Below are 143,120 nucleotides of genomic sequence, written 5' to 3' on the forward strand. Positions count from 1 at the left end.
TTTCTACAAATGAACATTTGGATAATATTTTGTTAATATATTACCCCAAAATGTAACCTGTATGGTAAAACATTCCATAAGATCCCTATAATTCCATCCACATCAATGTACTTAGGAATTATATAGGATCTTTCTAATTCTTTTTGGCTAAAATCTGTGAAAGCTGCATTCTGGAGAGTTTTAATGACCACACAAGTAAGCCACCAGTTATAAGCTTCATCAAGGCATTCATATTCCTCTTTATTTTCTCCAACTGTTTTATGAAAAATAGACAAATGGAAGCTTAGAAATAACGTCACACTTGAAAGAGCACGGGTGTGTTTGGTAGATGTTGCCTACAACAGTCTTTATTGCTTATTATTTTCACTCAGTTTTTTCAACAATCTCATATCAGTCTGCTGTCTTTTGGGTGGAGAGGGTTTATGAAAAGTGGTATGTCTTCCTGATTTCTGAAAGAGCTGATCTTCTGGTGAAGTCTGTGGCCTGCAAGGAATTTCCAAGGAACCCATGGTATTAAAAGGCCCCGGCACGGGGGTTTGTGGACTCCAGTTATAAGGGGCAATTTCTCTTGGAGATTTGAACATGTTCTCTGGGCTGCTGAAAGCTGTGTTTTTCCCAGAAGCATCTTTCTCTTTCTTTGACACGGTATTGTCCTCTCGACAGCTCCATATTTCCACATTGTTTTGGACCTGCTGCTTAATGATCTCCTTTGTCGGGCTGCAGGTGATGAATCTTGTGCTCTTCTGCCCTTTCCCTAAAAGGCTTTTCGAGCTACTGTCCTCTGAGACTTTGTAGGAGTCCAGGCTCATGGCCCTCTGCAGCTTAGCTGCGCTGCTGCTGAGTGGAGATTTCAGGGTGCTCAAGTTTTGAGGCCGGTGGTATTCCAGCCTTCTCTTTGAGATTTTCTCCTGCACCAAGATCCCCTTGAAACTCTCGTGGCTCGAGCTTCGGCCTTGAAGACTCCCTTGGTTTTGGCCTTTTCTCTCAAGCTCCCTCAGGAGGCTACAGAAAGCAAAAGGGACCAGGTAGTCTTGAGGTGGCATGAATTCCAGGAAATACCTGTCTTAAAGACAGAACAGAGACTTACCGGAGGAGCTCACAGGTGGAGGAATGAGAAGGGCCCAGGTAAGTAACTCTTAAATCAAGTGCCCTGTGCAAAAATCCAGTTGCCTCTTGTTCCGACTGACTGGAAGAATCAATTTTAATCAACTGACCAACTAGGTAGAAAGAAAAGAAACATATCTTAATCCCCATACATTTCAATGTGTACCTTTAGAAACTGACAATTAAAATGGATAAAATGAAGTAAGTGCATTTGTAAAGGAACTATTGAGTGATTTAAATGTAATGAAGGTGAGCTCACACCCAGGGGTGTTCTGTTGGTGTCTAGTGTATTTTACAGTCTGTATACTTCTATGTGTCAGGATCTTGTGGGTGTGAACACACCTTCCATTGGTGTAGATCATAGCCTCTCCACACCTTCCATAGTCCCTTTGTTGATTATCTCCAATTTATCTTGTCTATCTCTTGTCTGTACATGGTCATGTTCATGTCATTTTCCCCATTAGATTGGGAGCATCTTGAGGACAGGCACTTTCTTGTGCCTTTCTTTGTATTCCTGGCGCTTAGCATGGAGCCTGGCACACAGTAGGCAAATAAGTGCCTATTGGCTGGACTTGCTATTACAAAAGGGCTGAATTTATAGCTTCATTCATAAACTTGAAATTCAAGTTGCAATACATGAATCTTCTTGGCATTAGTCTATGACAAAGGGACTCTGTGACCCATCCTAGTATTTCATAGTGGAGAAAAAGACTGACACATGACCTTAAGGCCTTTCCATGTCCTCATTTGTCTCCTCTCTAGCTAACAGGTGCTAATCAGACTTAGTTCTACCCAACTGTGACTTCTGCCTGCCTATCACAACTACTACTTCATTGTTTTATGCTTCATGGGATGTTTTGAGTCATATTACTCTATGCAATAATCTCCCATGGCTCCCAATTCCCTCCAGGATCAAATACAAAATCAAAGCCCTTTATCACCTGGCTCCCTCCAACCAAATCAGTCTTCTTACATTTCACTCCCTGACACATACTCTTTGATACAATGACCAGACACTCCATTTCTCAACTCCCATCATTTTCACTGGTTGTTCCCCATGCCTGGAGTGCTCTCCCTCTGATCTTTGCCTCCTGGCCCCGCTGGCTTCCTTCAGGTTCCAAGTAAAATCTCATCTTCTATGAGAAGCCTTCCTCAACCCCTCCTGATTTCAGTGCCTTCCCTCTCTTAACTATCCCCTAACTTATCCTGTGGGTAGCCTGTTTGTACATTTCTGTCTGCTTGTTGTCACCCCTATTAGTTTGTGAACTCCTTGAGAAGGGACTGTTTTTGCCTCTTTTTGAATCCCTGGCGCTTAGCACAGTCCCTGGCACAAAGTAAATACTTAATAAATGCTTATTGACTGACCAACTCATGGTCTGCATCTTGAAATCTCAGGATGGTCTTCCTGAGGCTAGTTCTTCTTAGCAACCCATTTGTCTCCCTTTTAAGTTAATTTAGTGAATTTAGGTGGCAGCTGGGGTGTAAGTGTCAAGGATACAGGATGTGAGACCTGGTTTTCAATCCCAGCTCTGCTTCTTATGACCCATGTGGTATTGGGAAGTGTCTCCCCATATGACAAGACTGAGTGTTCATTAAACTCAAAAACACTCTGAAGTTGAACAAAACTACTGAAAGTTTGATAAAAACTGCTGGGAAAACTGGAAAGTTGTTTGGCAAAAATCTGTTTTGGAACAGTCATCTACATCATATAGCATAAATCTATGCATTGGGAAATGAGTATGATATCAGAAACATAAGTAATAAATAAGTATAATAAACAAACAAACATAAATGAAAGACATAAATAAAATGAGGGGATTGGCCTGGGTTCTTTCCCACTCGAAATCCTGTGATCTGATGAATTACTGAATTATGCCCCCAGCAGGCTAAGCAGATGTCTTTTGTGTCTCATCCCACCTAACCTGGAAGCCCAGGAGAGCTGAGCTCCACCAATATTGGTTGGGTCTTAGAATTGTTGGAAAGCTTAGCATTCAAACCCTGAACTTTGAAGACAGCTCCAAACCCAGGCTCTAATCTTGGAATTCCTCAGGATGACAATTCATTTAAGGCCACACTGAATCCTGATTCATCAACTTACCAATAGGAAGCAGACACTGGACCTACCCCTTAATGCAGACCTACTTCCCAGAGCAACTGGGGAGACAAAGGGTCCTCCAAGAGTGGGGAGAGTCAGAGCATCATTTCCCCCCTCGAAGCTATTGGTTCTATGAGAGACTACCATCAAAGTTCTAGGGATGAGTATGATGGAAGTGGCTGCCGACACTTGCCTTCATGTTCCTCAAATTCTGCCTGGTATAATGAGCACATGTCCTGACCATGTTGTTCAGTAATTTTCCAGTCATATCTGATTCTCTGTGACCCCATTTGAGGTTTTCTTGGCAAAGATACTGGGGCAGTTTGCCATTTCTTTCTCCAGCTCATTTTACAGATAGGAAAACTGAGGCAAACAGGGTGAAGTGACTTGCCCAGGGCCACATCGCTAGGAAGTGTCTAAAGCCAGATTTGAACTCAAGAAGATGAGTCTTCCTGACTCCAGGTCTGGCACTTTATCCACTATGGCGCCACATAAGCTGCCTTCAGGAGCTGATTTAGGGGAGTCCAGTACTGCCTGGTTCCCATGTAGTCCCTACCTATCCATCTGCCACTCATCTCCAAAAGCCATACTCCCCTTGTTCCAGCACAGCCAGTTTCTGACTTAAAGTTCCCTCCTACCCTGTAACTTACAAAATCTGCATCAATGTTCCTATCAGTTAACAGAATATATTGCGTACTCTTTATGGATCTGGGCTCAGTGATAACAAGTATGACTATGTTTTTGGTTCAAGGGCTGGCCTAGTCAGGGTCAGAGAGGCTCATCACCAGTTGGATCAGAAGTTTTCAGGCATAGCCACTCATGAAGAGCATTGACTATGGTGCAGAGAGCCAATCAGAGGCAGGGACTTGAAACCACAGACTTTCTAAGGATTTACAGAACAATTTAAAGGGTATTAGAAAGACTCAAGAAGTGGAAGGCATAGCCCTGGCATTCCAATTACAAGTCAGGCTGGGGCTGTATCCTAAAGGAGGCCAAGAGCTGGGGCTTCAATTGATGGGCACAGTTGCCATTCTCCTGGGGCCCTCTTGGTCCATGGCTCAGAAAATATTAAACCTACTCCTGAAAAATTAAAATAAATCCCATGTAACTGAGATATTTTCATATATATAAAATATGTGCTTGTTGTCTCTCCCATTATATTGTAAACTCTTGTCAAGTAAGGATTGTTTCATTCTTTGGAGTATATCCCCAGTACCTAGTACAGTGCCCAGCACATAGTAGGTGCATAAGAAATGTATGTTGATTGATTTAGTTTAAAATAAAGGTTGAGAGGTTTGGGTTGAGCAGAGTAACAATTATGGCCCTTTAAAGAGTGAGGGTCTGATGGACCCATATCTCCTTTGTTCTGCAAAATAACCTGGCAAGAATAACACAGAGGCTCAGTGCTCACCTATGATCTCATGGCCCCTGTCAGGAGCAGGACTTGAACCCAAAGCACTGTGCTACCTCCCAAAGGCCACCAACTAACAATAACGTAAGCTAATTACCTAATTTACACATGACATTGCTGAGGCTGATATTCAGCTGCTTTTTCACTTGGAAGGAATTAGTCAAGAGTTCCATGTTTTCTTTTATGTTTATCACTCCTCTGTAATAGTCAACTGCATTTTTCCTTTGATATCTGAAAGAAAGAGAAAGTGGGGAGAGAGAAAAGGAGGAGGGAGGGAGGGAGGAAGAAAGAGAGAGAGAGAGAGAAAGAGGAGAGGGAGGAAGGAAGGAAGGAAGGGAAGAAGGGAGGGAGGGAGGGAAAGAGAGGGAGAGAGAGAGAGAAAGGAAGGAAGGAAGGAAGGAAGGAAGGAAGGAAGGAAGGAAGGAAGGAAGGAAGGAAGGAAGGAAGGAAAGAAGGAAGGAAGGAAGGGAAAGAAAGAATGAATCAAAGAAAGGGAAAGAAAGACAGGAAAGGGAAAGAAAGGGAAAGAAAGAAAAAAATTAAGAGAAAAAGGAAGGATGAGGAAGGGAGGAAGAAAGAGAGAGAAAGAAAAAGAAAATTTGATTTAAGTTACAGAATACTGATATTTACTGTGTCATGCCCTCCATCCATCCCTTTGGGGCCATCTTGGGAATCCTTCTCTGTGCCCATCTCCTTCATTACCCATTATGCAGCCCCACTCACCCAGCCTCACCCCTCACCCCATACTCCCTGTACCCCTAGTTTCTCACCTGGCCAATCCCTTCATCTGGGCAGAGGTTTGATGTGCCAGTGACTTTGAGCTACTTGCCTCCTGAAAGGCAGCAGTTCTTGGGATTTGGCAATGGAGGCAGGGGAGAAGGAAAAACACTGAAGATCCTGAGCATGGCTGCAGGCCTCCCCTAGTTAAGTTCAACTAGCCTTGCCATTAGCTTCCTGGCTACTCTATCTTGCTCTCATGTTGCTGTGACCTAACTGCTGTTCTCAACTCTTGTTCACTGGATTGGAAATAAGGACATTTTGGTCGGTGTGTTTGCAAGCAGAGAGGAATCAGGAGCAAAATTATCCCCCTTGGTAGGAATCTCAACCCTTCTAGCTACTGGTATCTTGGAGAAAAAGGTCACAGAACACAAACTCCATTACTTGGAACTCTTTATTCAGCCTTACTTTTCAGTCTTTTTATGGCCACTTATTAAATCTGCCAAATATTCTTTAATTTCTCCAACTAAGAAATGATTCTCTCCAAATAAACTTTTTCGGATACTTAAACATTCTTGAAATTTCAATTTTGCAATAGAAAAGTTCCCACCAAGAGATCTGAAAGTAAAATATATCATGTGTTATTTACTAGGCATAATGACTGGGTGACATCTTGTGAGTTACTAGAAGTTATCCTTCCATTAATCTTTTATTTCATATAAAATTCTATCTGGAGAAACAAATTCAGGGGTCTACATGTAGTGCTCATGGCCCCTCAAAGGCTACCCTAGGTTCAAGCTACTTCGTGAGGATGGCTCAACAGTCACTCAAAGCCAGAGAAAGCCCTCACATGTATTTTAGCAGCCAGCCAAAGGAGGCACCATTTGAAAGCAAAAGACATTTAGTTAAATTAATCAAATGTTAGCAGGGTGACAAAAAAGTGTTTGGAGGTAATATGGCCAAATTACTTGTATTTAGTAATTTTTTAATTTATTTTAAACTTAAATACAAAATGAGTAAAGAAAAAACACTGCCATGTACATAGCAGACTAAAAGAGAGAATTCAATATAAAACAATAAATTTCCACACATAAACATCCATAAACATACACTCATACACATATATGTAAGACCAAACTATGCTTATTTCCATTTGTCATCTGTTTCTCTGAAGGTTGAAAGTATCTTCCTTCCTAAGTCTTTCCATTATTTCCTACACCACAACAATATTCCAATCCAGTCAGATTCTATCTGAGAGATTGTCTCTGAAAGTTTTTGCCTCAATTTTCTGCATTCCTTCTATTCTTGGCTATATACGATTTATTTATACAAGAGATTTTTATTTTAAAATCACTGAAATTATCCATTTTAGACTTCAACAATGCTCTTACCTTATAATATAATTTAAGGTCTGATACTACTAAATCTTCTTTCTTTACATCTTTTTTCTCTGGTTTCTTTGAAGTTCCTGACCTTTTGTTCTTCCAAATGAATATTGTTATTATTTTTTCTAATTTGGTAAGGCTTTTATTTTTAGTAATTTAATCAGGATGACATTGAATAAATAAATTAGTTAGGTAAAATTGTCATTTTAATAATTATATTGGCTTTATCTACCTATGAACAATAAATATTACTTCAATTATTTAAACCTCACTTTATTTGTATAAAAATTGTTTTATGTTTCTGTCCATATAGTTCCTGTGTCTGTTTTGGCAGGTATATGTTCAGATATTTTATATTATCTAGTTATTTTCAGTGGTCTAAAACAATACTGAATAATACTGCTGAGACATAGTATAGTTTCTCTATTTTTCTCTTTTGATTAAATCTATTTTAACTTTGCCTGAGATCATGATTACTATCCCTGCTTTTTTTAATGTAATAAATTCTATACCTGCCCTTTATTTTATCTTTGTGTGTATCTTTCATCTTTATAATGTTTCCTAAAAAGCAACATATTGTTGAATTCAGATTTTTAATCTGCCATCAGTTTCCATTTTATGGGTAAATTCATCCCATTGACATTCTAAGTTACAATTACTTGTTGTGTATTTTCTTCCTTCCCATTTTTCCTCACTATCCTTCCCACTCTATTTACCCTACCCATCCTCATTATTCTACTTTACTTCTACCTGCTACTTTACCCTCCTATTCCTTAACCTACCCATTCTTCTAAGAATCTCTCATCATTCCCAATTAATAAACGGTCAAAGAATATGAACAGGCAGTTTTCAGAGGAAGAAATTAAAGTGATCTACAGTCATATGAAAAAATTTTCTAAATCACTATTGATTAGAGAGATGCAAATCAAAACAACTCTGAGGTACCACATTATACCTATCAGATTGGCTAACATGACAAAACAGGAAGATAATAAATGTTGGAGATGTGAGAGAGTTAGAACACTCATTCATTGACGGTGGAGTTGCGAGCTGATCCAACCATTCTGGAGAGCAATTTGGAACTATGCCCAAAGGGCTACAAAAATGTACATACCCTTTGACCCAGCAATATCACTTCTAGGACTGTGCCCCAAAGAGATATAAAAATGGGAAAAGCTCCCACACGTACAAAAATATATAAGCAGCTCTCTTTGTCAACTGGGGAATGGCTGAACAAGTTGTGGTATGTAAATGAAATCTCTCTCCAATTTACCCCATATATACCTGAATTGTACATTTTGGTAGGTTTGTCTCTCCATTTAGATGATAAGTTCCATGAGTGCAGGGACTGGTTTTGCTGTTTTGCTTTTCTTTGTATCCTAAGCACTTAACACAATGCCTATAACACAGAAGGTGCTTAATAAAGGCTTATCAAGATGGAATACTAATGTGCTATAAGAAATGATGAACAGGAGGACTTCAGAGAGGCCTAGAAGGACTTATATGAACTGATGCTGAGTAAAATGAGCAGTAAAATGAGGAGAACATTGTACACCACAGCCACAGTGTGTGAGGACTGTTTCTGATAGACTTAGCCCTTCACAGCAATATAAGGACCTAAAACATTCCCAAAGGACTTTTGAAGCAAAATGCCATCCAAATCCAGAGAAAGAACTATGGAAGCAGAATGCAGAATGAAGTAGTCTATTTTCTCTTGTGTTATGTTTTGTTTGGTTTTGGTTTTTCTCACGGTTTCTCCCACTAATTTTAACTCTTCTATGCAACATGACTAATGTGCAAATGTGGTTGTTAATAATATGTCTGTAATAATGTATGTGTCAAACCCAAATAAGATTGCATGCCATCTAGTGGAGGGAGGGGAGAGCGAGGGGGAGAAAATTTAAGACATATGGAAGTGATTGTAGAAAACAGAAAATAAATAAATTAATTTAAAAAAAAGAATCTCTCCCTTATCCTCCCCCTGTTCTCTATCCCCTTGACCTCTTATTTCTTTTAAATTTAGAAGATTCTTATACCCTTCTAGATATATATGTTGTTTCCTCTTTAATCCATTCCTGATGAAAGTAAGGTTCTGACACTACCTGTCCTCCACCCCTACTAGCTTCTTCTATCTCAATTTTTCCTTTTATGACTCATTTGTATGAGATAATTATTCCTTTTTATCTTTCCCTACAGTTTTGTTTTTTAGAATCACCCCATCATACCTAGCTCAGCCCAGGTCTTTCCTTCAAACTACCCAAATAATGATGACAATCATAAGATTACTGCTAATATATTTAAATACACAAAGTAAACAATTTGACCTTGAGTCCCTTATAATTGGTTTTTAATGTTTACCTTATATTTCTCCTGGACATTATATGTTGAATTTTCTTTTAAGTTCTGAGATTCTTGTCACAAAAGCCTGAAAGTCTTTCAATTTGTTAAATGTCCATTTCTTTTTTTCATTCAGGATTATATTTTACTTTGCTGGGTAAGTTACCCATGGTTGAAATCCCAGTTCTTTTGCTCTATAGAATATAGTATTCCAAGACCTACAGTCCTTCAACATCGTAGCTGCTGGATCATAGGTAATCCTTATTGTAGCTCCATGACATTTAAATTGTTTTTTTCTTTTTGCTTCCAATATTTTCCCCTTGATCTGAGAGCTTTGAAACTTGGCTATGATATTCCTATAAGTTTTCCTCTTGGAATCTTTTTCAGGTAGTGATCAGTAGATTTTTCTATTTCTGCTTTGCCTTTTTGGTCTAGAACTTCAGAGCAATTTTCCTTGATAATTTCTTATCATATCAAGTTTCTTTTTTATCACAATTTTCAGGTAGTTAAATTATTCTTATATAATTTCTTCTCAATCTGTTCTCCAAATCAGCTGGGTTTTTTTTATGAGATATTTTACTTTCTCTTCTATGTTTTCATTCTTTTGATTTTTTTAAATTATTTCTTGGTGTCTTAGAATGTCATTAACTTCCCCTTGCCCAGTTCTAGTTTTCAAGGAATTATTGTTTCTCTTAAGTTTTTGATTCTCTGTTTCTAGTTGGTTGACTCTTTTCATAATTTTCTCGATTTTCTTGGACTGCTTTGATTTTTTTTCTATTTTTCCTTCATCTCTCTTATTTGATTTTTAAAGTCCTTTTTAAGTTCTTCCAAGAACTCTTTTTGTGCTTGGAACCATTTGACATTTCTCATGGAAAGAGGAGTGACTTTTTAAGCTCCATTATCTTCCTCAGAATATGAATCCAGATCTTCTCTATCCCCATAGTAGCTGTCTATGGTTGGGTTCTTTCTCCTTTGCTTACTCATTTTTATTTATTCATTTTTGTTTTATTTTGGTTTTAACAGCTATTAGTGTAATCAAGTTTTAATCCCAAGGTATGGAGAATGATGCTCCAAGACTCAGGTCCTAATAACTTGTTATTTTCTGAGGTCTGTCCTGAGACCCTACCTTGGGCTCTCCATTCCTACGGTACAGCTAGAGCCCCCAGCCATACTATCCCCCAAAAGATCTCGCTCCATATGGTTCACCTCGTAGCTGCAAACTACAGCTGTCCTCCCTTCCCTGGAATTGAAACCAGGGACTCTTCTCTCCTGCAAGAGCCCATAGTCAGCAGAGTCCTCACCCTTCTGCTACTGCCCTCAGCAGATGTGTGCTAGCTCCTTCTGCCTGACAGCAGCAGCCCAGCCTAGGAGACATCTGGTTAATATAGTTGTGTTTGGCATTGCTCAACAGTGGAAGGTTCTTCAGTCTTCTCCTTAGCCAGCAGACTCCCACACTGTCTGTGAAATGGAAGTTTCTAAGGTTGAGGCTGCCTCTCAACCCAACTGCCCTCCAGGACATACCGTTTATCAGTTCTGCAGAGATAGCCTAGGGGTGTTTGCATTTCACTTCAGGCCAGGTCTTTTCTGCGGTCTTCTTAGGTTGTCTTAGAGCAACTGCTTTACCTTGACTTTTGTTTATTTCTGCTGATCTACATTCACTCTGAGGCCATGTTCCATCTTTTTTTTTTGGAGAGGAAATTTGGAAAGCTGAAAGTTTTCTGACCTATTCCTCCATCTTCCTAGAATTCTCCCCACAAATGACTTTTAAAATTAAATGCTTCAGATCTATACTCTCTCCCTCCCAAAACTCCTTCCCTCTAGCCATCAATAAAGCAAGAAAAATAAAACCCCTGCTACAAACATGTAGTCATGCAAAATTACATCCCGCATTTAGCCAAATTACTTTTGAAGGTCAGGACTTCTGTTTCTTAGTTAAATGGCAGGTGGGAATTTCATTTGCATGAAATACAGTCATCACTAAAGACTCTGCATAAAAGCAAAAATATGTTAAATGATGGACATACTTACTTCAGAATACCTTCTGTGCATTTTAGCATAGCAAAATCATATGGGCTACAAGTGAGTTGTTTCGAGAGGTCAACAGTATTCTCCAGCAAGTGATTTTCCTTTACAGATCCTTGGCTCATAGTCTTTGCCAGGTTATGTAACACCCTGCCTGCAGGGAAAAGGTATCAAAAAAGGAACATGATGCTTGAAATGCATCTGACAATGGATTAATTACAAAAGATGTCGAGATACAAAGGATTTCTGACAATCCCTGCTTTATCTTCTATTGCCAAGATACTTAATGGGAATGTGATTTGTGGCAAGAACACTGGATATACAGACAGAGGTCCTGGGTTCAAATTACTACCTATGTGACTTTGGACCAGCCACATCCCCACTGTGGACTTCGGGTTCCCCATCTATAAAATTAGGCAATTGACGTAAATGGTTTCTATGTAGTCTGCCGGCTGGTCTTATCAATCCTACCCATACAATGTCTTTCATATTCACCCTCTTCTCTCCACTCATACTGCCTATATCATAGTTTATACCCTTGTCACTTATTGCTTGGACCATAGCAGACGATAGCCTCCCAATTTGTCTTTCTGTCCATGGTATTCTCCACACAGCTCCAGAATTGATATTTCTAAAATACTGATCTGACCATGTCCCATCCTTACTCACAAATATTCACTGACTCCCTATTATCACCAGGATAAAATGCAAGGTCCTCCACCTAGCATGTAAAGCCCTATCCAAGCTGATCCCACCTCCCTTTGAGGTCTTATTTCCTATTTCTCTCCTACCCTCGCTCTCTGTTCCAGTCACACTAGCCTCCTAGCTACTCTCCATGCATGATATTCTATCTCCCACCTCCACACTTTTGCACAAGCACACACCACATCCAGAAGGTGTTCCTCATCCACTTTAAAGAAATCCCCAACATCCTTCAAAGCACAGCTTAGTTTTCTCCTCCAACACAAGGTCTTTCTTCATCACCAGACTCAGTAGCACTTTCTGTCTTCGTCTCTCTCTCTCATTTTCTTTTACTTTGGAGGCATGAATTTACTGTGGCTGTTTTTTAATATTTTTGATAACTATTCCAATATAACTGGCTCCTTTTGTAATCCAACGTATCTTCCTCATGCATTTAAAAACAATCTGAGAAGGGGGTGCATGTCTTAACTAGACTGACTAAGACTAAGAATGCCCCCCCACAATACGTCACACTGACTATATATACACACATATATATACATATACACACACACACACACACACACACAATATCCATATAAGTGATTAGATGGCACATGAGAAAAATACTTAGGAGCATCTGTTGAAACAATCCCAGTGTCTTTTCCACATTAGTCATTCAGATTCACATCTCTGTGGCACCACTATGCTTAATTCACATATGAACCCCTGCAAATGGCAGAACCTTTAGCAACTAAAATTACACACAACAGTCAGCATTGTTTCCTGTGTGTTTGAAAGCCACAGATGCTGGAGATTGCTATGACTTAAGTCAATGCCCTCACAAATGCAGCTTCTTGAACAGAAATGAGGAGACTGTTTGGAAGATGTGTCCTTCAGACATTGCTTGTCATTTTTACTCAGTTTATTCCTGGTTATTTACATGCAGAATTCTTCAATTCCAATTTCTAAAGAGTCAGGATGTTATTGGCATCATAGAAAAATGCACAGAGATCACTGATTTCATCTAACCTGTCAAAAACAGACCAGGTGGCACCTTGGATAGAAGCGCTGACCCTAGAGTCAGGAGTTCAAATGCAGCCTTAGACACTGTTTGACTTTGGGCAACCCACTTAACCCCTGTCTGTCTCAGTTTCTTCAACTGTAAAATGAGATCATATAATCACTCCTCAGCTTTTACAGAGGTAACATTATAGAAAATGGTGCAAAATTAAAAAAAAACAAAAACAAAAAGAAAGCCACTAATGTTGATACACTGGACCTATAGGAAATAGGAGGTTAGGTTCCCACAGCTACCAAAAGCTATAATCTTTCACTAGAGATTGCTGAAAATACACTTTTTGGTGTACAATTCTTTATAAGAAAACATTAATTCTGATAATATGTACTTTTCCTAACACAGCAACCATGAAATAACCTATAAAATGCAAATAAAATCGGTAATATGCAAAACATTTTTTCTCACTAGCAATTATCTAGAATTCTGTGATCTTCTGTACTAATATCTCAAAAAAAAAAATTTTTTAAACAACACTGATTTCAGACAATGCTCTACCGCCATGAACCTCTCTACTTTGGCCACCTCTGAGACTTGGCAAGATCTGAACATTACACCTGATACTCCGAATGCACAAGGAACTCTTTACAACAGTAGGGTAAACAAGACCAGTGGAGCAACTAGTAGGATACCAGCCGCTCCACAAACCTGCATCCATGATGTCCTTCATTTTTTTCTCTATTGCACACAGCCATACACTTTGCCAATATAAAAGTGAAAGTGAGATTACTAATAAAATCACAGAAATAATTCAAGTCCCAAAAGTTTGTTAATCTGCAAATATCAAGGATTGAGTATATCATTCGTCTCCCAGGGTGGTTGTTAGGATCAAATGAGATAATATTAGTAAAAGGCCTTAGTACAGTGCCTGGCACGTAGTAGGAGCTTAATAAATGTTTCCTCTCATTCCATTCCAAACCCTTTATTTAACAAATAGGGAGACTGAGAAGCAGAAAGGTGATCTGCCCACGCTCACACAGCCAGTTCATTCATGGACAAAGGGACCTTAGATACTATGTATTCCAACCTCTTCACTGAACACATCAGAAAATAGGATCAGAGAGGGAAAGAGACTTGGGCAGGGTCACTACATAAAGTAATCTCCTCTCCTTGATCCCTACTATCAAACTCAGATTTCTATAGCACTTTTGAGGTTTGCAAAGTTGCTTTCCTTACTACAACCTTATGAGGAAGGTAGTATAACTATTGCCCTCACTTTCTGGATTAGGAGACTGAAGGTCGACATATGGATGAAATCACTGCTCAAAAGACAGAGCATGCCTGCTTTCAAATTTTTATGAAATCATTACACCAATATTCTATATGGGTATCAAGGACATCCCTGATGAAAAAATAGGAAGAGGTCAGATAGGCAAACAACACACTCCAGCTGCCTATGAACTGACCATCAGACAGGGAAAGAAAAGGGCAGAAAATATAAGATACCACCATGTTTACTGTTTGTTGATTATCACCACTACTGCCACAAAAAAAAATCACTCCTTCTCTAGCTCTCAGCTTCCTTTCCGTAAAATAAGGGGCCTGAACAAGATGACACTTGAACAGATGCACCTGGGCGAGGAAACTGAGGGTCAGAGAGGTCAAGTCACATCAGGGTCTTTTTTTCTCCCATTCCTAAACAGAATATGGAAAGGCAAGGGGAGAGTAATGTGAAAAAGGCAGGTAAGAAGAGAGGAGGTCATCAAGGATGGGTGAGGAAAAGGCTGCCTGGGATGAGTCATCATTCTCACACTTGTTCTTTCTTGAGACAAGTGAAACCAGTCCTCCATGCTGACCACCCGATGGCACCATCAGCTCGAGACACCTTGCTCAGCCACTGCAGTCAGGTATAGCTGGTTGGGTAGATAGGAGGGAGGAGGTTGGGCAGGAGCATCTGAAGAAGAAGGCTCTATCAGGAAGGCTCTTGACAAAGCACAGATTACTTACAAATCCACAAGGGTGAGAAACACAACAGAGATTGGGGAAGAAGGGAGAAACAGCTTCATTGGAAGGAGTAATACTATAGCACATTTCAGTTTTTCAAAGCAAAACATTTGGTAACAGTGGAAAACACCATCCTGGCAAGGAAGAATCATGGAACTTGGCATTTCGAGAGCCAAAAAGGAACTTATTAAAAACTGTTTCTTCCAATGAGTGAAGTCCTTGTAGATTTGTTTGGTGGAATGATACAGGAGCTGAACAATGATGATGTTTTACAGAAATAAATGAAAGGTAAGCATTTTTTAAATCAATCAGTAAACAGTTACCATGCACCTATGTGCCAGGCACCGTGCTAGGCCTGGGGATACAAAGAGGCAAAAGATAGCACTGCCTCCAAGGAGCTCACAGCCTAATAGTAGAGACAACATGTACACAAACAAAAGTATACAAACATGCTACATACAAGATAAATAGGAAACATAGTTTAGGAAGCTGGCTCCCAAACAGCCCTGAATGGAACCTTTGTTCCCAGCATACCAGGAGGCCTCTAGGAAAGCAGCTTCCCTTTTCTCACAAATCTGTTCAGCTTCCAGTGTTGATTTGGCTCAGGGGTACATGGAAAGACCCTATGGAATTCCTTGTAAACTTCCCCCTATCTACCTTTCTGCTTCAGTCTTTCCAGATTGTGTAAGCCACTTGGTGTCAACTGTCTCCATGTGACCCATGCTCTTTGGAAAAAATAAAAGGCCTTCTGTAAGGATCCTATTTCTAAATAGAGCTCTCCCAAGCTGAGTTGTACTTTGAAGAGTATTTCAGATTCCAAGTCATGCTGCAAAAAGAACCAAAAAGAACAGAGCCAGTAAATGTCCAAATTAAATGTACATTTCCTCCGAGATATCATAGCTGGGACCTTGAAGTGGCAGTAGTGTCCAGAAGGCCTGATCTGGAAGGAAGTCCACCTGTCTTGGGCACACTCACTAGCTGGGGAGCACCAAGATCATCCCAACCTCCCTCAGGCAACATGCTAAGACCATAGGTTAGAGGCTGGCTGTGACCTGCTCAGGGAAAGCAGACTCTCTCTCTCTCTCTCCCTCTCTCTGTTTCTCTTTCTGTTTCTCTCTGTCTCTCTGTGTGTCTCTTTGTCTCTCTGTCTTTGTCTCTCTCTCTCTGGCTGTCTATCTCTCTGTCTCTGTCCCTCCACCATTATATTTCTCATTTAGCTTCCACACATTTTTTTAAACCAGAGGGACGTCTGCTGGCTTTTACCTTCTCCCTGCTATTTACAGCCAATTGCACGGTATTTCTCAGTTACACGGTTGAGGGAATGGGCACAATCTTCAGTTTTGTCTCAAACAATTGATTTCTTCATGTATTTGTAGAACCAAAGAATAATAATGAAAACATGGTTGAAAGTTTTCTAAATAACAGGATAATTTTTTTTTATTTTGAATCATTTTTAAACTTACCTTTATCATTAAGTCCTCAGCTGTAATAAGCAGTTCTTCAGCATCATTGGTCCTGCCTAAATAATTCAAAAATCTTGCAACAAAGCAGATTAGCTGGCATTTCTCATTGGTTGCGAAGTCAGAAATTTTGCAATTCAATTCTAAAATATCAGGAAAGACAAATAATCTATCAGTGCATTTGAAAACCAAGAGAACCTACAGGTAGCATGGTATTGCACAGAAAGAACTGAATGGGTGTTTAAATGCCAGCTCTCCTGCTTACTACCCCTATGACCTTATACTTGTCCTTGCCCTTCTCTGCAACTCAGTTTCCTCATCCGTAAAATGAAAGGCTTGGACTCAACTCCTTTCTATCTCCAAAGGCTATGACACTATACTTAATTATTTCTAAATAATATATTTAAAGTGATTAGCATTCTCCTCCACTAAAATCCCATGCCCCAAACATTTCATAGCAGGGGGGTGATTCCAGGTTCTCAAAGACCAAACCAGCAGAGCCCCGGGCCCAGCGGGTCCTACTTAGTTTGAAAGATTCCAAATATGGACATAATGACATATTATATATCTGTCAACTACCTGGTTAAGTTCAGAAAGGTTCATAGGCAAAGGATCACAGGCCTAGAGCTGGGAGGGACCCAGTCCACTCATTTTACAGATGAGGAAGCAACTCCAGGAAGGTTAAAGTGATTTACCCAGAGTCACACAGCATCATCATCAAAAAAAAATGACCACTGCACAAAGATTTAAAAAAAAATTTTGGCCAAAGTCAATCATGAAAATAGTCTACTAAGACAGAGAGAGACTATAAAGGGGGCACCCTCATCAATGGAAATCCCAGCTCTTTAGGAACACCGAAATACGGACTAGGAGCACCTAAGCTAAGTTAACGTTGATGAGCAAGGAGAAGGAAGCAGGGCAGGCTTCTTAAGTGATGAAGATGTGGCATTTGACATTAAGGTATTTTGGGGATGGGGGGAGAGAAGATAATCGCATCACCAATATACATAATAGCCTCTGAGTATGTACAAATTAGCAGAGAAGCAGACCCAGGGAAGCAGGGTGTCTGTCCCATAACCATATTACACATACACACACACACACACACACACGTCTCCTAGGTCCAAATTGCTCAAAGGGTGGGCCTATGATAACATTATGTTAACACTGTAAGTCAGATTCAACCATAGCTACCTGTCTGAAAATACACACTGACCCTCCTCCCCTCCATAGGGACATTTTTCTTTAGAAAGTCTCAGCCATGACATCACAGCCACTGCTTCTTAAAGATGATGGGTGGGTTGTGTGGAGAACTGGGACAGATCCCCAATGTTCTACTGGCTGTTGTTGGCCCTTTGTTCCCAGAGAGGACCAGTGGTGTCAGGAGGTGATGTCTTGACTTGCAAGTGAATCTGGACTTTAGTGAAGTGGGGCTGTGCAAAGTTGTCAGTCTCCCTTTCAGTGGCAAGACATGGGCAAGACAACTGAAGATGGCCCCAACTCCACTGGTAACATGATGCTGGGAAGAAGTGAGAAAAGCCCCGCCTCCCCGACCTGCTGTGGTGAACTAACGGTGGGGGATATGAACAAGTCCCCCGGGACAAGCAAGCAGAGATCTAACAAGATTGTGGATCCATTCAAACGTTTAAGTATCTACGTCTAGCCGTATGATTACAGAGCACTTTCCATGATTGGACAGATATTTGTATCTTGTCCATAATCTGAAATCTCCCCAACTCTCCCCAACCCATCTTCCAGCAAAAAAAAAAAAAAAAATGCTTTCAATTTTCCTTCATCTGAAAGACGGGGGGTGGGGGGGTGGGGGGGGGAGGAAGAGAGAAGGGAGGGAGGAAGGAGGGAAGAAAGGAGGGAAGAAAGGAGGGAAGGAAGAAAGGAAGGAAGGAAGGAAGGAAGGAAGGAAGGAAGCAAGGAAGGAAGCAAGGAAGGAAGCAAGGAAGGAAGCAAGGAAGCAAGCAAGGAAGGAAACCTCCCCTTCCCTTTTCTGTCTTCTCTGGCTAAGTCCCATTTCTCTCCTCCCTTTTGTTAACAAAGGTCGTAACACACTTTCCTAGACTAGAGGTTCCCAGAGGCCCCAGCACTCTACAGTTCTGACACCATTCCTCCATGCCCTGTTGTCCAGGGGTTGGCACTCCAGGCTCTCATCTCATCCCATGCCAGTGCCTCAGTCTGAGCCCACCAGGATTCCCGCATCTACCTTTAAAGGTAGGTAGAAACAAAGAAGGCCTTGCTGGCTACTGTGAGCTAATATTTAAACAGTCTTGTGCATAAGATAAGATACAGGGTCCTCTGATTATAGGAAAACTGGGAGGAGAATACCTACAATTTCAGGCAAATTCTTAATCATATTTGAATCTCTGTCTCAGAAATAAGATGAAGCTATCTCTATATTTGAAATGAGACAAATAGGATGGTCAGTAACAGCTTCTATCAGTGAATTTGGACTGCTCTCAGCTTTGGAAGTTGGGAGTAGGTAGCATTAATAATTTAGGGATGGAGTTTGAGGAATAAAAGGATCTATTAATAGGACTCTGGCCCTTGCAAATCTGTGAATTAATAGAGCTAACATTCAGACTCAGTGATCATGTGGATTAAAGAAAGAAGGGGTAAGCTAAGGCAGATAGGTGGCTCAGTGGATAAAGCACTGGGCTTGGAGTCAGGAAGACCTGACTTCAAATCTGGCCTCAGACACTCACTAGCTTTAATGACCTTGGACAAGTCACTTAACGTCTGTTGGCCTTAATCCACTGGAGAAGAAAATGGCAAACCATTCCAGGATCTTTCCCAAGAAAACCCCATATGGGGTCACAGAGTCAGACATGGCTTAACAACAACAAAATCGTCACTAAACATAGACTGGAGGATAAGAAAGTTTCTTCACAACTGGGGGCTAGTCTCCCCCGCTTCACCCCTAGTCATTCATTGTAGCCTCCATTCCTGTTGTAGTGGCCACACCATCGCCATTGACCTCAAGGGTATAGACAAGAACCCCCTAATCAGAGGGTTCATCACAAAGGTCTCAGAAAACAAAGCTAGCCCATTTCTAAATGCCTGGCTTCCCCCATTCTCTCACACCACTACTCGTCTCTAGGGGACCACTAGACTCACTCCTAATAAACTTTTCAGTCCTCCCAAAATAAAGTCACTCACAACAGATGCTAGGAAACCTTGCTGTAGGCTTAGAGGAGCCCTGTAGAGTCCTGTGCATGGCTCCTTACACCAGGTTTCCTGTGGTAACTCCCCACAAAGTTATTGCTTAGCATCTGGACCATGGATTATATAGGCTAGAACCCCTTGCTTGATCAATGCAGAACCTTTGTCAAGTAAGGATTCAAACAGGCCTCTGAGGATGACAGATCATTGCTGCAACTGCCAAAGTCCATCTGCCACTAAAAAAAAGGAAGACAAATAGCTCTGAGGTGGAACAGGGCTCCAGCAGCATTTGTCAGAGTAAGGTGAAGATGCAGATACCAAGGCCCTGGACCTCCCAGCTGCTTTTGCAGTAAACACATCTCATCTCCCCAACTAGCCTGTATGCTCTGAGTAAGGAGACATGATCTCTGTCATCTATGCCAACCTCCAGCAGGTAAAGACTGGTGGACTGCTCTGAGCTCTCGTAGGTTCATGGAATTCTCATTAAGGTGCACTTTGGAAGTACTATATTTCTGCGAAAGAAATGAGGGGTGATTTTTTTTTTCTTTCTAGGAATTAAACTTGAAATATGCTGGTCATTTTCAAATTTGTAGATAGTCTTTCCTTGATCAGTGGCTGAGGAGATGGTATTCTTTAGAGACACAGGTCTGCCATCTCATGGTAAAATTAGGTAACTGCTGAATGGCTCTCGGGGGTTAGTAAAACCATGGAATCTAAAGGTGCAATGTTTTGCCACTGGATTAAGCCAACGTAAAATTAGGTTGTAGTTCAAAGCTTTAAGACATGGATTTCATTTGGATTTCAGGTTCAGTGGATGCTAATGAAGATGATCTGCTTGAGTTCAAAATTGAGAACACTGTTTAACACTAAAGACCAAGTTTTAGAGGAAGATTAGGATGCCAAGGCTTGTATCTATGCCCCTCTCTCCACTCTCACTGACATCCCCCTAGTCCAGGCTCAAGATGCCTTTTGCCTTGACTATTACAAAGATTTCATAAGTCTCCCTGCCTCCACAGCTACCAACCCCATACTCATAATCTGCTCCCTCTCCTTCTACCCCTGGTGGTAGTTCATCAGCACCTCTGCAGCTACCACACCCTCGGCACAGCAGCCTGGATGCAGGAGTTCTACACGTTTGATCCCTACACCAAGATGAAGAACGTGCCAGGCACTGCAGAGCTTCTGAAGTATTCCATAGGTCTAACTGACAGATGTTGCCTTCTGCTGGCTCCATCTGAGCCCAGGACCCTGAACTCTTGTGTATCCCAACCATGTTCACCAGCCTCCCTAGAGGATGATCAGTCTGTGTCCCTTCATGCCTCAACCACAGTCCCATAACCCTGTGTCCCTTCTCTCCTTAGACACTTAATCTTCAAGGATAGATGTGACACAGGGTGAAAGTGGCCTATGGGTGGGGTGGGGTATGAAGGCGCACAGGCTGGTCATCCTCCAGGGAGGCAGGTGAACATGGCTGGGATGCACAGGAGTTCAGGGTCCTGGGTTCAGGTGGAGCCAGCAGAGGGCAACATCTTACAAAGCAACCAAGTTACACAGCAAGGGATAACAGACTGCCTGAAGACTATTCCATGAAAGACCTAAAGAAAGATCTCTGGGTAGATTCTCCATGGGAGGACATGGATGAGAATCACAAAGGATGAAAAGACAAGGGTGTACTCTGAGAAAGCCCCACTCTCCATGAGCTCCTGGCTCCATCAAAGTATCCAGGTGTTGTTGAGTGGGGTAGTTCAGAGATTTTGGCAAATGTGCTGAATGGCTGGGGTGAGTGAGTAAATAGAAGAAATTCAAGGCAATAGAATAAATGCTACTAAACAACAACAACAAACAGTCAATGCCTGGTTAGTCATGCCTGGTCTTCCTCTTCCTACCCACAAGAATGTAAAGATACTTATAGACTAGAGAGAGGCATTTGTCCTACGGATTTCAGGTAGAGCAGCAGAGTTGAAGTCAGGGAAGATTTGCTTTCCAACCATGCCCCAGACACTGGGTGGCATTTAGTCAACATGCATCCAGGCAAAAAAGAAAGAAAGGCTATTGACTGTTAACATTTTCTTATTTGTAAATTTCTAAACCGCAAGTCATGTGATACCTGTCCATGTATGCCTTTCTTTTATTTTATAGATCTTGTAAGTTATCATCTTTTTCACCATACTTAGGTAGGCCCCTGTTGTATCGCAGCCAGCTTCTGCTAACACATTCCAGTAATGGATAAGATGGAGCTTTATCCAGAAGGTTGGCCTTGTGGTTTGGGATATTATGGCCAGAGTTCTGTTAAAACAACATATTAAGAAAATAACACATAATCTAGTACTTGAAAGAAGTTATTCTTAAGGAACTTATGAACTAAATCATTACTCAACTTATATTTTTCTCAATCAACATGATTTAGATCAACAAATTGGACATGGTACCCAACCCAGCCTTTATGTAATGGTTTCTATCTAGCCAGGTCTAAATGTGAATTGGCCTCTGAAGAATGGATAGGGAGGAAAAACAGAAATGGATTCAGATCTTCTTAAGATGGAAAATACAACCATAGTTACGGATCTAAACACAGAATACCGTCCATGGACAAAAGGTGTAAATCCAATGTGTTTTTAAAATGTCCCAGCTATAGCCTGAAGAGCAGACTTCTTTGCATGCTGTAGCCTCCTTAGGCCAGGAGCTCCTTGAGGAAATGGACTGTTTTTGCCTTTCTTTGCATCCCCAGCATTAGCGCAGTGAGCGTCACATAGTAGGTGCTTAATAAATGCTTGTTGTCGGCTTGTCTAAGATCGACAGTGGGAAGTAAACTTTACCAATTCATTAGTTTATGTTTCAATTTACATCTTCCCTTCTCCAAAGATGATAATTCACTTAAATAAAAATATCTCCTTTGATTACAGCCTATAGTGATTATTAACAAAAAAGGATTCATGATCTCTAAGTAGCTCTCTAAGCTTTGGAGAAGGTGGTGACGTGCTTTGGTAGAAGGACTTTCCTCACTTGGGAGTTCTCTATACCAAAAAATCAGAGGGTTAATCTTATCCCTATTCTTTAATTTCAAATTTTGCCTTTTATCAAAGCTCAAGCTTTTTTATGTTAGCCTCGCTAAAATAATAACAAACCTTAAATAGGATTGTAAGCAGAAGTAATGAATCTAGGTACTAAAATATTGGACAGGAGCAGTAGCTAGCCCTCAGTCCAAAGGGGTGAACATAGACCCTCCTCCCACCCTTTTTAAAGGGGCACTCTTTTAAATGGGCCATGATTTATTTTTAAAAACTTTGCAAAAAATGAGTTAGTTCCCACCCCTTTCTCTGAGCCCTACCCATGACTGTCTTAGAGCACTCAGACCTCCTCTTCTGAGACTTTTATCTCTTTAACCTGAGTTGATCTTTTAGGTTGTTTGGTCAATTAGTCATGTCCAACTCTTTGGCATTAACAGATGTGTATATGGTCCTGTCAAGTACAATTTCATGTCAGCCTTGGGCAATTCTGAGGGAAATGTTTGGAAATGTCCACTTCACAAAGTCCCTGTTAATGGACTACTGGTTGGGTTCCCTTGTCCCAGCCCCGATCCCCCCAACATTCCAATCAAATAGGAAGTGTTCTGACTTCATAACCGTATCCTGGTGGCCCAATACTCAGAGACTGAAGTTAAAACTTTGAATGAACTGAGAAGATGGGAGAAGGCAAAAGGAACACTAACTTTTTAACATGGCTTTCAAGGGGAAAAGCCCCATCAACCACCACCATGCATTAAACCCTGACTATAACAGAGCTATAAAATGAAAGGAATAATATTTTGAAGAGCCTTGCTGACTATAGGGACAATTGTAAAGAAAAGAAGACACCTTGGATCCAAATTTTCTTGTATGCCTTTTTTAAGAGAGTTTTGTGCCAACTAAATTAGCCCCCAAAATCCCTTTTAAATTCAAGAAGGCAAGCAAAATTATTTCTAATATACTACTTAATGCTTATTAGAGCTACCATATTGATTTTGGGCCAGGTTTCTAATATTTTGTTGTTGTACTTTTGTTATATTGTTAGATTAGTCATAAAGATAGAGACTGAACCTATGATTTCAGTTTCAGTGGGCACAAGGAACTCTGTCTACCAATGCAGTTCCAAATCTTCTCTTAGAGAATTGCCCATAGCTCTGAAAAGACAAGTGACTTGCCCAGGGTCACCCAGCAAGTATGTGTCAAAGGCAGTACTTGAACTTAGGTCTCTTTGCCTGAAGGCTGGCCCCTAGGTAGTAGAATAGAGAAGTACAGTAGACTTGCAATTAGGAAAGACTCAATTCAAATCCAGCCTCAGATACTTAGTAGCTGTGTGAACCTGGGCAAGCCCTTTACCTGCCTTCAATCTCAGTTTTCTTATCTATAAAATGGGAATAACACTTCCTAGGGTATTGTGAAGATAAAATGAGGTAATATTTATAAAGTGCTTTTCAAACCATAAAGTGCTATAATAAATGTCAATATTATAGTTAAAGAAGTTTGTAATTATTCAGTCTTTGCTTTTATGACATATTATGGGTCAAAGGTATGATTCATCATTGATGCTAAGTCCTCTCCAATTTTATTATTTTTTCTATGGGAAAATGTCCTTTATAGAAATCTGCACTAGAAGATGGTGCTGCATTGAAAGTCCTTTATAAAAAGCAAGTAAGGTTTTTCTTTGCTGATGCAGCTAATAGTTTTCTAAAAATTGGATGGGTACTCCTTATACCCTAAACAAACATCAATTTCTCTTTTTAAGACACTTAACAGATAAGTTCAAAAGAAATAGAAAAGAAAACCAAAAAAATAATAGATTGAACTCTTACTAAAATTGGGCAAAATTTCAAGAATCAGAGTATATTGGAAGGAAAAAAATTCCTAGATCAATTCCTAGAAAATCATTAAAATATAAGATTCCTGATTTATATAATTCCCTCAAAGTACGTACTGAATTGGCCCCACTTGACAAACTGAAACGTTGGCAAAAGGAACCCCACCTTCCTTCTCCAAGCATAGACTATGGCTCTGTTCCCTTTCCTTCTGGTCTTTCCACCTAGTTTCCAACTGTCCTAGGCAGAGAAGGGAGTGTATGAAAAGCAGTGGTATCTTGCTCTTGTACATGGCAGGGAAAGCGATGAGATGTTGTGCCACACAATACAAATCAATGAAAAGAATTCCCTTCCTGCCTTCATAGCATCTCGATACACACCCCAACCCTAGTACAAAACAAACCCTTTCGAGTCCTTTCACACAACACGATCATATGAAAATAGTGAAGCTTACTTGGGATTTGTGATAAAATTGCATAGTTCCTCCCAGTTGCCACTCATTTTCAGATGCCAAGGCAATTCTGCATACGCTCTCCAAAATCTGGTTTGTCTCTGGAAGAACTGAGTCAGGATCCGATGTAAATTGGTTTTCTTGCAATTCATGGGGTTCTGAAAGGAATATGGACTGCTTTCTCTGACAGGCGTGATTACACCTAGTTCAAAACCAGTCACAAGTTAACCACCTTCTCATTCTTCTTGATTACATCCAACCTACCTAAAGCCTGCCATATGAAATATGGGATATGCAAATTTATTTTATGACCAGGGAGGTTGGGAAAGCCAAGGGAGACAGGAACCAGACTGAAAAGTCCATGAAAGTCAGTCTGGATAGGGGAAGAAGGACCTCCATTAATTATCCCTGGGACTATCACCTGGGTAGAATATAAACACTCTCCAACTACAACTATTTTTCATCTTTGTCAAGAGTTCATAAACTGGTTTCCACAGACATTTTTAAAAATATTTTGATCAATGTTCTCGAATATAATTTGTTTTCCTTTTTATTCCTGATGTATTTTATTGGATATATTTAAAAACATGATTCTGAAAAGGGCTCTATAGAATTCACCAGACGGAGAGCCAGAGGTGTCCAGGACAACAAACAAAGGTGAGAAGTCCCTGATCAATGAACCTATCTGAGCATCTAGCAATCTCACACATAAAATAAAGTCTCTAGTAGAGTACATGGCCTCTGGTTGCCTTTAAAATATTCCACTTCAGAAGTAACAATCTTCTGCTCTCCAAGCTTCACAAAGGCCAAGTTACCATCGTGTGGCAGCTTCAAAGTTAAGAGAAAGGCTAAATAAAGGCAAAATTACAGTATTCGTATGTAGCATTCCCTAGAAAAGGCACTGATGGATAATAATGACCAGAAATGGTCACATAAAAAACAATGGAGGGCTTTCATAGGTTTTACAGAAATCTAAAATATGAATGCTTCCATTTGAGGGCTGGAAAAGCAATCACTTATGGAATCACAAGCCTAGGGGAACCTGTTCCAGTAATTCAGATGTATCATTAAAATATTATCCAGAGCTCATACCCATTTGAGGGAAATATGGTCCCTAGCAGCAAGTGGGCTTTAATCAGGACCCCCTCTGCCCCAGTTCCTCACTCGCCATTTGCACAACAAATGTTATTTCTGAGGATAATAGACTTGGATAGGATATAGAAGACTGAAAATTTGGATTTGGCTCCCAGGCTGTAAACTTAAGCCACAACCTATTAGGTATAAGGAATGACATGAAGGGTACGAGTAGGTTTATATTTGCCAACAATGTAAGGGACAGGAATGAATCATGACTACATTCTGTTTACATTCTTGGTCTAACAGCCAGGCTTAAAGGCAAATAAGGAGAGGGAAGAAAATAAGGTCTCAATTTTCTAGTTCCTTCTTTTCCATGATGCAGTCAGCTCCCCAGTTCCTATTCCTGCAGCTTCTGGGTCCATCCAGTCAAGGTTGAGGATCACCTCTAGCTCTCAAGATGATAGTGATTAGGGGTGGGAAAAAGGTAGTTCCAACCATGCCTAGAAAAGGCAGACCTGACTAGAATCTCAACAGCCAGGCAGAGAGGTTAGCACAAGTGCTCACTGCCCAGTGTTTCTGTGAGACAACTGACATCATGGAAAGAGCCCTGGTATGGGTCCTTGTCCTCACTCTGTCACTAGCTAGCTAGGTGACCTTGGACAAGCCATGTCCTTCTCTAGGCCTTATTTTCTTCCTTCATAAAATGAGACTGAACTAGACAACCTCCGAGTTTTCTTCAGGCTCTCTAAGATTTAAGGGCTCTAAAATTTTGATTTGATCTGTGATTAATCTTTGGCTGAATCTTGGTTGATTTAATCTTGGTTGGTACCAAGCAGATAGAAATCTTTCTAGTGAGTCCAAGAGCCCTAAGATGCTATCCTCCCTGTTTTCCTCACTTCTTTATTTTTACCATAGAGCATAACTGGAAGGTTCCAAACTTTCTAGAGCATTTCAGGGTCCTTGTTTTTAATCACCCCGTTCCCTACCCTACCACTTTTTTTTGACAGAACCAGATATGGGTTCTTTGAACAGTAACCATAATGAAACACATGACTTCCCTCTATAGGAGGAGAATTCAAGTTCCTTTCTTATGACATGTCTTCAATATCTGTACCCTCATACACTGCACCACCACCATCAATCACCACCATCACATACACACACACACTAGGCAGGAACCATCAAAGGGGGTGATTTTCAGTTTCACCCCCAGGAATAGAGGGGAAAGGAAGGAGTGGGCATTCCTGGGCTCAACCTATAATGCAGAGGCAGGAAGATCACTGCAGATAGCAGAGCCTCGGTTCTGTACCTTAGATTAGAAATTGAGGGTGTCAAATAAAAGAATCATCCATTTCAAAGGAGAGGGGAAGAAAACAAAGCCTGATTTCATCAAAAATTATAGATATGTCCTCCTGCCAAAACGTACTCCCTAAGATCCTTTTTTTTTTTTTTTGCAAAAAAGAACATAATCTATTTCATATTAAAAGTATGTGGAACATAAAGACAGCCATTTTATTATTGCCATATTTAATTTAATATTCAATTTTTAGAAACAAGTAATAGAAGTCCATGATGTTACATACCATTCTTTTTTGTCTTTCACATTCCAAAGTCATGATATTTGTTATAAAAATAAAATTTAAAGCTTGTTTTTTTAACATCAGAGAAAGAACCTACAGAATGGCTATGACTTGGAAGCCCTTTACGTCCTTGGGCCAGAGGGAGCCTTTATAACCATCAAGTTGGTCAGTGTTTTTCCCCTTCTCATAGTTGCATTATTTTTTTATTTCAACCAAACTCAACCAAACTATCCTGATCAAGATTGCATCATAAAAACAATGGCACTGAAACCTTGCTGTAGAGAGAGCTGACCCCCAACCTAGGGTAAATCTCTATCACTTTCTGATTTGTGGGGAATAAAGAGGTGCTGAGTTGAATTGGAGATGAGCATGGGCTAGCACGGGTGGGGAATCTTCGACCTCAAGGCCACATGTGGCCCTCTAGGTCCCCAAGTGAGGAACTTTGACTGAATCCAAACTTTATAGAACAAATGGCCTCAAGGCCGCAAGTACCCTACCTCTGGGCTAGAGGGTACCCAGTGGCACCTCATCTCATGCCTGGGCCATGCCTGCCATCACACTCAGAGAGCATTTATTTCCTTCTCTCTGTCCCATCATTAAGGTAAGAAATGCTGATTATCTAGGGTGGGAAAAAGGGAAACTAGCAAAGACAAAGAAATCGCCACTATCATCCTAAGCATGATATAGTCTCAGGTCTTGGGAAAGATCTCATTTAAATTTTTAGAGTCTGAATTGGCCACCCCAGAAAGATAAAGTTATTAAGTGGTTGCTGGGAAACTAAGTGTCCCCTGAGTGGTTGTTTCTATTTACACTGTATTTTCCTAAACATAATTAATGACCTCAGTAAAACCCTATACTGTCCACTGAGCTACCACTGATACCAGCGATGGAAGAACATTTAAATTTATCATCATCATTAGAATGTTTGCTTATGCTAGACAAACTACAGCTAAAAGCTTTTTCCTTCTCCAGTCTCTTGCCCTCCCTCGACCCACAAACCTTTTCCCTAAATGAATGCCTTACCAAGCAGCTTGTGCTCCACTGCTTGCCTCAGAGACTGATGACAGAAGTGCAATCGGCCATTCGGCTTCTCTTGGATCCACTGCTTTGTGGCTAAGCGAAAAGCTGCCCAATGGGAAGTGGTGACTTTGTAATGATTCTTATAGCCCAATATGTCCAAAAGCTGGAGAAGCTCAAGATCAGTCAATCCACAATGAGAGACACTTAATAGACACAGAGTGTCCACCACCCAGCCACTCAGTCCTATAAGGATACCAAGATTTTCAGAAATGTATTGCTGCCATTTTTAAAAGAAATACATCCAGAATATGATTAGAAATTAGTGGCACTTGCCAATAAGGATGCTGGTGCATGCTTTTTTTTCTTTTAACAAACGGTGAACATCTGTATAAAGTTTCCCAACCTAACCTCATATTTACATGAATGAATAATCTGGAGGGTAGAAGCAGGAATTGTATTCTATTAAACTAGATCTTATTTCCCTCTTCACCCATATGTTCTCCAACCCTTTGTCCTGCATCTATCATGTTTGCACAAAGTTGTTCTCAACTTTTCCTCTCTGTTAGACTACATGCTCCCTGAGATGAAGAACCATCTTCTGACTCCCAGAGGTCTGCACAAATGGGAAGGCACATATTGACTGACTGACCCCACCTGGAATTCTCATTGGTTTTATGATCAATCAAGCCTAAGTTTACTAAGGCCATGGAAAGAAATAAGGACATGAACAATCATGTCCAGAGAGCTCCCTGGCTGCTCTGGCTCACAAGTGAAATAATTAGAAATATTAGAAATCTGCCCTACACCCCGCAAGCAGGGATTGTTTCATTCATTGTACTAGTAACCCTAGCATGGTGAGGGCACATGGAAGGTCCTCAATCAATACTTGAGACTTGAGCAATAGGAGGAAGGAAGTCCTCTGTCAACACCAACCCCATAAAGTCTTCTGGTTGTTTCACCTTTTGAGCCCACTAGGGGGTGCTCAGTTACACAAATTGTTTGTCAACGTGCCCATGTGAATGGCTGGTTCACCCGTGCCCCATACACCAAAGGGCTCTAAATGTGTGAGCGCTCAAGAATTGGAATGGAAATAAAAATGCTTTGCTCTGGATGTCCAGTCAGTATTCCTTTGAATCAACGGTCAGTGCCAATGTCTTCGCGCTCAGCTCCCCATCATCTTCACAACAGTATGACTCCCATACCACCTCCCTCCTTCTGACCCAGCAATGGCTTTCAAAACTGTCCCTGATGCACCTCCTCCCCACCTCCCTATGTGGCTGCTCCCCAAAGTTCAGGCCTGGGTTCTCTCTCTAGATACTCCAATTCACTCCCGTAATCCCACTTTATTATCACTTCTACACAGATGGCTCCCCCAAAGCTCAGTCTCAATCCCTGGCCTCTCTCCCAACCTCCACACCTGTGACAAGGGAAGAATGGAGTTCGAATCTTGCCTCAGACATTTACTTGCTGTGAGACCCTGGGCAAATCACTTAGCCTCAGTTTCCTCACCTATACAATGTGTGTGTGGGGGGGGGGGGGTTGGTTTAATTGACTTCTAAGGTCCATCTCAGCTCAAACATAAGTCATCCTACAACCTCCAGCTGCTGACAGACAACACCTCCACATCCCCTGCACCTCAAGTCTGAGTTATTAAAAACTAAGCTTATCCTTCTGACCAAACTAAAGCACTTACTTTCAACTTCATCATCTCCTGGTGCCTCAGGTTTGAAATCCTGGCCTTATCTTGGACACCTGTTTCATCTAAACTGATTTAACCTCCACAACAGCCTCCACCAAGTCTCCTCAGCTACCAGAAAAGGAAGAAGGCCCAATCCCCACCCAGTCCAGCCTCCCATTCCTGTTCCACTCTATCCCTCAAACACTTCCTGATGAACTGTACTGATCTAGTCACAGGACCTCCCTCCTCAGGATCCTCCTGAGGTTCCTCATTTACTAAAAAGTCCAAGCTCCTCCGACCGGCATTGAGGGTCCTCTTGGCCTGGCATCAGCCTGGCCTTGAGATCTTATTTTCGGCTACTTTTCGTTTCAGTCAGCCTGGCTTACTTATCCCCTAAATATTTCCTCTGCCTTCCCAGGTCACTCAATATTGTCCACACTGTTGCCTGGGACTGAAATACTTTCCCAATCTTTCTTCTTCCTGCCTTCTTCTCCTCCCCCATTCACATAGAAAATCCTACACTTCTTTAAAACCCAACTCAAATAACATCTCATCCAGAAAGTTCTCCCTGACTAGGGCACAGCAGAAAGAGCTTCAGTTCTGGAAGCAGAGGGCTTGGGTTCAAATCCCACTTTTGATGACTACTGTGTGAGTTGCCTTGGACAAGTCACTTCACTTTCCTATGCCTCGATTTCCTTATTTGTAAAATAAGAGGGTCGGACTAGATGACCCTTGAGCTCTCTCCCTGCCCCCCATTCCTATTACCTCTAGAAACAGTCATCCTCTTCTTGGTCCTTCCGTAACACTCATAACTTTTTCTTCCATCTGTTTTGAGTGCTTATCAGGTGTCATTTTACACACCAGGCTTGCCTTGGTTTTTGCAGGACATGTTTCCCTGACCCAATGACCTCCATGAGTGTAGGGATTATAGTTCCTGTCTAAACTTTGTATGGCGAACCTCCAACCACAGAACTCTGTACACAGCAAGCATTTAATAAATAGGTCTGCCAAACTGAACTGCTCTATTTCACTCTGTGGCTACTGCAGGTCTGAGACTCTGGAGTGTCTCCACTCCATCTGTGTCTACACCACTGCTTTGGGACACTAAAGAAACAAACTCTCCTTAGAAAATGTACTTACGGCTTTTAGTATCCGGTACAGCTGATACTACTTTTTTGGGTTTAATAATCCAACTGTAGTCCTCAACCCATCGCTTGAGAATCAATTCCCACAGCTCCTGAATGGAAAGCACTTCCAGGTACTCCTGAATACATTCTGACTCATTTCGGTAGAGTCGACATTCTTGAAACTCATTGGCCAAGACTGCAACTTTCAAAGGACTTAGGCATGGTTTTTTTCTCGAATTGTGTTTCTCTCGATAGGAAAAAATGTTTTTGTGAGGTACTGTGAGATACTGTTCAAAAATTTTGATAACTGTGTTTTCATCAGAGGCAACGGTGAGCTCCACTGTTTTTACATCTGATCGGGCACAAAGTGATTTGTAAGAGAGACTGGAGGATACTGTACTCATGATGAACTTACAATTAGTGGAAATGGTGGGGGGAAGCCAGGAAAAGTCTTTTGCCTAACAAAGAAAGTCAAAGAAATGTTTACATTTAAAATATTTTCAAAACAATCCTGCCAATAGTTTCCAAAGTAAAGAATAACTTGATATAGTCTCATAGCAAGCAAAGATGGCAAGAACAATGATTCAACTGCAGTATTACACTATCTGACTTTACACACTGTTCTAGCATCTTAGTTAAGAATTTAGGAGAATCATGGATACAGCAATCACAATAAGGAAAAGGAGAACAATAAAGAAGGAAAGCTGTGCTAGAATTGACTGCAATCACCCAACCTGCCTGCAGAGGACAATACATGCCCATTCTCAGCAGAGAAAAGGATGGTTGTGGGTATGGAATAGGGCATAGCCATCAGACATGGGAGGAACGTTTGGAGATTTTGCTTAGATATCATTCTTTGTTCTAAGGGAAGGTTCTAGTGGAGAAAGGACAAAGAACTTTTGGAAATGAATGTGGTATAAAAAGCTAAAGGTATCAAATAAGTTTTTTTTCCTTAAAAAATTTTTCTGGCAAAATACAGATACTGAAAAGTGCTTTTTAAAGGACAATGAGCATCCACTTAGAAATGCCTAAACAAAGTGTGATACGTGAACATGATGGAATATTACTGTTGTCTAAGGAACAATGGATGTGAAGGATAAAGAGATGTAGAGGAAGATTTTACATGAACTAATGCACAATGAAGTGAGAAGAGCTGGGGAAAGCAACAGACACCATAACTACAGTGGAGATGGGAGGAACCACAAGCAAACAAACAAAAAGCCCTGAATTTCTTTCATTATGCTGACCAATTTCCAACCAATTAAAAAAAATGAGAAGTTGCACCTCCCTCCCTTCTCTGCAAAGGGAAGGGACAGCAGCTGTAAAAGGTGGGATGTAATTGTCAGACTCGGTGGGCAGACGGCTTAGTTTTGTTGAGCTCTGGCTTGTTTTCCTCTGCATCTTCGTTACAATTGCTATCTCCAGGGTGGGAGAAGGGAGAGATGCATTTGGAACAGAAGGGGGATGCAAAAATGAAAAACATCAATCAAAATCTTAAAAGAATAATTAGCATTAACTGGGGAATGGATAAATGAACTGGTGCATTAAGGTAATTGAATATTATTGTACCAAAGAAATCATAAATGTGATAAGGTGGCACAGTTGAGAAATCACTGGACTTGGAATTACAAGACCTGAGCTCTAATCTTTCCTAATTGTATGATCCTGGGTAAGTCAACTCACCTGGCCCTGCCTCAGTTTCTTCATGTGTAAAAGGATGATAATAGCACCTACCTCCTAGAGTCACTGTGAGAAAACACATCTTTTACACCAAGTGCTTTTTACAAACCTTAAAACACTATATAATTGCTACTTGTTGCTGTTTTATTATTATTATTATTATTATTATAATTATTATATGAATCAGTGTAAAGGGAAGTAAACAGAACAAGGAAATCAATGTAAATAGAAAGTGCAGCAGCAAAAGAAAAAAAAGATTGAATTTTATTAAATTATAATAATCAAGCTTGGCCTGAAAAAGAGATTAAAAAAAAACCCACTTCCTTCCCTTCTTTATAGAGGTGGAGGGAGGAGAGGAGATAGGCAGGCTTTGGGAAACAGATAACAAGGTAGCCTTAGCTAGAACAGTGGTTACTTTTGCTCAATAAAATGCCTTTCTCTCTCTTTTTAAAATTATTAATCATAAAGAAAGGCTCTCTGAGTAAAGGAGGAATCTATCTGGAAATTAAGGTAATAAAAAACAAGAGATATTCACAAAATAATTTTGAAAAGAACAATTAGCTTAATAAAAGTATCCTTTTGGAGGATGTCCTTGTGATCCTTAGCTGGCTTAATTTAGCAAATATGTATGCACCAGGTATCAGAGGCTTTCTCAAGCTACAAATTATTCAGTGTTGTCATTCTAAATCACAGGAAGAAAAAATGTATATGATCAAATGACACAATTTACCTAAAGTACTTTGCAAAACTTAAACCGTTATAGAAATGTTAGCTATCACTATTACTATTATGTTAAAGAGTTATGTTTTCTGATCGGCATGGAGAATAATTAAACTTGTTTCAAAAAGAATGCTATGGAGCATTTAAATACTTCATGGGAAAAATTTATTTATTCTCCTGCTTAAAATTCTTTCTAATATAAGGATAAGGAATAAAGGTAGGTGGATAAATAGATAGATGGATGGATAGATGGATAGATAGATAGATAGATAGATAGATAGATAGATAGATAGATAGATAGATAGATAGATAGATAGATAGATGATAGATAGGTTAAATAGGTAGTTATAGATATAATTAGGTAGATAGATAGATAGATAAGATAGATAGTGTGGAATAGAAAAATCCAAATCCTAGAACTTTTTTTACTCATATTACACCATGCAATGTCAACAGTATTACATTGAGCATGAAGAATGAAATCTGAAATATAGAGTAGAAAGGTGACGTGTAATACTATTTTTTAACTCATTAATTATCAAGTAATAAATTATTGACAAATGTAATTTTTAAAAAATTGTACCTTCTGTCCTGAAATTCCATAAACACCAATCAATTCTTCAATTCCATCTAGTACTAATATACATGGTTTTAAGCTGATGGAGGCTAAGAATATTTCTACAAGAAGTGAAAAAACCCATACTTTGGAGTCTTCATTAATGAGATCAGTTTCAATCTGAGTACCTAGGGGCACAGAAATTAGGTTAAAAATATGTTTCTTTCCACAGGAATATTTCAAAAGAATGTCAAAACATACATACATACCATATATGCAGCTAAAATATGTCAGGAGGTATAATGACTTGTGACCAAGAATGATCTCTCTTTCCAGCCATAGTGCTGAAAATGAGCCATTTCCAATCTCAAAAGTCTCCATCTCTACAAATGGAGATTCACTACCAGATGTCTGTAAGGCAGGCTTAGATAAAAGAGGCTACCAAATACAAAGATCTACTTCTCTTTTATTCATAATAACTCACATTTACATGGCCCTTAACGTTTTTAAAACAAGTTCCTCACAACAGTCCTTTGAGCTCAATAGGTTCCAAATTAAAAAAAATTTCTTGATCCCTAGAGCAAGAGTGTGTAAAAGAAACTAGTAGTAGTGAAAGTATTATTCTCACTTTAAAAGTGGGAAGAGTGAGTCTTTGATAAGCTAAGTGACTGGCTCATGCAGTGACTAAGATGGTCTTAAATTAATTTAAGAAAAAGCTAAACTAAAAGAGTGACAAGTCATACCACATGATTTCTAAAACCCCTTAGCTCAGAAACGGAATGTCCTGCCCCAAGAGGTAGTGAGTTGGCCCTCATCAGTCTTTGAACAGAGGCTGGATGTGATTTCCAATAAAGTCCAATAAAAAAGGAGATTCCTCCTTGCATATTAATTGGACTAGATGAATAGAGAGGTCCTTTCTTGGACATTCTATAATGGTATAATGGCACGTACCTGCCTAGGTTTCAAGGCTAGTTTTGAGCACATCTGCCAAACAATATCTCTTCAACCACTCTCTGAGGTTCTCCTACTTAACTCTAGATTAGAAAGATCTCACTGGTTATAACATCATTTTATTGAGCCCTCCTGTCAAATTCTAGGTTCCCACACCCACACTGGGTACTAGGAAGAGCCAGGGAAAGCAGGATCATGGGGGAATCCAAAGCACATAATGTAGGTAACAAAACAACCAACCTCAATGGGATGATCACATGACAAAATCATCACAAATTCTAGTGCTATTCATTCTTTATGCAGATTTCAGATTGTTTCTCGTCCCACAAAAGCAAATCTATCCAATAGCAGCTGAGAGAGACTGAAGTCTAAGCAAATATAGTGACCAACAGGAAGCTTGGGAATCACAGTGTTTAGGTACCTTTCATACACTGAGTCATTAAAAGTTAGGCATACATAAAGACGTGTCTTTCAAGAGTAGAGTGCAAAGAAGGAAAAGAGTCAGAATAAATACTGCTCTAAACTTCTGGAAACCTTAAATATGATGGTATGTTCCAGGAGGCATAAAAAATGACATCATCAAACTGCTTTGATCATTTTAAAAATAATGATATTCAGCTGTCCAGAAGAACAACAAAGTATTTAAAGAGGGAGAATAAGAAAGATTATGTGGCAACAAGATGAAGTTTGACCTGTAGTGGATCTTCTATAGGAAAGAAAGATATAACAGCAGTTTTTAAATGAATGATTATTGCTTCACCTCTTAGGAGACAGAATTTTAGAGTGAGGAGCATCTTCCATTGATACTTCCACAGATCCAATTACAATCTGATCAATGTAGGTGCTCTTTCTGGTGGCGTTAGCCATAACTGATATCCACCTCATCCTGTGAGGTTCTTGTCTTCTACAGGTGATTGGCCCACCATGATGGGGGCCTTCTACTAAATCTTTTGAAATGGTGTGTTCCTCAAAGACACACCAAGGATGGCCCTCAATTCCACCTTCTTTTCCTATCACACATTTCTCTGATTGGAGTCTGCACTGTTCATCCTGTACAATTCTGTACTGGTGATATGTGGTAGCCTTTTCATGAAGCAACCGGCCTCCACTGGAATTCTTCCAAGACTGCAATATTTTACAACTTGAAGACAATACAGCATTACCCAAAGATTATTAATGTTAAAAAGATGGATCTTTGTACTAAGAGAAGCCTAGGGTCATTAAAAGCACTGTGAAATTTCCCAAAGACAATCCATCTCTGGTTCTTTTTATCCACTCTAGGTCCAACTGATTGTCCATTCACAAGATCTGTCAAAAATATATGTATTTAGGCACTGGTTCTATGGGCTATCCAACTTATTGCATAGGATAGACTCATCAACGGGTATTTTTCATCCATTTAGTTGATAGTAGATAGTGGATACTTGGGCAAAACTCTTAAGTGATCATGGATCTCCTGGAGGATATTTGCAATGTTTGAGTGCAAAGGTTCTGAACCACTTTTGTGTCTTGCTTTCCTCTTTGGCAATCTGATGGAGTCTATGGACCCTTCTCAGAATCTCAAAATAAACCCTACTCCATTTGAGTTATTTAGCAATATGTTGGCCACACTGAAGCCAAAGATGAATTTCTAAGAGCTTTTCAATGCATAAAAAAAAAAAAATACAGGGGATTGCAAAGGAAACCTGCTATACTGGAACACAGTTATCAAAATTGTTTTTAAAACTGGTTCATGGACCCTAAGGTAAGAATCCTTATTTTAAGGCCTGATGCAATCAGCACAATGTTAATAACAAACAGAAAAAAAAATTAAGAGACCCTCATTAACTACAGGGAATCCTTCCATTTGAATTCTTCAGTGTTCTAAAAGAGAATAATTTTTTTTAAAGCAAAAATCCCTGTTTTATAGTTCACTTGATACTAATATAAATGGATCAAATAAAATTATACCTGTTTTATATATTTCAAGGAATTCTGTATTATTGTAACATATGTATGGGAGATGTCTTCTTGGACAATAGTCCTTAAGGCAGCCTTTTGCACTACCAAATTCCATACTTTTATATAGTCAAACATATAAACATATAAATGGGGGAAATCTTATAGTCTCTTCCCCTTTTAGTCAATTATGTGCCTAGAAAAATATGTGACCTGCTGTAGAAAACTGCTTACAAAAGCCAAGTTAAATGTGTGGCTACAACATTCTCATAAAAATTTGATAAAGATGAGGATGTACGTATATAGATCAGTAGTTACTGGTGTCTTCTCTACCTTTGGGAGGCAGAGGAGCTTCTGCTATTTTTTCCTTTCTTTTGATAGCTTCCCTTCAAGAACGTATTTTACAAAATGGCCCCATGGTGCTTTCCAGCTTTGTCACCCCTTTGACACACCTTCTGTGTGTCCTTGGTCTGGTTTAAATCCTCTGCCTGACTAATCTTCTTAAGTGTCATTCCTGCTTGCTCAGATGGTACATCAGGGACTGAAGTGTTGAGTTCAAATGTGGCATTTCTGTTGCCACTGGTGATGAAAAGGGATTACCATAAAGAAACACCGACAAATCTGCACCATTTTCTATTTGTTCCTTTGAGTTCATGATGAAACTGTCTTCCAACTCTCTTATTTATCTCCTTAAGGAGTACAATCCTTCAAGGATTCTGCAACTGTCTACATGTTGTAAACTACTCTGCTGTGAGGATATCAATTTGGATATGACTCACGTCATCTTCCTGGAATCATATGACAACTCATTCATTACTGGGCAAAGATGTCAATCAATAATCATTTATTAAATGCCTACCATGTGCTGTGCCAAGTGATGGGGATATAAAAAAAAGCAAAAGACAGTCCCTGCCCTCAAGGAGCTCATAATGTAACGGGGGAGAAAACAAGCAGACAAATACACAGAGACAAATATATAGTCAAATATATCCAACAGAAAAAATAATTAAGAGAGAGAAGGCACTGGAATTAAGAGGGGTTATTAAAGGCTTCATGTAGAAGATGGGATTCTAGTTGAAATTTGAAGAAGTCAGGGAAGCCAGGAAATGGTGATGAGGAGGGAGATAATTCAAGGCATAGGGAACAGCCAGACCAAAATGTCCATTGCCAAGAGGGAAGTGTCTTGTTTTTGGAACAACAAGGAGGTCAGTGTCACTAGATGGAGAGTATGCTGCGGGGAGCAAGGTGTAAGAAGACTAGAAGGGTGATGGGAGAGGAGACTGGAGGGTCAGTTAAGAAGTTAAATGACAAATAAAAGACTTTTTATTTGATCGTGGAGCCAATAGGGAGCCATTTGGAGTTCATCGAGTAGGGCAATGACATGATCAGACCTGCACTTTAGAAAAATTACTTAAGTGACTGAATGCAAAGGAGATTGCAATGTGGAGAGCCTTGAAGCAGGCAGACCCGCCAGCAGCTACTGGAGGAGTACAGGCACGAGGTGGCAAGGGTCTAGATTAGGGTGGAGGTAGTGTCAGAGGAGAGAAGGGGAAATATTGAGAGATACTGACAGGATGAAATCACTGGCTTTGGCAAGGGTTTGGGTGCAGGGAGGATGGCGTCCTCTACAGTAACAGGGAAGACAGGAGGGAGGAGGGTTAGATGGGAAGATAGTGACTTCTGTTTTAGACAAGTTAAGTTTACAGATGCCCAGTTCAAGACAAGTGAAAGGCATCTGGAGATCAGCACAGAGGTAAGTTTGAGAATCATCAGTATAGGATTGGTAATTGAATTCATGGGAGTTGAGGAGAGTACCCAGTGAAGGAGCGTAGAATGAGAAGAAAAGACGGTCCAGAGGGTGTGATCTGAAGGAGGATCCATCAAAGGAGACAAAGGAGTCATTAGATAGACAGGAGGGAGAACTAGGAAAGAGAACCTAAAGAGAAGAGAGTACCAAGAGGAGAGAGGGATCAACAGTGTCAAAGGTCTGGGAGAATAAGGATTGAGAAAACACTGCTGGATTTAGCAAGAGATCATTAATCATTCTGGAGAGAGCAGTTTTGGTGGAGTGATAAAGTCAGAAGCCAGATTGCAAGGGGATGAGAAAAGAAAGATAGGAGACAAGGTCAGCCTTTTCGAAGAGTTTAGCTACAAAAGGCATAATAGATAAAAGACTATAGTTAGCTCAGATGGGAAGATCAAGGGAGGGCTTTTTTCATCAGGCAGAAGGGAAATGAGCCAGTAGACAGGGAAAGATGTTCCACTTTAAAATATTGCCACTTAAGTTCTTATTTATGGAGAACCTAAAAACTGATGGTTCCTATCACTCTCTGGTTCCATTTCCATCACTCCACCACCATCCCTGAAGAAATGCAAAGGATTGGATATTCAGAACAACCAGGCTACTCTGTATGTTTCTGTTTTAAAAATCAGCATGGCCAAATAATTTATCACCTAATGGTGATGAGCCTCTGTCCTTGAAAGGTTGGTCCTCAGACAACAGGCTAGATTTGAAGTCTTTCTAAACATGGAAGAATGTGTCAGAACTTGGTAGACCTTAGGCACAGCTTTTAAAACTTAGGGAAACCTCCCTGTCATGCTAAGACATCAGACTAGGACTTTATGAAGGCTTTTGTTTTTGAGTCTTTTTCAAAATACTAAAGGCTTTGAAGAGGCCCCTCAACAACTCTCTGGACAAGGTCTGATGGAGGCAACTAAAACCATAGCGTCCCAACAGAGATCATCGCTTCAAGATGCCAAAGCATACAGTCATTCCGGGAAAAATCAGTCAAACCAGTTCCATGGCATTAAATGCCTTGCTAGATGAAACGGTTCACCTTTTAATTGTCTGTTCTGGCCTCATATCAGACACAATCGGTAGAAGAAAGAGAACTGAGCTTAGACTCAGGAGCTCTGGGTTTAAGTCCTATCTCTGATACCTGGTACCTGTATGACTCCAGACCCAGCACCACTCTGTGCCTTGGTTTCCTCATCTGTAAAATGGGAATAAAAGTAAAACCTATCCTACTCTTGGAAAGAAAAGGCTTTGTAAACTAAGTATAAATTATTACTACTAATGTCTTAAAAGCTAAGAGGGAAGAAATGCAGTCCTCCCTGATGATGCTTTCATAAAGTACAGAGCACCCATACTGTTTCTTTTGTTAACTCTATACTGTGTTAATTGCCAGACTACTTCCTCTCAGGTGAATAATGCACTAAAGTTGGTTCAGGAAAGTAGACTCCATCCCATGGCAAAGAAATCTGCCAAGAAGAGGTAAAACTGCTCTTGGTTTTGCTTATCTGGTAAAAGGGTGGGCTCCATAAAGGGAGAGGGTGAAAGAGGCCAGCCACCAAAAGCTGATCAGTTCTTACTAAGAAACTAGGGTTGGGAAGGAGGTCCATGGGCAGAGGGGGAGAAAATGGCAACTGGAGAGGCAGCCCCACGTCCATGTCCCAGCTCTGGACCTTTGTCACCCTTGCCTAGGCAGGTCATCCCATGTCCCCAGATCTCAGCAGTGTCCTTTCTAAGGTAAGGGGAGGCCCGGGGGTTAGTGGAAAGGAAGGGGTTTGGACTAGATAAGCTCTCATGTCTCACCTGATCCCATGAAGGAAGGAGATTCTTAACTTTCCTGGCTGAGAGATACTCAGAGCCAGATGCTGCTCAGGCTGACCCAGAAAGGAGTATGGAACTCAAATATTCTCTGCATCCAAGATATCCTTTCTCTGAGCATATGAACTTGCACTGGAAGGCCTTCTGGGCAACAGGCCCTATCTTTCCAATAAGGGCCATTCCCCAGGACTGGCTGGTTCTGTGGTTCATATTTTGTCCCTGTGACCATATGGTGCTTACTCAGCCAAACCCAACTCACCTCCTTCCCTTTGACTTTCTCTTCCTGGTTGGGTTGCAAACTTTGCCCCACTGGAGGGCCTATACCTTGCAATGTCGGAAAATGGACAAGAGGATTCTGTTCCCTCCCACCCCCTCTTCCCCTCACCCCCATCAGGGGGCACACTTCCTTCTCTGACCCCTATAGACCCCACCTCTAGATTTCATTGATGGCAGAGGGATGGCTCCTGGTGGCCAAAGGAAATCTTTTGACTTAAAAGATAAAGCTACTTAACTGGTTAAGGTCTAGAACAGTATTTGGCATCATAGCAGGAACTTAATAAAGGGTTCCTATTTGGGAATTTGTTTTGCATATTTGTTAGGTTTCTTTTTTTTCAATTAGAGGAAGTAGGAAGGAGAAAAAATGGATTTTTGTTACATTTTTAGAATTAAAGTAATTTTAAAAAATAAATAGTAGCTGAACAAGTGACCAAAAATATTAGCCTACTCGCCTCTGTTTCACTCCTGTATTCAGCCCAAAGATTTGTGTAATTAATCACCTGCTTTTCTTATGAGGGCACATGAAAGGGTGCTTTTGAAAAAGTGACAACCTTTGGAACAACCAAGTAAATATATTACAATTCATCACTTTTCCAGGCTCAACCAATCCTGTTTTGGCTTGTTTGGGAAAGAAAGATCACTTTTGTAAATAATTAATCCCATCTAAGGCAGCCTGGTGGCTTAATAGATAAAACTCTGGAATTGGAGTAAGAAACGACGGAGTGTAAATTCTACCTCCAATGCTTCCTAGCTATATGGTGCTGGGCAAGTCACTTAACCTCTCCGTGCCTCAGTTTCCTCATCTGTAAATCAGGACAGAAAAAGCACCTAGCTCATGGGGCTGTTGTTAGGATCAAAGGAGGTAATATTTAGAAAAAGCACTTTGCAAAACTTCAAGCACGGTGTAAATATCAGCTATTTTATTATGATTATTGTTATCTGACACAATCGATCCTTTTCCACATGCCCTAGGGACAAATCATTGATATAAAATTCACATGTATAGACTCACCCAAACTCACCCCCTACTTAGTCAAAAACATCCAATACCATCTTACCTCATCCCCATTTAACAGAGATACATCAACCATGTAAAATGGCACACATCCATCACTAGATATAGAGTATGACTATTGTAAACTCTTTAAGAGCAAAGACTATTCACTCCTGGGTCCTCCACAGGATTTACCACAGTGCCAAGCGCACACACGCGCAGGCATACACACACGCACACACACACATGCACACACCATCAAGCTTTGCTGAAGTTAAGTAAGTAGGAAAATATATAGATTAGGAGAGGATTAGTTTGGGGAGTGAAGAAGTAAATGTGGTATAGCTGGGATTAGAAGGGAGCTGGATGGGAAAAGGAGACACAGGGAGAAGAGACACCGGAATACCACCCAATATGCTTTTATGAAGCAATTTCCAAAATCTATAATTACCAAATTGCTGGTACTGTAATTCAGTGATGAAGTAATGCATCACAGACATGATGTCGCTGTGGTCACAGCTGCTTCCTACGTAATAAGGGATTACTAAGGTGTCGGGATTTCTCTCTCTGTAAGAATTTACCCAGCTTGCGATCAGCGTTGACTTCCCACAGCCACGTTCTCCAGACAGAAGCAAAATTGACTTGGTTGGTACAATAGACCTGATTCTGGGGGGGGAAACCCACAAGTAAATTATGAACGCATCTGTTTGAAAAGATGTCCCCCTAAAAACATGTGTGTGTTTGTATAGATGTGTATATATGTATGTGTGTGTCTGCATCCACATACACACATATATGTTCATATTCACACACATTTTTCTGTACATTTTAACTTGCCCTTGAAAAGGACTTCAAAAAACTAACCAACTCAAAAGACATTTTCATTAAGCCCACTCATACCGCAGCCAAATTAGTATAATTTATTCTGTACCATCCCAACCCCACCCCAATTCCTTACGGGGTAAAAATAAGTGCAAAATGGTTTCTGCAAAGACCCCTGGACTCACATCAGGAGACCAGTCCTGCTTCTGCCACTAACTAATATGATCCCAAGCAAGTCACACTCTCTATCTGAACTAAAGCGTCCACATCTCCTGGCAGGGAGGTGACAGACTCAAAATACAAAATGAGGCAGATTTTTTTGGACATGTCCAAATGTGGAAATTTGTTTTACTTGATTATGCTTATTCATTATGACTAGTTCCTTTTTTCTCATTAAATTGAAGGGAGAGAAAATAAATGCTTGTTAATTTTAAAAATAAGATAAAATTTTAAAAATATAAATGAGGTTTAGAAAAAAACAAAATAAAATGAAGGCTCAAATGATATAACATATAAAATACTCTGCAAACCTTAAGTTCTGTGTTGTTCTATGTTATTATTATGTGTTGAAACCTTTGCTTCAGCAAGTTTCTCTGATAAAGATCTGATCTCTAAGATATATAAGGAACTGATTCAGATATATAAAAACAAAATCCATTCCCCATTAAATAAACAATCAAAAGGCATGCAAGAAGTTCTCAAAGAAAGAAATGCAAGCTATCGATGGCCATGTGAAAAAAAAATGCTTCAAACCACTAATAACTAAGGAGAAAGGAACTGAAACCACTCTGAGGTTCCACCATATACCGATAAATTGACAAAGACGAACAACAACAAAAAAAGAAAGTGGCGATTGTTGGAAGAAATATGAAAAAACAGACACACTGATACATTGTTGGTAGGCCTGTGAATTGATTCATCCTTTCTGGAAACTGATTTGGAACTCTGCCCCAAAGGTCACTAAACTATGCATATGCTTTGACCCAGACATATCACTTGTAGGCCTACAGAGGTCAAATTCAGAAGAACTCATACATACAAAGAATTTTAAAGCAATCCCTCTACCTGACAGACACCCTTCAATTGATCTTACCTAAATAAGGCTGCGTTCCTCTTCATATCCACATACTCACTCCAAGGGACCAAAGAAATTTAAATTCTTCTCAGTGGCTAAACTGTGCCCAGGGCAACCAAGTGACTTGATGGAAAGAGTGTAGGACTTGAGAGTCAAGAAGACCTCAGTTCAAATCCAACTTCAGATACCTCCCTCTCATCCACTGGAAAAAGGGGATAATAGTAACAGCAGCCACCTCACAGGATGGTTGCGAGGATTAAATGAGATAATACATGTAAAGCGCGATACGAATGCTTCATCCATTTATATACCACAGTTCCTGGTTTCCTCCACTAAAGTCCAGTGCTGATGCCCCATGGTAGCACAGCAATGACTCTTGCATTCCCAAAGGTCACATGCCCTAGCTGTCTCTACTAAATCTCGAATGGTTTTAAGCATAAGGTTATTGACAGATCTTCGGTGCTCTGTATACCAGCCTGGCTAAGCCCAGAAAGACTTATTTCTAGAAGGCTGGCTTCTGGGGTGGGGCGGGTAGGCAGTCAGGATTAGGTGACTTGCTCAGGGTCACACAGCTAATAAATATCTGAAGCTGGACTTGAACTTAGGTCCTCCTGACTGCAGGAGTCACTGGGCCATCTAGTTGCCCCTGAACAAAGCTCTTCAAAAAGAGCAGTAGTAGTCAAACATCTCATTGAGAACAGACTGTGCCAGTACTAAACTGTCCTCATAGGTACTATGTGCCCATGTACCAAGGGTCTAAAATAGGAGCAAGTGAGTAAAAATCCTGTAGTGGGCATCTATCCAATGAAGGCACTGGCCTGGAGGGCCTTTGAGGCCCCTTCCGGCCCTACATCTGCAATTCCATCATCCCAATTCACTTCCCAGCCTCAGTTTCTTCATCTGTAAAATGAGAGGGGTGGGCTAGATTCCAGGGTCCCTTCTGCTTCCAAATCTAATGCCTTGTCATCTCAAACTGTACTGACTTTAATTTGGCTCCAAATTATACAGAGCACAGGCCTCCAGCAAATGCTTGGTAGGCATATGAGATCTTTCAGTGCCTTCTCTCCTCCCTTTACCTCTAATCCTATATGCTGCCCTACAACCTAACTTGGAAACAGCAGCCAAAAGAGGTGGTCCCTGGGTGATGTAGTTATACAGAAGAGTGAGTGTGGAGAGGGGCTGACAGCAGGGACAGCCTCATGGGATTCCTTCCTTCTCTTAGGGGGTTCTTATAGTCACCTCCTGGACCAGCTAGCCAGCTCACTATGCTAAGGAGGTTGGTACCACAGAATCAAGGTTCGGCAGGGAAAGGCTGAACACAGGGAGCCACATAACCAGTTGTCAGGATGCTCAAGGAAGGATTCAATTAGAAGACTCTGTGGAGGTTATTAGGTATACAATCCCATCATCAGCAAGGAGGGACAATTTGGTCTCTGGTGATATTTATACCTTTAATTTTCAGTCTTTTTTCAATATCCATTGGTTAAAAGACAACCATGTACAAACACAAATCATCAAGTAGTTCCTGCCCTCAAGGAGGTTATGTTCTGTTAAGATTCTCCCCATTCAGATAAGGGGATAAACAGGGTGGGGGGGACGATGGAAGGGAGGGCATGGGGAGGAGGGTGCAATTTGAGGTCGACACTCACGGGGAGGGACAGGATCAAAAGAGAGAATAGAAGTAATTGGGGACAGGATAGGATGGAGGGAAATATAGTTAGTCTTATACAACACGACTATTATGGAAGTCATTTGCAAAACTATACAGATGTGGCCTATATTGAATTGCTTGCCTTCCAAAGGGAGGGGCTGGGGAGGGAGGGAGGAAAAGAAGTTGGAACTCAAAGTTTTAGGAACAACTGTCGAGTACTGTTCTTGCCGCTAGGAAATAAGAAATACAGGTAAAGGGGTATAGAAAGTTATTTGACCCAACAGGACAGAGGAGAGGATGGAGACAAGGGCAGAGAGGAATGATGGAGGAGAGAGCAGATTGGTGATGGGGGCAATTGGAATGCTCAGTGTTTTGGGGTGGGGGGAGGGGACAAGGGGGGAGAAAATTTGGAGCCCAAAATTCTGTGAAAATGAATGTTAAAAGTTAAATAAAAAATAAAAAAAAAAAGATTCTCCCAATTCAGAAGCCAGTTACCTTACTTTCTGTAATAAGCTGAAACCTGAAGAGGCACAATCAGCAGACACGCACACAAGACAGCCCTGTGCTTTACACACTTCTATTTTATTTGCTTCGCACCCAACCAGTGAGAACTGACATAGAGAATAATGCCAAGAGAGGAAACTCTCTCTATCAACATGGAGGAACATCTGCTTTATCATTTATAGTCTGCAAAAAAAAATACCTGGGACATTGGAAGGTTAAGTGTCTTGTGTATAGGGATCATAATAATGCCGATTTTCCAGAGTTGTGAGGATAAAATGAGATACCTTCTATAAAGCACTTGGCACAGTACCAGCACATAGTAAGTACTTAAGAAATGCTTGTTCCCTCTCCTTCCCTCACCTCCCAACCTCAGTATGTGTTAAAGGAAGAATTTGGAGGAGGACTGCCTCTAAAACTTCCCAAATAGCCAGTGTTCCCTAAATAGAATTCCAAAAGTTTTATTAAGGCTTAAGACTGCACTAAGATTTTGGGATACCCTGTATCTGCTAATTCACTTCTGACTTCTAAGAATCTAGAAACCAGATACATCTGGGTATTCCTCTAGAGCCATCAGAGTTAGCTTGCAGTTATATCACATTCATGGAGACTCTTCATAAATATGAATCTGGAACTACAATTTTCACCACCTTAAATGGAGATTATAGGATCTGATTTTACATTACACTCAGGACAAAAACTAATACAGATGTAAAAGTAGAGTAAAGATGCAGAGTTTTCATCATCTCCTCCCCAAAATAACTTAGAATATCAATAGGAAAATTATCAAGATATCTGGGGTCCCTTCCTTCAAGCTTACAAATGAATTACGCTGCTTTAGAAAAGTGGGGATTAAGCCAAAGCGTTGAAGGCTCCAGAAGAACACTCCTTTCCTCCTGACTGACACAATCAACATTTCACAGGGCCAGGTATTGTTTCAAAATGACAAAGCAAACAATTAAGCCGTGGACATTTAGATTAAAAGCATTTTAGGAAAAATGTGTCATGGCCAGTCCTGTTTGATTTGTCCACTTCAGATAATGGCATTGGGTGCACAGTAGAAATTCAGTGAGTGGTTATTGATTGAGTAAAAGAAAATATATAAACTTCTCAACACCATTATTACCGGCCTTTAAAACAAATCTAGATTTTCAAACACATGCATTAAGATATTCAAGAAAAGATTATTCTGAACATGTGTTACGCTGTTATGCCATGCTCATGGAAAGAATAGCAGCTCGTCCCAATTAGAGCTATTATGAAAGCCCAGCAAATAATCACATTATTCAAATTTGAACTGGGTATTTCCAATGGGCTAGAATCAGTTACCATATTTTACAAACTTGCAATTTCGAATAGTTCTAATTCCAATATATGTGACCAATTCATTGGGTTCCTTAGTCACACTAATCAGTGGACTCTCTCTTGAGGTGGGTCTCATAATCCACAAAGGTACTTAAAACAAGGAAGTGACTACTTAGGAATGTTCCAAGATGGAGACAAGAGATGAGATATGGGACAGGACCATCCCCACCAAAGAAGGGTCTATTTGAAATGAAAGTAGGTGGCATAGAATAATTAAGGGTCAAAACAGTACCAGGTTACTTCTCCACCTATGGAAGCGATGCTTTTATGAAAAGTTCCCATTATACAGGTCTCAGTTTCCTCACCTACAAAATGAGAAAATTAGTGTAGATGACCCCCAAGGGCCTTTTCAGCTCTAAGTCTATGATCCTACGGTATCTGTGCTAGTGAGAATGATTAAAGAACTCCTGTTCTGGAACCAAAGACCAATAGGCCTCTATGTGAGGAGGATGGAGAGCAGGTATGTCAGAGACAGGAGAAGTTGAGTAGAGTGTAGTGGTTAGAAAATTGGATAGCTGTGTTAAATAAGAAATAAATAACAAACTGAAAGCAGAGAGGGAGATTTTCAAGGTCTCTGTGCCAAGGCCATGGTGATTATGCAACATCATTATGATAAAAGCACAGACCTGGAGCTAGAAAGGACCCCAGAAATGATCTGATGGTGCAGCTGCTGCATTTTACACACAGTATGTTTTATATAATGCATCAGTTCCCAAACAAAGGAACTGGGACCCCAAGAAGAGAAGGACTTAACCTAGACTAGTACACATGAAATTGACATTCAGGACAAAACAGCAAGAATTAGACCCCCAGAATCATTCTTTCTCTGAAAGAATATATAACAGCAGTAAACTTTCACGCCCACAAGAGTTGCAAGCCTCCAAGGCACCTCAAATGGAGCACAGGCTACATGCCAGGTCCCTGCCCGTGGCAAAGGGACATCACAGAATTCTCCTCTGGCCCTCCAGGGACAGTGCCTCTCTCTCTTTTCCCCAAGCCTTCATTACCTAACAAAAGGATGAAACATCCCATAGATCCTGGCCTGCAAAGACAAGCAGACTGTCAAAACCCTTGAACCATTCCTGGTGTGTCCAGAACAGCCAAGAGTACTAATGTTTGACAGGCACAATGGGCAGAGCTTCTCTCTCTGGGGGCTCTTCAACAGGACTCAGAACCACAGACCTGGAGAATTTAAATGACTCATACAGGATCACACAGCTAGGAATCCCTCAAGTTGAGACTGGAACCTGGGTCCACTGACTGAGTCTAGCACAAAGCAAAGTAAGCCCCTTCACTTTCAATATGAAACTAATTTAAGTCAACCTGATTTTACTTAAACTAGGATACAGATTATATCAAAGTTAACTACAACACACCCTGCTTATCAGCAAATAAAAATTAGCATTTTGCCAAAACTCAACTGATGTCTGGCCTTTCTTTTACAACGTTGTTATCCAATAGCTTCTGTCAAATTTATGACAAACCATAGAACTTGGGCCATTCCTTAAATCCTAGAATGTTTCTTGCAAATGTTTATTTTCATTTAAGGAACTAAATGTAGACTGACAGGCTAAAGAGTGTTGTTCGAGGGTTTCTTAGGGAGAAAGGGAGAGAGAGAAAGGAGAGGATGGCGGCTTTTTTGTTTAACATATGATTTATTGAAACATTCGTTCTTTATCAGTTATTTGTCGTTTATTCAGTATTTGGGTTAGTGTGACACTCGAGGACCTTTTCATATAATATAATAATATCTATATAATATGTAAATTTACAACTATTTATATATGTATGTGTAAATATATGTTGTGTGCATGTATATATGTGTGTGTGTGTCTGTGTGTACACACACACACAGATACACAAAATCAGGTCCTCTGGAAAGGTGATACATGGAGTGAGACACAAAGGTAATCAATGCACCAACAAAATATTACCATGGGGTGTCTGGTGTCCAGGAATCCAAGGTTGTCTTCTGAACCTACAGGAACCTGTTGCACTTAGGGCAGGTAGTTATATGTGAGACACTGGCTCTGTTTTATAGCAACTATTTCAGGACTGTACAAGCCACACCCAGCGTCGCTCTGCAAATGACAAGGTTTAAGGAATGGTAGTCCCACTGTACCATTCCCCATTTCTAACTCTACGAAGAGAAGAGAGTGTGTTCGTAGGTTTTACATTTCTGGGGCTGAATAACTAATCAGAGGAAGGATCTGACCTACTTGAAAAGCACATCATACATAACCATGTTCTCTAGACAGTAAAGTGGCAGCACATTCAAAGACTTTAAAATTGTAGCTCCTTCTGGATTCTCCAGAGTATCTTTACTCTTCTCTAAACAGGCCATCTCCTCCAGATTCAGGTTACCTTCACCACATCTGAAATGCCATTCTGCCTCAAGACACATGGGACACTGAGGAAGACAGAATCTTTTACACACACATACACAATTTCCCCCCAATTACATGTTAAAACAATTTTTTAACATCTGGTATTTTTGAAGTTTTGAGTTTCAAATTCTATCCTTCCCTCTCTCCCTCCCTTTCCCCCTCCTCAAGATGATAAGAAATCAGATATAGGTTAAACATGTGCAATCACATAAAACATTTCCATATTGGTCATTTTGTACAAGACTCAAATAAAAGAAAAAGAAGAAAAGTAAAAAATCACATGCTTTCATCTGTGTTCATACAATATCTATTCTTTCTCTGGAAGTGGATAGTATGCTTCCTCATTAGTCCTTTGGGATTGTCTTGGATCACTGTGACTTAACTCTGTTTGCCTTAGTTTTCTCATCTATAAAATGAGCTGGAGATGGAAATGGTACTGGATACTCCAGTATCTTTGCCAAGAAAACCCCAAATGAAGTCATGGAGAATCAGACATGACTGGACAACAAAATTATTTATGACATTGATTTATGGGTACTACCTCTAAAAGTATAGATTGGAATCCATCTATCCATTCTCAACTTTTCTGTGCAATTCTCCATAGAATACCTACTTAATTCCTTAGAGGTCTTCCTTGAATATTCCACAGTGTTGGAGGCTGGCCCTGACTCAGACTCGTTCCTCTAGTAGTTCAGATCTGATCTTGGAATGAAATGAGACACTTGCAGGTCATTCAGCAGAGAACCAAGGAGTCTTACTTGGTCATGGCCTATGAAGGACGTTCCACAAGGACAAGGCACTTAGCTCAGGTAGAACAGAACACACCCCTCCCCAATCTCCTTTAAGAAACTCATCTGGTCACCAGGGAAGGATGTGGTGACTTCTCTGACGTTGGACATCTATCAAGTCTAAAGGGCCCTGACCCTTTCTGTGACCAAGAAGCCATGTGTATATGGCTTGAGAGACAAAGGGGGCATGTATGAGGGAAAAATGGAAAAAGACATACAATATTTTAATTAGAAGGAACCTCCGAGAGTGTGTGGCCCAGCCTCTTGCCTAATACATAGTCATTGTTTGGGGATTGGAAAGTTAGTACCTCATGAAGCCTTTGCCTAAAAGGCCAAGGTCTCCCATTGCATCCTGGGCCATCTCCAGTCTTCCTGATGGCTCAGGAGGAGAAGTGAGGCTGGTAACTTTGCACAGCCCTCCCTCACGCAAACCCAAGTCAAGTGCAAGTCATGTCATCACTTCTCTGATGTCATGGTCCTCTTTGAAAACGAAGGATGAACACAACCACAACCTGGATCACTGTGTTGCTGAGAAGAGCTAAGTCGCTCACAGTTCTTCATCGAACCATACTGCTGTTACTATGTACAATGTTCTCCTGGTTCTGTTCACTTAACTTTGCATCAGTTCATGGAAGTCTTTCCAAGTTTTTCTGAAATCACCCTGCTTGTCATTTCTTACAGCACAATAATATTTCATTACAATCACACACCACAGCTTGCTTAGTCATCCCCATCCAATGGGCATCCCTTTGATTTCCAATTCCTAGTCACCACTAAAAGAGCTGTTTGGAAGACATCATCAATTAATGCCACACAGACTGTTAATCAGGACAGAAACTGAATGTGCGCTCCTAAGATTCTTCATCATGTTCTCTGCCAGACTGGCCCATCTGGCCCAGGAAGTACAGACCCTTAGCTTGATCACCTCTTTAGCACTTTCAACCACCTGTTTATGAACATCTTTCTAATGCTCTGAATCAGCATCAATTCCTAAAGCAGTTGCAATATGGCCAACATTCACTCCACTCCACACAGGAACACTGGAGTCTCCCCCAAGAACTCATCCATGACAACTTGAAGAATGGACACCGAGTCTCTCTCCCATTAAGTCAAAGAAACGTGCAGAGTCCAGATTGCAACCACTTCCCATGACATGGTTTTAAGTGAAGTCATTTAGCTTCCAGGCCACAGATGTCAAAATATCCACTGGACTGAACACAATAAGCAGCTTGATATTGGGAATGATGAACATTACATTACATTGGGTCCAATTAAGACAACTTTCTCCCTTCTGTTAACGTTCCCCAGACGTAACAACAACCAACTTTGATTCTGCAGTCACACTGTAGTCTTTGACAGAGACCATCTTTGGTGAGCTGAGGAAAAGGCCACTATGTTGGAGATCTATCATCTCTTCCTTCAGTTTGTTTTCTAGTACATCACTTAAGGCAAGTTCATCAGCCAAATCCTTCATTAAGATACTTATGCCACAAGTCATGCCAACTCCACTAACCCCAACAACAGTGATTTTTTTTGTTTGTTTTGTTTTTTTTTAATTAAATTTATTTATTTAACTTTTAACATTCATTTTCACAAAATTTTGGGTTACAAATTTTCTCCCCTTTTCTCCCCTCCCCCCCCAAACACCAAGCATTCTAATTGTCCCTATGACCAATCTGCTCTTTCTTCTATCATCCCTCTCTGCCCTTGTCTCCATCTTCTCTTTTGTCCTGTAGGGCCAGATAGCTTTCTATACCCCTTTACCTGTATTTCTTATTTCCTAGTGGCAAGAACATTACTCGACAGTTGATCCTAACACTTTGAGTTCCAACTTCTTTACCTCCCTCCCTCTCCACCCCTTCCCTCTGGAAGGCAAGCAATTCAGTATAGGCCAAACCTGTGTAGTTTTGCAAATGACTTCCATAATAGTTGTGTTGTATAAGACTAACTATATTTCCCTCCATCCTATCCTGTCCCCCATTACTTCTATTCTCTTTTGATCCTATCCCTCCCCATGAGTGTCGACCTCAAATTGCACCCTCCTCCCCATGCCCTCCCTTCTATCATGCCCCCCACCCTGCTTATCCCCTTATCCCCCACTTTCCTGTATTGTAAGATAGGTTTTCATACCAAAATGAGTGTGCATTTTATTCTTTCCTTTAATGGAATGTGATGAGAGTAGACTTCATGTTTTTCTCTCACTTCCCCTCTTTATCCCTCCACTAATGAGTCTTTTGCTTGCCTCTTTTATGAGAGATAATTTGCCCCATTCAATTTCTCCCTTTCTCCTCCCAATATAATTCTCTCTCACTGCTTGATTTCATTTTTGTTTTAAGATATGATCCCATCCTCTTCAATTCAACAGTGATCTTGTTACAGGAAACTTGGTCTTCTTTTAGGACATTCACAATCAGCTAACCCTTGACAGCAGTTCCCACGTTGGGGAAAATTCGAGCTCAAATGCTGTTGATCAGGCTTTGAGGACTTCTGAGTTATGTGTGAGACTGATACTCTTGGACTTGTGCCTAAAAATCTTTTTTAAAAAAAATTCTTAGCTCTGAGTTTTCTCTCTCCCTCTCATTCCTCCCCCATCCATTGTGAAGGCAAGAAATGTGACACAATTATACATATGAAATCATGAAAAACAGATTTCCATATCAGTCATGTTGCAAAAAAGCAAGAAAATTAAAGAAAGTAAAAATAGATGCTTCAATCTGCACTCAGAGCTCATCAGCTCTGTTTGGAGGTGGACGACATTTTTCACCATGCATCCTTCGCAATGGTCTTTGATGGCTGTCTTGATCAGTCACTAAGTCTTTCATAGTTGATCATCCTTACAACACTGCTATTACTGTGCACAATGTTCTCCTGATTCTGCTCCCTTCACTCTGCATCAGTTCATATAAGGTTTCCCAGGTTTTTCTGCGACCATCCCTTCATCATATCTTTTGGCACAACAGCATTCAATCATAATCATAGACCACAACTTGTTTAGCCATTTCCCAACTGATGGGCACCCTCTCAATTTCCCATTTTTTACCATCACAAAAAGAGCTACTATAAATATTTTTGAACATATAGATCCTTTCCCTTTCTGTGTTTTTATTTCTTTGGGATACAGACCTAGCAGAGGTATTACTGGGTCAAAGGATATGCACAGTTTTATAATCCAAATGGTTCTCCAGAATGGTTGGATCAGTTCATAACTCCACCAACAGTGCATTAGTGTCGCATTTTTCCCACATCCCAATTGGTGGATAATCTGGATAGAGACAGCCCCTCAGAGGCAGGGATTGTCTTACATTTTTCTTTATATTCCAGCACTTAGCACAGTGCTTACACACAGTAGGTACTTAACAAATGCTTACTGACTGGATAGGGAACTGGCCTGAGAGCCACAAAGACCTTGGTTCAAGTCCAGTGTCTGACAATTGCTGGCTCTGTAACCCTGGGCAGATTACTTAGCCTCTCAAGGCTCTAGGAAATCACCTAAGACTCCAAGAGGTAGAGAAGGTACTGACCCAAATTGGTGGCGAAAGTTCCCTCATCCAGGAGTTCCCTGTGAAATCACAGTCAAGCCCCATCTCCATCCCTGGGAATTTATCTGTGATAGAAAACATCTTCATCTGAAAACTGCCTCTACCAAGCCATGCAGATAAGTACTTTCTCATTTAATCCTGGGAGGTGGGTGCTATTATCATCCCCATTTTACAGATGAGGAAACTGAGGCAGACAGAGGGTAAGGAACTTGCCCAGGGTCCCACAGCTAGTGCGTGTCAGAGGCAGGATTTGAATCTAAGTCTTCCTAAGACTCCAAGTCCAGGGCTCTACCCACTATGGCACCACCATTTAGCTGGCTATTCTTCACGTTAAAGTCTCAGAGAATGGCCTGGATTTGCCAGCAGTCACTGAGCCTACAGGAGTCAGAGGCTGGACAGCCCAGGTCTTCCAGGCTTGCAAGACCATTCTGCCTCCCTGGAGTGGAGCTATTACCAAAATATGGGACCTTTTATAAAGCCTCTGACATGGAAGGTGTCATTCCCAAATTCACTTCCTCCACTTTCTGAATCTCGGGATCACACAGAAGGAGAGATCGAGAGATAGAAGGGGCCTCAAAGTCATCTAGTTCAATCCTTTCATCTTATACATGGAAACTGAGGCCCAGGGAGGAGGTGAAGTCAAACATCCATTCGTTGGGGATTCATTAAATGTCTCCTTCATGTACATCACCATAAGAGAGACTTTGAGAGATATAAAATCTAAAATTAAACAAATAAATAGATAAATCAACAAAGCCAGGAGGTAGATCCCTGCTCTGAAGGGGCTTCCAATCGAGAAACGGAAGTAGACAAATAGGGGGAAACTGGGAAAAGTGTACAAATGGATGATGTCCCTGAAGGGTGAGGGAAACACACTGTCAAAGAAGAGTGTTGGAGGTGATGAGAGAAGGAACTGAGAACCCAAGGAAATCCTATTTGCCAAAGTGTGGCTACGCTGCCAAAACCCAACCAAAAGACACACCTGTGATATCTGGCTCACATTACCTGAGGACAGATTCCAGAGAGTTGCCAGATTCCTGTTTGCCTGCCTCATTTTGAGGATCCTTCATCACAAATTTTTCCAAAGCATCAAACACTTGTTTCGATTCTTTAGACAAGATAAACATCTTCCGGCACTTTGCAGTAAAAGCTTCATGATACGAACGTTCAAAGTTGTGTTCATAGTCTTGAGAGACAAAAAACATGTCTGTTAATACCTGACGAGGAAAGGTTCAGTCATCAGCTGAGCGAAGCTCCCATCAGCTCCCCACACTGGCCCTCAGCCCTCCTCTGAGACAGACTTATACTGGCAACCCTACAGGATGGACTGTGCCAACCTCAACAGAGGCTGAGCAAACACCTGGATCTTTTTGAATTCCCTCAGGACGTGCCTACTTGGGGAATCTGAATCTTTCCATGACCTCAAACTGAAAAGGACAAAAAGCTGGCCTTGCTGTGTTCTCTCACCACTTCAAATAAAAGATTTTGAAGCAACCAAAATGAATTTCTAAGGGAAATACAAGTAATGCACAAAACCTAAGTGGAGAGATTTTAAATAAAAATTAAAAGTTTAGAAAACAACAGGACAAAATGTTACCTCCCATTACTTAGACTAGTGAGGCTATATGGTAGGGTCACTCCATGATGGAGCACAAGGCCCTTCCCCTCTCTGGATGTCAGTTCCTTCATGCATGAAACTGAAAACCTGGATTAGGTGGCTTTTAAGGTTGTGTTTAGATCTAAAATTCTGTGATGCTAAGTCCAGTTTAAAAGAACTCAAAATGCATTCATTTAGGAGTCACCTACATTCCCTGGCTTTTGGTATCTAGTTGGGTTTTTGTGTCCATAGTATAAAATAATAGACATCACGGCTCAGAAACAGAGAGCCAGCCTTGGAGGCAGGAAAACCTGGGTTCAGGTTCTGCCACTAAACACGCAGGAGCTCTCCCAATATAACACTGACTGCAACCTGCCTCTGACTTAGGGGATGAATCCGAGGGGGTGGCCCGAGTCACACCAGGTGTCACACACCTAGAGTGAGGATAGCCTTTCCACATTCTCACATTCCTACAACCCTTTGAGGTCTGCACGATAACCCTAAGAAACAGGTAGAGCAAGTATTAGGAGACCTGGGATTTTCTTGATCCAAAATAAAGAGAATTCCCCTCCCAATGCAGACCAGCTCTTTTTCTGTAATTCTGAGCAGTGGTATCAAATACAAATAGAAAACAGGCTAGCATATTGACTTGGAAAACCACACATTAACATTTTTTTCTATTATATCTTCATTCATTTTGTTAAATATTTCCCAATTAAATTTTGTTGCCTGAGGTAATATGGCCAATGTATTTTAAAGGCAAGACTCAAACCCATATCTCCCTGCCTCACTCTCCATCTATTAGGCCACTTTGCCTCTTAGGACAAGAATTCTTATTGCCATTTGACAAAAGAAGAAACTGAGGCTCTGCGAGATTAAAAGGCTCACAGTCACACAGCTAAGTGTTAGGTGGGATCCAAACCCAGTTCTTCCTAACTCCAAGTTTAGGACACTGTCCATTAAACCACATGTCCTCAAGATTGTAATCCCTGCTCCTCCTCACTACTGAGCCCCAGCTTCAGGCCTTGGGAGTCACTGCCTGTGGCTCATAAGACAGAGATTCCATTTACTGTCAAAATGATGCTGTACATGGCGGCTGAGCTCTAGAGTCCAATAAAACACCACAATACTTCTGGAACATTCTATTTTAAATTTTCCATTGTTGGCTTGCTTGGCAATCTTACCCCAGCCTTCTCTTTACTGACAAAATATATTCGGATATCCAAACAACTGTCTTATAAACAGAGGACAGAAACTGAGGTGGCTCACTAGTATGATCTTCAAGAATCCACTAATTAGAAACAGGCTAATCCTTTCTTGAGTGAGTCTATCCCCTCCTCCAATCAAATCTTTCTACGTATTTAGTCAGGATAACATCAGAGAGTGGTCTCTCAAAGGAAGGAGGTTTGCTTGAGATTCTTGAGCTAATTTACATGGTGCCTGCTACAGAGTGGGTGCTTACTAAGTGTTTACTGACTGACTGATTGACTTGGGTCACTGTGGCAAGCCAGCATGTCACCTTTCTCCCTGTTTTCCCAGAACCAGTTCATTTATAGTTTTGGCAAGAGCTCATTTCAAAAAGACAGAGATCCCCTTGTCATCAGAATACTCTAACAATTACTTACCTTTAAATGTTATGTGACACAAAAATTTTAGAAGCCTACACCAAAAGACAAAGTATGGATGCCATGCTGACCCTCAGCTCCAAGACCTGATTTTTTACTAACCTAGGTTTTCTGGCAGACAAGAAGCAGGGTAAAGTTTTTCTATCACAGTTAACCAGTCTTTGAAAACCAATTCGCCCAGCTCATGGAGATCTCTGTAAAACCTGACCGGCAGCCCTTTGCTAATGATCTTGGCTTTGAGCTCACCAATCCGCCGTTTCTCATATTCCTTCTGCCGGGATAGCGGACAGGTAATCTTTCCCTTTTCCTGTTCTAATGCCTTCAGTAGCATGGCACCAGTTCGAAAATAGTAATACTGAAACTGGGAAGCATTCATAAAGGCCGCCTGGATCACTTCCAGCTCTGTGAGGCTGCAAGTGAAGTTCTCCAGAACCCAAGGGTAGCCATTGTGAGCTGCAACATACAGGTTCTTTTCTACCTTGGAGAGCCCTGGCAGGTCAGGGGTCCCAGTGGGCAAGAAGTTTGCATCCTCACGGAGGAATTCTCCATAGGTCTGGCCCAGCATGCAAAGGAAAAAAGGGAACGAGTTATTGATGTAGTCAAGGCAAAGTTTCAGTTGCTGGGATTGCAGGCTACAGTACTGCCTATGAAAGTTAGGACAGAGAGGGTCATGAGCCTCAGATGCTGGCCACCTCAGGTCAATAGCCTTGAAATATGTCCCCCGGGAATTGCAGAGTTCATTAAGTTGGGGGAAGATGTTGTTTGCCAAAAAATCTCTTTCTTCTTGGAAATCCTTTATAGTGGAACATACATATGGCCGGATGGGGGTCTGAGGCTTTAACACAGACTGAGGATTCCTCTCCATGATTTCAATTGGCTTCTGAAACATTTCACACGGCTCAAAAACTCACACAGTTGGACTCAGATGAAATGCAAGGTGACTTGGCTCTTAGGTGTCAATGTTTCTGAGACATCCCCCTAATAACATTTGGTGCCAGCAAAGTTAAGCTTCTTTCCCAACATAGTTCATTTCTTGCTTAGCAACTTATAATCAATAGAGAGGTCAGAGTTGAAACAACCTAATGGAAGCAGGAAAGAAAAAATACATTTATTTTAAAGATTATTAAGTAACCTGTTTTATTCATACCATTCATTATACCTTCTATCAACTCCTTCTGCTCACAGCAAAAACATAAAAATGAAACCTGCTCAGAGAGCAGGCCAAAAGGGAGTTGGTCAGCTACATCAAGAATTCAGAGCTGAAACCAGCAACTTTCACACCCAAAATGAGAACAGCTGTGGGATCAGGTCTCTCAACAGGGGATAAACTTAGAGATGAAGTAAAAATCATGGTTAGGGAAGAGGAAACAAGGGAAAATGGAGGATTGAAGCAAAGGCTGAGGGTGCCTGAAAAGAGTTGGTCAGACCATTATAAAGTCATGATGTCCATGACACGTTCTACATCTTCCCTTGTTTGCTGAGAATTCTCCCAGATGAGCTTCTAGAAAATGTGTGACATTCACAGACAAAGCACATCGAAGTCTACACTGCTCTAAGACAAGGAGACTGCTTTATGATGTTTTCTCCTGTGCTCCCCATTACTACATTTCAAATCAGTCAGTCCACAAGTGTTTATTAAGTGTTTACTATGTGCTGAGAACTGGGCTGAGCCTCTGGAGATACAAAGAAAGCCAAAAATATGGTCCCTGCCCTCAGTAGGATAGCAAGGATTCTCTCTGGTCTTGCTATCCCAGAGTCAGGCAGCCACATCTCCTTGGAGTCCTATGGGGAAGTGTCTCTTCAGAGGTCTCTTCTCTATCATTATTGGCTTGAGTCCCCATTCTAGATGTGCTTCCCCACACACACTGCTAGCCACTAGTAATCAGTCCCTCAGTTCTATTTGATCAATTTGCATGAATTAACTTTTACAAAGAGATATTTATCTAAAAGATGCAGCAGGAACAGAAGTATAAACATGTCCCTCCCAGCAATTCCAAGGTGTGCTATCCTACTATACCACCTTAGTCTCTGGAGACAGTGTTTCTACATAATATTAGTACCACCAAGTTCACATCCAAATGGGGCATCACTACCAATTGCTGCAGGGCTAGCCCCAGGAGGTCACTCCTCTTAGCAGAGCTGGCTGCTGAACTGGCCATGGACTTGACTCCTAGACTCCCAAATTCCCAGGTGGCTCAATCTCTTGACCTTTCAAAAGTCACAAGGTCATAACCTGCAGATTAATCTCCTTTATATTAAGAGAAAAACAGAGAACAAATGACAATGCAAAGTGCCATGGCCCATTTTCATGAGGTAACGTTGGCATAGGTGGGGAAAGGCCTCATGAGGCTCCTCCCTTCATAGTCCTGTCACTCACTAGACACCGTTGAACAGAAAAACTTCAGCCAAAGAAATTGGATCAGAGAGAACAAGGTCGATCTGACTGATGCTTTTCTGAAGGCACCCCCAGCTCCACGTCTACAACTGCAGCCCATCAACGCGGCTGCCATTCACCACTGGTGAGCAGGCCACACAGAAGGTCGAAGCATACTCCAAAGCCTCTTTGAGCACCCCACACATGTCATTATGACACTATCAGACCAGGGCTCCCTGACCTCTCCCACAAGGAGGCATGAGCCACTCAGGTCACAAAAGGAAGGGACCACGCTGTGAAGAGCTCCAAATGCCAAGCACAGGGCTTCAGAGTGGCCTCTGGATGTAATAGGGAGCTTCCCGATGTTGTGTGAGGGGTTAGTAACACTTAGAGAAAGACGATTTAGCTGTACTGGCCTACGTACAATACAGATAATAATACTCCGGGAACTTACTACCCAGCCATGCCCCACGTACTCAGAAGTCAAAACCACAACTATCTGGAACTAAACTATGAACCCAGAAGCAAATTGGAAGAATAAAAAAAACCTCACAAGCCAGGAGTATAAAATTTTGCCGGAAAATGTATACCTCAGAAATAGCAAACACTACCAATTAGGGATCAAATGACTGCTTGGTTAATTGTCTAGACTTAACAAAGTGATGAAGAAAATATTCAAAATGCAGAATCTACTTAAGAGTGCATTGTGGGTACATTTTTTTATAAGACAGCCAGTTGTTAAACACATGCCAGCACAGAGTCGGAAATAGTCCTTGCAAAGTCCGAGAACAGTATTCATCAGGAAAGGGTAGGGAACCATCCTCAGGTCCTGTGCTGGGCCACTGGGCCAGACCAAAGAGAGGCTTCTCACAGAGAGCTTTCTGTCCTGGAGGTATCTGCAAATGCAAACAACAAGCTCTGCCTGGGATGGGGGTGGTTTTCTTTTTTAAGCATCTGAGGTGAACTTCATTGAAAGGGAGTCTTTAAAGCAGGAATTCCTTCCTGTAGGATAAATATTTGAGCACAGTTAGAATTAAGATCCATAATGTTTTATTTAGATCTCAGTGGAACACATCAGCTTCAATATTTATCATCATTATGTAGCTGGAGACTAGGACAAGCCCTCCCAGCTGACTGGTCAGAACCTACCCCCAACCCCTCCTCCCCTCTTAGCAATTTACTGGAAGAATCTGGTGCTTCCAAATTTCTGTATTCAAAAGCAGGCTCTAGTCCAGTTCTTTTGGGTCTACCCTTTGATAACTCTGGTGGCTATATTAAAAATATGCAGCATGTTGTTGATGCCCAGACTTTCTGAGCAGCAATTTGGAATTAGGAAGAAAAGTGTCCATACTCTTTGACTCAGTTATCCCAATAGTGAATAAATACCCCCAAAGAAGTGAAAGATAGAAACTAAGGTACAATATATGCCAAAATAGTCACAGCAGTACTTTTTCTTCTAGCAAAGAACTAAAAACCAAGTCGGTACACATTGATTGGGGAATGGCTGAAAAAACACAGGTATGTAAGGTATTATAGTACAGTGGATAGAGAGAAGACTTAGGTTAGAGACCTGTGACATATGAAAGCTATGGGACCATGAACAAGTAAGTCCCTTAAGCTTTAAGGGCCCCAAGCTTTTCCTTGCCTTTCCTTCCCTTCCCAAAACCTTAAACCTACTGCACTCTGAAGTCCATAGATTAGATGGCACTAGGCCCCTGCCCAAGCTCCACTTAAGGGCTATTTTCTGGACCCTCTTGGCTAACTATTGCTGTTTCCCTCCTAGCCTGATGTAGTTATTTTTCTTTGCCTCATTAAAGGGGCCATCCCCTGGCTACTTCTTAAACAGGCCTATTCACTGAATGGGCATTACCTCACCCTAAGTGAGTACCTGAACAGATCTTGGCCTAAAGGGGCCAAGGTATCCCACTGCATCCTGGGCGATCTCCAGTTGTCCTGATGAATATCTGGTTACTGGATTCAGATAGCTCCAGAGGAGAAATGCAGCTGGTGACCTTGCACAGCCTTCCCTCACTCAAAACAAAGTCAAGTGCAAGTCATGTCATCATTTCTCTAATGGCATGGTCTTCTTAGGCAATGAAGGATGAACACAAGGGCCCCAAGCTACTTGCTAAAACTGTAAGTTGTCTAACAACTCTTCTCTGGAGGAAACCAATCTGGCTGAACTCTCCCTACCTTCCCTTCCAAACAACTTTAAAGTAATGCCTCAAGTCAAATTTTGGAGTAGTGAGCCAACAAAGGGTTGGGGGTGGGACAGTTTTTCAGCCTCAGACAACTTAAGAGATGGCCAGGAGAGGTTTGTGACCCTGGGGTGGGCACAAGCCCAGAGCACAGCGGGAGCACTAGTGCTGAGCCTCAGAGGTAGATGCTGCAGTAGCAGCAACAGCAGCTTCAGGAAAGCTCAGCCAAGAGACAGTAAGGGGATATCCAGACAAACAGAAATAAATACCCCAGGCCCATTTCTCAGGGAGGGCAAAAAACAAGGATCAGGGAAAGATTTTCCTTCCTCTCTCACTGATTTAGTTCATAGCATCCAAAAAGAGCAGAAACAATGGCAGGAAAGAGACTGAAGATCTCAGCAGTTTCAAAGACAAAAGGCAGCCAGCCTTCCAGATGGTAGTATAAACTAGTAATCATTTAAACTACTTGGTACTAGCTAAGAAATAGAGAGTTGGATCAGTGAAACAGGTTAGGCACACAAGACACAGTAGTCAATGACTATAGTAATCTACTATCTGATAAACCCAAAGACTCTAGCTTCTTGGGATAAGAACTTACTATTTAACAAAAACTGCTGGGAAAACTGAAAAACAGTACAACAGAAAGTAGGCAAAGACCAACATCTTTCACTATACACCAAGATGAAGCCAATATGGGTACACAATAGATATAAAGGCAAGAATATCAAGGAATTATGAAAAGAAAATGTGAAGGAAGGTAGGCTAAAGGTACCAGATCTCAAACTACATTATAAAGCGGTAATCATCAAAATAATCTGATGGCTAAAAAACAGAGTGGTGGATCAGTGGAATAGATTAGGTACACAAGAAACAGTAAATGACCACAGTAACGTATTGTTTGATAAGGCCGAAGACCCCATCTTTTGGGACAAGAAGTCACTATGTGACAAAAAGTTCTGGGAAAATGATTACCTCAGTAAAGTACTAGGAGGGCAGGTTCTCTGTATGAGAGGGAAAGGAGGCTGGGTGTGTGTGTGTGTGTGTGTGTGCGTGTGTGTGTGTGTGTGTGTGTGTGTGTATGTGTGTCCGTCTGTCTGTCTGTGTGAAAAGTCTGAAGAAAGATGAAGTTTTCGAAGTGGGAGAGTACAATTAGGGAAAACTAAAAGGATGCCTTGACATTAGGATGCCCAACTGAGATTAGATTACATAAATCTGGTACGGATATAGTGAGTTCGCCTGCCTGACTTTCTCCAGCATCAAAGGAGAGGAGGTCAATGATGGGGTTTGCCAAGGTACAAGCAGGGCAGGACAAGGGTACAAGGACTCAAGAATAGGATTGTGAAGTAAGGAATGGCAAATATGAGAAATTCAGAGAATCAGAAGATTTCCATGAAAACAAAGACAAACATTAGAACAATATACACAATGGTAACAATGTAATGAAAAGATCTGGAAAAAACCAATGAATGTCCCAGACAAGACCTTAGGAAGCATCACTCCCTCCTCCCAGAAAGAAGGTAGGAAGTTAATGGAGAAGGAAGTCTTTTGTTTGTTTTGATTTGGTTTGTTTTCTCCTAAGAAATAAGTATGATGTAAAGACAAAGGTCATTCTATAAGATGTATCCTTTTAAATAACAAAAAAGAATTGAGTTTAAATTTGCAGCCAAGAAAATGTGGGTCTGACCACTATTAGCTGTGGGATCCTGGGCAAGTCACTTAAATTCACTGTCTCATTTTCTTCAGCTATAAAATAGCCAGTATATACTAAGCACTTACTAAGTGCCTGGCACTGTGTTGGAGCTGGAGGAACAAAGAAAGGCCAAAAGCTATGGTACACCTACCACACTTGCCTCACAGAGTTGTTGTGAGGCTTAAGCATGACCAGATAAATAAGTTTATTTGCAAAACTTAAAATGCTACAGATTTACTTCAATCAATCAAGCTTTTATTAAGGGCCGACTATGTCTCAGACATTGTGTATTTTAAAATCCAATCTCAAGCCCTTGTAGCCATCTCATAAGGGACTGTCTGATATACTGAAAAAGGGAACTGGGCAGAAAGTCAGGAGACTTTAGTATTTGTGCTAACCAATGCAGCCATGATCTCTCTGAATTCTTCTGCGCAATAAGGTTGGACTGGATAAAATCCTATGATTTTGTGATATGAAAAACTTAAACTTAGCTGACTTTATTTCCTAAAACAACCCTATTTTCTGTCACATTAAAAATACAATATCTCCTTAGAGAAAGTACCTAAGGTGATAGAAGGAATGAAATTCAGATCAGGCATATACCTGAATTATAGATTCAGGATATGCCTAATTGTCTCATTTTAGGGTCTGGTTAGGTGAGGATGAGAAAAAGGAATGGATTTTGGATTTAACTTCCTTCTGAAAGAAGCAAAATGAATTGAGGGAGCACTGTGCCTGGGAATGAAAATTGAGTCTTCGATGTGAATGACTCAAGAGTAGGAAGACCTGTAAGAAGAGGGAGCAGGAGAAAGAAAAGAAAGTGAAGGGTTTGTCTCTGGACCTTAGGAAGAGACAATGAGAGCTAACCCAGATGCCTCCAGAAATCATTTATGTCCCTGATCTGAATTCTGGACTGGACATTGTTAATTTACGTACAAGGGCTATCTGAGGTCACTTCTCCAAGCGGATATTATATTTTTAATGTGGAGGAGAACTAGAGTTGTTGTATGTAATAAAATTGGCTATGATTCATAGATTGCTGCACCTTGAAGACCACAATTAACTGTTAAGACTTGGCAAATGTTTATTTTCCTTATTTGTTATTTTATCTCCCTCTGTCTTTCCCCATAGCTTTAGTTGTAAATTCCTTAAAATAATGTTAAAAGGTTTTGTGTGTGATTTTAGGGGGGGTAAGAAAGGCAATGTGGAATAATGAAAATGCTGTAATTGGGGCCAAAGGACTCAGTTTAAATCCTACCTCAGCTATTTATTACTAGTATGACCTTCAGCAAGTCTGTAAAAAAAAAGAGTGTTAGTCTAGATGACTTTTAAATGTTTCTTCCAACTCTTTATCTGTGATGTTGTGAGAACAGAGGAAGGAAAGGCCTCTGTCTTCTTTCTAAGCAAAACTGGGATGTCTGAGAACTAGGTTAATGGCAAAGGAGGTACAGGGAAGAGCCAAGAGGGGAAGTCACATCCTAAGGCTCATTGTTGGGGTCACAAAGCACTGGAGACTTGTAGGACCACGTCTAGATTTCACAGACCTGTACTTGAATGAGAGTTCCCCTTATTTTGAGGGAAATCTACCTTCCTTTGTACTCTGCCCAAGTCCCTAGATCTAATCAATCATCTTACAATGACATTGTCTTGGTTTTTTAAAAAAAATTTAAAGATTTATTCGGTGATTCGTTTCTTCTTCTTCTTCTTCTTCTTCTTCTTCTTCTTCTTCTTCTTCTTTTCTCATATACCTTCCAACTTTATCTTCTTGACTGACACTGAACTTTCTGCTCTTGTTGGTTTATCACTGTTCTCGGTTCAACCAAATTTCTTGGATTGTTGCTATTTTCCTGCTGAATCATCAGATTGGGGGAGGGAGGTGTGGTTTTGACCTTTTATCTTCTCTGTATATAGGAGAAGGTGCTGCAGCTTTAGGAGACTGAACTTTAGCATCCATAACTCCATCCACCCACACTCCACAGCATGTGAGTCTAGCTTTAGTATTCACTTCCTGGAGTAGAGATGGGGGAAATCTTCTTACTTGGACTATACCTCCCCTTCTGATGAAATTATCTCTGGGTGCTGTAACAATAACAGAATGCTCTGATATTTCAAAGCTGCATAAGTCTTTTATTTGGTTTTCAGGAGCCTTAAATTCAGACATTTTAGCAAACCACAAGCATGTGTGGAATCTGAAATCAACACAACAGAAGAATCTTCTTCCCAGTGGCGATGATACCACTAATGGATGCAGTTTCAAGTTGGTAGGTGACTGTCTTGCTTATTATGACAACTATATACTTCTCCTCACTATGTGAGTATTTTTTTCTCTATTTTTTAGGAATGTAGATCCTCCTTCAATAAGGTTCCATGTTTATCACAAACACAAATTACTCCATCTTCTCCTCAACTGATTGCCCCTTACCAAAGAATTTCAGGCAATTTATTGGGCCAGGATGATAGAGCAGTACCCCAATGTTCTATCATCTTTTTCACACCATAGATTGCTTCCAGTGACTATAAAATGGTTATTTAAAGTCCCTGCTGACAAGGAGGCAGCATGGCATGGTAGATGAAGTCAACCACAGGGGTCTGTTTCTCACTTGGGCTGGGCTCTATGCACACCACACACCTTAAAAGAACCTGCTTGCAGCAGCCATATACCTATCCTATTTCTTTCTGAGGAAGAAATTATCAGTCAAAGTCTTTGATTATCTAAGAGTCTGAAGTCTGAACGAAGATGAAATCCAGTCATAGCATGCAGAGGCTCTGGGACTCCTCCCCAAACCTCCATGAACACTGGGTGCCAAGAGACTGAGTCCAACACTTCTCCTCCAGGCCCCAGGGACAACCCTGAGGGGTGTCTTAAAATGCAACAGCTCATGAGCCCCTACTGCTGCACTTGCCCACATGGTTATCAATTGGTATCAATTAGACAGACAGACTTAGCTTTTAGAAACAGGTGTCTACAAGGGTGACACACTGGATACAAAACTACCCCCTCAAAAGTCTGTGGTAGACAGTTCAGAGGAAAGTGGGCTCAAGCTCTGAAGACACACACGGCAAAGGGGTGACTCACAGCTCCTGCATGCTGAACACAATCTCCTCCTCTTCATGGGCACCCATGAATTTCCCCTTAGGCACAATGCAGATTTTCTGTCAGGTTCCTTCTAGAATCTTGAAGCTGATTTTTCTCATGCGTCTAATATGTTCTCGACTCCTGATGCCAATATTGCTATTCCAGGGATGCTGCTAGGACCCTGACATAAAAAGCCCAAATCCTCCAACCCTCCCAATCCTCCAAGCAAGGAGGAGACTGAGGGCTTTTCTCCTCTCCCCACCACCCACCCCAGAGGCTCCTTCTCTGTGGTTTGGCTTCCAAATACTCAAATGGATGGCTTCTGAACCGGCCTGCTAATTTATAGTCAACCCACAGGACATGACCAAGTTTCCTCAACTAATACAAACATGCATTCTGTGTGTGCGTCTCTCCTGTTCAACCAGTGGCTTTCAAGGAGATATAATTAATCAAGGACTTTTCCCCATATCCTGTCTCAGACATTTCCCAGCTGTATAAACCTTGGTCATCTACCTCAGTTTCTTCATTTATAAAATAAGAATAATAATAGCACCCACTTCTCAGGACAGTCTGGAGGACAAAATGAGATCACATTTGTGAAGTGCTTAACTGACAAATACTATTATTATAATATTTATAATATTGCTTTTCATAACAATCTGTGAAGCACGGAACCATTTAATAGCCAAAGAACATAGTTATGTGATTTCATCATCAATGAGAATTTTAGAGCCAGATCAGGGTGTCTGATTTTATGTAAAGAGGCATGTGAATAAGTAAGTAAGAATAAATACAAGCTGTGAACAGTGAGTTTTGTTGTTTGTGGTTGGTTGGTTTTCAATAAAAGATCCTATCACAAGGCAAACAAATCCTTACCATTTGAAACCAGGTCACTAGGACCTAGAAACAGAATCCTGACCACCTCTCTTTGGAGGTGACCCAGGTCATGGCAGTGACTTCTAGACCTCTCTACCTAGGGACTATTTTATTGTTCACATGATAACTCTGCCTTTTCAATCGGAACTAAAGGTACTAGGAAGAACCAGCATAAGAAAATGGTATATTTCTGAATAGCTCAAGTCCCTCTTCTAGCTCTACTTCTACAATGTTCTCTTCATGAAGTTTTATCTTTTGTTAGGAACATGGCATTAGAGATGACACCTGGTGAAGACATCTACCTGAATAGGAGGCCATCTCCCACACTTACTCCAGAAAGTCTAAGGTTTGCACCAAACTGAATAATGATCAAGAAATCCAAAGAAAACTATTACAAGTGGTTTAGTCCACCCAGGACTATACAAGAGGTCACTGGACCTTGGGAGATATAGGAAAGGAAGCCCCTAGTAAAGCCAATGGAAGCAGAGGCATCCTCCCAGGGTGACCTGAGACAGGAGAGGGAGGGGTAAAGTCTATGAGACTGTGTCTGCAGCCAGCAAGAGCAGAGGGCTTATCTGGGAAAACCATAGGCTGGTCAGAAAGCTAAGGACTCTGCCTACTCCCCAGGGTATCCTCCAAGGTTGGAAATATTCTGGCTCCTCCCTTTCCCTTAGTTTCCCTGGATTCCTTCAACTCTGCTAAATCTCCCCTCCTTTTATAATTCCCCCAGCTGCCAAAGCCATCCATCCTCTTTCAAGCTGCCTTATTTAAACACTATTGGAGCATCAGAAGATGAGCTCCTGCACAGCAGAGGTTTTTGCCTCTTTGTAGCTCAGCACAGTACCTGGCACACAGTAAGCACACAGACTTTAGCCAAATGTTAAGTCTTGTTTTCTGACTTCCTCTAAATTTGTTGGGAATCTGAGTGCCTACTTGGGTGCACAATTGGCAACGTAGGCACTTAACTGGATCACCTGTGTACTGGTCCACAGTCCTTACACTGAAGACTGTAAATTGGGGATGAGGAGGATGGTCTTGGAGTTAAGAGAGAGCTCTAGAGTTGGTATTATTTGCAATCTATGTCTGATCATTTGTTTAACATTACAGAAAGCATTTGCAGCTGTCAAGATGCTACTTTTTAAAGGTACCAACCCACTACTAGCTAAGAATCAACCAACTGAGCCAGCTTGACATTGCTAATATCAAAGATGAAGCCCAATAACAAAATAATACAATGCTATCTGTTTATAAGTGAGAGGCAGCAGGCCTAGTAAAGAGAGAGAGCAGGCCTCCAAGCCAAGGAGCCTTGGATTCAAGTGCGTCCTACAACACCTACTTGTTAAGTGACAAGTCACTGAACCACTGAGGCATCTCTTAAAGACTCTAAGTTGAAAAGAACACGCTGACCTGCATTAGCAGAGGGAGTTCCCTACACCAAGGAAATCACAAGTCCAGTCTCCCTCCTATATTTTAAAATTAGTTCATAATTATAATTAATGTTTCTAAATCAGGAGTTATTAGCATTGAATTAAAGCAAACTCCCATATCGAGAATGGCAGGGAGAACGGCTAGGTTAATTTCACTAGGAAGGTGTGGTCAACTTCAAATGCCTCAACATGACTCAATACACCAATTGCTAATTTTTAAAAATGAAATACAAAAAAAATACACCTAATGCTAAAATTATCCTGAACCTCAATTTAATTCTTAATTATTCTGCAGGCACTTCAGAATCCCATATAGTCTTAAGGTTATCAGTATGAATTACTGACCATCATTGTATGGCATTAACAACGAATATAAAAAGTTGTAGGGAAAATAGCTGAAACTATATGGACCCTATTCCATACCCCCCCCCAAAAAAAAAAAACATATACACCCTTTCAGAAGTCTGGCAGCCAAGAATTTGTTTATTTATTTCTATTTCAGCTCCCCCTTAACCAGTTAATCTTCTAACCGCCATCAAAAGTCATCATACATTGGTCATCTCAACATGAGTCTGGAATGGGGAAATGGAGCATTAGTGTGGTGTAGGCAGAGGGTGGTCCAGAAAAGACAATCAAGAAAATAGTGACCTTATCTCCACGCTCTAGCTTCCACCCCATTTGGCTATTGGGTAGAGAGAGAAAAAATACACAGAAAAAAAGAAGAAGGGTGGGAAGGATAACGTAGTTTTTGAAAGGAGAAAAGGTTGCGAAATTTAACACCTTAAGGGAGTTGAGTTCACCCCTAGGATGGAGCCTAGGAATAAAGGAAATTCTCTTCCTTCTTCATCCCTTTATGTTGCAAGACCCCTAACTTAAGGGCTTGGAACTTCAAAAAACACACTGATCTCTCTCTTCTGAGGTCCATCTGAGCCATCAGTTGGTTATCATTACCAACTGATACACATGCAATGCCTTTAACTGGACTAGCCAGTGAACGTACCTCAGAATCATCTTTGGTAGACTTGCCACAGAGTATTAACCTCTGCTAGGCTGCTTTTTTGAACTAATTCCTACTGTCCACTTGTTTATTTAGCAGTCCTTTCTCACCAAAGCTACAGAACACCAGTGTTTGCATTCCATATGAACCAAATCACAATTATGAAAATTTAATCCTTATTTTGCATATTCTCTCAGACACAGTTCATGTGTTACTTAGTTTTGCTGAACTGTTTCCTTGTTCTTTCTTTCTAAAATCTTGTTACAAGGGAAATAAGGCTAGCTGGGTAGAGAATGGGAATGTTCAGAAATGAATGGAACACAAAAAATACGAATAAACTACAAAAAAAAAAAAAAGCCTGGCAAAGGAAGAAGCTCAACAGACATGGATTGAGGCTTTTTAAAAAACTAAGTGTGCTCACTAATAACAAATACAGCTAATCCAAGCAGAGGTAAACAGTTTACCACAATGAGTCAACAAACAGGAACCACAAACAGGTGACCTACTGGCATTCTAATGTCATACTTGTAAGAAATTACTAAAAAGCTTATTTCCCCTAAGGTCCCATGTAGTAGTGATAGCTTACAAAACTAAAATGAAGGCATTATTTTTTTCAAAAAAGGGAGTGCTAGAAATATATGTGGGTGTGTAATATATGTATGTAAAATAAATGTATTTTAAATATAGATAAAACTCTTCCAATTATTTTCTATTTATCCAGTATCATAGCTTGCTTTGTATAATTTATCTACACTCTGTCTCTTAGATCGGAAACTCCTTGAGGGTAGGGATTATCTTTTGCCTCTTCTTGTATCTCTGGGAGTTTACTGGAGTGCCTGAAACCCAGCAGGTGCTTGTAAATATTGATCGATCAGATGATTTCCTAAGATTAGGAATTTGTAAAATGTTTCTAAGGAGAAACCCAAGATGTTTCCCCCAATTTAGTAACTGATGGCCCTATCCAGCAAAGGTGCCTGTGAAAGAAAATAAGCAACGTGTTTCACTTACCAGCTACCGAGGAGTTAACACTACCTCATCAGCTTCATCACAGGTTTTGCTTTCAAATGCTCTGCAGGTGCATCCTCTGAGCACTCATTTGGGACTTGGCTTCCTCCTTCTGTGTCGTCTAATTTGGACAGTTCAGTTCACACCGGTCCCCTGGGTCTGGTACAAGGTGAGGGGTCATAACTGTGATGGAGCAGGTACTGGGTGCTGCTGGAAGTCTCGCCCCCTCCCCCCAAAGGTCACTCCCACTCCCATTCCCCCTAACTGTGACCAAGAGAGGAGATGAAGGTGAGCTGGGCCCTTGGCAAATAATGCGGCTTCAGGCTCCCCAGGGCTCAGTCAAAACTTAATTTACCTAAGGGATGGTTACTTTCCAGGAAAAGTCTTTGTACCTGAGGTGGTGAGCTTGGGACAGCTCACAAGCACAGAATTTCCCTGAGACTGGAGGGAAGGTCACAAGCCCTCTCCTTCCAAGCGAATCTGGGAGGGTGTCACAGACTTCTGGCCAGGGGACATGAAGCAGCTTGGACATCAGGGGCTCCCTGCATGCTGTGGGAGGAAATGACACTGAGATTACACAGCTGACCCCCTTTAAAGGAGCTGTGTGACCTTGGGGCCAGGCCTGGGCCGATCTGGGCCTCAGTTTCCCTTATCTGTCAAGTGACGGGCTCTAGGCTGCATTATCTCAGAGGTCCCGTCTCAGCCCTGGATCTATGCTCCTAGCAGGTCACTTTCCCTCTTTGGGCCTCAGTTTCCTCATCTGTCAAGGGAAGAAGTAAGATTAAACCCCTGCGGGGACTCTTCCACCTTTACATCCAGGACTAAGTGACTTATATAGAGGGTCAGGTTAGGAGGAGGGAGGAGGGCAAGAGGGGCAAGCTTCATGCTTTTTTATCTCTGCCCTCCTACCCCAAGCCGGGCTCCCAAGGGCAGGGGCATGCGCTGGGGGACCAAGCTTGGAAGGGTTAGAAGGCCACGAGAAATCAGAGTACGCACATGGTTAGCCCAGGAGGCAAGCCCAGGCCCTTTCCCGGCATGCACCTAAGTGTAGTTCTGGGGACATTGCATGCTGGGATATGTAGTTTCTCGCGGGGTGCTCGGCTTCGCCCCGCCCCCCTCCTCCCTCCTCTTCGGTCTCTTTGGGCACTAGCTCTTCGAACTCCTGAAATTCCTGTTTCCCGAGAAGCCACCCGCCCGAGTAGCCTGCGGCAACCGGGGCAGGGCTTACTTGGGGCTAGCCGAACTGGGAGCCTTATACGACTCTCAACGTATTCTTCGGGGGAGGAAAAGCGAAGAACGTGTTGCCATGGACACCGTTTCCCTAGTAACGGGGTAAACGCGGTCGAGGAAGGTTTAGAAGTGCTTCCGGAGCGCGACTTCACCCCAAGGAAGGGGAGAGGGAGGCTCTCCCTGAGCTCGCGCTCATTGGTCGACCTTCGTCCTCTGTCGGAGCCGCCCGAGCTAGGGGCCCGCGGAGGCCGGTGATTGGTCGGGCTCGACGTAGCTTTCGTGGGCCAATCAGGCGGAGCCACGCTTCGGCCCTCGGGCCCCTCACCTGGAGGGCTGTCATTGGTGAATCACCGCCTCCTCCCCCCCTCCGCTGCTTCCCATTGGCCGCGCGGGGTGCGTGGTGCGGCGTTATTGGCCGGTTCGTGTTTCCCGTCCCCCGCCCGCAAGGAGTGGGGGGTGAAAAGCGAGCTGCCCGGCTTGGGGGGTGGTGGGCGGATCGCGTCGCTGTCGCTGCCCTCTGTGCCGCCGCTGCCGCAACCCAGGGCGTGAGGAGCAGAACCCCGCCAGGGGAGGCGGACGGAGGACGAAGCCGTGAGCCGGAGCTTGACGCGCCGCGCCGTGCCGGAGTTGACCCACGCCGCCGCGATGAAGGGCCTATGGCTGCTGGGCCTCTGCTGCGTCCTGCTGCTGGCCTGCGGTGAGTGAGGAGGCGGCGGGGGCCGGGCCTTCGGGAAGGCTCCGCGGCTCCCCCGGGGCCTACCCCCAGTGGCCGCGCCTGGAGCGCTTTGCCTGCCGGGGCCCGGCCCGCCTGCGGCTTCCGAGGCCTTCCTCTCCTTGTCTCGGGTCCCCCGCCCCTGAAATGGGAACGACCGTGAGGAGGGAGCGCGAGCAGCCGAGGGGCCTCAGTTTACCTTCCCTGTAAAATGGGGAGGACCACGTGGAGAGAGCGGCGCCGTTTAGAGAGGCAGTGGGCCGTCCGTGCCTGCCGCCCCCCACCCAGCCTTAGTTTATTCGTAAAGATGGAGATGCTGGTCCAGAGAAAGGCCACATAGTCAGCGTATTAGGTGGCGGAGAGGCCAAAAAAAAGGGGGGGGGGGGGGACTAGGCTACCCAAATTGTGAAAAGGTCATCTCAGTGAAGTGCCTACTATGTGCCAGCCGCTGGTGGCGACCCCCCTCCCCCGGGGAAAAAACCTCACCCAGTCAGGAAACCTGCCTTCATCAAACGGTCCACCCGAGGTCGTTAAGCACCTACTATGTGCCAGGCTCTGGGCTGAGAGGGAGGAGGCACAGGGAGGAAAAAATAAGTCCCTGCTTTCGAGGGGCCCCACTGTAACCGCGTGCAAATGTCTGAACAGATAGGATATGTAATACAATGTTCTGTTGTTATTCTAGTGTTATTAGAAATCTAATATTTGAATACTATTCTAATTTACGTTATCATTCTAATATTACATGATATCTCTAGAGTCTTGTTCTGGAACGAAGGCACTGGAATTAAGGGGGGTGGGGAAATGCTTCTGGTAGAAGATAGGATTTTAAGGGGGACTTGGAGCGGGGAAAGGGGGCCAGCAAGAAAGAATCGAGATGGGGTGGAAACCTTGTCTACAGTGATGCTGAGGCACCGGAAGGATGGCTGCAGGGCCAGCCTTGGAGTCCAGGATGAAAGTCAAGTCAGCATCCCTCCCCTCGAATTCCCTCTCTAATAGGGGCTGATCTGGTACAGAGCCTTATAAAGGCAGAGCTGGGTTTGATTCTTTACTTTAGACAAGGTACAGAGGAAATAACGCTAGCTTTGTAGTCAGAGGAATGGGGTTCAAATCCATCTTGTTGACACAATCTTTAATCACATTACTTCAGTCTCCCTGAGGCTCAGTTTGCTTCTCTGTAAAATGAGGATGCTGGGCTGGATGACCCTTTGAATATGTTCCTTTCCCCTCCTTGGGTCTCCAGTTGAACTATCTGACCCCGGGGGACCTTGATCTCGGATTTCTCTGCTTGGCCTCCCTGGATCTTCTTTGTAGACCTCAGTGGCAAGAGCTGTTGTTCTGCAGTGATGGGCAGGTGCTTACAGTTAGGGCCACGAAGCAACAAGTTAAACTACCCAGCCTTGTAAAGCCCGCTGAGGGGCTTGTATCTTTGTTGTCCATTTGGGTCTCACCACCAGAACTATCTGATTTAGAGACTGGGGAAAAGCCCAGAGAAGGGATAGGACATACTTGTGGTCACAGAGATACTAAGGATTCTGGCTGGCACTTGAACCCAGGACTTTCCAAGTAGAATGCTAGCAAGTCTGTTTCTGTGGAGAAGGCATGGGGTGGAGAAGTTGGTCATCCCTTTATTCAGCCCCAATCCTTGAAACAGAAGCTGATTTTGGGGTTCAGTCCTATGTTCCCAAGGTTTCTGGGCCCCACCCCTTTCCCTACCACCCTGCATCCCCTGTTAGATAATCTGCTCCATTTGACTGGAAAGCCAGTTATCTCACACAGGAATGTCCTTTTCCCTTAGGAGCAGTGAAAGCAGAAGACCAGGTGGATGTGGAAGCCACGGTAGAAGAAGATCTGGGTAAAAGCAGAGAAGCTTCTCGGACAGATGACGAAGTCGTCCAGAGGTTGGTGGTGACCTGAAACTGTCTTGATGACTTACTACATGGGGCCAGATGTTTGTGTTCTCTAGTCTGAAAAAAGAAAAGATACCTGAAATCTTTTGTCAGGTATCTGAACAAAATTGAAATGATTCTATTCTCTACCAAAGGCACAAGCAAGTGAGGTTTCATTTTGTTTTCTTGTTTTGAATTTTACCTCTTGGCCCCCTTACAGCTGGTCCAGTAGAACTGAAGACCAGGATGAGCAACAGGTTTATAAAGCATCAGAACGAATTTGTCCAAGTATAATTAACTACTCCTTATCAGAAATTAATATCAAATGAAGAGATTTAATGTCCATGGGGTAAAAAGGGGAGTATCAGCAATAAATCAGAGAATAAGTGGTTATTGGTCCTTGCTTATTGGGTGGGTGTGGATATGTTTGTGTATGCATTTGTTTATTTATTTATTTGGAAGTGCGGGGTGGAAATATATAGAACCTAAGAATATATTTCTGCCTTAAAACCTACATATTCGCATGTGCGTTATAGTACAATACAGATAAGATTCTAGCATTGAAGTATCCTAAACAGCTGAAAGATAATTCAAGAACACTGTTGACAGCCAAATAGTGTGGTTTTAGTTTAGAAACTAGATGGAGAAAAGTGCCTATGCAAAAGAGCAGATTTCAGGGCAAAGGGGTTGTAAAAAAGGGAAAAGTTGTGTTGGTAGATTGTAAAGCTGGAGTTAATTACCCAAATTATTTATTAGTATGCATTATAGATGCAACATAATAATTGAATGAAAGAAACGTTTGTTGAAAGGGCTTCAATTTTAGCCTTATTTACGGGTGAAGAGAAAGGGTCAGCAGATTACAAACACTGACTGCTTCCATTATCATACTAAACACTATGGTCCTTCAACTTACTTGCTGACACTTATTTTATTGTAGCCTAACATTTTCTTTTTCCTTATCCGTAGAGAAGAAGAAGCTATTCAATTAGATGGATTAAATGCGTCCCAAATAAAAGAACTTAGAGAAAAATCTGAAAAATTTGCTTTCCAAGCAGAAGTGAACAGAATGATGAAGCTTATAATCAACTCTTTGTACAAAAATAAAGAGGTAAGAATTGTATGTGTTGCCCCTTGTACATGGTGCAAGATCATAGCTCTTAATTAACTCTCCTGCCAAGATTTCTTCTAGGGTTTCTTGTTTTCCCCCATCTCCGTAGTACAGAAATTTAGTAAAATAATTCTAAAACAGTGCTAACCTTCCTACCCTTTTGCAGCAATATATCATTTTGTTACCTTGAACTAGTGATTGTAAGTCTGGTTAAGATCAATCATGTTTAAACTCACCCTATCACATAGAAAAGGACATTAAGAAAATTGACACCCACTCAGTAAGAGCAGTTAGATAAAAGATTTAAATAGCTTTTTAGGATTGTTGGACAGAAATAAAGTGGCTCTTAAGTCTGATGTTAACAGTGTATTTTATCTGGGTCTTCTCTCTCCAATTATTGTAGATTTTCTTGAGAGAGCTGATTTCAAATGCTTCTGATGCCTTAGATAAAATAAGGTTAATTTCACTGACTGATGAAAATGCTCTTTCTGGAAATGAAGAGTTAACCGTCAAAATTAAGGTAAGATGGAAACTAAGACTAGCTAATGCTTAAAACCAGAAGAATTTCTAGAAAGTAGAAGATGACAGTCAATGCTTGGAGAATTATTAATGTTGCAGAGTCTTTGCTTCCATCCCCATATACTTCGTTTTTCCCCATATTGACTCTTTGAGTTTGTGCCATCACTTAGGGAGACTATACTAGATATGTATGTGTGTACTTATATGTACATATTGTGGTAGTTAACATGAACTTAATAGATGACAACCTTCGAGTACGATAAAAACCTAAGTCATAGATTAAGTTAAATACTCAATATGTTAGTAATATACTCAGTGTATCAGATGCTAGTATGCTTGCTTTTTTAGAACAGGAAAGCATTTGCCCACTTCAAAGTATTTTTTTTTTACTAACCATTTTCTAAAGTAGCGACACATTTTAATCCTTGCCCCAAACCTTCATCTCAGCTGACTGTGGTAGAGAGGACTAGCCCAGGGTTAGGTTGTATAATTTGCTTTGAGTGTTCAGTGTCTGAAAGGTTTCAACATCTTGTCCTTCTTTTGATTGTAGTGTGATAAGGAGAAGAACCTGCTGCATGTTACAGACACTGGTGTTGGCATGACCAGGGAAGAATTAGTTAAAAACCTTGGTACCATAGCGAAGTCTGGCACAAGTGAATTCTTAAACAAAATGACTGAGGCACAAAGGGATGGTCAGTCAACTTCAGAGTTGATTGGCCAGTTTGGTGTAGGTTTCTATTCTGCCTTCCTTGTAGCAGATAGGGTTATTGTTACATCGAAACATAATAACGATTCCCAACACATCTGGGAATCTGACTCCAATGAATTTTCTGTCATCGCTGACCCAAGAGGAGACACATTGGGAAGAGGCACCACCATAACGTAAGTATCACGGTTCCTGTTGTGTGGTGTCTGCTCATGATGGTCTGTGCTTCTGGTGTTTGGCAGTAAGTGCTTTCGCATCCTGCCTCCTGGGGTTCTGAAGATAGTGCTTTGGAAGCTTTAAAAAGTGGTCTTGATGCAGGCTACCTTATTATAATGCTTTTAAAAGATGAGGCCATGTCTGCATCTACCAGGTTTGATAATAATCCTAAATCATGTGTCACTAGGCTTGATTTTAATGGCCCTGGACATTTTATTGTTTGGCCACAAGCAACCACTTGTTAAGTGCCTGTTGTGTGTTAGGTGCCCTGTGCTTGGTATTGGAGGTCCAAGTATAAAGAATGGAACAATCCCTACTCCCATAAACTTAGATTCTTATGAGGGAGACAAGCACATGTAAACTCTCTGCTGCATACATATAAACATGCGCATTCGTTAGATACAAGGTAATTGGGAGAGAAGAACTCTGGAAGTTGGGGGAAAATCAAGAACAGCTTTGTGCAAAGGATCATGTCTGAGCTGCATCTAACAGGCGTAGGAGACAGCTGACATCCCAGGCTGGCAGGATGGCCAGCCTGGAAAATGAAGTACTAAGTGGTCCTGGTGCAGTGCAGTAGGGAGGGATGTCCAGCCAGCAGGGTTTGGGACCTGGTTGTGTCAGGCTTCCCATGGACAATAGAGAGCCATGAGGGGAGTCCTAACTATGGCATAAATGTCATTTTAGGATGAAACATCCTAAATAACTATTAACACAGTGTTTGAAGTTTAAATAAACACAATAGTGTGTGTTTTTTTTTTTATACCTAGCCCCTTACTGCAACAAAAATCTGGCCCCTCTAGCTTACCACATACTTGGTAGTTGGTGGAGTTTTCAGTTAAAGACTTGATCATCCTAGAACAAGAGAAACAGTCTGAAGAAGCTCGGCTCAGCTCAGGCACTCCCTTGTCTGTGAGCTGTTCTCTGATTCTCAAAGCTCCATTCCCAAAATAACTCACCTTGCATGTACGTTCTATACTTTGTACATTGGTACATGTGGACATGTTCCCTTCATAGAATGTAAGTCTCTTGAGAGCAGGATATGTTTTCATTTTTATATCTCTTCTCTAAGTGCCTGGCATATAGCAGTCTCTTAATGCCTGTTGATTGATTAAGAATTCTGTGTTTTAGCAAAAATTATTGCTTATTTTTTTAAACCTGGATGATTTGGGGATCTTTAATTTCCAGCTTCTGTTTTTAGTAACACGTGGAACTCCTCAGTTTACTGTCCTTGGCAAAAAGAAAATAACGATTTGCATTGATCTATAGACTTACAAACAATCTCGTTGCCTTTTTTTTTTTTTTTAAGGGAAAGAACTTAGTCTCTAATCTTATAACAATTGTAATACTCCTTAGCCTGTTCGGTGGCAAGGGAGAACACCAGTCCTCTGAAGTGGAAACTCTTGCTACTAAAAACTGCAGGCCAGTGTCTTCAGAAGACATTTGCAGTTTTAAGTAAAGGTCTTCATCCTTGTCCATTGTATATAAGGCTTTCCTAAAACTCCCAAGGGACCAGTGCAGTTACTCATGATGAAACTTAGAAACCAGTCAGGAAATGATTTTTCCCTTCCCCTCTCCATCTCTGACCTGGAGAATACTTTTCCTTTGTATCCAAAGTCAATACACCAAAAGCTTCTTGAATTAGGGAAAAGATTTGAGAAAGTATTTGCATTGCCATGCTACTTGAGAAAATCGAAAAGCATGATGAAATTGATTGTTTGACTGATTTTATCTTTTTCTGAATGAACCTTTTTTCTTTCTCCCTTGAAGTCTGGCTTTAAAAGAAGAGGCATCTGATTATCTTGAACTGGATACTATTAAAAACCTCGTCAAAAAATATTCACAGTTTATAAACTTCCCTATATATCTGTGGAGCAGCAAGGTAAATCTACTTTTTTGCTACAGAATTCATGCAACGAATCTTGTCCCCTCCCAACACCCTACATACAAGTGAGCTCTGCTCTGTGGGAAGGGGTTCACCATTTTTGCCTTTCAAGGATGTTCAAATTGAGTCCTCATAGATAGATGAACCTTGACTTGATTACTACTTCTGAAAGTAAATGTGTTTTAAAATTAGCCTGTGAAGCTTAACTGCTTCTACCTGGAAAAGAGTAGGGGGTGTCAGAGCAGTCTCTTTTTAGTGTTATGGAGTAATTTGTACTGAGCTTGGCCATGGAATGAACATTGTCAGAAAACTGAAACTAGTCTTCAGATAGTCTTTGCACAAGGATGCAGTTTAGAAACCCCGCATGAGCTCTGCCTTTGGGTCCCTGCAGACGGAAACAGTAGAAGAGCCCATTGAAGAGGAAGAATCAGCAAAGGAAAAAGATGAAGTAGATGATGAAGCTGCAGTGGAAGATGAGGAGGAGAAGAAACCCAAGACTAAAAAGGCAAGTCTGACCTCTTAGGGACTCGTCTGAAACTGGTAATGGAGAAAAGGGAAGCCACAGACAGGCCTACATTGCCTCATTGAGGGCTTTCTCAGGGTCAATTCAGGTGGCAGAATTGTACCATTGTAGAATTTGAAGGAAATTGCATGTGACCATGATTAAAACAACAGTCATTAGCCCAACCACTCTTTTGTGAGTTGTAATATAAGGAAAGCTTTTATATAAAACCCTGGGAGGGGCGGGTGTCAATGTGAATAAGATCTCCATTTTAAAGGTGAAGAGACATGTCTGCAGAATTTAGCAAATTAACCCAGGCTTACCATAGGTCTTTAATGTATATGTGTAAGGATGTAAGGAGGTATCTGTAATGGTCATATCTACCCATTTAGGTTGAGAAAACTGTTTGGGATTGGGAGCTAATGAATGACATCAAACCAATATGGCAGAGACCATCAAAAGAAGTGGAAGAAGATGAATACAAAGCATTTTACAAATCATTTTCAAAGGTAAGCTAGTCTAAAATAGCTTGGATTGGACGACAAAAGAAAGGGTCATTTGGTATGTCATCATAGCACTGAAATTTTTAGTTACTGGTGTAATTGACTCTGGGAAATAAGCTTTATTTTCTGGACCATCTGTCCAAGCAGTGTAATGAGTTTCATCTGCTGATCTCTCTTCTAAAAAACCCTGTATTGATTTTTCTCACTGGTCTGTCTCTAACTTGGCTTGAGTCATTTTGTATTAATCACTTTCATTGTTCTCATAGTATCTGCGTTTATCAAAATATTGTCCATATAATTGTACAGTTTATCTTTCCATTTCTATCATAGTAATACTAATTGTTACTAGCTCTTATTGGTTGGCTATTTAGCCAAAATTAATTATAAATTAAGGGGAAGGATCTTCATGATCATTAATAATATAGATTTTTAAAAATTTCCTCCTTGACCTCATTTTCGTCTACTTTCTGCCCTGTTTTGGCAGTCTTGTAAAGGTTTGGTCTTCTTCTTCAACCACACTTCTCCTCCCCTCCCCCAAATCCCATCCTTTTACCATGTGCTCATCTTTCCAGCCTTCCTTTATCCTTTCATTTCTTAATACCTATATGTGCTTCCCCATCTTTTCCAAGAAGGAGGGGAACAATTTCAACAATAATGAAGTATAGCAAAAAACTTAAACTCTTCACAGAAGCATTTACTGTTTGTCTTTAATGCTGAACTCAGCCTCTCAGTGGCTACCACTTGATGAAGTCTTAATTTGAATGTCTCTCTGTTCCTCATGAAAAAGATTAAGCTTTCATGTTTCCTTGGATATGTCAAAACAGTAATCTCTTTCCACAGGAAAGTGATGATCCCATGACTTTTATCCACTTCACTGCTGAAGGAGAAGTGACATTCAAGTCAATACTGTTTGTTCCCACTTCTGCTCCGCGTGGATTATTTGATGAATATGGATCAAAGAAGAGTGATTACATTAAGGTTTGGTATCTTTTTCACTTTTTTTATTTTGTTTTAGTATGTTTTTAAGTTTAAAATTCTATACGAAGTGTGATTTTCTGATTATACTTTTGCTTTGGGTCTCTTGTAGCTATATGTACGGAGAGTGTTCATCACAGATGATTTCCACGATATGATGCCGAAGTACCTTAATTTTATTAAGGGTGTTGTAAGTATATTAAGATGCTTTTATTTGTTGTTGTTGCTTTTAGTTAATGGTATGCATTGTAGCTTGATCACTGATTAACTTTCTTACTTAGGTGGATTCTGATGACCTTCCTCTGAATGTGTCCCGTGAAACTCTTCAACAACATAAATTGCTTAAGGTGAGCATTTGAAGCTTTCCTGAGCCAGCCATCCAACCGTGCAGTATGCAAATCTGCCTGCCAGGCTTGACTTGTGGCCACCAAGGCCTCGAATAGACTATTCAGATCTGAGCCCTTCATTCATTCTTGCATGCCCATTATGTCTTTATGCCACTGTGCGATACCAAGATCTCTTTCCCGTGAATTTCTAAATAAGTTTAAATAAGGGAAAGTTTTAAAGTTTTAAGTGGAGTTTTTGAATAGATTTTTCCTTTAGAACCTTAAAGAATTCGTAGAGAAATCTTGACAAAATTGTGACTAGGAAAAGAGCTTGTGTCTGAGGAGTGCCCCCCAAACTCCCATAGGCTTTCAGATAACACACAGCTGTCCATAATAACAGGAATTTCTGGGCAAATCACATCTCTCTGTTGTTTGGGACCTAATTCTCTAAGTACATAATCCAGCGTTCTACAACGCTGAAACCAAGTGAGGTGTCTGGGCTACCCACAAAGACTCGTTTTAGTCCATGATGTTCCTGGGCCAGAGAATTATAAAGAGCAGGGTGGGTTTTTTAAACCTAAGTCCTGCAGGGAGAGTTAGTTAACAGTGCAATATTTGGGCCCATAAAAGTATGAAAGGGTCTTGCCTACATTCCAGAGATTTAAATGATAATGCATCTGGGATAGGTCGGAAACAGAAAGAAACTTTAAGCTGTGGCAGCAAAGAAGAAAGAAGTTCCTGTTCCTGCTTTAACACTCCTCAGTTTAAGGTGGCCATCTTCCTGTATTGTGTACCTGGGACCCCTCTGTAGCAGAAGATTCTTAACCAGAGGTCTTATAATTTGAGGATAGGGTAGGATACATTTCTAACAATGTCAGTGTAATTTGTTTTCTTTTGTGGTCCTATGTATTTTATTCCATGCATTTAAAAATGTGATTTTGAGAAAAGGGGTCCATAGGCTTCACAAAATGGGTTCCAAGACACAGACTGTATGAATAGCTAGAACTATACCTTGTAAAGAATACCTTTTTAACTATCAAGTTTAATCACGGGTCTTGATTGGAACCTTATTTAAACAAAAGTCTTATCTCTACTAACCTGTCTCTTGCCCCTTGAATTTTCTAGGTTATTAGAAAGAAACTGGTGCGTAAAACCCTTGATATGATCAAGAAGATTGCTGAAGAGAAATATAATAAAACTTTTTGGAAAGAATTTGGCACCAACATCAAACTTGGGGTGATTGAAGACCATTCCAATCGTACTCGTCTTGCTAAACTGCTTAGGTTTCAGTCTTCTCATCATGAAAGTGACCTTACCAGTCTGGACCAGTATGTGGAAAGGATGAAAGAGAAACAAGATAAAATCTACTTCATGGCAGGATCTAGCAGAAAGGAGGTGAGCAGCATGTTGTTGAAGAATTCAACCTCATGTTAGATAACGTAGCTGTGTGTTTGCGGGGAGGGACAATTTACACCCTAAAGCAATGGTTCTCAAACTGGTCTATGGACTCTTAGAGGTCCCCAAAGTAAAAAGGCTATTTTTGTGATACTAAAATGGCATTTGCCTATTAAAGTGGGCCCAACCACCTTCCCCCCCCTGGCCATTTTCCAATTACCTATCTGTGTATGGTCAGATTTTCTTCGTATACTTGAATCAAAAATAATCATCATAGATTGAATGTACAAGCTTAGATGACATTCTGTCTTCCATAAAAGATATGCAAGAACATAGAAAAACAATGCTAGTCTTCTCTTATTTCTGTTTTGTTTTAGAAATGCAGTGGGTTTTCCCATAAAGGTATTATTTGTGTTAACATGTAAGAACATCATTTTCAATGAATTAACTATTTCAAAATTTATTGATTTTAAATTCTAATACAGTAAACATTAGTAGATAAAATCCATATAAGCAAAAGCTCTTTGAGATCCTCAAACTTTTCTGAGCATAAAGGGGTCTGGAGACCAAGATTAGAGGGAACTGCTGCTTACGAGGTATCTCATCCATGAAATCCATTGGCTTTGCAGGCAGAATCGTCCCCGTTTGTGGAGAGGCTTCTAAAGAAAGGTTATGAAGTGATCTACCTGACAGAGCCCGTTGATGAGTATTGCATCCAGGCTCTTCCGGAGTTTGATGGAAAGAGATTCCAGAATGTTGCGAAGGAAGGAGTGAAATTTGACGAGAGTGAGAAAACTAAGGAAAGCCGAGCTGCTGTGGAGAAGGAGTATGAGCCTCTGCTTGAGTGGATGAAGGACAAAGCTCTTAAGGACAAGGTAACCCTTTAAAAATCATTGTTGTAGTGTGTGTCTGCACAGGCCCCCTGACCCTTGTGTTCGTGGGGTGCTGCTCCTTCATCATCTCTGCCTAGGTGGTATGTCATCTACCCAAATTTAATTCTAATGCACTTACGCTCTCTCAAAATTTTTCCAGAATGCATTGTCTGGAGCTGTTCTTTGCCCCGTGTGGGGAGGGGCATTTCCCACAATCACTTGGTCCCTTTCCTTCACACAGAGATCGTACATGCCTGGTGCCTTACCTGTTGTCTGCCCCTGTGATTCTGTTGGCGTAGGGAACTCCCAGTATAGGCCTCTTTCAAATCAGCACCTGTTAATACAGCTTGAAGGTTCTCAGAGTTGCCTGGTGTCCCAGAAAGCTAGCATGGCTTATCTGGGCTTACAGCATCAGAAACCATTCTCACATCCAGGTCTTGATGCCTGGTATTGAATTACTGTAGCTTGCCATGGACAGAGTTCCAATAACTGGTATTTGGTTCTTCATGCAACTCTCATTTTAGTCCAAACTGATTATAGGAAGACAATGCAGTAAATAAGTTGTCGTCTTTGAGACTCTCACACTTGGCCTCCTTTTCTCCTTAAGATTGAGAAGGCTGTGATTTCCCAGCGCCTGACAGAGTCTCCCTGTGCTCTGGTGGCCAGCCAGTATGGCTGGTCTGGCAACATGGAAAGAATCATGAAAGCTCAGGCTTATCAGACGGGCATGGACATTTCTGCAAAGTAAGCACATACTCTGAGGAGGTTCTGGGGCTCCTTAGACTGTTGTGTCAGGCTTCTATGCTGGTGTGCAGGGCAGGCCTCAGCGTGGGCCAGACATCTGGGCTGTGCTGGGGGGCCTTTGGGGCCATGGTTGCTGTGCTGGGCATCTGATGAGATGATTGGTGGGTTGGGAACAGGTACCTGCCACCTCCTGATTGCCTAAACTACAAATGGATTTGATTTTTATATGGGAGGTTTCACCTTTTCCTATTAACCTTTGTTTGCCCTACCAAGGCAACAGTAGGGTATTATAAATTCCCTGTTCTAGAGATAGTTTTATCTGGGGAGTAGTAAAAGAAAAATGAAGAATTTCATGGCCCTGGTGGAAGTTGGGAGAGTGTTCATGTTTGTTTCCTTTATCTTTGGCAGCTATTATGCCAGTCAGAAGAAAACACTCGAAATTAATCCTAGACACCCACTGATCAAGGACATGCTCCGGCGGGTTAAGGTAAGTTAACAAGTACTGTTGAGGCTTTCTCTTCCTCAGTCTTCAACTTCCCTCGTATTTTCTTATTAATAGTTGTGAAATTTGTCTTTTTCCAAATCAGGAAGATGAAGATGACAAGACGGTTCTAGACCTTGCTGTGGTCCTGTTTGAAACTGCGACGCTAAGGTCAGGATACCTTCTACCAAACACCAAAGAATATGGAGACAGGATCGAAAGGATGCTTCGTTTAAGTCTGAACATCGACCCTGATGCAAAGGTTGGTCTTTTCCTTTTTCCTTCCCTCTAAATTAACTGCATTGCGGCTCTCCTTCTTAGTACACTGAGGGTTTTGGTACTGCTTGAGAGGGATATTTGGAATAAATGATGTGTGGTGTTGATTCTTATCAGAAAAAAAATTTAGGGCATTGACATAGATAGCCTTTGAGACTCCATCCATCCTACCTAGCTTTCTTTCCTAGAGCTTTTGTAACCCCCTCAGTGTCTCAAGCTGTAGAAATCCATTTCACTGCAGTACAGTTAAATGTCAGGAGGCTCGGCATGACTCGCTTGTATACCAGGCCAGGGTTATAAGGTCCATGTGATTCTAGGGGAACCTGCCAAACACTCTCTTTGGGAATGCCAAGCTTCCTCCCCTCTGGTGTGCACTCCACTTAAGAAAGACCTTTACCACTGTTCACTGGTCATCTTACCAGAGGTAGATTTCCATTTTCCTAGAAGCAGATATGAAAACTTATGGGATACAGGATAAAAAAAAGTTGCTTCCAAGGACTTAATTTTTTTTTTTTTTAAGCTTCCAGGGTGTATCTGTTTTTCACATGTCAGTTTTATCCTTAAGGCTTTCCTATTTTGTGCTGTTGGCACCTTGGCCCTTTCTAGAGGTAAAGCTTGTGGGGAGCAGTGATAACTGTTTCTTCCTCAGTGCTCTTCCTTAATGGGTCCTGCTACCTTTCTGCAATGTGGTAAAGCCTATCAGATTCATGGTTTTAAGTGTGTAAACTACATAGTATTACAAAGAAATGCACTTATCAAAACTTAAAAAAAAAAAAACTTTAATGGGCTGCAGGTTGAATTCTGTTCAGTCGGGTTAATCTTGTCATTACAGAATTGTCACCACCATCTAAATGTCTGCTGTCTTTGATGGGCCTGGGAGGTGTTGAGCTCCTTGATAAAAGACACCTTTGGGCAGGGGCTGTTGGGGGATTCACTCCTGGCAACTCTGACTCTAATCAGAAAACGGTTGTGACAACCTTGTAGGTTAGGTAGTGCACATGTCTTTTAGCCCTGTTTTACAGATGAGGAAAGTGAGGCTCCAGTCACATGGCAGGAACTGTACCCAGTTACAGCTCTTCCTCTGCCTACTGTTCTAATTCTTCAAAAGTTGATAGTCCATATATGCTGTCTGTGAATTTGAATAACTGGAAGGCCCTAATTCCTCATCCTGTTCCTCAGCTGTTACGTTACAGAGTGGTAATAATAACATTTATACTGTGTCTCCTACATGCCAGACACTGTGCCAGAGCGCTTTACAATGATTATCTCATTTGAACTTCACAACAATCCTAGGAGGTAGGCACTGTTTGTTATCCCTATTTTACAGATGAGGAAACTGAGGCAAGCAGGCTAAGTGACTTACCCAGTCACACAGCTAGTGTCTCAAGCTGTATTTGAATTCAGACCTCCAGATTCCAGGCCCAGAACTGAAGCTGAAAGGTCATAGTGTAGCAGACCAAGTGAAGTTTGCCAGGCCTAGAGGCCTGAGGGCTACCCAAGTCTTACCTTACCTGTCCCAGGTCTTCGGTTGGCCAAACCGGATAAACGTATGAGAGAAGAGACTTTCCGGAGTCGAACAAGGGTTAGGCTTTATTCAGGGTCCTGGTTACATGTGCAGGGGGAGCTCTTCCTTAGGAGGGAGAGAAATCTCCCAAGGAGGCAAAGATCTTACGGTAAGAGATTGGAAGTAGAAGTGTAAGTGGGGAGAGAGGGGGAGGGGAGAGCGAAGAGAGGAAAAACGGAGCCTTCTGTCCTGTCAGGGCCCCTCCATGCTAAGATAAGCTCTCCGGCCGTGTAGTTTGCACCTGAATACCGTGCCTGTTAGATAACAATAGGTGTGCCCAGATCCGGGACAGTCTCGAGGGCGGGGATGCTCCTCCCATCACGTTTCTCACGGGAAGAGGCAGAAATACACGAGATAGCTCGGTCTCACTCCTCGATTCCCTGCTGTTTTCTGGGGGGCCTCATGAGAACTCTTAAGATTTAGAAGTTCCCACCTTTACCCGCCCGAGACTGTCCACATGGAATTGAGCTTCCATCCCCAACAGAAGTTGTTAGTGATGTTGTATTCACTTTATACCCAAGGTGGAAGAAGAGCCTGAAGATGACCAGGAAGATGATACAACAGAGGACACGTCAGAAGATTCAAAACCTGAAGACGAAGAGGAAGTTGATATGGATGCAGAGGAAGAAGAAGAAACAAAGAAAGTACGTTCAGAGAACAGCCGCCATCCTTCTGGCTTAGGCTCGGGCTATGGTGCTACCTGTTGAGTTTAGACTTGACCGAAGCCCCTCTCTGTAGATGGGCCTTGGGCAGAGGCCTGCCCTTGATGAGGAGACCTTTGGTCTGAGGCTGAAGGATGACCAGGGATGCCAAGAGGGAATGCACTGTAGATGGGAGGTGACAGGAGAGGAAGTAAAAATGGGACTGGAGGGGAGAGGGAAGAGATTTGTATTGGATCCTAGAGCCAATACAGGGTAACTGAGAGGAAATGTGCTCGGATCTCCATTGTAGAAGGGCTTTGTTGAGGAAGTATAGACCAAGACTGGGGTGTGAGGTGGGAGGTGGAGGGTCAGGGGAGAGAAGGCCACTTAGGCCAGATCACCAGGTGGGCAGTGTGGGGCCTGGGGAGATGTCTGGCCCAGCCTGGAAAGGGACTGGAGGAAGTGCCAAGAAGAGTTTGTGTTTTATCCTAGAAGCAGTAGGGAGCCATGGTCTAGGGAGCTCTGCTGAAGGGCAGTAATGTGGACAGCTTGGGGGGGCGGGGAGGGCGCTGTTCTTGGACAGGGAGATGACAGTGGTGGCTGTGGTTAGAGGAAAGCACATGTGTGAGATGGTGGGGTCCAGGAGAGAAGCAGCAAACTGGCAGCTGTTGGTGTAGAATGTCTGAGGGGAGGTCAAGGAAAACTTGGGCTTAGGGTGTTTATTTATGTAACAGTTGTAATTTTGTTAGTCATTTCATAGCTGCCAACTTTTAAAAATATATATATACATATATATATATATAATGCTGATAAATTCTTACATTCTTGACATTTTTACCCAGAGGAGAAAAATCTGTGCTCTTAAATGACTCCTAGATGGTTCTAGGCAGCCCACTGAGACCTTTCCCAGAAAAGCAAAAATGAATCGTTTTAAAACATTGGAAAGTTATAGTTTTGTATAATTGCCCAATCTGAATATATTTACTGTTTTGTGTTTTGTCTTCACAGAAATCTTCAAGTGAAAAAGATGAATTGTAACTCTCACCATTGGAATCCACTGTGTCCAGTGTAGAGAGAAAATGTGAATTTAAACTGTTCTGTTTGGGGGGGGCTTGGGATATTTTTTTGTGGGTTATTTTTGTTTTGGATTTTTTTTTTGCTTTTTTTTTTTTTTTTACCCCCCTCACTGTAAAAATGTCAGGATTGTGGGTCACGAGAAGAAGCAGGTTTTTGTTTGTTTTTGTTTTTGGGTTTTTTTAGTTGAAAATTTTTTTTAACATTCCTCATGAATGTAAATTTGTACTATTTAACTATTTGGTGTAAAATCTTGTCATGTGTACAAAAATTAAAAAAATTCCCAAATACCATGTGTTTTTATTATCCACCCCATTTTATTCTTAAAAGCAGCTAAATTTTTGGAAATTCTCTTAAGGAAAGCTACGTAAAGAACACTTTATGCAGTAGTGTATTTAGTTCAATTAATGGCTGTGTTCATATTAAGCATAAGCACTGATTGGTAATGTAGTCAAATTAAATAAGGCCTAACCATTTGCCTTTCAAAGGTTAATGATGTAAAATTTAAGAAAATCTAAAAGTAACAGTTTAGCAGATCTTAATTTTGAGGAAGAAACAGGACACAGGGGTCCTTTAAAAGACAGTCAAAGATGCCCTTCTTTAGAACAAGAATGAAACCAGGAAAAAGCTATTCCATTGACTGGGAGAGAAACATGTTGACTGGCTTGATAACTTCTAAGGAAAAAATTTTGGAAGTAGGTGAAGGTGTTACAGGTGAACCAATACAAGACTAGTGTTTGACAAAACCAGCAAAGAAAATTGGATAGCAGTATAGAAAAAATTATATTTAGACTAAGGCCTTAAAAAAAGATGACCTTCAAATGAGTATGTGACCTGGATGTTAGAAGGCATACCATAAATTAGAGAAACATGAAAAAATGTAGATTTGTAGAAAGCTTAAAAGGGGGAATGACTGGGAAAAAAAATCTTTGCAGCTGATTTCTCCGATAAAGGTCTCGTTTCTAAGATAACCTGATTTAAACTGATAAGAATTAGTCTTTTCCCCAATTGATAATGATAGAAGAATAAGTAGTTTTTAGGGAAAGAAATTCGTGCTATCTAAAACCATATGAAAAAAATTTCAAAATCATTACATATTTGAGAAAAATCTTAAGATTCTTTCATAGCCACCAGAGTGGTGATGATAAAACTCTTTGAAGGGCTTTGGGAAAACGGAAACATTGATAGGCTAGAGATCTATGAATATGACCATTATGGAAAGCATTTTAAAATTGTACACAAGAAGATAACAAACAGTGAATGCCCTTTGACTACGCTAAGCACTTGTAAGTATTCCCTACGAGATCAAAGAAAGAAAAAAAGGTCCTGGATTTCTAAAACACAGCAGTCTATTGTAGTCATAAAAAATTGGAAACCCATTAATGATTAAAAGTTGCATATGGTGGAAAGATTGTAGTAGAGTGCCATTGTGTCAAAAAATGAAATGATTTTATAAAGAACCGAAAAGACTAGTGCAGAATAAAGGCAGCAGAATCAGAAGAACTTTTCACAACATCCATATAAAAACCAACAATTTTCAGGATATTTATAACCTGACAAGGAATGCAATGAACAGGACCAGGAAGGCAATTGACATAATGACATTAAAGACTAAAAGCTATCAGAATGATCACTATAATGACCATTTGTGATTCCAGGGGGCCAATGATAAACCATGCAATCCAGGTGATGGACTTAAGGTGCAGTGTTAGACAAAGATTTTTGCATACTGCTGAGGGAATGTGTTTGGTTTGACTATGAATATTTGTTAAAGGACTTTTATCCCCCAGTGGGGTAAGGGATAGGAGGAAATTAAATACATGTCTGTTATTTTTTTTTAACAAAGTATTGCATGCACTTTCAGATGAGGTCACCGTATTAATGCTAATTGTTTTACTTTGCTACAAGAGACCTCTTGGGAGAGTGAACTCTAAATGTTTGTAATGTTAAAGCAAAGTTCATCAATAAAACTGAAAAAGGAGACTGCTAATCCAGTAAATACATACCCAATAAGTAGTAACCTACCCACTGCTTTGAGACACCCCCCCAAAGGGTGAGAGAGAAAACCTGCCCCTTCCCTAGGCAGCCAAGTCTACTTGACAAGTAATTAATATTTTTCTTGGCATATACATATATATACCATATGTGTATGTTTACATATTATAAATATATACATATATACTTGATATATAATATATATCTTGGCATATATTTCTTGGTATCAAGTATAATAGGTACTTAATAAGTATTGATTAAATTTGATACTCAAAGTACAATATCAATGAACATGTGCAGTTCAAACCCCATTTTCTACAAGAGGTCTTTCCTGGTACCCCACTTAGCACCACCATGAACCACCCTCCTCTCCAGTTGCTAGTGCCTTCCCCTCCAAGGTTATTTTTTATGTAGTAAATTTTTGTTGTTGTTCAGTTGTTTCAGTCATGTCCAACTCCTCATGACCCCATTTGAGTTTTTCTTGGCAAAGATCCTTGGAGTGGTTTGGCATTTCCCTCTCCAGCTCATTTTACAGGTGAGGAAACTGAGGCAAACAGGGTTAAGTGATTTGCTCAGGGTCACACCGCTTGTGTCTGAGGCTGGATTTGAACTCAGAGAGATAAGCTTTCCTGACTCCAGACCCAGTGCTCCATGCACTATGGCACCACCTGACAGCCCATGTACTGGACTGAGTGCTGTATTTGGAGTCAGGAAAAAACCAGGGTTTGAATTCCTGTAGCTATGTGTCCCTGGACAAGTCACTTAACCTCCCCAAATCTGTTTCCTCATTTGTGAAATGTAAGGGTTGGACATTTAACATCTCTTCTATGCTCTTTATATATCCGATTTGTGTACATACTGTCTCCTCCAGTAGAATAAAATTGAGGGACTGGTTTCTGCTTTTTCTCTGTATCCCCACCACTTAAAACAGTGCTGGCATACGGTAGACACTTAATAAGCGCTTACTGAATGATATTGAGTTCTAAGACTCATATCATGCTATGACCAGTAGTAACAACTGTACCAACTGGGATGAATCTTATTTTGGTCCAGATCTTCAGGAGGAAAGAATACACATTTATATAATAACAGCTGCAGCAACAACATTTAAATAGGACAGGGGTATAGTGTCTACTATATGCCAGGTCTTGTGCTAAATCTCTTTGATCCTCACAATAACCCTGAAGGTGTGTGCAGTTACTACCCCCATTTTACAGATAATGAAACTGAGACCCAGGGACATAAAGTGACTTACTGGTTCCTAGATTTAGAGCGAAAGGGTACCTCAGAGGCCATGTAGTCCAATTCCTTCCTTTAATTGAGAGGAAAACTGAAGGTCTTGACCAGGGTCTCACAGGCAGAAGGTGACCCCAAGGTCTTCTGACTCCAGAGACATCATTTTATCCCTTGTACCATAAAATCCCGCCATGGGCTTTTACTACTTCAAGAATCCATGGCTGTAGTCAAAGTAGGTTAATCTATCAATTCAAGCTCTAAGATCTCCTTGTTCCTCTACTCCATCCTTCCCCCACCCCAGCAACCCACTAAAACTTTGAAAAGATATTCCTTAAGAGCTACTGTCTCAGAAAAAAAATCCTCCCACTGTGGCCAGTTCTACTGCCAGGCCTAGAGGCCTGTGGGCTACCCGAGTCTTCTTACCTCTATCCCGAGGTCTTCGGTTGGCCAAACCGGATGCTCGTATGAGAGAAAGGACGTTCCAGAGTCGAACAAGGGTTGAGCTTTATTTCAGGGTCTAGTTACAAGTGCAGGGGAATTCTTCCTTAGGAGGGAAAGAGAAAGATCTCCCAAGGAGGCAAAGATCTTACAATAAGAGATTGGAAGTAGAAGTATAAGCGGGGAGAGAGGGGGAGGGGAGAGAGGGGGAGGGGAGAGAGGGGGAGGGGAGAGAGGAGAGAGGGAAAGCGGAGCCTTGTTGTCCTGTCCACTCCGCGCCCCTCCGCCCAAGAGAGCTTTCAGGCTTTCCTGATCCTACTTAAACTCTTCAGCAGCATAGTTTGCATCTGAATACCGTGCTGTTAGATAACAATAGTGTGCCCAGATCCGGGACAATCTCGAGGGTGGGGAGAGCTCTCTCCCATCACGTTTCTCACGGGAAGAGGCGGAAATACACGAGATAGCTCGGTTCACCTCGATTCCCAGTCGTTTCCTGGGGGGTCTCGTGAGAACTCTAAGATTTAGAAGTTCCCACCTTTACCCGCCCGAGACTGTCCACATGGAATTGAGCTTCCATCCCCAGCATCTCCCCCTTTTTGTTTTGCGCTGCGCGCACATGGCTCTAGAGCAAATAGTGGCTGGAGGCTGAGTGGATTAGGAAGGCCTTTAGCATATGAGTACCCCACAACAAGAACTTCATTACACAGAAATCTGCAGCTAGCACAACTGACAAAGAGAGGCATCAGACAAAACAAAGATGAAGCTAAATGGCTGAGTTACAGCAAAAGAAAGGGCAATCACTAATTCCAAAGCATATTCTAAGAGAAGCAGCTAGTGCTGGCGCCTTACACATCACCACCCCCTCAGTCATGCAAATGGATCTCAACGGCCAAGCCTGAATGGCCAAGCCTGTGGTATTCAGGCGAAAAGTTGGTCATCTCCCGAAAAGTTGGTCACCCCTTCCCCCCCCAATGTCCTGGGTTTGTGATATCAAAGTCCTCCTTCAGCCTCTGAAAAGAGATGCCTAGATGGAGTGAGTAGCAATGTCATTTGTTGGGATGAGTGCTGCTTCCTCTCTGGGCAGCAAGGTTAAAGCTGTCAGCAGCAGACTCAGGTGGTGCATGATCCTTCTCCGGGGTCTCCGGGCTCTCCGGGGTCTCCGCCTCCTGCGTCTCCGCCGTCTCCGACGTCGGTTTACACCTACGGATCCTTCTAATGGGAATCCATGCATTCCCTTTTCCTGTGGAGACACAAACATACCCTGGACCCCATATTAGTATCTTATACGGACCTTTCCATTTCCCTGAGGCCATATCCTTTACCATGGCCCATGTGTCCTTATTTCCAGCTTGGGTATTACTTTCCTTGCGGGGTTGTCTTGGAATAGTCACAAAATGTCTCATAGCTGGAGTAGTATGTGAGTTTTTTGAGATATGCAAAAAATTGTGTGTATACACAGCTGTATCAAGCTCTGATTGTGTTAGGCGACCTCTTAATCTCCCCCTTTTTTGTTTAGCGAGAATCGCCTTTAAGGTGAGATTGGCCCTTTCCACTATGGCCTGGCCTTGTGGATTGTAGGGGATTCCTGTAACATGTCGAATCCCTAGATCGCGGAGGAAGTGTGTAAGGGTTTGAGAAGTATAGGCAGGACCGTTATCTGTCTTTATTTCTAAAGGTAAACCTGAAACAGAAAAACAGTGCCAAAGATGCTGAATTACTTTAGCACTTGATTCACCTGGCTGTAAAGTCACCATAAGGAATCCGGACCATGTGTCAACTGTCACATGTATGCACTGGCCCTTAAGATGGGTGACATCCATTTGCCAAATTTCATTGGGTGCCAAGCCATGAGGATTGACACCCTGGTCTAGAGATGGGTGGAATGGGATACATTGGAGACAGCTCTTAACAATTTTTCTGGCCTGTTCCTGAGTTATCCCATATAATTTGCAGAGGGCTTCTGTGGCTAGGTGGAACCTATCATGAGCCTTTTGGGCCCTTTCCTGTGGTTCCACAGTGTGCCCTACAAGGTATAGTGAATTGTCTGCTATTTGATTTCCTTCAAAAATTGGTCCTGTGCCATTAGTATGTGAGCGCACATGTAAAACATAAAAAGGGTGTGTTCTGTTATTAATGGTGGTCAATAGCCGCTCACACTGTGAAAAAATATTGGACCGATAATCTACAATAGAGTCCTCAATCCGTGAAATTAATAAAGATGCATACTGACTATCAGTAATAATGTTAATGGGTATGTCCTTATATATTTGGAGAGCTTGGATTATAGCTTCCAACTCGTTCTGTTGAGTAGAGGTGTAGGGTGTGTTAACTATATATATCTCTTGGGAGGCCGAATTATAAATAGATGCCTTGTGATGTTTTGTGGCATCTGTAAAAATGTTAGGCCCTTCTACTGGGTTTGGTGAGTACCTTTTCACTGGTGCTGGGGCCCACTGTAATAACTCTTTGAATAGGAAAGTCGAATTTGGTTTCACCTGGGCCCACTGGAGTATAGTGGCCCAAGAAATGTGATTCTGAGCTAACTCTTCTACATCCTTAGTGGTGACTGTAGCATAAAGAATTGGCTGTCTTTGGTACATGTGGGTAGCCCTTTTTACTGCCTCTAGGGCTAACCGTCCTAGAAATTCCCACTTGTTTAGTAAACTGCTTCCTGTTTTACTTAAATATACCCATTCTAGGGGCTTCTCTTTTTGGTGTATGACGGCATAGGGAGGTGTGGTGGAGATAATAGATACCTCCACATCTCTTCCTGGATCCCACCGGAATGTGGTGGACTCTAAAAATTGTTTCTTTTATGGCCTCTATGGCCTTGGCTGCTTCAGGAGTCAATGTTCGTGGGGAATTTAAAGCAGAGTCTCCTGTCAATAGTGAATATAAAGGTTGCATGAGAGGTAGAGGTATAGGCACCTTTGATCTTATCCATTGGATAGCTCCTACTAGTTTCTGAGCATCATTGAGTGTTTGGATCTTTATATCCCATTTTGAGGGTTCCGGCCAAATGATGGTGCCCTGTATCTGATATCCCAAATATTTGTAACTGGGTCCTCTCTGTATCTTTTCAGGAGCAATAACTAATCCTAGTCCTAGAAGGTTCCTTTCTACTGCTTGGAAACACTTCTCCAGATCCTTGAGCTGAGGTGCAGCTATAAGGATGTCATCCATATAATGGATGATTTTGCATTGGTATTGCTGTCTGGGGCTTTCTAATGCTTGATTAACATACCACTGGCAGATGGTGGGGCTGCAACTCATACCTTGGGGCAATACCTTCCACTGATACCTCTTTGCAGGTCCTTCGTTATTGGGGTGAGGTATTGTAAAAGCAAACCGAGGACAATCTACTTTGTTTAAAGGAATGGAAAAAAAACAATCCTGAATGTCAATGATTATAAGTGACCAACCATCCGGGATGGCATTAGGAGAAGGGAGACCTGGTGGCAGGGCTCCCATAGGCATGAGAGACTGATTTACCTTCCTTAGATCTGTAAGGAACCTGAATTTCCCGGATTTTTTCTTTATAACAAACACAGGAGCATTCCAGGGTGACTGTGATGGCTCTATATTTCCTTTTTCTAATTGCTCCTTAACCAATAGTTGTAGTGCCTGGAGTTTTTCTGGAGTCAGGGGCCATTGCTCCACCCAAATCGGGGTGTCTGACTTCCAATTCAAGGGTGGGGACTCCAGTGCAACAGCAATGGCCCTTACTAAAAATTTGATAGCTTCATCCCCAGGCGGCTCATGGTGTCCCTGCCCCAGATGTTAAAACTAAGTCCTGGAATCACCAACGGCCATACGGTCCCTTGGCGATCCTCTGCCTCCCACTTTACTGGGTGCACTGTCTCTAAGGTATTTTGGCACCCTCCTATTCCCCACACTGGTCTCTGGCTTTCTTTAAGCTTCCAGTGCCGGGGTACTGAGCAACCGCTAAGGCAGGTCCTATCTGCTCCAGTATCAAGGAGGCCAGTCATGGGAATTCCACTGAGCCAGATTGTACACTCAGGTCTATTCTGTCCTATTTCCTTTAGTAACTGGATTTGAACTGAGTGCTTTAAGGGAAGGGCAATAGCTATGGGAAGCTGATTGTCTATATGAGCTGGCTTGGCTACCACATTGGAGCATGGAAGTGCTGTGGTGCCGGTGGGATAAACTCCTGTATATATAACTACGGGTGCATGAGAGGGGTTCTGTAATATCAGGGATTCCTCCTGTATGGGGTCTCTCAGGGGAATCATAGTAAACTGATGAGCTGCAAGCTGGCACTTCTCTAAGCTGTAAAGGTGTTGCATTCCTTCCTCTGGCCCCATAATCTCCTGTATTCTCCCTCCAAGGGGCCGTCCCGATTCTCTGCCAAAGGGTACATTTTCGGGGCCCTCGAGGGGCCCCTCACCCCGTTTCCCGACTTCCTACATTGTCTAGCTAGGTGACCTGGCTTTCCACATGAAAAACAAGGGTCCTGGCCCCTCCCTGTACTTATTTCTTTCCTACACTCTTTCTTAAGGTGTCCCGGTTTTCCGCAGTTAAAACATTTTTTCTCCAAAGAGATATTACTTAAGGCTGCGGCCAGGTACTTCCCTTGCACCTGTGCCAAGTAGACCTGACTTCCTACCCTGTCACATCTTTGTATCATTTCTTCAACAGATGCATTCTTTGGCAGTCCCAGCATTGCCTTTTTGCAGTCATGATTACAATTCTGCCACAGCAATGTCCTCAACACTATCTCTGTCCCTTGATTCTCTTCTCCCATGTCTCGGCCTACTGCCTCCTGCAGCCTGGCCACAAAATTAGTAAATGGCTCAGTGTTTCCCTGCGTAATCCTAGTCATGGGAAACTCTCTCTCTTTCTTAGAGGCTATAACCTTCCAGGCGGCAATAGCCATTCCGGCAATCAAGACATAATCGGCGGCCGAGTACTGTAATTGATTTCTTGTAGCCTCAAACTGCCCTGTTCCTGTAAATCGCTGATAAGCCTGGAGGGCCTGAGCCCCTAGCCCACTGGTAGTGCTCTTTACCCTCTGAGAAAATTCTGATACCCAAATCACATTCTGCCCAGGGGTAAGGCAGGCTCTAGCTAAGCTCTTCCAGTCATTAGGAGTCAGAACGAACTGACCACTGAGAGTCTCAAGCATGGCTATGACAGAGGGTGAATTAGGGCCGTGCTTGGTACAAGCCTCTTTGAGAGTCTCTACTCTCTTCCACTCTATAGGTATGTGGCTCCTCCGAACCCCACCGGGGACACTGGGGTCCGCTATTTCTAGCACAGGAAATGTCCCTACGTCTTCTCCATTCTCTATAGCCTTTCGTATTCCCTTTTCCAAACTGGACTGTGGCCCTGGACTGTCTGACCAATGGAGCATGCTATAAGGAGGCGCAGAGGGAAGACACGGCGTATGCTCCCCTGCTTCGCCTTTCCCATCAGCTAGATGGAGCTCCGAATCTATTTTTTCTCTACACTCCTTAACTTTCTGCTCACCAGGGTTCTCCCCTCCCCTCTCTCCGATTCCACTCTCATTCCAATCCCGCCCTGGCCTCTCCGGCCCTTCCAAAAGGCTCTTAATTACACTGTATATCAGGAAATCTAAATCCTCCAGCTCCCCGGGGCATAGTTGCTCATAAGCTGTCATTTGTTCTCCGACCGCTCCCCATCTTTCTCTTGATATTCCTGTCTGCTTGAGCCAAGGAGAAACTTTCCAAATCCTTTTACAAAATTCTCGGAGGTCGTTTAACTCTATAGTGACCCCCGCCTCCCTGCATTCCCTGTAAAGTATCTCAGCCCAGACCTCCTATTCCTCTGGCTTTATTACTGGCAATTGATTCCCCATCCCTGCCCTTTTCCCATGGGTGTGGGAAGCTACTCTCACTCTTTCTCTCCTTCCGAATCTAGGATTCGGGACTCACTTCTTTCACAGCCCCTTCCGGGTGTTCCCAAAGCACCCAGGAATCTACGTCTGTCCTCTGTTCGGAGACGCCAACTGCCAGGCCTAGAGGCCTGAGGGCTACCCAAGTCTTCCTACCTCAGCTCCCGAGGTCTTCGGTTGGCCAAACCGGATGCTCTTATGAGAGAAGGGACGTTCCAGAGTCGAACAAGGGTTGAGCTTTATTTCAGGGTCTAGTCACAAGTGCAGGGGAATTCTTCCTTAGGAGGGAAAGAGAAAGATCTCCCAAGGAGGCAAAGATCTTACAATAAGAGATTGGAAGTAGAAGTGTAAGTGGGGAGAGAAGGGGAGGGGAGAGAGGAGAGAGGGAAAGCGGAGCCTTGTTGTCCTGTCCACTCCGTGCCCCTCTGCCCAAGAGAACTTTCAGGCTTTCCTGATCCTACTTAAACTCTCCAGCAGCATAGTTTGCATCTGAATACCATGCTGTTAGATAACAATAGTGTGCCCAGATCCGGGACAATCTGGAGGGCTGGGAGAGCTTTCTCCCATCACGTTTCTCACGGGAAGAGGCGGAAATACACGAGATAGCTCGGTTCACCTCGATTCCCAGTCATTTCCTGGGGGGGCCTCGTGAGAACTCTAAGATTTAGAAGTTCCCACCTTTACCTGCCCGAGACTGTCCACCTGGAATTGAGCTTCCAACCCCAGCATGCCAGGTCTTGTGCTAAATCTCTTTGATCCTCACAATAACCCTGAAGGTGTGTGCAGTTACTACCCCCATTTTACAGATAATGAAACTGAGACCCAGGGACATAAAGTGACTTACTGGTTCCTAGATTTAGAGCGAAAGGGTACCTCAGAGGCCATGTAGTCCAATTCCTTCCTTTAATTGAGAGGAAAACTGAAGGACTTGACCAGGGTCTCACAGGCAGAAGGTGACCCCAAGGTCTTCTGACTCCAGAGACATCATTTTATCCCTTGTACCATAAAATCCCGCCATGGGCTTTTACTACTTCAAGAATCCATGGCTGTAGTCAAAGTAGGTTAATCTATCAATTCAAGCTCTAAGATCTCCTTGTTCCTCTACTCCATCCTTCCCCCACCCCAGCAACCCACTAAAACTTTGAAAAGATATTCCTTAAGAGCTACTGTCTCAGAAAAAAAAATCCTCCCACTGTGGCCAGTTCTACAATAAACCCTTCCCCCCTTAGGTTGAGTCTCAGAAGACCATCACACTATCCATCTGTACCTGGACCTCTACCCAAAGCATCTCCAGCTTGCTGAGGAAGGCTTGCCAGAACGTTCCTTCACAGGGAGAACCTTCAGGAACCTCCTAGGAGGACATCAGTGGAAAAAAAGCTCTTATATGGATATTATCTAGAAATATAATTATTCATAATACCAATAATGGGTCAAGAAGTAGACTGGAAAAAAATAACCAATAGGGGAGGTTTGATATCTTCTAAATTAGCCATAATATCATAAGAATCAACATTTCTCAGTTGCCCTCCCTAATCAAATCATAAATCAAAATCCTAAAGAACCTTCCACAAAAGCCAAGAGGAGATAGACAGCCTTGTAGAGTGGAAAGAACCCTGTTGCGTGAGTCCAAGGACCTGAGTTCAAAACCTCTCTTTGATATTTTCTATCTGTGAGATTTTGGGGGAGGTTCTCCTCTTTGATCCTCAGTTTCCTTATCTGTAAAATAAGATGGTCTCTGAGGTCTCTTCTAGACCTATAATTCTTCTGATTTCCTGGAACTGTTCTTTGTGATTTTGGACAATTTACTTCCAATCACTCTCTGACCCTCAATCTCTTCATCTGTAAAATAAAGGGACTGGTCTACATGGCCTCGGAGGTCCCCTACAGCTCCAAGTCTATGATCCATTTTCTTTCCCCCTACCTGAAGCATACAAGATCTCCAATGAGTGGTCACCTAGCTTGTGCTTGTACATTTGCCAGCGACAAGAAACTTAGCTAAATCATTCCATTTGGCGACAACTCCATTTTAATAAGTTCACACTAGCCTTGAGCCAAAATCTTTGTCTTTTGCTTGGCACTGGTCAGAGCTTGAGCAGAGAATGATGATCGGTCCCAACTTTGGTAATGAGTTGCAAGAATTCAAGAAAAAAAGTTTTTTAAATAATTAAGTTCATAGAAAAGTAGGTTGCTAAGGAAAAAAATGAAAGGGACCATGATTTCATTTGTCATAGGCCCCCCTATTATTTCAGTTTGTTTTCGACCTCAATTTGTCACACTGCCTTACCTGCCATGATCTGATCAGTTGCAAAAGCCCTGTCGACTCCGTCTCCTCACGCCAGAGCCTTCATCTCTCACCTAGACTACTGAAACCAACTTCTCCTGGTCTTGTGTCCATTCACTCCCTCCCCATTCTAGCCCATTCTCCATTCAGCTGCCAAAGGGATCCAGAAACTTCAATGCCTTCCCACTGCTAACAAGATAAAATACAATTCCTGTTTGGCGGCCTGAGCTTTTCAGAATCTGACTTCAGCCTATTTTTTCAGGCTGATTCACAGATTAGGCGTGGTAACATACACAGGCAGTGTCCTAATATTCAGGAAATACGGAATCTCTAGTCAGTTGTGTAGATTCTCTACAGAGAGTCCATCAAAAGACAAGGACAATGCGTGAACCAGAAAAGAGATCGAATGATGGATTGCAATCTGTGCCAGTCAAGGGCGTACCGCATCAGTGAGATCATGACTATCCTGCCGTACTGAAATAATAACTTATACAGTTCTTTCCATGTTATCTCACTTGATACAGTAACTCAGTGGTAAATGTTACTGTAATCTCCATGTCACAGATAAAGAAATTGACACAGAGATTAAATAACATATACTCTAGATATACATTCCCCTTTTTGTTCTTTGTATACTGAAATGCTTGGTAAATCCATAATCCCAAAAAGAAGATTTTACAAAGGGAACTACTGAGAAGACAACAGAAGGGTTTTAATTCCAAAATGTTTTACATATAATTTACATTGTACACAGAACCAAATTAAATAGCTCCCAACTACATTCAAAGGGCTGGGGAGAGTTCATTCAAATAATTCTCAGGTCACACAAGTCAAACCACCATTATAGATCAATTTATTAATGTTCATGGAGAACCCTGAGTTTGCCGGGACAAGCAAAATGACTGTCCCTGCGTATAAAAACGCAGTAAAAGCCCCCCTGTCAAATGAGGACGGTGTAGATCACTGCTGCTCAGAAATCTGATCTTGCTCTTGCGTGGTTTTCAGCCCCAGAAGTTCTGTTTTGAGTTCACCACGTTTCGGGGGGACTTCAGGTATGGTCTGAAAAAAAATCACAGACATCAGGGGTGTGCCTCAGACTACAATGACAAGGTGGTGCTCAGAAAGAGCATACAAATCCAGTGGCATCCTTTACAATTTGCAAAACCCCTTCCATGTATTACATATTTTATCTCCCCTAGAAGCATTTAAGGGGTGCTTGGCAGGGTAAAGGGATGACCCTGGATGCAGGTTCTCACCCTTATTAGTTGGACAAGTCACTTGACCTCTCAGTGCCCCAAGGCAATTCTCCAAGACCTCAGTTCATAAGTATCTGTGTGTCTGCGGCCCCCTGGTAATCTCTTTCCACCCCCACCCCTTAACACAGTGCCTGGCACACAGCAGGCGCTTACTAAATGTCTTTTTTTTTTTGACAGACGGCCTTTTCCATATGAGCGTGTCTTAGCACCACGGGCTTGGAGGCTGCTAAATGGACAGCTAAGAGGGCGGACCGCCCGGCGCCTCACTCACCAGATCAGGGCGGTAGTACCGGTGCACCACTTCGGCCCCCGCCAGCATGGCCGCCATGCTGGCCGCCACCATCTTCAGGTACGAGGGCCATGACACGCCCGCGGGCATGGCCGGGTGGGGGGCCGGGAGCTGCGGGGTGAGGGCTGGCGCCCACCTGCACTCGACGGACCAATTACTAACCGGGCACTAAGGGCCCACTAGGCGTTGTAAGCAATGGCCGCTCGCTGGAAGGACCCGGGTTGGGAATGCAGCTCCTGGGCCCGGGCTGGAAGGTCAAGGTCAGCCCAGTGCCCAGCCTTCCGGGGGGGCCCCCTGCCGGGCGGTCCGCAACACGTGCTCTAGCTTAAACCGAGACGAGCTGCAGGCCAAGCTGGAGAGCGGGAGGCGGGGCGCGCACCCCGGAGGAGTCAGTCGGGGCTGGAGGGTCTAGGCTGCGCGCGCACCCCCGAGGAGTCAGTCCGGGCTGGAGGATCTAGGCTGCGCGCGCACCCCCGAGGAGTTAGTCCGGGCTGGAGGGTCTAGGCTGCGCGCGCACCCCCGAGGAGTCAGTCCGGGCTGGAGGATCTAGGCTGCGCGCGCACCCCCGAGGAGTCAGTCCGGGCTGGAGGATCTAGGCTGCGCGCGCACCCCCGAGGAGTCAGTCCGGGCTGGAGGATCTAGGCTGCGCGCGCACCCCCGAGGAGTCAGTCCGGGCTGGAGGGTCTAGGCTGCGCGCGCACCTCCGAGGAGTCGTCCGGGCGGGAGGATCTAGACTGCGCGCGCACTCTCGCTGGGTCACAGAACGCAGCGAGGGCGGGCCCTGAATCAGGCGGAGCAGGAGGGGAAGCAGCTGCGCGCCCAACAACCCGAAGAGCCCCGCGGCACCACCGGTCTCTAGGCTGCGTGGTACGCCGTAAGTGTTCTGCGCCGAGCCACAACAGGGCCTCGGGCGGCGCTGGGCTTGCAGTCAGGGGCGGGGCTCGCGGCTGCTGCTTCCGCTTTCGCTTCTGCCCCGGAGGAGCGCGCACGTGGGCCACGCCGGAGCCGAGGCTCCTTCGGGGAATGAGCAGGGGCCTAGGCGGCGCAGGGCGCGCCCCCTCCCCCTGGAGCTTCGTTGTGGTGCCCTCCTTCTCGTTCGTGTCCGACCCCTTGTGACGCCATCTGGCGTCCTCTTGGCAAAGATACCGGGGTGCAGCTTGGCCATTTCTTTGGACAGAGGAGTAAACTGAGGCCAAAAGGATCACGCAGTATCCGAGGGCAGATTTGAACTCGGGTCTTCCCGACTCCAGGCTGGTCTGATGTGCCATCTAGCAACACACTTTAAGTCACCCAGCTCTTTCTGAAAACCTTCAAGGCCATCCGTCATAAATCTGGCCAGCTTTCATTTTTTAGGAGGATCTTCCCCACCTAGCAAACTTAAAATTGCCTTTTTTTTTTGGAAACTCATACCTGCGATCTTTGCCAAAACACCGCTGTGAGGACAGCCTTTGAGGCACTAGAGAGTTAAAATTGTCCTCCTGAGGCTTCTCTCCTCCTGGCTCCAGTTCCTTCAAGGGATCCTTAAGCGAGGTCTATTCACGATCAAGCCCCTCACCATCCTGACTGACCATTTCTGGTCACGTTCTGGCTTATCAATATCCTTAAACTGTCCTCAGGGTGAGCCTCTTTGCCCAAGACTCTTGTAACTGGTAGAGATGGGTTATTCAAAGCTCCATGTCCCATTCAGGGGCAGAATTGTGGAAGAAGAGGGAGCTTGGTCTTCTGGCTTCCAGCTTTGAGAAAGGGGATGTGTGATTCCACGGTCTCTTCAGGTCCCCAAAGAAAGAGAAAGATCTTTGGAAGAAGGCAACTTGGAGAGGAGCTCTCCTCAGCTTGTCATGCTAGAGACTTTTTGGAAATATTCCCTTGGGTAAGATTAGGGACTCTGTTTCTTGATTGAGCTAAGATATCTCATTTCCAATGGGGTGGCTCATTCAATATTGTCTGCTATGTTCTCGTCTGCATAAACTGTGATTTTTGTTTGCTATTGGCATAAATGGGTTTGCTTGCTGTTTGCTACGTGACCTTTGGGAGTTGATGGGAAGAGAGTCCAGCCTTGGATATATAGCTTGGGACACTCCTTCCCAGTTAAGGGATGGTGATCAGGAGTTCTGCTTGAACCTAAACATTATTTTCCCTAGATTAACAATATTTAGCTGAAGGAAAAATGTACATGTCATTCTAGCCAAGTACTCTTTCTCAGAGGACAACAAAGTGGCCCCAACCAACCTCCTGCTTCCCTTCCTGGCAGAAATCAAAGTCTTCCTTGGAGAAGGATGGGGAAGAGACTCTAGAGATATCTATTTATGCTTCCCTGGAAGCTATATTTATACAAATCCATGCTTACACATGTAATCTAGATGTGCAAAACATAACATAAAAATGTTATGAAATGCTGAACTTGGAGAAAACCTGAGTTCAAACCCTACATCAAACACATCCTAGCTGTGTGACCTCTAGACATATTACTTCTTTCAGCCTCAGTTTCCTCATTTGTAAATGGGGATTATAAGAGCACTTAATGTTGTGAAGATCAAATGAGATAGCATACATGAAGCACTACATAAGTGAGAGTATTATTTTTATTATTACAACTAAGCACAGGTCCAGATGTGGTAGAGTATTCCAAGGCAGAGTAAAGAGTGATTTTTACCTTCTTATTCCTAGAATGGACATTTTTTTGGCTGCTACATCCCACTGATGACTCCTATTGAACATATAAACCCTTGGTTCTTAATAAAAATGCTTCCTAACCGCATCTTCTCCATCATGTACTTATGAAGTTGATTTTTTTGCCTCAATTTATCCCTATGGAATTCCACCTTATGAGATTCAGCCCGTTGTTCTGGCCTGCCAACATCTTTTTGGATTCTGATTCTGTTATTAGCTATCCTTCCCCTTTTGTGTAATTATTAATCTGATGCACTTATGCAAGTCATTAATAAAAGTGTTAAACACAAGGTCAGGGACATTCCTTTAGAGACCTCTAGCCAAGTTAAAATAGAATCTTTTACAGCTACTCGGAGTCTGGCCATTCAAACAGTTGTAAATCCATCTAATTGTATTATCATCTAAGCTACACCTTCCCATCTCCATAACAATAGCATGAGATACATTATTAAATGCTTTGCTAATGATTTTACCTGTGTAACTGATATATTGCTTGCCTTCTCAGTGGGAGAGGGACTGGAAGGAGAGAATTTGGAATTTAAAAGTTTTTTTAAATTAATGTTAAAAATGAATTAAAACAACTACAACAACAAATCCTTTGCCAAAATCTAGGTGAACTGTAGCCATAGCATTCTCTTGATCTTGTAACTTGTCAAAAAGAACGTAGCTTAGGCTGGTAGGACCTGTTCTGGATGCCACGCCTATTACAACTCCTCCATACCTTTCAGGTATCACTGACTGTTACATTCATTAACAAGTTTAAAAAGATGATTTAGCCTTTCTGGGCCACAGTTTCCTCAACTGTAAAATGACCCTCTTGGATTAGATATCCTCCTTAACCCTTTCAGCTCTCTGTTCCTATAAATCACCTTTCGGGGGCCTCAGTTTCTTCCCTTGTAATGAACACAGTATATAGTGATTTGTACGATTTACAAACACTACCTCATTCTATCTTCATAATCCTGAAAGGCAGGTGCTATTTTCATCTCCATTTTACAAATGAGTAATCCCAGGCAGACAAAGATTTCGAGACTCGCCCAGTCACTCGGTTATTAAGCGTCAGAAGCCGGTTTTGAATGCAGCGTTCATTACACCGTCCTATCTAACACTATATAAACTGTAATAATTATTTTTAATTTGGCATTGGTAAATTAGAGCTTTCGCTTTAATGCTGTGGATTATTTGACTGCATGATCCCAGTTAGCACCTCCAAATACTCGTGTTTTCAGCCGGCGTAGTCCTCGCTAAACTAGGATCCTCCCACCCTGGCTCGGAGCAAACAGGTCCAGCGCACAAATGCTGAGAGAGGGCTGACGTCACGCCCATCTTCCCTCCTTCCCCCCCCTTCCTTTTTTCTCCATCCCGAAAGCCCTTGAGGCAAAGCTAATGGGCCGGCCATCCCAGAGCGAAGCCGATTGGCCAGCTCCTCGCACCACGTGTCACGCCAACCGCTAGCGGATTGGCTGCCGGGTGCCGGAAGGAAGGAGTGGAGAGTTTGACGGGAGCGGAGGGGAGCGGCGAAGGGGAGGGGGGCGGGGCGTTCTCGTGGGCTGTGTAGAAGCTCTGGGTTGTGGTCTGATCCTGTTGCCCGCTTCCATCCCATCCATCCATCTATTTGTCCGTCCCCGGGTGACACGGCGCCCTCCGGCTCGGCAGATCAGCAGCTCGTGGGTTAAGAGAGGGAACCGCCGGCTGGAAGGGCGGCGGGGAATGGAAGCCGAGGACCTGAGCAGGTACGTGTCGGGGCTTGGGCGAGGGGAGGTCTGCTGCCCCCCAGCCTACAGCCCGTCCTCCCTTCACTGTCCCCCCCCTCCACCTCCCCCAGTGGGCGCATGCGCAGGGCCCGGTCTTTAAATGCCCCGCATCCTGGTACAAAGGCGGAGGCGGCGCGCGTGCGCAGACACTTGGCCCTTCCCCCATGGTCCCCTCCCCCACAACCCCCCCAGCCCCGTTCTTTTTTTTTCTTTCGCCCTTTGACCAGCTTTTACTAAAGCACCTACTAGGTGTTAGCCTCCGCGTTAGGCGCGGGAGGATGCGGAGACGGAAGCCTTTCTCCTCCCCCTCTGCAGGTCCCCGGCCCGTGCCTCTAATCATTGCATGTTGTCTCCCCATTAGACTCCGAGCTCTTTGAGGGCAGGGAGGACTTTTGCGTTTCTTTGTGTCTCCAGCTCTTAGCGCAGTGCCCGGTACGTAGTTTTGTTTTTTTAATTAAATTTAAGCTTCCAAATTAAATTAAGCGTTTAAATTTAACTAAGTCTTAAAATGCTTACATTTTAATTGGAGGGAGCTCGGTGGCTCAGTGGGCCTGAGTCAGGAAGACAGATGCCAGCTGTGTGACCCTGGGCAAGTCAGCACCCTCTGTCTTCATAGGGCGGAGAAGGAAATGGCCAAGGAAATACCATGGACAGCGTGGCCGCAGGGTCCCCGGGAGCCCGCGAGCCAAAGCAAGAGGAGCTTTTAAACGGAAGTTTGTAAAATAGCAGCCTTCACCAAGTTGATTTCTTTCACACGGGGATGGTGACAGCACCCACTTTACTGGGTGTTGTAAAAACCCAGTGAGAGATCAAAGGATGGTTGTTCCAAAGGGCTTGGTGCTGCTTTAAGCTGCCGTTGTTTAAGGCCTCAATAGCTGAACTTTTGGAGCACCTTGAGTGAGAAGCGCTCTGCCAACTTTAAAGCCCAGCACTGACAGCTTTCACTGGTAGGGATAGAAGGGAGCTGTGATGTTATTGTGAGGGGGTTAGCCCTCAGCCTTCTCCAGAGGCTCCTTAGCAGCAATTCAAGAGGCCCCTGCAGGTTTCAGTGACTCCTCCTGGGGCAGGCCACCATCACGGTCTTGAGACTGAACTTAAACTCAACTCTGACTTGAAGGCAGAGCCTTTTCTCCTGTCAGAATTGTTGTGTTGGTGGCGGTAGGTGGTGTGTATGAGCAAATACGGGACAGCCCTAGTCTTTGTTGTTGTCTTTTGAGGCCCTTCCACCTCCTTGTGACCGTGTTTGGGGTTTTCCTAGAAAAGATACTGGAGTAGTGTGCCATTTCCTTCTCCAGCGCATTTCACAGATGAGGAAACTGAGGCAACAGGGTGAAGTGACTTGCTCAAGTCACACAGGTAGGAAGTGTTTGAGGCTGGATTTGAACTCAGGTCTTCCTGATTCCAGGCCCACATCCCCACCTAGCTGCCCCAACCCTGACCTAGATGCCTACAAAGCAATTGGGAGGGGTTATTAGGTGGGAGGGAGAGGTGCTAACCCCCTGTACTTTTGGTGTATTCTCGGATCCACTTGACGCTGGCCTCCTTTCAGTTTCCTGACGCTGTCTCTGGGCTCCTGGCATTTTCCCAGCTGTCCCCCTCATCTCTGCCTCCTGGCTTTTCTAGCTCCTGAAAATCCCAACCCAGAATCTTCACCTTCTGTAGGAAGCCATTCCCAAGCTCTCTTAATTCTAGTGCCTGTCCTCTGTAGATTATTAGCTGTTTATCCTTTTTATAGCTTGTGGATGCAGTCTTTAACTTCTTCTCTCCCCCATGAAATTATGAGCTCTAGCACACATAACGGGCGCTTAATAAATACTTACTGACTGATCAGGAGAGGGTTCAGCACTGGGTGTCCTGAAAGCTTATAATAGAGAAAATAGCATTAGGACTTGGGGGACACCACAAGTAGGAAATGGCCCTTAAACTGTGTCTTGAAGGGAAGGAGGACACTCCAGGCATGGGGCACAGCCTCTGCAAAGGCCCGGTGAGGAGAGTTGGCATGTTGGATCCAGGCCGTACTGTAGAGTGGGGAAGGGAGTGGTTTTTAGTTTTGAAGTGTCAGGCAAAGCAGTTTAAGCTAGTGTGGGAGGGGGTCAGTCTTCCTTCTGCTTTATGAATAGCTGCGGATCATTGCTTTCTGCAGTGTTGTTCCAGACAGGCAACGTGAAGGATATCAAAAGAGAAATCCAGTTCTGGAGCCACAAGGGACCTCATCTAGTCCAGTCCTCTCATTCTGTACTAGAGGAAACTAAGTCTCAGATACTTTGACTGACTTGCTTTGGTTTAATCCAGCACTGTTTCCCTTGACCCAGGCTGAAACAGCAAGATGAGTGTAGAAGGCAATAGTGAGGCGGGAAGCCCATTAAGAGTGAGGTGGTCTGAGTTCAAATCCGAGTTCTACTCTTTAATAGCAGTTTGCCCTTGACAAGGCACTTCTCCCTGACTGATCCATCATACCTGCAAACTGGGGATAATATACTTGCATTACTATGTTGTGAGGAAATGCTTGGCATACCTTAAAGCAACAGAAGTTTGAGTGTCTGCAGCAGACCCAGAAGTTCTGGGACGGTTGTATGGGGATCCTGTGCCAGGATTATTTGACAATAATAACATTCAGTCCTTTCCTAACGTGAGGGCTTTCCTTAGCCGTGTTGATGAGAAACCATCTTCATCCTCGTTTTCTCCTGCAGCACATGTTCTACTCATCCCGCGTGACCTTCATCTGCTCTACCATAAATCCTTTTTTCAAATAAGTTTTTACTGACATTTTCTGTTTCTTACATCACCATACCTATCTCACCTCCCTCTCTTTTTTCCTCTCCCAGAAAGCCATTCCATATGACCTTTACAGATTGGGGGAAAACCAACACAATTTACAGGTACATTGAACAAGTCCAAAAACCAGTGCAGGCGTCATGCCTGTGCACCTCCCACACCACAAAGGGGAGTTGGAGGTTGGAGGTGACTTCTTCTTTCTCTTCACTAAGTCATGCTTGAGCTTTATAATTTTGTTACGTTTAGTTTTGATTTTCTGACATGGGTTCACAGTTCTTTCCACTTGCATTGTTGTAGATTGGTTTCTTGGCTCTGTTGTATTCACTCTGCATCAGTTCATAATGATCTTTCCATGCTTCTCCGCATGCATCACACACATACGCATCACACACATCATTTCTTGTACCATTGTAGTATTCCATTACATTCACCACAGTTTGTTTAGCCATTCCCAGATTGATGGGCATCCGCTTTGTTTCCATTTCCTAGCTTTCACAAAAAAATGCTGCTATAAAGTATCTTGGAATATATGGGTGCTTTTTTCTTATCTGTGGTTTTCTTGGGTTATCAGCCCATTTAATGGAATTCAAAAGGTATGGACTTTTTATTCACTTTATTGGCATAATTCCAGATTGCTTTCTAAAATGGTTGTACCGTTTTACAGCTCCACCAACAATGTATTGGTGTGCCTTTCTTCCCACAACTTGTCCAGCATTGGACTCTTTTTGTCTTCTTTGCCAATTTTCAAATTATGAGGTAAAATCCCAGGGTTGTTTTGACTTGCATGATCTGGAGCATTCTTTCATGTGGTTGTAAATACTTTGCAGTTCTTCTTTTAAGAACTGTTTGGTCATTTATCATTTAAACTTTTTATATTCATGTGTGTTAAATATAATTTTTTTCTATCTTAGATATCAAGCCCTTGTCAGAGAAATTTGATACAAAGAATTTTTCCCATTTGGCCACTTTCCTTCTTCTTCTAGATGCATTAGTATCTTTGCAGAAGCTTTTGGTTTCAACTAATCAAAGTTGTCTGTTTGATCTTTTGTAATTAACTCTGTCTCTTGGTTAGTTAAGAATACTTCTCTTACCCATAACTGTGAGAAATCACTAAATTTTTTTATGGGGTTTCTAACCAACATGCCGGGGCCTTTCTCTAGATCTCTTAACATTGTGTGACTATCAGTACTGTCCAGAATGCTTTCTGTAAATTATTGAAGTTCAGTTAACAGAAGAATCTACTTACTTCCTCCAAATGAAAACTATACATAGTGCTTATATTGTGTCATCTATATAATGGGATATGTGAAAATATCACTTAAGATATTTATGATATAATGACTAATTGAACAACCAGTAATAGTCCCAGAGAGTAGGTAATGACATTTATGTCCTCTCAGAGAGAGCTCTTGCTAATAAACATCTGTTCCCTGTCATTCTCTTTTCATTTTTTCATATTCAACTTTCAGAGATTTATTAGCCACTACAGAGCTGACCTTGGAGTTTAGGTGTGTTACTGTCACCACACAGTTGAACAGCTAAGTCTAGGAGAACTAACAACAATTCTTTATGGTCCTATTTTTTACTTTATGGTCCTATTTAATCACTTGTACAGAACATATTTAAAGAAGAAATTAAATGTGTGAGAAACTTAGAGTGATTTTATCATAACATCATTTATCAGAACATTTTTTCTGCTAGTATTATTAAATATTGAAACATTGAGTATTGAAGAGAGATTATAGACATCTTTAATATTGTGGTAGCCAGTCAGATCTGCCTTGAACTGTAAACATAGTTGTGTTTTTTTTGAAGGCATGTGACTTATTAACTTTTTCGGTCTTTCCAGCTGTGGTGTTCTGGGATATCTCTAGAAGACTGTCTCTGTATCCCTTAAGTATTCTTGTTGAAACAAAGATGTAACTTCTGATTACAAAATAGCATGCTAGTGTCTCATTATAACTTATTTAATAAAATAGTTCAGAATGTTATAAGGAGAGTATATTCTCTTATTCACTTTTTCTTTTTTAAGATATTCTTTTGAGCAAATTCAAGCATTTTACCAGTTTCCATACCATCCAATGATGGCTGCAGCTCCCAACATGGAGTTTATGAATGAACCACCAGCTCTGCCAGAAATTCCAGTCCCAGCCTTTGACCCGGAACCTATTCAAGGTAGTTTTGGATACATTGATAGATTAAATGAGATTGTAATTAGCCTTTTTTACCTCTAGAAAAATGTATGCAGTTGATCTTTATAGGGGTCCTTTATCCTGTTTGTCTTTAATAGGACATTTTTTTGTGACTTGGTAATAGTTTTCCTTCAGACTTACTGCAAGATATTTAAGTGTTGTATGACTACAAACTTGAGTGAGATATTAAATCACAGTTGTGTAGTATTAAAAAAACAAGCATATCTCATTTTATTTGTTTATGACCGACATTGGTGAATTCATTATTTTGTAAATAAAATAAAAAATTGCTCTTACTTTGTGACAAAATAAGCTTTAAAAAAAGTTCTTAGAGCTTAACTTTAGCAGACCTATTTCTGTCTGATTCTTTACTATCCAGAATTCACTTTTTTCTTTTTTTAAATTCATTTTGAACTTAAATACAAAAAGACAAAAAATAGAACATTTCCATGTAAACAGCACAACAGAAGAAGATTCAGTGTAAAACCATGCATTTCCATTTCACAGTTTACTTTTTTGGAAAGACTATGTAATAAATAGTACACATCATTTTCAAAGCTGCCCTGCTTTTTCTGTACTTTCAAGTTTTCTTTGTTCTTTGCTGTGCACTTCTTTTCTCTTCTTCCCCCACCCAGGCTACCATTGCTCACACACACACACACACACACACACACACACACACACACACACTCTCTTTCTCTCTCTCTCTCTCTCTCTCTCTCTCTCTCTCACAAACACAGAGCTATACTATACATACGTCTGTCTAACAGTTCTCTGCATGTGGATAGCATCTTGCTTCATAATTAGTTTGAGTATTTCTAATCTGCAAAATAACTTAGTCATTCACAGTTGTTTTTAGAACAACATTACTGTTACTGTGTATATTGTTCCCTTGGCTCTGCTCATTTCACTCTTCATTATTTCATAAAAGTCTTTCCATGTTTTTATAAAAATCAACCATCTCATCATTTCTTACAGCACATTGATTGATATTCCATCATAGTCATATACCACAACTTGTTCAACCATTCCCCAATTGATGGACATCCCTTCAATTTCCAGTTCTTTGCCTCCACAAAGAAAACTGTTACAAGTATTTTAAAACATGCAAGTTTTTTTCCTTTTTCCCTAATCTTTTTTGGGAAACAGACCTAATAGTAGCATTGTTGTGTCAAAGGGTATACATAGCTTTATAACTCTTTGTGCATAATTGCAGATTGCTCTCCAAAATGGTTGGATCAGTTCACATTTCCACCAACAATGAATTTGTGTCCCAATTTTCCACATCCCCTCCAACATTTATCACTTTCCTCTTCTATTATTTTAGCCAATCTGATAGGTGTAAGATAATGTCTAAAAGTTATTTCAATTTGCATTTCTCTAATCAATAGTGATTTAAAGCATTTGTTGATCTATCTATAGTTTTGATTTCTTCATCTAAAAACTACCTCTTCGTATCCTTTGACCATTTATTAATTGGGGAATGACTCATATTCTTATAAATTTGACAAAGTTCTTTACCTATTTGAACTATGAGACCTTTATCTGAAAAACCATGTGTAAAAATTTTCTCCCAATTTTCTGTCTTCCATCTGATCTTGGTTAGTTTTATTTGTACAGAAACTTTCTGTATAATCAGAATTATGCATTTTATACTTTACAGTGCTCCAGAATTCACTTTTAAGCTGAAAAACATTTTAAATTTCATAAAAGATTCAGAAGAAGATCTGCAGTGAGCTGTATGGATCTTTTATAGTGCTTTTATGGGAAAACATAGACAAAAAGCATATATGATGAAATGTGTGGGGTTTGTAAGCAGTCAGTGAAAGTAGAGATCAGACTGTCAAGATGAATTTGACTATATATACTGGCAATATGATTTTTAAAGAAAGTGGCATGTATGCCAACCTGTCCGAATCCAATTTTGTTGATAAATTTAAAAACAGAAAACTTTGTAGCAGCATGTAGAATTTTACTGCTTAGACTAACCAGCTTGTTCACCACTCAGATAAAAAAAAAAATAGCCACTAGGCATTAGCAAAGATGCAGATCTAATGGATTTCTATTCTAAACTTTTTTTTTTTAATTAAATTTTAGTACAGGAGTGAAGAACCTTTTTTTTTAAACAAAAGCCACTGGTCCTTAAGAGAAAAAAATCAGTCAACAGCTATATGGATTAACAAAAACAAACAAAAACAACACACCCCTGAAATTGATTTAGATGTATACATTTTGTTTTTTTCTTTTAATTTTTAGAGAGATATAATATTGTTCCCCTTTTTGCTTTTTACATTAAAAATGGACCCTAGAACTCTGTTAATAACTACATCAGATAATACAATCCTGCTTCTAAAAGGAAAAATATATTTTGAAGAAGATGTTGTTGAGCTGGAGAGTGTCTGGAGAATGACAAGCTGGGTGGTGAAGGGGCTTGACCTTCTGCTTAGGTAGCTGGTGGTGCTCTGCCAGGGTTTGAAGAGCTGTCCCATGGAAGAGGGATCACATGTGGCAGTGGTTCCAACGAGGCAAATTGGACTCAACATAAGAATGACAATGGCAGACTTCAGAAGTGGGACAGACTTGTGGGACTCTGAGCAAAGGCAAAAATGGGGGACCTCTGGTAAGGTCTTTGGCAGAGAGGACTTTTGTTCAGCAATGAATTGAACTTGACATTCTCTGAGATCCCAGTCCTGGCTCTGACACTTACTGGCCGTATAGCCCTGGAAAAATCGCTCACTCTTTTCCTATAGTCTAGTTTACTCATCTATAAAAAAGAGATTAGGCTTGATGGTTGCTAATGTCTCTTCTAATTCAAAATCTATGATCCTTTGAGTCTTTCCAAACCTGACATGATGTGGCAATAATATTTTAGCTTAAAATATTATATATAGTTTTATTTTACATCGTATGTGATTTTTTTGCATACAGTGTATTTTAATGATAATTGAAAGTTCTTGAAATACTTCATTTTCCTCATTTTTTTAGTGAGAAAAAACTTTCCGCTCTGGAAAGTAAGAGGTGACCCGTTTCATTTTTTAGGGGGGGAAAAAAGTTGTCTCTTGGAGCAATATCTCCACCCTGTGGCTTTGTAGAATATGGCTGTTTAAGATTGTGTTGTGAGAATGTAAATGACATTCTCAAATGCAGTTACTGCTTGCTTGCTTGGCAGATTGTATCGTATTAACTAAAGTCAGGAGCATTGCTAGCTCTATACTCTAATGGCTATAAGTGTCATAATTAACCATTTTTAAAAACACTTGAAACTTAAATTAAAACATGGTACAATAGCCAGAGATCTGGCCTGAGAGTCAGAAAAACCTAGGTTCAGGTCCTGCGTCTGACACAGTGAATGAGTGGCCCTGGGCAAAACTTTCAGTATAGCAGGCAACTTTCTGAGGCTACAGGATGACCGAACATTTGTTGATCTGTATTGCTAGAAGGAATCACCACACTGAGAGTTCCTTTTATCTATTAAATCATAAATTTAGAACAAAAGAAAGGTATCAGGCGTGTTGTCTATAAATTCCTGAACTGCATATATTCTTTTCTAGACTGAGAAAGAGAAACGCTAGACTAGGATTCAGGTATTTCAAGCAAAATAAATCACAGGAAGTTAATACCAATTGAAAAAAAAGTAATACATAAAAATATAACAGAATTTGGAGGTATCAGTTAAAAAAACAAACTGGTAGGTCTTGCAGAACTTGTGCTGTAGACCTTACAGAACTTTAGTAGAGATCTGGATGCTGGATTTCCTAGAACAGTTCTAATCTTAGGCAATATGGTGCAGTAAAAAGAACACTGAACTTAGAGTTAAAGGACCTGAGTCCAAAGCCCCAGTATGCAATTTATTATTGGCCAAGTCATTTCACCCCACTGGACCTCAGTCTCCTCATGTATATAAGGAAGAGGTTAGACTATATGACTCTTAGGACTCCTCAAGTGTCTTCCAGCTCTGGATCTACAATCTTACATCTTAGGGATAATTTTAACTTTTGAATATAAATGGGTTAAATCATCCATAAAATGAAAGCATGCCAGACTAGATTAGAAAACAGAACTCAACCATTTGCTGCACATGTACAGAGTTAAAAAGATCCATAAGGTAGATTGTGCTCTAGTAAAAAGTGGTGAGAATTGTGGTCATGATTTAAGATAAATAAACCATAAAAATAGATTTGATAGATGAATTTGGAAGAATCACAAAAGATAAGGTGGCATAGACAGTTTGCAGTTTGCGTCATTGAGCTCACAAATCTATTAAAGTAATGCATTTTGAATATTGGCATGTGAAAAATCTTAGTTTCAAGTTTTTCATAGAACCTACAGTACTTTACTTGCCTTGTAGACTATCAGTTTCTTAGAGTAACACCACATTTTTCTGGCATTATTGGGAAAGGATATATTATTCCACAGAAGTGAATTAACCTATTAAATGCCGATTTAAAAAAAGTTTTTAACTTTATAAAGGGAAATCTTTTGTAAAAAGTATTTCTTGCTTTCCTATTGAGTATATAGATCAAATAAAATATTTTCTTGAAGATTCAGGTTTATTACTATTAACCAATCAAATGCCTGTTATATGCCAGGCACTATGCTAGGCTGTGGGGATAGAGGGACAGAAGTGAGATATCCTTACCCTCCAGGAACCTATCATCTACTGGCCAAATACATCACAATTACAGATAAGAAAATTCATCATGTATTCAAAATAAACATAGAGATTTGGAAGGAATGGGGGCCACTGACAACTGAGAGTTGCCTCCAGATTGGTGAATGAGTTCCTTACCCAGTCCACCATTTCATGAGGTGAACTGGGCCATGCTCACTTTATTCCTGCCTTACTAATCACTTTCCAGACTTCTCTATCCTCGTATATAGTTGTATAATGTGATTGTGCCAAACTTCAGTGTGTTGGCTCTTCAGTGCTATTAATAGATAGATTTTTTTTACTAGACCTCTAGCCTGAATTACTGACATTTTAAAGTATATAAATAAGGATTTAAGGAATATATGTATATATGTTGTATATATGGTGAGCACCGAATATTGGACATCTGTGATAGAAATGTCAGGTATCTATAACCTAAATAATTCCAATGTTTCAGAAGAAAAGGGGAGAAAACGAAGAACCAGATCATCGGAGGCAAAAAAGCCAGAGCCAAAAAAAGCCACTGGATCCCCCAGAGCAGCCAAGTCAGCAAAATCCAAGGGGAAACAGGAAAAAATTACTGACACTTTCAAAGTGAAAAGGAAAGTGGATCGTTTTAATGGGGTCTCAGAAGCTGAACTTCTGACTAAGACCCTGCCTGATATTTTGGCCTTCAACCTGGACATTGTTATTGTAAGTTGGCATCTTCATAAAACCTTAATAGCAGAGTGAGTTTTTACAGTAGATTATCTGTAATTTACAGTCCTCTTTTGAGATGGCTTCTGTACTTCGATGAAGAGATTCATTTCCAAGTATCCCTTTTGGGAAGTATAAGTATCAACTTCTACACCACTAAAGGTTACATTGCAAGAGGCCACTCAGCTCTTAATGTCCAGTTTTCCTTTTTAGAAAAAGTAAAAGTTTCACTACTAAGAGCTAAAAGATAAAGAGAACAAAACATAGCTATTAACACAAGTTGTCCAGGCAGCTCCCTCTTGGCCTCATTCCCCTTTTGTTTTTGCTTTCTCTTCCCTGTTTCACTTGTCACTGTTCAACCATATTTCCTAGTATATTCCTGACATCTTACTCCTTATCTTTTAAGTAAATTGGTCACAAGGTAAGGACAGCACAAGTGGGACAGGCGTCAAGCCATGATGTAGGGGCTGCTCATTGAACCAGAAGCTGTGTTAAGTGTTCATGGCTCCATTTCTTCATTTCTTGTAATTTAATTTGGGCTTTGACAGAGTATTGAGTTGGGGTGTTGTGAACATTAGAAAAAAGTTACAAAATGTGATACACTGGTATGTAGTACTATTTCTAGCCCATATTTTTATCGTACTTTATGGTAAACAAAATTTTTTCCCCATGAGAAAATGCTATGAGGTTTTCACCATTTTACAGACAAGAAGACTGAGTGAGTTGACATGCCCAAGGTCCCATAGTTGATGTCAAAGACAGGACTTGAACTGGGAACTTCTGGTGCTCCATCCAGTGCTCTTTCCCAACAAATGGTGGCACTTCTTTAAAAAGGGCACTGAATACTTTTCTGACCACTATTCCTTTGAACTCTTCTGGGCTGTATTTTACAGAAATTTGAGTTTTTCATGCTTTTTAATTCAAATTTTAATTTAAATGCCTTCAGTATATTTTTTAAAAGATCTGTGAAATTTTGCATTTAGGGTTAACCTTTAAGTCAGAGGTGTTAGATACTTCCCACAACACTCCACAGTGTGCCTGCTGATTAAAATGGTAACCTGGAAATGTTTAACAAATTAAAAATAGAATAGATTAAATAGATTAAAAATACAATACAATAATTCAAAAATTACATTTGAAAACTAAGTCATTCTGCAGCTCATAGGCATTTCTTACATATGGTTTCCCTTTCTATTTGAGTTTGATCTCACCTTTAGCCAAAAGGTATGTTGATGTAATTGATCCAGATTGAAAAAATAATTTACAACAAAAGGTTTTTTTCTAAAATGAAATTATTTTCACAAATTAAGGCTAAGAAATTATTTCAAAGCATATATTGTTAATCACATTTACTTAAATTTGTATTTTGATAAATTAACTTTGGAAATGAAGGATTGATTACCACTTTTTTGCCCCAATAGATCATGTATTGGTAATTCTAAAATTTGAACTGTCTTGCTTTCTAGATTGGCATAAACCCAGGACTCATGGCAGCTTACAAGGGGCATCATTACCCAGGACCTGGAAACCATTTTTGTAAGTTCTCTTACTAAGACATTATTGTTAAGTGTCATTCATTAGCTTTTTAGCTAGATTATTTTTTCTTGCCTTAGCCTGGCATGGTGCAGGCACTGAGGTTTATAAGGCTGTCAGCAGGCAGGTTCTACCAAGCTAGAAAGGATTGGCCCACTGAGGGATTGTGCCTGCAGTCACAGATCTGCTTGATTAATGTAAAGGGACTCATCACCAGTAGGAGGGTCACCAGGTGATGACTTTGGGAGGCTTTGGCGAGCTATCAAATTGGTAAAAAATACAAACCAGCCCCTAGTCCTGAGCAGCCCCGCTCTCTGAGTAGCAGAAAGGTAGGGCAAAGGGTACCAAAAGCCAGACAGTTCTTAGAATGTCTACCAAGAATCGTTTTCACTGGGTACTTATTCTTAATGCATCGTTCTGTCCAGTGACCAAAGAATTAATTAGACTGCTAGAATAGCTACCCTGTGTCCATATTGACATCCTCACTGTGAGTAAGAGCAAAGATTGCAACAGAGTTGTACCTCAGTCTCTTTTTCAGAGGTGCAGATCTAGGCTGGAGTCAAGACTTAGTAGGAGGAAGTACAACCACGTTCCCCTCTCCAAATTCCTCCACATAGATCTTGGACTCCTGCATTTCTTAGGTTTAGAGAGCTCCCCATGTGAAAACTCCCTCAGAGTCTTCTAGAGGTCCCTGCAGTACTGAAGGGTTAAATGATTTGCCAGTCTTAGGTGTCAAAGGCAGGATTTAAACCCTAAGACCTGTGACAGCCCACCTCTGAAGTAATAAAAATTACAAGTTCAGATGCTCTTTCTTCTTACCCAAGGAGTACATGTGTCCTCTGTAGTCTTTGCCTTTATCTCTGTGTATTTTGGGGGGAGGTGGTGGTATCATCTGTTAGCATGAAGGGAACCTAATAATCAGATGGATTAGGCCATCTCATTTCCAAATAGATAATTACTTAGTCCTGGAGTGGTTGCCGAAGACCTGCTAATGCTCCAGTCACTCAATTTGCCTCAGCTTGTCCGGACTCCTGGTTCCCACTATGGTCATAGGGTGTTAACTGCTACCTCTGGAATAGGTACCAAGAAATATGACGCCACAAAGGAGAAATGCTCTAGTGCCTGTATCATCACCCAGTAGACAAAAATATCAAATCTCAAATGTGAAGAATGGTGATCATCTTAGATTCATAGAAACCTAGTATAGAAAGGAAGCTGAGAGGCCATCCAGTCTAGTTTTCAATTATAATATAAAAATTTCCTTGTAAAAGACTTCTTTTTGTTAGAGCTTCTGGCTTGCATGTTGGTTGAATGAGTAACAACTTTTATTAAGTGTTTTGCGCTCCCCTAAGTGCTGAGATACAAACAGAAAAGTCAGACAGTTGCTGCTTTCCAGCTCCCAACTGCCATGGAAGGTCCCATGCTCCTTAGGGTACAGTGGGAGAGTTAGATGGTCAGAATTTCTACAGACTCAGGATGTAAAGTGCTATCCACATCCAGAGGAGAACAGTGGAGTCTGAATGCAGACTGGAACAGATGATTTTCACTTTTTTGTTTTTGGGGGGTTTTTTTTGCCTTCTTGTGGTTTTTCCCTTCTCTTCTTCCAGAACATGACTGTGGAAATATGATTCCTATGATTGTATGTGTACAGTCTGTATCAGATTGCTAGCTATCTTGGGGAGGGAGAAAGAAAACTTTGAAACTCAAAATCTTACAAAAGTGAACATTGAAAACTATTTTTATGTGTAATTGGGAAACAAACCCAAAATACTATTAAGTGAGGAGGAAAAGGAAGCAGATGGTCAGGCCTCTTCTCTAATGTCATTTCCCCTGATAAAATTATACCCATTTCTGATGTAGAACACAGGACTTTGGTGGTTAAAGCTTTCTTTTTCTGCATCTTCTGTGACTGGAGCCCCAGGAGAAGCAGTCTCCAGACTGCATCTCCACAGGATGTTTCATGGCTGAAGGTACGAGGCTAGAAGCATCCATATTTCCAGGACTCTTGGGGTTGGGTCCTGGCCTTTTCTCCACTGGCATCTGAAGGGGGATGATTATCAAAGCTTTATTTATGATTTGACTTTGCTGACACTTACATCCTCCTATCTTTCCTGCAGAGTGCCTTGTGCCCTTGGTTGGGCTAGCTTGCCTACCCTCAGGGTGGCAGTTGGTTGGCACTTGATGGGGATGGCTGGGAGGGCAGGACTTGAAGCAGGACCTGGTCAGGGGCTACTGTCACTCCCAGGGCTCCTACACCTCTCAGGCAATTCTTCAGCAAATGTCACTTTTGGCCTTGAGGAAGGTGGCTCCTTCTCCACAATGATTTCTTGATGATGGCGGCAGGGGCTGACCTGGAAGCAGGTCTGGTGGGTGGTGAGGTACTACCATTTCCACAGCTCTTGAGGTGTCACAAGGTCCTGGGCTGTCAGCAGCAAGGTTTGAGGGGAGATGATGGGCCAGGGAAGTGCTGGTGCTGTCTTGCTTGCCCAGTACATGCTGCCTCTTCCTTTCCCTCTCGGGGCCTGGCTGGCTCGCCTGTCCTCTGAGTAGTAGTTAGTGAAAAGGCTATTTTTGCTTACTGCCCTGTAAGGATCTGCTTATAGTGTTCTCCTTACTGAGAAGGGGGTTAGTGATTTATTTTTTTGTTTTTTTGTTATGTCTTCTGAAGAATGGAATGTGTAACAAAGAACATAAACCTTTCACCTTAAAGTTAAAATCAGACCTTATTTTTTTTCCTACTCTTTTGTTATAGGGAAGTGTCTCTTTATGTCTGGACTTAGTGAGGTCCAGTTAAATCATATGGATGACCATACTTTACCAGGAAAATATGGTATTGGCTTTACAAATATGGTTGAAAGGACCACCCCAGGCAGCAAGGACCTTTCAAGGTAAAACAGTTAACTGATTTTTAATGCTGTAAGATGGACCTTGTGGGTCACAGAGATCTTCTTGTTCTCCACTTTCCTCCTTGTTTTCATGTTGCTGTCTCCGTTGTTTCTGTTTTTTAATTCTGAAGATTCACGAAGATGGCATATGACTGTACTGTATCTCTTGACTGCTTTGTCCTTCCATTTTAGTAAAGAGTTTCGAGAAGGAGGACGCATTTTGGTGCAGAAATTACAAAAGTACCAACCTCGAATAGCAGTTTTCAATGGAAAATGTAAGATCTTTCTGCGCGCCCGAGCTGATCTTTTATTGTTGTTCATGTTGTTTTCCACAGTTCTGCATGTCAGTATGGCTTTGTTTCCATTTTAGGTATTTATGAAATTTTTAGTAAAGAAGTTTTTGGAGTAAAAGTTAAGAAGTTGGAATTTGGACTTCAGCCCCATAAGGTTCCAGATACAGAAACTGTAAGTTCCCCAAACTGCATTTGTTAGCAAACTAATTATGGATGCAAATGACAGATTTTTAGTCAGGTTAGCCTTTCTCTTTCCTATAGCTCGTGGTAATTGATGATAAGAGAAAAAAAATATTGGTTTAAATACAGACTACCCTTTTAAGATGTGATCTCTTTGAAGGAAAAATAGATTACAGTAACACCCAACATAAATCATGTTCATATTTTATAGAAACCATTTTTTAGGGGAAAAACAATTTGACCCATAGTTGGGCCAGTATGGTATGTGCATTTGTTTATTTCGCTGATATCTGTTTAATTTAAGGCTTTTGAACTTTGTCTATGAATAGGACCATTTGCTTAACAGTGTTAGGCCAATGAATTAGGTCCAATTAAGTGAAATCAAAATTGCAGGCAGAAAGACTGGAACATACTTGGAAAATTAAAGCATATTATCTCTTAATGACAAGGTAGTAAAAAAAAGCAAACTGATTTTGATACTAGAAATTTATTTTTTTAATGAAGGGGGAATTATGATTTAGTTCCAAATAGTTTTATTTTATAAATTAATTTATTCTGCAAATTTTTATCAGGCATATATTCTGCAATGTAGTATTCAAGGAAACATTTTTTCAGTCGTTTTCAGTTGTGTCTGACTCTTTGTGACTGATTTGGGGTTTTCTTGGCAAAGGCACTGGAATGATTTGCCATTTTCTTCTCCAGCTTATTTTACATATGAGGAAACTGAGGCAAAAGGGGTTAAATGACTTGCCCAGGGTCACACAGCTGTTGTCTGAATCCAGATTTGAACTCGGGAAGATGAGTCTTCCTGACTCCAGGCCTGGCGCTGTCTGCATTATGGCGCCCCCTAGGTGCATCAAGGGAAAATAGAACTATAAATAAAACCTGGCCCCTGTATTCAGTGTAGAAATTAAAGGCACCTCAGTTCAGACAAATACATAATTATATGCCTGCCCTTAATCAATGGATTTCATTAATAATGGATTCCTTTCTATAGGTGTCAGGTTAATTTTGTGATCCTATTTACAGAGAAATGCCTGATTTACTTCTCTTAACAAGCAGTGATCGACACACACACACGCACACACACACACCTACGCACACATGCACGCTCACACACACACATATACCCTTCCTCTTGGGGGTAGAGGCTGTTTGCCTTTTGTATCTATACCCCTCCTACCTAGCATTGTGCCTGGCACATAGTAGGGGCATAATAAATACTCGATTGGGGGATCTGATTTTGCTTTACAGCCTGCACACCTGCCTAGGAGCCAGGAATGCTGGCTTCTGGGACCTTCCCCCCCATGAGCTGGATGGGCAGATCCTGTGGCCACACGGGGTCTCATGGATTGGGGCTTGGGCTTAGGGGTCATCCTCTTCTGGGTCCTCACTCTAAACATCTCCTCTTATAGCTCTGCTACGTCATGCCATCTTCCAGTGCACGGTGTGCTCAATTCCCACGGGCACAAGATAAAGTCCATTATTACATCAAACTGAGAGATTTGAGAGACCAGTTGAAAGGCATCGTGCCTAACTCGGACGTTCAGGAGGTTCAATACACATTTGATCTGCAGCTTGCCCAAGGTATGTTACTGCTGTGTGGCTTTGTACACGAAGGCAGAGGCAGCATGACCTCCATTATGCCACCGCACTCTAGTAAAGGGCATTTGACCCTAACCACATCTGACTCAAGGAAGGTTTAGAGAAGGTTTTGTATCTTACTCATCCCCATCCCCTCAGGCCAGGCCTTCTCCTGCCCACCACCCTACCCCACCCCCAGTCTTCAGATCTTTCAGATGGCCCTGACGCAGGGGATCATCACCTCTTTACTTCATTGTTTTCTCATGAAGCCCAAGGACCCCTCAGAAGAATGTAAATATGTGGGTTACAAAATAAACCAATTATAGTATAATGCTACTGTTAAAATATGTTTTAAAAAAACATTTCCATGGATTCCAGGTTAAGAACCTCTATTTTAGCCAGGTTGTTCTAACATGCCTTTAAAATTACGTGTAAAGTAGCCAGACATCTTTGAAGTTATTTCTTTCCTGTGATTCTAAATTAACGCATTTGGATTCTGCCCCCAAATTGCCATTATGGTTATCTGCAAAGGTGAATTACTGAGTAACCATTTTAATGTCTAACTTCCACGAGTAACATTTTCCAACTAATGTTCTTCAGAAGTTTTAATTTGTTTTTCTTCTTACAGAGGATGCAAAGAAGATGGCTGTTAAGGAAGAAAAGTATGATCCAGGCTATGAAGCAGCTTATGGAGGTGCTTACTGTGAAAAGGCGTGTGACATTGAGCCACCGTGTGCCTTCTCTTTGGATGGGACAGGTAGAGTGAGGCTGCCCTTCCTAGGTCATGGAACAATTCTGCCGTTCTCCAAGGCTGTGATAACATTGTTCTCCTTACTACATTAAGAAAGCAACAGAGCATAGAGGGCAGAGAATGTAGACCTGGGGATCAGGGAGGCCTAGCTATGCACGCACACATGCTTTCTCTGTCTCTCTGTCTCTCTCTGTCTCTCTCTCTCTCTCTGTCTCTTTCTGTCTGTCTCTCTCTCTGTCTCTCTCCCCCCTTTTCCCCCCCTCTCTCCCCCTCTCCCACATTCTCCCTCTCACCTTCTCCCTCTCCTTCTTCCTCCTCCTTCCCCCTCTCCCTCCCTGAGTGTCCCCTGCCTCTGACTCTCAAGCACACTCCCTCCATCTTGTTTAGTCAATCTTTGATGGGCTACACTTTGTCCTGCTGGAGGGAGTTTCTCCTCCAGGAATCCCCTTGCTGCTGTGTTACTGTAAATGATTGGGTTAGTGCTGGTATAGGTAGATGCATTAATTTAATGTGTAATTGGGGGGATAAGAGATTTCTTCTCATTTACTGTAATTCAAAATGATTCTCATGACATTTTAATGATTTCCTACCCTGAACAGTTTTTAAAATGGTTTTATTTTCAAAAAGTTAAAACCAAACTTTCAGCTCATCAGGCTGCTCTGATAAATCCTATTCCCAGAAACCTCTTGGCCCTCCATAACTCATACTTCTTTAAAGGCCTTCAGTTTTATCATCTCAGTCTTTTACTTTTTTTATTTTTTTTTTTAAATTTTTTTTAAAATTTATTTATTTTAAGTTTTCAACATTCATTTCCACAAAATTTTGAGTTCCAAATTTTCTCCCCATCTCTCCCTTCCCCCACCCCAAAGTGCTGAGCATTCTAATTACCCCTACCACCAATCTGTTCTCCCTTCTAACATCCCTCCCTTCCCTCATCCCCATCTTCTCTTTTGTCCTGTAGGGCAAGATAGATTTCTATACCCCATTACCTGTATTTCTTGTTTCCCATTTGTATGCAACAACAATACTCAACAGTTGTTCCTAAAACTTTGAGTTCCAACTTCTACTCCTTCCTCTCTCACCACCCATCCCCATTGGGAAGGCAAGAAATTCAATATAAGCTATATATGTGTAGTTTTGCAAATGACTTCCATAATAATCATGTTGTGAAAGACTAACTATATTTCCCTCCATCCTATCCTGCCCCCCATTGCTTCTATTCTCTCTTTTGACCTTGTCCCTGCCTAAGAGTGTTGACTTGTAATTGCTCCCTCTTCCCATTGCCTTCCCTGCCATCATCCCCCCCACCCCACTTATCCCCTTCTCCTCCACTTTCCTGTATTGTAAGATAGGTTTTCATATGAAAATGAGTGTACATTTTATTCCTTCCTTGAGTCAGATGTGGTGAGAGTAAGCTTCATGTTTTCCCTCTCACCTCCCCCCTTTTTCTTTTCATTGAAAAGTCTTTTTCTTGCCCCTTTTATGAGAGATAATTTGCCCCATTCCATTTCTCCCTTTCTCCTCCCAATATATTCCTCTCACCCTAAATTTCATTTTTTTAGATATGATCCCTTCCTATTTAACTCACCCTATGCTCTCTGTCTCTTTCTCTCACTATGTGTATGTGTGTGTGTGTGTGTGTGTGTGTGTGTGTGTGTGTGTGTGTGTGTGTGTGTGTGTATAATCCCACCAACTATCCAGATACTGAAAAAAGTTTCAATAGTTACAAATATTATCTTTCCATGTAGGAATGTAAACAGTTCAACTTCAGTAAGTCCCTTATGACTTCTCTTTGCTGTTCACCTTTTCATGCTTCTCTTGATTCTTGTGTTTGAAAGTCAAATTTTCTATTCACCTCTGGTCTTTTCATCAAGAATGCTTGAAAGTCCTCTATTTCATTGAAAGACCAATTTTTCCCCTGAAGTATTATACTCAGTTTTGCTGGGTAGGTGATTCTTGGTTTTAGTCCTAGTTCCTTTGACTTCTGGAATATCCTATTCCATGCCCTTCTATCCCTTAATGTAGAAGCTGCTAGGTCTTGTGTTATCCTGATTGTATTTCCACAATACTCAAATTGTTTCTTTCTAGCTGCTTGCAGTATTTTCTCCTTGACCTGGTAACTCTGGAATTTGACTACAATATTCCTAGGAGTTTCTCTTTTTGGATCTCTTTCAAGAGATGATTCTTTCAATATTTATTTTACCCTCTGGTTCTAGAATATCAGAGCAGTTTTCTCTGATAATTTCATGAAGGATGATGTCTAGGCTCTTTTTTTGATCATGGCTTTCAGGTAGGCCTATAATTTTTAAATTGTCTCTCCTGGATCTATTTTCCAGGTCAGCTGTTTTTCCAGTGAGATATTTCACATTATCTTCCATTTTTTCATTCTTTTGGTTTTGTTTTGTGATTTCTTGGTTTCTCATAAAGTCATTGGCCTCCATCTGTTCCATTCTAATTTTGAAAGAACTATTTTCTTCAGTGAGCTTTTGAACCTCCTTTTCCATTTGGCTAATTCTGCTTCTGAAAGCATTCTTCTCCTCATTGGCTTTTTGAACCTCTTTTGCCAATTGAGTTAGCCTATTTTTAAAGGTGTTATTTTCTTCAGCATTTTTTTGGGTCTCCTTTAGCAAGTTGTTGACCTGCTTTTCATGCTTTTCTTTTATCTCTCTCATTTCCCTTCCCAGTTTTTCCTCCACCTCTCTTACTTGATTTTCAAAATCCTTTTTGGGCTCTTCCATGGCCTGAGACCATTGAATATTTATTTTGGATGTTTGGGATACAGAAACCTTGACTTTTATGTCTTTCCCTGATGGTAAGCATTGTTCTTCCTCATCAGAAAGGATAGGAGAAGATATCTGTTCACCAAGAAAGTAACCTTCTGTGGTCTTATTTTTTTTCCCTTTTTTGGGCATTTTCTCAACCAGTTACTTGACTTTGGGGTCCTTTGTCAAGAGTGGGGTATACTCTGGTGATCTGTAAGATCGCAGATCCTCTAAGGTGGCACAGTCAAGCATGTACATTGGTCTGGGAGTAACCAGAAACTTCTGTGCCCAGAATCTGTGACTACTAGTTTCCTCTCCACAGCCACCTGGCTTCCAGTACCTCCAAGATACCTCTAGGGGCTGAGATTCAGATAAATTGCTCAATTCCCCCAGGGGCTTTAGGTGGGGCAGGGCCGCCACACAGAGCTGAGGTATGGATCAGCTGCTCAGTTCCCCCAGGGGTTTTATGATCCAACAATGGATGTGGGCTGCTGTGGGAGCTGCTGCTGCCCGATGCGGCTGCGACCTCTGTCTCTGCCAAGGCTGGAGCTCTGGGAAGACTCTGCTCCCTACCCAGCCAGCTGAAAAAACCCTCTCACTGACCTTTGGCGCCTATTGGTTGAGGGATCTGCAAACTGCTGCTACTGATGCTGGGGATTCCACCCCTAAGGCCTGCCTCTTCCTGGCGCCGTACCTCAAGGCCAAGGCTGGGCTGGGTTCTGCTCCCGTCTGGGAGACAGACCTTTCCCACCCTGGGCTGGAAATCTCTACTTCCTTGTTCTGTGGCTTCTGCTGCTCTAGCATTTGTTGAGAGTCTTTCTTTACAAGTATTTTATGGGCTGTGGGGGAAGAGCTAGTGTATGTGCATCTTTCTACTCTGCTATCTCGCCTCTCCCCCCCATCTCAGTCTTTTAGACAGAATAAACTAACACTCATTTTTTTTTTTTTCTGCCTAGGAATAAATAATGCTGCCTTAGGTGGAGAACCAACTTTCGGGGACCTCTCAGCCGATCAGTGGATGACCCAGTCGTTCACAGACCAGATTCTGCCTTCTTTCAGTCCCTTTGGGAGCCCAGAGCAAGAAGGCGGCTGTGTGTGAGGGCGTCCTTTGAAGCTTTTCTACATACTGCAGTTCTAATGCAGTTGTCTAGACGGCTGCCTCAGCTCCCCAACTGAAGCATTGCTGTAGAACTTTCCTCCTCTCGTTATTTTCTGGTAGCCCATTTGTGTGGTAGGATTAACTTTATGAGCTAGATAGTTTTAAAACAAATGTAGATTCTTTTGTATGTGAGTTTTTATATTTAATGTATGCCATTGTTTACAGTTTTTGACAAACTGTAGTCTCATTTTTGAAGAAATTATTTCTTTTGGGAGTTGCTTATAGTCTGTATTTTTTTTTTTAAACAGCCTGTGTATTTATACTCCTTTCTTAAACCTGCATATGGCAAGAAATCCTCAAGTCCTTTTATGCCTGAAAGCACATTCTGTGCATGATTGTCACAGGTACAGACACACAGATGTGTCACAATTCACATGCGGCCATGGGACCTGATGTCCATGGAGCTTGTGCTTTGGGACTTGAGATTTTCCAGTTGTGCTGATGGGGGGACCTTCAATCATTTCTTTTCCCAAAGTGGCCCCTTCCCCCTGTGGCAAGCACTTGGAATTTCTCAGTAAGGAAGCTGCTTGAGCCCAGGCTACAAGTCAGAGCCAGCTGCCTTCCCTCCATAGCAGGCCGGAAGCTGGCCACCCCCCAGGAGCTGGGGTGCACACAAGTCAGCTTTGGGGAACATGGGCAGGCCATGGAAAAATCACATTTTCAATGGTTCATTTGTTATTTGGCAGACTTTTACTTGTGAGGAAGAGCAGAGGTGCATGGTTGGGAGGCGATAACCTTTCCCTCTGGGTGCCCGCTTCTGCTCTCCGCATGCGGAGGTATTGGCAAAGTGTTGTTTTCAGGAGATTCATATGGGTGCTTTTCATACTTGAAACATACCTAAAATGTGGTGTCTGCTAGAATATGATTGCCCCTGCTGGTCCTATCTGATAAGCCAGTCATTTTCATTCCCTTTCTCCACCATCACTCATCTCTTTGGCAAAAATGTCTGTTGCTTAGGGCACATGAAAAAGGTGTTTTGATTCTGTATCTTGTGATTTTTCTAGCATACAGTCTCCGTGGTGCTACAAATGACCCATAATCACTTCATCTTGTGGGTGTTACACACCCATTTATCAATGCTACTTTTATTAAATTCTGACCTGGTCAGAATGCTAAAATCATGGAAAGTCAGAGCTGGGAGGGACCCTTGGAGAGGTCTGCTCATTCAGCTCCCTAATTTTCTTAGTGGGGAAACCAAGGCCCAGCGAGGGCAAGTGTTAATGGCAAAAGTAGGACAAGAACCCGGATGTCCTGACTCCCCAGTCCAGTGCTCTTACACACCGTGCTTTTATATTCACATAGTATGTGGCTTTTTAAATATGAAGTATTTATGGTTGTTTATAGTTGTTGTTTTCAGGGAGTCATGTGGCTTAACCCTCTCTTTGTAATAGCTGTTTAAAAATCTATCTTGTGATCCAGTTCTGCTTTTGTTACTGTGGGCTGTGGTGGAAACTCGCCTTTTTCCCTGTATGTTTAGGTCAAACTGTGTGAAAAATCTTTGTTCTTTGTTATTTAAAATGATGTACTGTATTACCGTTTACATGGACATTTTCCTGCAGGTGCTCACAAGTGCCTTGCATCAGGGATTAGTGGGAATCAATTATATTTTCACAAGAACTATGTAAAGCATGTGATTAGATACCACTATAGTATGTAACTATTGTAGCTTTACAATAGTCTTGTTTTTAATTTAAATGGGAGGGAAAATACAGTCTTTGAATTTTGTCGTATACCTGCTGTAGAAGTGAATATTGGAAATATCTAATCATGTGCTATGGCATTTTCATGAAAAACAGGAAATCAGTCGTGGCTGTTAAATGGGCTTACATAAGATGATCTGGAGCTTTTTCATTAAATGGTATTGGAAAAGATTTTAAATTCTTTCGAAAGTATGCCAGTTTTGACAATAAAAATATGGGAACTCTATCTCTTTGTTGTCTTCCTGTTGCCTGAGATTTTAACATTTTATGCACCTTAATGTATCTTCAGTTTTGGTCAAAAATCCTCTACTTAAAAAATATTAAATTATACATTATCTCCCACCCAAAAAAGAAATTGAGAAAATCCAGAAATCATTAAATATTTGAAGTGCAATAGTTCTTCAGAATATTGGAAACTCGTAAGTTAGAAATAAAAAAACCTCATCTTTGGTGTGAAATCTTAAACATAGGGTGAAGAAATATTTAATTTTCTAATTTTATTAGTCCATTAAGAGGTTTGTCTTTGAAGGTCAAGCTAAGCAACTGAATGTGAATATTCCAATGTACCCATTTCTTTCCAACCAGATACTTACACAATCTTGAATTTTCCCTAAGGGAATACTTTGGAGAGAAAAAAAAAAGTAAATCCATTTCTGCTTCCCATAGGACAAGTCTCAGAGGCCTTCTTTGTCAAATGAAAGTGACTTATGACTCAAATGTGTTGAAAAAATGCTCATAAAAATAATCCATTTATTGTGAGTTGCGAGTTTGAGCAGTGAAAGGGAACACGCCGTGTATGTCTTTATATCAGCTCCCTCCACGATTAAGTTTGAATTTTCCAGAAGGGTCAGGGATGAACCAGCTTTCCCAGAGGTCAGGGTGAACACTAGGAAAGTCCCACGGCTTGTGTCTTCCATTCCAGTGAAGTAATTTAGCCTCCTGAAGAAAGTGTTCTGAGTATCGGGCTTCTGCACTCCAGCCTTCAGGGCATTTGGGAAGCAAGGAAGAGAAGCATCCTGTTAGCAGGCACTTTAAAATGCAAACCAGCTGTCAGTCCTCTTGAATCACAGAGAAAATAGACCTCCCCGTGCCCAGGTGCTAATTCAATAACCCAAAAGTCAAGGAAGTGCTGAGAGTTTTGTTCGTATCAGAGCCTTGCTTCTGACCTGCTGTGAGGGGAGGATTTAAGACTAGAAAGGACCTTGGAGACCACCTAGTCCAACCTCACCCCCCCCCCAATTTACAAGAAAGGAAACCGAGGCCATCAAGGTAAGTGACATGCCACTGGCAGTAACCATCAGAATGAGAACGGCATTTTTACTTTGTGCGTCATCTTGTTTGATGCAACAACCCTGGAAGGGAGGTGCTGTTATTATTCCCATGTTACAGATAAGGAAACTGAGGCAAGCAGGTGAAATAACTTGCCCAGGGTCACACAGCTAGTGAGTGTTGGAGTCAAAATTCAAATGCCGGTCTTCCTCAACTCCTGTGCCGTCTCGACACCCCTTGTCGTACGTTCGGGGTTGGATTGTAACTTACAGAGATCGTGTACTTATCCACAGACGTGTGTGTATATGTATTTATGTATATTATATCTACGGATACACATATACACAATGTGAATATATACATATGTATGTGTATGTGTGTCTATTATATGTGTAAAGATACATGTAAGCTATATCATGTATGTGTCCACAAGTATATATTATACGTGTGTATGTACATGTATATGTGTATATATTAGATCTGTATACACCATATGACTATGTATGTGTGTATGTATTATATGTGTGTGTACGCACACACACACATACAGACACCAGGGCAGCTAGGTGGTGCAGTGGTAGAGTACTAGGCCTGTAGTCAGGAAGACCCTTGGCAAGTCACTTATCTGCCTCAGTTTCCTACTCTGTAAAGTGGACAATAATAGCACCTACTTTCTAGGGTTCTGAGCGTTAAATGAGATAATAGTTGTAAAGCATGTAGCACAGTGCCTGGCACATAGTAGGCATTTAGTAAAAGTTTCCTTCCTTCCTTCCTCTGTTCCACTCTATTTCAACGTTTAAACAAACAAAAAATGGACACAACTTGATTAAACACCCCATATGATTTTTATCATGTGTATCATTGTTCGATGGAGCCATTATAACAGAGCTAGAGGGTGCCACTTTCTCCCAATTCTCAGAACATTTTCAAGCATCATTTGCAATTAAAGTTACAGGATTTGGCTGGGTCAGAAATCTGCCTCCTCATGCCCAAAGTTCTTGGAGCCCAAGTCATGCCACCCAGTTGCGTTTGGTCTTAATAGTGCCAGGCCTTCTCTCCCCCTTCTCCTTGGCAGTCTGGATCCCGGCTTACCTAAGTGCCTGATGTGCCACATTGGGTTGATGTGGGAATGCTTCCCATAAAACACAATGAGCATGGGGGAGGTGGCCACTCCGCCACCCAGGGAGCTGCTATACAGATTCTCCCTAGGAAAGAAAGAAAATGATGAAAGAAAAACCTGGAGATTAACAAGCTCAGAAGGAAGGTGATGCATTTAACCAAAGCAGAACAAATTTGTCATCTCGGAGCACGCAGGAAATCCAGATTGTAATTTCAAGCGTTCAAGACTTCTTGGGGCAAGTGCCACCATGTTAAATGACTTGACAGTCACAATAAATACATTTTTCTAATGAACCTTCGCAGATTTACAATATTTCTCAAGCATTTATTTCTTTTTTGTAGCCTAAGTCAGAAATACTCAAAAGGATTTGTAATCTCGATATTGTAACCCGTCCACACCTACCTGCCTATTCTATATAATATTTTTGTGGCCTTCCATGAGTTTGTCCCAGGATGCTAAAGGACTCATCATTTTCTCCTTACATCTTGGGCTTATCAGGGGAGCAGTTTCACTGTCTACCTGTCATTCTTGTCTTTAAAAAGGAAAAAAAAAACAAGCCAAACCTATCCAGGACTGGGTTCAAGTGGGCCAGTCTTACATAGAGTTAAGGGCAGAGACTGGTGACTTCACTGCTTTGGAGTACCACTGAATGAGAAAGCTCTCCCTGCAGAGATGCACAGGGTCACACAACCTGCACATGTGAACTTGAATCTTATTATCTTCCTGGTCCTGAGTTTTCTAGCCATTACTCCTAATACTCTTAAAACATAAACTCTTTAATCTTTTTTTTCCATAAAAAAGACTAGATCTTGAGTTTGAAGGGATCTTCAAAGGCAGCTACTCCAAATCCCTTCTTTAACAGATGAGGCCCACAAACGCTAATATGTCCAAGACCGTAGGCAGCTTATTAGCCCAATTTCAGGATGTCTAATTCCTCTGACTGGAATATTTGTATATTTACTTCAATTTACTATCCAGCTCATAGACTCAGAAAATGTTTGGGCTTAGTAGAAACTTTTGAGGGCATTTAATCCAAACCCTTCCTAACATCTGTGAAAGTTATCCAAGAAATGGAAAATGAACTGAGTAGTTTTACACCCTTCGATGAAAGAGAACCACACGTACTCCACATTTCTCTGCATCCACTTTTCTAGTTGCTTGGTGATACGCTGGTGCTTCCATTCGGTCATGTTGGCAACAATGACACCGGGATTAAAAGAGCAGGTGCCAGGGCTGATGCCAAGGTCTTTGATCGCCTTCTTTCGGTAGTCCAGAAATCCCATGTATGTATTCTACAAAAGAATGTGAATTTTGGCTGATGAGCCAGGCTGAACAGATTGCTTCTGGAAAATTATCATCCCTTTGAAGTTACAATGAGAAATAAGGCATCTGACATCTCATTCCTCATGGTGCCATAATTTAACCTCTACCTATGCTGTTTCCCTGCTATTACAATGAAATGGATAGGTTGGATCTTTTAAATAACAACTCACCCCTATAGGACACTTAGTTTACAAAGGACTTTGCTCACTATGACCTTATGAGATTGATGCCAAGGGATGTACCTTCAGGGCTGAAGTGGTCTGCACCTGTTCTTACCATTGGGACCTGATCCAAGACCAGTACTACTATTCCCTATATTGTGCAATGTCTTTTAAAATGTTTCATACATAAACAATTAGCAGCAAAAAATTTGTCGGTCAGATTCCGTCCTTAAAATTAAGTTAAATCCAGTGTTTTGTTTTTGTTGCTTTTCTTTTCAGTAGGAAGAGACCTTGGAGATAACCCTGTTGCCCAACCTTTTCATCATACACGTAAGGAAATGAGATGTTTGGCTTGGAGGAGAGGAGACTTGGGGGGAACTGTCTTCAAGAATTAAAAAGACCACCATTAGAAGAATTCCACTTATTCTGCTTGACCCTTGAATTCAGAACAAGGATTAATAAATGGAAGCCACAAAGAGATAGATTGCAACTCAGTCTAAAGAATAACTTCCTAAAGGCTGGGAATGTCCCAAAATGAAATTGACTACTTTGGGGAATAGGGAACTCTCCCTCACTTGAGGTGTCTAAGCCATGGTTGGATGACCATAGTTAGGACCAGTAGACAAGACTTTGGGAAGGGCAGAATTCTGTTGTAAAGGGGGTGCTTTTTAAAAAAGGGTTTGGATTGGACCAGAAGTGGGGTTGGCATAGGATATCCCTTCCAACTCTTTCTTTAATGGTTTAAAAAATATTCTCAATTTCAAAATTTGAAGGGAAAAAAAGAATGTTAAAATTGTTTTTACATGTAACTGGGGCAAAAATAAAATATTAAATTTTTAAAATAAAAAAATTATTTCTTCATAATAACCTGATGGAGTAGATAGCATAAGGAGTTTTATTCCCATTTAAAGTTGAGGAAACTAAGGTTTTCAAAGCATGTGACTTTGGAAGTCACATAGCTAATAAATAACTGATCTGGGACTCTAAATCAGATCCTCTCAGTCCAAATCTGGTCCATTTTCCAATTCCTCCAATCAAGTAGGGGTTAAATTAGATCATCTCTGAGGTCCTATCCAACTCTAGACTTAGAGGATTCCATGAAACCAAGGCTCTGAGAGGTTGTGAGTAGACTGTGTCCATATGGCTAGTGTGGTGGCAAAGCCAGGGCTAGAACCCAGTCTAGAGCTTTTGTTTTTCCATTACTCATTTGTTCCAAGTCTCTCCTCATTCCCATCCCCCCGCAGTTGCCAGTCATTTTCCCAAAGCTCAGGTCTGACTATGTCAACCCTGCTCAATAGACCCAGTGGCTCCCTATTACTCCAGGATGAGACATAAATGCTCTAGATGCCATGTGGAGTTCTTCATGACCTGACCTCTTCCTGTCTTCCCATTTTCCTTCCACTTTACCCCTATGCACATAGTCTCTGATCAAGCAAAACAGTCTTCTTACTGCTCCTCAAACCTTATGCTCTACCTTCCAAGTTTTCACTAATGGTTCCCCATTGCCTGGAATGCTCTCTCTCCTCAGCCTCTCCTCCTGGCTTCCCTGGCTTTCTTCAAGAATTGGCTTGTACACCACCTTCTTCAGAGAGCATTTCCTGATTTCTCCCACTGCTAGTGCCTTCTCCTCTAATGTCACGTTGATTCTGCTCTGGATTTTGTACTAATGAGTTTGTATATAACTATATGGAAAGAGACAGAGAAAGGACAGAAATATATCTATATCTAATTGTATGACTGTTTATCTTGTATGTGTGTGTATATATACATATATGTGGGTATGGGATTATGGGCAGCTAGGTGGCACAGAGTGCCAGGCTTCTCATCTTCCTGAGTTCAAATCTGGTCTCAGACCCTGGGCAAGTCACTTAATCCTGTTTGCCCAGTTTCCTCATCTGTAAAAAGAACTCGAGAAGGAAACGGCAAACCACTTCTTTGCCAAGAAAATCCCAAATGGGCTCACAAAGAGTCAGACACAACTGAAACAACTGAATTATAATAAAAATATTTATATGTGTATGTTTATCTTGTATGTATGTGTGTACATATACACAGATATATATATCCTATATGTAGGTGTGTGTATACAGAAATACATATATGTATATATAAATATGCATACAGGTACATGCTGTCGCCATAAGCCCCTTAAGAGCAGGGACTCTTATTTTCCTTTGCATCCTCAGTGCCTAACATAGAGCAAGTGCTTAATATTTCTTGATTGATCTACTGTAAATGAGTTAGTTACAAATAAAATTTTTCCTGTCCCAAACCAGAATCAATGGAGAAAAGAATGCAGATTGTAACACTTATAATGGAAAAGGGTATAGAATACCCCCAAACACACCCAAAAATCAAGGGTGTAACTGCCTTTACTGTGGAGACCTTTGATTCTGACATTCCACATAGTACTTCTATGAACTCAAAGAATCATTGAATTTCAGAAGGGACCTCAGAGACCCTCTAGACCAGCCTTTCCTTGGGCACCATCCCTAATGAGGGTTCACTCAACCTTCCCTTGAAATCCTCCAGTGAGAAAAACCCATTTCCCTTCCAAAGTTGCCCATTATGCTTTTGGACAAGAGTTCCTTCCTCCTCTGGACAGCCTAACGCTGTCTTTCTGAAAATTCTGCCCCATTGCTCCTAGCTCTGCCAGAGCTAGAACCAAGCAGAAAATGCCCCTTCCATGACAGGCAGCTGTCAGATATTTAATGTAAATACATAAATTTCATAAATAAATTTAAATACATAAATTTCCATTGAAAACAACAACAAATATATAAAAGTGGATATTATGTCCCTTTTATTATGCCTTTCTCCAGGCCAAGTATCTCCAGCTCCTTCCACCCATCTTCAATGGTACGAACCTCCTCTCACCTTCACTGCCTTCATGGCATCATAAGAGCCTAGAGTTAAATCCAGAAAGGACCTCAGAGGCCCAATTCCCTCATTTTGCAGATGAAGAAACCAAAGCATAGTGAAGCAAAGGGATTTGCCCAAAGTCAACCAGCCAGTCCCTGTCTGACAAACCCAACACTTCCTGATTCCAAATCCACATTTTATCCATTATTGCCTTGCTGCGTATGCTTACTCCATTTTGTCAAATTTCTTACTAAAATGGGAGCCCAGAGCTAAGTCTAGTGCTTTGTGTCTGGTCTGACCAAGAAAAGGCTATAGAAGGACTGTCGGCTCCCTATCCCCTTCCCTATCTTCCTTTTTTCTTTCCTTCCTTTTCCCTCCCTTCATTCTCCCTTCCTCTTTTACTCTTTCCCTTTTTCTTTCTTTCCTCACCCCTCCCTTTTATCTTCCTTCCTTTTTCTCATCCATCCATCCATCCATTCATCAATCTGTAGTTCTAAATACCTCTGTTCAAACATTAAGGGAAGGAGAAAGAAGTCTTCAAAGAGGACCAGGCTGAGAAGGATGGCAGAATGAGGGGAATCACTCACCTGCATCCCTGCGCTTCTAACCATTTCGTGGGTGGAAGGTAAATCACAGTCGTCTGAGAAAGCTGCTGCATGGCCCAGCATCAACTTTGTGTCATACAATTCTTGGATATCACCTAAGTTTAAAAACACCAAGCTGAAATCTCAAAGAAGTAGCCAAGACCCCCAAGTGACTTGAGAAGTAAATAAATCCAACTCCTCCAGGAACGTAAGACCCAGTGAAGCTAATGAATACTCAGCGATGAGGGCATGTGGATAAAGGCTTGAATGAAGACAGTTCAGAGTCCTAGAGCTAGAGCAGAGGGGACCCCAAAATCCATCGAGTTCAAACTCCTTATTTTACAGATGAGCAAACTGAGGGGAAATGACTGGTCCAAAGTCATGCAGCTGCATGACTCCCCTCCTCAGGGACTGAGTCAGGACTGGAACAGAAGCATCTCATTTTCTGAGTTTTCTCCCCATCCCTCTGGTGCTGCCCTGCTTGAAAGCAACCATATACTTGTGCTTGAAATGCCCCCTATTCATCCCTCAGCTGTTAGTGCCCATTCATCCCCCCACCCCTACCTTCAATTTGGAGTCACTTAAATGCCTATACACTGTTTACCACCACCCACCCCAACCCTGACCTCCAATAAAATATTATCTTCTTTAGGGTAGAGATTGTTTCATTTTTTGCCATTGTTTGCCCCAGCCCCTAATATGCCAGTCCTGACACATAGTAGGAGTTTAATAAATACTGGTTGGTGACTGACTGACTAAGAGATAAGGATCTCTGGCACTTTTAATGAGATAACTGCATTACCTCTGCCTACACAGGGACTGCACCCTACTCAAGTTGCTAAATAATAACAATAATAACAAAAAATCAGCCGACATGGATAGAAGGCTCAGGACTGAAAGGAATCATTTGACAAAACAAATTCTGTCCTCACCGTACCCTATATATAAGCCTAAATATTCATATTCAAACTGGTTTTATTTAAAGTACAATCTACCCGCAGCCAAAACCTCTGATGTCCCTGGCTCATCGAGAGGCAAGGAAAAGCCACCATCCTTTCTGAAGGGCAGAAAAAAATATTCCAAAACTAGCAGACATTTTCACGACAATTGTCATTCATCAGATAGTGAGTCTTTCTTCTATACAAAAGCCTGTGCTAGATGTATAAACTATAAATTATATATGTATATACTATATATTTTTATACTAAAAATTTAGTATAAACTAAGTCAAACTGCCTACTTTTTTCAGAAGAGGGGAGAGAGGAAAAGAATTTTGGAACTCAACATCTTGTAAAAACGAATGCTAAAAAAGTTTCTTGACATGTAACTGGGGAAAAATAAAATACTGTTTTTAAAAGTGTAATTTATATTGCAAAAAAAAAAAGAAAAGCCTGTGCTACAGGAGAAGGAAATAAGAATTTATTAAGCACCTGCTAGGTGTTAAGTACTCTGTGCTTAACTACTATGCTTTGATTACTTTATTAAGCGTCTACTATGCTAAACACTTTACAAATATTATGTCACTTGATCCTCACAACAATCCTGAGAGGTAGGGATTATTATGTTATTGTGATGGGGTATACAGAGATGACAGAGTCCCATCCTTAAGGAGTTTAAAAACCTTATTTAATGCTCTTTACAAACTGTCCCCTTCCCACCTTCCTGAGCAATTCAGTCTTACTGACCCAAAGTACTCCATCTCTCATCTCCTTGTCTTTGCCTCAGCTGTTCTGAAGGCTCTCCTTCTTAATATCTAACTCTAAGAATCCCTGGCTTCCTTTAAGACTCAACGTAAGCATTCCCTTCTCTAGGAAGCCTTTCCTGGTCCCCCCCAGTTCTTGGTGTCATCCACTCTAAAGTTGTTGTTGTCAGTTATATCCGACTCTTTGCGACCCCATCTGGGGTTTTCTTGGCAGAGGTACTAGAATGGTTAGCCATTTTCTTCTGCAGCTTATTTTACAGATGGGGAAACTGAGGCAAACAGGGTGAAGTGACTTGCCCAAGGTCACACATCTAGTAAATGAATGAGGCTGGATTTGAACTCAAGATGAGTCTCTGTGAACTATGGTGTCACCTAGCTGCTCACCCCCTCTAAACTTATCTTCCATCTTCTCTGTATTTATTTTGAATGCTCTGATTTATGTTTTCTCCTCAATTAGAATGTAAGCTTCTCTGCCCCAGCTCCTGCTTTTCAGTTTCCTATTATGTGTGATCTTTCCCTCATAGTGTGTAAGCTCCTCCAGGGACAGATCAATTCTTTTTGCTTATATTTGTATCCCCAGAATTTTTTATTGATGAGGAGACTGAGAAGGGAAAAAACCAAACCCTGCCTCATAGTCACATAGCTAGAAGTATGAGAGCTATGATTATAACCAAGCTCTCCTGCCTTCATGTCAGGTGTGATCTAGGTAAAATGCAGCTGGGGGCTTGATGCACACATTACACACAGACTTTTGCTCCTTTCTTCTTGTCATTCATGAATAAAACCTTGCTTCTACATGTCTAGGAAGATGGGGAACAGTCCTCTCTTTCAACCCATTCCCAAATTCCATCCAAAGTCAGGACTTTTCCACAAGCAACCCAAACAACTGAGCCCTTTGTGCATCCAGGAAACCTCTCAGATCACTGGGGGCTCCCTTCCAAGGGTTTTGGGCAGGCAGCGTACCTTGTACGATGACATCATCATCCAAGTAAATGACTTTCTCGTGTTTGTGGATAAGTAGAGGGAGATAAAATCTCACAAAGTTCAGCTGTTAAAAGGAGAGAGAGGAAAAAATTAAAGGAGAGAAATAAACATTCTGGAGGAGGTATTCTTCCTGAATGTCTGTCACTTATATTTGATGGTTCAAGAAGGACTCAGAAAATCTCACTGTGGTCTAGCCCTCTATCTCCCAGTATGAAAACTCCCTACACCAGTGCAGGACTGCAAGGTCCTACAGCTAACCGTCTTGGGCACTGGAATCTTTGCTCCAGCTCAGCAGTAGGAAAGAGCTGATACCATGTAGAAGGTATCCCCGACCATCCTACATGTAGAGTTCGAAGCAGAGGTGTGTTGGAGGCAGCTCCTGCCAGCTTGGGGGAGTCACATGTTACATTTTTAATGGGACCGTTTACACCTTGAAAGTTGGTGAATGGTATAAATCAGGGTTTGTTTTGTTCATTGTTCAGACTTAAGTGACAGAGAAAATGTTAATAATGCGCATTAAACTATAAAATGTGCTGTGTACATTCCCCCCGATCTGCCACCAGAAAGCCAGCTGTTAAATGTTTAAAAGCACACTGATGATCTGGAAGGAACGTTAGGGGATCTCTAAGCCAATTTCTACATTTTACAGATAAAGGACCCAAGCCTCAGAGAGGTGCAATATCTCGTTCAAACTCATAGAGATCATAGATTTAGAGCTAAAAAGAAACTTAGGCTTTATCTTGTCATTTTATAAATGAGAAAACTGAGACCCAGAGAGGTTAAGAAATTTGACTCAAGTCATCCAGCTAGCAAGCGGCAGAGTCAGGATTTTAACCCAAATCCTCTGAGCAAAATCCGGTGTGCTTTTTCAGTGGTTAACGTTAGATTAGGAGTCAGGAAGACTCAGATTTGAATTCTCTCTCCCACAATTACTAACTGTGGTCCTGGGCAAGTCATTGAATCTCTGTTTGCCTCAGTTTCCTCATCAGTAAAATGGAAATAATAATAGCTCCTCCCTCCTTGGGTTGTTGTGAGGATCAAAGGAGATAATAATTGTAAAGCACTTAGCACATAGTAGGTGCTTAATCAATGCTTGTTTCCTTCCAAGTACAAAACTTCTTCAGTTGAAATACAGCTTATAAGAAGATACCACCAATAATAATGCTAAGTGAGGTCTATCTGAGTTCCATCAAAAACACGATGAGGGGACAAAGAGATAACAGCAATGGTTATCTGGTACCTTGAGATTTATAAGCCACTCTACAAATATGGTGCAGTGGGAAAGTTGCAGAATTCAGAGTCAAAGCACCTGACTTCAAATCTTGGCTCTGCCACTTTCTAAGTAAGTGACTTTGGAAGGAGCCTCAGTTTTTCCTCATCTGGAAAAAATGAAATGTTTGGACTAACATTGGTTGTGAGATTTCTTCCAGATCTATCATATATAATCCTATGATGCTCCCTGTACAACCTCAGGCAAATAATTTCTTCTCTCTTGGCCTCTGTTTCCCCATCTATAAAAAGAGGGGGTCCAGATTCTAAGATCCTAGGCATTTGTTGAATTATTAGCCAGGTCTTAAAAGAAGCACAAGGCTTGAAAGTACCAGATTCAGATTCTTGGTGCTTCAGTGTCCAGGTAAGAGAGTGTGTGGGAGTGGATGTAGAAAACTTCCTTACAAATTATAAAGTTCTACAGTTGTTTGATCCTCACTCAGGTTGGTCTTTTTTGCAGAAAGAACCAAGCCCAAGGTAGAGCTTGATTTCCAAAAGCTGCAAAAATGCCTCATGGGTCAAAATAGAATCAAAGAACATTAAGCATCCTAGTAGACAGAGAACTGATCTCAAAGTCAAAAAGACCTAGGTTCAAGTTCAACCCCTCACACCAACTGGCTGTGTGACCCTCGACAAGTCACACAACTCAGTGCTCTCGTAAACTCTAAAATGATAAGTTTAAGAGGACAGCTAGGTAGTGCAGGGGAGCCAGGAAGACTCATGCTCCTGAGTTCAAATCTAGCCTCAGACACTTATTACCTGTGTGATTCTGGGCAAGTCACTTCACCCTGTTTGCCTCAGTTTCCTCATCTGTAAAATGAGCTGGAGGAGGAAATGGCAAACCCTTCTGCCAGGAAAACCCCAAATGGAGTCACCAAGAGTCAGAAACAACTGAACAATAATAACTAAACATCAACAAAGAGAAGGTGCCAACCTGCATGGGTACAGGGAGTTTTCTCACTGGGCGTTTCAAATACCAATGAAATCACGTCTGAACCAAATAATTAAGTAAATAAAATCTGCATCCTCTTCCTCTTCTTTGGTTACATTAAGGTTTCTAAAAGCACTTTCTTAATAGTCCTGTGAGTGTTATTCAGCAAAAGATCTAGGGTTTTGTGCAGCAGACATACTCTTGGTGCTATATAGAGAAGTCTCTCATATCTCAAGGCTTAGTCTTACAAAGTAGCCCCATAGATGATTTCCCCCCTTATAGTTAAAAACGTTAACTTTTGGTTTTTACATTAACTTATCCTTCACTGAGGTTTCCCTTATGTAAAAGAAAAATTGTCAAAACTAACCAACAACCTGTATCTGATAGAGTAGGTGATATTCTGCTCCTGTAGTCCATGCTCTGCTCCCATCCCACTCCCTAAGGCCACCAAGAAGAGCCCCATTCATTTCCCTGAATGCCTTCCCGTTCCATCCATCAGGTTCAAAAGTGGTCTGCCCTCAGAACTCACAGGCTGTAGCAACTCAGGGCGTGCTGTGTCTGGTCTGATTTTTCCTTTGAGGACCATCGGGTTGAATTCCACGATTTTAAACTTGATTTCTCTTAGTTTAGACTGTTCTATCCATTTCCTGAAGAGGTGATAAAAGGCAAGGGTCATGGTTATTTTAGCAACTGGGTATGAGAGAGATTGAATAAAGGAGAAAATGGTAGTAGGGAGACCAATTGTGATTATTACAACAGTCCAAGTGAGAAAGGATGAGTGTCTGCACTGGCAATGAAGAGAAGGCAATTTTAGAACTTTCAGTATATTTTGGAAAGATTTTCTCATAGACCACTGGTCTTAGAGTCAGGAGGACTTGAGTTCAAATCCAGCTTGAGACACTAGCTGTGTGATCCTGGGCAAATCATTTAACCTTGACTGCCAGAAAAAAGGGAAGGAAGGAAAGAAGGAAGGAAGGAAGGAAGAGAAAGGAAGAAAGGGAAAGGAAGGGAGGAAGATAGAAAAATTTCCTCCCAAAGATTCAGCATGACATCATGGATAGAGAGTTTGTTTTAAGGCCCTAAAGACAAAAGTTCAAGTCTCACTTCTGACACATAATTGTTATGTGACACTGCACAAGTTGTTACTCTCTACTGCCCATCTAAGCAACTAAAACAGGGACTTTTAGCCTTTTTTGTGTCAGGGACCTCTTAGTGAAGCCCAGGAATTCCTTCTTGATGTATAATGTTTTAAAATAATTTGAAGGAAATGCTAAATTTCAGTTAGAAGTTGCTGAAAATAAAGTTGTAACTTATTTTTCTGATCCAAATTCATAAACCCCATGGAGTCTCTCCATTAACTTCAGGTTAAGAGCCCCTGGTCTAAGACTGTAATTTGCAGAAAAGTGACTGATGTACTTTGGCAAAGAGAGTTTTCTTATCTAGGGGGTTCCCTATACC

The 143,120-nt window shown here is 41.7% G+C and overlaps 5 protein-coding genes and 1 pseudogene across 13 annotated transcripts in view; 2 read left to right on the top strand and 4 right to left on the bottom strand.

Moving 5' to 3' along the window:
* Positions 1 to 207: 207 nt before the first annotated feature.
* Positions 208 to 72,288, bottom strand: LOC140534585 (putative tetratricopeptide repeat protein 41). Of its 8 annotated transcripts, none has more exons than XM_072655761.1 (18): positions 72,119 to 72,288; positions 71,283 to 71,439; positions 70,894 to 71,049; positions 57,350 to 58,326; positions 55,031 to 55,211; positions 42,349 to 42,563; positions 34,156 to 34,316; positions 31,186 to 31,630; positions 28,371 to 28,610; positions 24,694 to 24,892; positions 21,513 to 21,691; positions 16,238 to 16,377; positions 15,432 to 15,600; positions 11,078 to 11,225; positions 5,796 to 5,945; positions 4,708 to 4,841; positions 1,088 to 1,217; positions 208 to 1,002 (listed from the first exon to the last, which is right to left on the bottom strand). In XM_072655761.1, exons 4-18 carry the CDS (start codon positions 58,134 to 58,136, stop codon positions 348 to 350), a joined length of 3,933 nt encoding a protein of 1,310 aa, XP_072511862.1. In that variant the 5' UTR covers positions 58,137 to 58,326; positions 70,894 to 71,049; positions 71,283 to 71,439; positions 72,119 to 72,288; the 3' UTR covers positions 208 to 347. The 8 variants fall into 8 exon arrangements, with proteins under 8 accessions (XP_072511862.1, XP_072511863.1, XP_072511865.1 ...); XM_072655762.1 differs by having other exon boundaries at positions 71,887 to 72,288; XM_072655764.1 differs by lacking the exon at positions 71,283 to 71,439.
* Positions 58,338 to 66,632, bottom strand: LOC140532050 (p21-activated protein kinase-interacting protein 1 pseudogene; annotated as a pseudogene).
* A 98-nt stretch (positions 72,289 to 72,386) lies between the features above and the next one.
* HSP90B1 (heat shock protein 90 beta family member 1) lies at positions 72,387 to 88,790 on the top strand. The gene is made up of 18 exons (XM_072655769.1): positions 72,387 to 72,817; positions 74,628 to 74,730; positions 75,685 to 75,826; positions 76,230 to 76,346; positions 76,896 to 77,227; positions 79,035 to 79,146; positions 79,541 to 79,654; positions 80,044 to 80,160; positions 80,995 to 81,132; positions 81,242 to 81,319; positions 81,411 to 81,476; positions 82,581 to 82,850; positions 83,480 to 83,725; positions 84,330 to 84,466; positions 84,875 to 84,953; positions 85,054 to 85,209; positions 87,309 to 87,431; positions 88,437 to 88,790. The coding sequence occupies exons 1-18, from the start codon at positions 72,766 to 72,768 to the stop codon at positions 88,464 to 88,466; spliced, it is 2,412 nt and encodes an 803-aa protein (XP_072511870.1). The 5' UTR covers positions 72,387 to 72,765; the 3' UTR covers positions 88,467 to 88,790.
* A 12,225-nt stretch (positions 88,791 to 101,015) lies between these two features.
* UQCC6 (ubiquinol-cytochrome c reductase complex assembly factor 6) lies at positions 101,016 to 102,789 on the bottom strand. The gene is made up of 2 exons (XM_072655785.1): positions 101,855 to 102,789; positions 101,016 to 101,386 (listed from the first exon to the last, which is right to left on the bottom strand). The coding sequence occupies exons 1-2, from the start codon at positions 101,960 to 101,962 to the stop codon at positions 101,288 to 101,290; spliced, it is 207 nt and encodes a 68-aa protein (XP_072511886.1). The 5' UTR covers positions 101,963 to 102,789; the 3' UTR covers positions 101,016 to 101,287.
* A 3,209-nt stretch (positions 102,790 to 105,998) lies between these two features.
* TDG (thymine DNA glycosylase) lies at positions 105,999 to 129,683 on the top strand. Of its 2 annotated transcripts, XM_072655773.1 has the most exons (11): positions 105,999 to 106,275; positions 106,658 to 106,728; positions 111,104 to 111,246; positions 116,372 to 116,607; positions 118,077 to 118,146; positions 120,896 to 121,031; positions 121,221 to 121,303; positions 121,399 to 121,493; positions 122,917 to 123,088; positions 123,714 to 123,842; positions 127,555 to 127,858. In XM_072655773.1, the coding sequence occupies exons 3-11, from the start codon at positions 111,153 to 111,155 to the stop codon at positions 127,695 to 127,697; spliced, it is 1,158 nt and encodes a 385-aa protein (XP_072511874.1). In that variant the 5' UTR covers positions 105,999 to 106,275; positions 106,658 to 106,728; positions 111,104 to 111,152; the 3' UTR covers positions 127,698 to 127,858. The 2 variants fall into 2 exon arrangements, with proteins under 2 accessions (XP_072511874.1, XP_072511875.1); XM_072655774.1 differs by lacking the exon at positions 106,658 to 106,728 and having other exon boundaries at positions 106,022 to 106,275; positions 127,555 to 129,683.
* A 256-nt stretch (positions 129,684 to 129,939) lies between these two features.
* The window catches only part of GLT8D2 (glycosyltransferase 8 domain containing 2), a 40,771-nt gene continuing 27,590 nt past the window's right edge, over positions 129,940 to 143,120 (bottom strand). Inside the window, exons 5-10 of the mRNA XM_072655775.1 lie at positions 142,192 to 142,309; positions 139,442 to 139,526; positions 136,780 to 136,892; positions 132,972 to 133,138; positions 131,819 to 131,931; positions 129,940 to 130,437 (exon numbers count right to left, since the gene is read on the bottom strand). Of these exons, the coding sequence (XP_072511876.1) occupies positions 130,265 to 130,437; positions 131,819 to 131,931; positions 132,972 to 133,138; positions 136,780 to 136,892; positions 139,442 to 139,526; positions 142,192 to 142,309 (769 nt within the window). The 3' untranslated portion in view covers positions 129,940 to 130,264. The remainder of the gene's footprint in view (positions 130,438 to 131,818; positions 131,932 to 132,971; positions 133,139 to 136,779; positions 136,893 to 139,441; positions 139,527 to 142,191; positions 142,310 to 143,120) is intronic.

Source organism: Notamacropus eugenii, chromosome 3, assembly GCF_028372415.1.
Source record: "Notamacropus eugenii isolate mMacEug1 chromosome 3, mMacEug1.pri_v2, whole genome shotgun sequence".
In the NCBI taxonomy this organism is placed as follows: Eukaryota; Metazoa; Chordata; class Mammalia; order Diprotodontia; family Macropodidae; genus Notamacropus; species Notamacropus eugenii.

Coding starts and splice junctions, on each gene's coding strand:
- TDG (XM_072655774.1), top strand. CDS start 106,253: ATGGAAGCCGAGGACCTGAGCAG. Junction 116,608..118,076: donor TCAACCTGGACATTGTTATT/GTAAGTTGGCAT, acceptor CTTGCTTTCTAG/ATTGGCATAAACCCAGGACT. Junction 118,147..120,895: donor AGGACCTGGAAACCATTTTT/GTAAGTTCTCTT, acceptor CTTTTGTTATAG/GGAAGTGTCTCTTTATGTCT.
- HSP90B1 (XM_072655769.1), top strand. CDS start 72,766: ATGAAGGGCCTATGGCTGCTGGGCCTCTGCTGCGTCCTGCTGCTGGCC. Junction 77,228..79,034: donor GGAAGAGGCACCACCATAAC/GTAAGTATCACG, acceptor TCTCCCTTGAAG/TCTGGCTTTAAAAGAAGAGG. Junction 82,851..83,479: donor CAGGATCTAGCAGAAAGGAG/GTGAGCAGCATG, acceptor TTGGCTTTGCAG/GCAGAATCGTCCCCGTTTGT.
- LOC140534585 (XM_072655764.1), bottom strand. CDS start 58,136: ATGTTTCAGAAGCCAATTGAAATCATGGAGAGGAATCCTCAGTCTGTG. Junction 34,317..42,348: donor ATTACAGTACCAGCAATTTG/GTAATTATAGAT, acceptor CTGTGCCCCTAG/GTACTCAGATTGAAACTGAT. Junction 4,842..5,795: donor GGCCATAAAAAGACTGAAAA/GTAAGGCTGAAT, acceptor TCTTTCTTTCAG/ATATCAAAGGAAAAATGCAG.
- UQCC6 (XM_072655785.1), bottom strand. CDS start 101,962: ATGCCCGCGGGCGTGTCATGGCCCTCGTACCTGAAGATGGTGGCGGCC. Junction 101,387..101,854: donor GGTACTACCGCCCTGATCTG/GTGAGTGAGGCG, acceptor ATTTTTTTTCAG/ACCATACCTGAAGTCCCCCC.